The sequence below is a fragment of the Rattus norvegicus genome, chromosome 9, assembly GCF_036323735.1.
Source record: "Rattus norvegicus strain BN/NHsdMcwi chromosome 9, GRCr8, whole genome shotgun sequence".
In the NCBI taxonomy this organism is placed as follows: domain Eukaryota; kingdom Metazoa; phylum Chordata; class Mammalia; order Rodentia; family Muridae; genus Rattus; species Rattus norvegicus.
Window position 1 is genome coordinate 38,305,437 of NC_086027.1, and position 144,179 is coordinate 38,449,615.

General features: G+C 37.1%; 1 long non-coding RNA gene and 1 pseudogene across 2 annotated transcripts; both read left to right on the forward strand.

Moving 5' to 3' along the window:
• The first annotated feature begins 39,116 nt into the window (after window positions 1-39,116).
• Window positions 39,117-117,552, forward strand: LOC120094655 (uncharacterized). Of its 2 annotated transcripts, none has more exons than XR_005489074.2 (3): window positions 39,117-39,240; window positions 42,513-42,615; window positions 116,093-117,552. It is a non-coding gene; the product is annotated as an uncharacterized LOC120094655 (long non-coding RNA). The 2 variants fall into 2 exon arrangements; XR_005489075.1 differs by lacking the exon at window positions 116,093-117,552 and adding an exon at window positions 71,791-75,875.
• Window positions 49,432-49,555, forward strand: LOC120094934 (small nucleolar RNA SNORA17; annotated as a pseudogene).
• Window positions 117,553-144,179: the final 26,627 nt, after the last annotated feature.

Sequence of the window (144,179 nt, forward strand, 5' to 3'; positions counted from 1 at the left end):
CCCTTTGTGCTTTCTTTATTGTTTCTATTTCAATTTTTAAGTCCTGGATTCTTTTGTTCGATTCCTTCACCTGTTTTTCCTGTATTTATTTAAGGGATTTTTGTGTTTACTCTTTAAGGGCTTCTACTTGTTTACTTGTTTTTCCTGTATTTCTTTAAGGGAGTTATTTATGTCCTCTGAATGTCCTCTATCATCATCATGAGATGGGATTTTAAATTCAAATCTTGCTTTTCTTGTGTGTTTGGATATCTAGTATTTGCTTTGGTGGGAGAACTGGGCTCTGATGATGGTGAGTATTCTTGGTTTCTATTGCTTAGGTTGCTGTGCTTGCCTCTTGTCATCAGGTTGTCTGTGGTTTTACCTTCATTTACTGTCTCTGACAGTGACTTGATCCTCTTACAGGCCTGTGTGTGAGCACTCCTGTAGACCTATTTTCTTTCAGCTGGATCTGGGCACAGAGAGCTACTTCTGGCTTTGTGTGATCTGAAGCATCCAGGTGGGTTGCTTTTTGCAGAAGAGTTGATCTTACCCCTGCTCTCAGGTGTGAAGGTGCTCCTGGCAACTGGCTTTGAGCTCTTGGCACAGGCAGAAACCTGCCTGTGACTGCTCCTAGGTCCTGGTGTGCAGGGGGCACAGAGGGCACTAGGAGGGTTCTGCTTGTGTCAGGAATGTGAGCAGAAATGGAGCTCTCCCATGAGGTCCCAGGATTGTCCAAACTTCTGAGGGTTCAGCTATTCCTCCCATGGGATTTTGGTGCTAGGAGCTGTGGGACTGATTCAGTTCAGTTCCGGGCACAGGTAGAAACCAGCAGGTTCCTGCCACTGACTTCTCCTATATCCCTGTATCCAGAGTCCACTAGGCAGGTTTCTCTTGGGCCAGGAATGTGAACAGAAGTGGCAGTCCACCGTGAGATCTCAGGATTTTCTGCCCTTCTGAGGGTCCAGTTCTCCCCCATTGTCATATTTTAAAATAAGATTTTCTTTTATTTATTTATTTTATGTTTATACTTCGGATTTTTATTCCCCTCCCAGTCCATCCCCAAGGGTTCAACATCCCATACCTTCTCCATACCTGTCCTACCCCCCAGACCCTTTCCCTTTTCCCTGTCTCCACAAAGATGTCACCATCCCACCCACCCCACCAGTCTTTAAACTTCCAGGAGCCTCCAGTCTCTTTAGGTTTAGGTGCAACTTCTCTGACCTAACCCAGACCCTGGCTTCCTCTACTGTAGATTTGTTGGAAGCCTCATCTTAGCCTCATCTCAGGTGACTCCTGAGGTCACCTGTTTTTATTCTTTCTGTTGACCCTCGGAGCTTCAGTTTTTTTTTCCCCACTCAATACCAGATATGTTTCCCTCTCCCCACAACCCTATCCCCTTTCCCTCTCCTGTTCCTCCCTTCTTGCCCCTTGTAGTTGCTTTCTTCTCCCACCCAAGTGGGAACTGAGTCATGCTCACTTGTGCCCTTCTGCATGTTCTCATTCTTTTTTTTTATTAACTTGAGTATTTCTTATATATATTTCAAGTGTTATTCCCTTTCCCGGTTTCCGGGCAAACATCCCCCTCCCCACCCCCCTTCCTTATGGGTGTTCCCCGCCCAACCCTCCCCCCATTGCCGCCCTCCCCCCATAGTATAGTTCACTGGGGGTTCAGTCTTAGCAGGACCCAGGGCTTCCCCTTCCACTGGTGCTCTTACTAGGATATTCATTGCTACCTATGAGGTCAGAGTCCAGGGTCAGTCCATGTATAGTCTTTAGGTAGTGGCTTAGTCCCTGGAAGCTCTGGTTGCTTGACATTGTTGTACTTTTGGGGTCACGAGCCCCTTCAAGCTCTTCCAGTTCTTTCTCTGATTCCTTCAACGGGGGACCTATTCTCAGTTCAGTGGTTTACTGCTGGCATTCGCCTCTGTATTTGCTGTATTCTGGCTGTGTCTCTCAGGAGCGATCTACATCCGGCTCCTGTCGGTCTGCACTTCTTTGCTTCATCCATCTTGCCTAATTGGGTGGCTGTATATGTATGGGCCACATGTGGGGCAGGCTCTGAATGGGTGTTCCTTCAGTTTCTGTTTTAATCTTTGCCTCTCCCTTCCCTGCCAAGGGTATTCTTTTTCCTCATTTAAAGAAGGAGTGAAGCATTCACATTTTGATCATCCGTCTTGAGTTTCGTTTGCTCTAGGGATCTAGGGTAATTCAAGCATTTGGGCTAATAGCCACTTATCAATGAGTGCATACCATGTATGTCTTTCTGTGATTGGGTTAGCTCACTCAGGATGATATTTTCCAGTTCCAACCATTTGCCTACGAATTTCATAAACTTGTTGTTTTTGATAGCTGAGTAATATTCCATTGTGTAGATGTACCACATTTTCTGTATCCATTCCTCTGTTGAAGGGCATCTGGGCTCTTTCCAGTTCCTGGCTATTATAAATAAGGCTGCGATGAACATAGTGGAGCACGTGTCTCTTTTATATGTTGAGGCATCTTTTGGGTATATGCCCAAGAGAGGTATAGCTGGATCCTCAGGCAGTTCAATGTCCAATTTTCTGAGGAACCTCCAGACTGATTTCCAGAATGGTTTTACCAGTCTGCAATCCCACCAACAATGGACGAGTGTTCCTCTTTCTCCACATCCTCGCCAGCATCTGCTGTCACCTGAGTTTTTGATCTTAGCCATTCTCACTGGTGTGAGGTGAAATCTCAGGGTTGTTTTGATTTGCATTTCCCTTATGACTAAAGATGTTGAACATTTCTTTAGGTGTTTCTCAGCCATTCGGCATTCCTCAGCTGTGAATTCTTTGTTTAGCTCTGAACCCCATTTTTAATAGGGTTATTTGTTTCCCTGCGGTCTAACTTCTTGAGTTCTTTGTATATTTTGGATATAAGGCCTCTATCTGTTGTAGGATTGGTAAAGATCTTTTCCCAATCTGTTGGTTGCCCTTTTGTCCTAACCACAGTGTCCTTTGCCTTACAGAAGCTTTGCAGTTTTATGAGATCCCATTTGTCGATTCTTGATCTTAGAGCATAAGCCATTGGTGTTTTGTTCAGGAAATTTTTTCCAGTGCCCATGTGTTCCAGATGCTTCCCTAGTTTTTCTTCTATTAGTTTGAGTGTGTCTGGTTTGATGTGGAGGTCCTTGATCCACTTGGACTTAAGCTTTGTACAGGGTGATAAGCATGGATCGATCTGCATTCTTCTACATGTTGCCCTCCAGTTGAACCAGCACCATTTGCTGAAAATGCTATCTTTTTTCCATTGGATGGTTTTGGCTCCTTTGTCAAAAATCAAGTGACCATAGGTGTGTGGGTTCATTTCTGGGTCTTCAATTCTATTCCATTGGTCTATCTGTCTGTCTCTGTACCAATACCATGCAGTTTTTATCACTATTGCTCTGTAATACTGCTTGAGTTCAGGGATAGTGATTCCCCCTGATTTCCTTTTATTGTTGAGGATAGCTTTAGCTATCCTGGGTTTTTGTTATTCCAGATGAATTTGCAAATTGTTCTGTCTAACTCTTTGAAGAATTGGATTGGTATTTTGATGGGGATTGCATTGAATCTGTAGATTGCTTTTGGTAAAATGCCCATTTTTACTAAATTAATCCTGCCAATCCATGAGCATGGGAGATCTTTCCATCTTCTGAGGTCTTCTTCAATTTCTTTCCTCAGTGTCTTGAAGTTCTTATTGTACAGATCTTTTACTTGCTTGGTTAAAGTCACACCGAGGTACTTTATATTATTTGGGTCTATTATGAAGGGTGTCGTTTCCCTAATTTCTTTCTCGGCTTGTTTCTCTTTTGTATAGAGGAAGGCAACTGATTTATTTGAGTTAATTTATTCCCAGCCACTTTACTGAAGTTGTTTATCAGCTTTAGGAGTTCTCTGGTGGAACTTTTGGGATCACTTAAATATACTATCATGTCATCTGCAAATAGTGATATTTTGAACTCTTCTATTCCGATCTGTATCCCCTTGATCTCCTTTTGTTGTCTGACTGCTCTGGCTAGAACTTCAAGAACTATATTGAATAAGTAGGGAGAGAGTGGGCAGCCTTGTCTAGTCCCTGATTTTAGTGGGATTGCTTCAAGTTTCTCTCCATTTAGTTTAATGTTAGCAACTGGTTTGCTGTATATGGCTTTTACTATGTTTAGGTATGGGCCTTGAATTTCTATTCTTTCCAGGACTTTTATCATGAAGGGGTGTTGAATTTTGTCAAATGCTTTCTCAGCATCTAATGAAATGATCATGTGGTTCTGTTCTTTCAGTTTGTTTATATAATGGATCACATTGATGGTTTTCCGTATATTAAACCATCCCTGCATGCCTGGGATGAAGCCTACTTGATCATGGTGGATGATTGTTTTGATGTGCTCTTGGATTCACTTTGCCAGAATTTTATTGAGTATTTTTGTGTCGATATTCATAAGGGAAATTGGTCTGAAGTTCTCTTTCTTTGTTGTGTCTTTGTGTGGTTTAGGTGTAAGAGTAATTGTGGCTTCGTAGAAGGAATTCAGTAGGGCTCCATCTCTTTCAATTTTGTGGAATAGTTTGGATAATATTGGTATGAGGTCTTCTATGAAGGTTTGATAGAATTCTGCACTAAAGCCGTCTGGACCTGGGCTCTTTTTGGTTGGGAGACCTTTAATGACTGCTTCTATATCCTTAGGAGTTATGGGGTTGTTTAACTGGTTTATCTGTTCCTGATTTAACTTCGATACCTGGTATCTGTCTAGGAAATTGTCCATTTCCTGAAGATTTTCAAGTTTTGTTGAATATAGGTTTTTATAGTAAGATCTGATGATTTTTTGAATTTCCTCTAAATCCGTAGTTATGTCTCCCTTTTCATTTCTGATTTTGTTAATTTGGACGCACTCTCTGTGTCCTCTATTAGTCTGGCTAAGGGTTTATCTATCTTGTTGATTTTCTCAAAGAACCAACTTTTGGTTCTGTTGATTCTTTCTATGGTCCTTTTTGTTTCTACTTGGTTGATTTCAGCTCTGAGTTTGATTATTTCCTGCCTTCTACTCCTGCTGGGTGTATTTGCTTCTTTTTGTTCTAGAGCTTTTAGGTGTGCTGTCAAGCTGCTGTCATAAGCTCTTTCCTGCTTCTTTCTGCAGGCACTCAGTGCTATGAGTTTTCCTCTTAGCACAGCTTTCATTGTGTCCCATAAGTTTGAGTATGTTGTACCTTCATTTTCATTAAATTCTAAAAAGTTTTTAATTTCTTTCTTTATTTCTTCCTTGACCAGGTTATCATTGAGTAGAGCATTGTTCAATTTCCACGTATATGTTGGCATTCTTCCCTTATTGTTATTGAAGACCAGTTTTAGGCCGTGGTGGTCCGACAGCACGCATGGGATTATTTCTATCTTTCTGTAACTGTTGAGGCCCGTTTTTGACCAATTATATGGTCAATTTTGGAGAAAGTACCATGAGGAGCTGAGAAGAAGGTATATCCTTTTGCTTTAGGATAGAATGTTCTATAAATATCCGTTAAGTCCATTTGGCTCATGACTTCTCTTAGTCTGTCGACATCACTGTTTAATTTCTGTTTCCATGATCTGTCCATTGATGAGAGTGGGGTGTTGAAATCTCCCACTATTATTGTGTGAGGTGCAATGTGTGTTTTGAGCTTTAGTAAGGTTTCTTTTACGTATGTAGGTGCCCTTATATTTGGGGCATAGATATTTAGGATTGAGAGTTGATCTTGGTGGATTTTTCCTTTGATGAAGATGAAGTGTCCTTCCTTATCTTTTTTGATGACTTTTAGTTGGAAATTGATTTTATTTGATATTAGAATGGCTACTCCAGCTTGCTTCTTCTGACCATTTGCTTGGAAAATTGTTTTCCAGCCTTTCACTCTGAGGTAGTGTCTGTCTTTGTCTCTGAGGTGTGTTTCCTGTAGGCAGCAGAATGCAGGATCCTCGTTGCGTATCCAGTTTGTTAATCTATGTCTTTTTATTGGGGAGTTGAGGCCATTGATATTGAGAGATTTTAAGGAATAGTGATTATTGCTTCCCGTTATATTCATATTTGGATATGAGGTTATGTTTGTGTGCTTTCATTCTCTTTGTTTTGTTGCCAGGACGATTAGTTTCTTGCTTCTTCTAGGGTATAGATTGCCTCCTTATGTTGGGCTTTACCATTTATTATCCTTTGTAGTGCTGGATTTGTAGAAAGATATTGTGTAAATTTGGTTTTGTCATGAAATATCTTGGTTTCTCCATCAATGTTAATTGAGAGTTTTGCTGGATACAGTAACCTGGGCTGGCATTTGTGTTCTCTTAGGGTCTGTATGACATCAGTCCAGGATCTTCTGACCTTCATAGTTTCTGGCGAGAAGTCTGGTGTGATTCTGATAGGTCTGCCTTTATACGTTACTTGACATTTTCCCTTACTGCTTTTAATATTCTTTCTTTATTTTGTGTGTTTGGTGTTTTGACAATTATGTGACGGGAGGTGTTTCTTTTCTGGTCCAATCTATTTGGAGTTCTGTAGGCTTCTTGTATGTCTATGGGTATCTCTTTTTTTAGGTTAGGGAAGTTTTCTTCTATGATTTTGTTGAAGATATTTACTGGTCCTTTGATCTGGGAGTCTTCACTCTCTTCTATACCTATTATCCTTAAATTTGATCTTCTCATTTAGTCCTGGATTTCCTGTATGTTTTGGACCAGTAGCTTTTTCCGCTTTACATTATCTTTGACAGTTGAGTCAATGATTTCTATGGAATCTTCTGCTCCTGAGATTCTCTCTTCCATCTCTTGTATTCTGTTGGTGAAGCTTGTATCTACAGCTCCTTGTCTCTTCTTTTGGTTTTCTATATCCAGGGTTGTTTCCATGTGTTCTTTCTTGATTGCTTCTATTTCCATTTTTAATTCCTTCAACTGTTTGATTGTGTTTTCCTGGAATTCTTTCAGGGATTTTTGTGTCTCCTCTCTATGGGCTTCTACTTGTTTATTTATGTTTTCCTGGAATTCTTTCAGGGATTTTTGCGATTCTTTCAGGCATTTTTGCGATTCCTCTCTGTAGGCTTCTACTTGTTCTCTAAGGGAGTTCTTCACGTCTTTCTTGAAGTCCTCCAGCATCATGATCAAATATGATTTTGAAACTAGATCTTGCTTTTCTGGTGTGTTTGGACATTCCTTGTTTGTTTTGGTGGGAGAATTGGGCTCCGATGATGTCATGTAGTCTTGGTTTCTGTTGCTTGGGTTCCTGCGCTTGCCTCTCGCCATCAGATTATCTCTAGTGTTACTTTGTTCTGCTATTTCTGACAGTGGCTAGACTGTCCTATAGGCCTGTGTGTCAGGAGTGCTGTAGACCTGTTTTCCTCTCTTTCAGTCAGTTATGGGGACAGAGTGTTCTGCTTTCGGGCGTGTAGTTTTTCCTCTTTACAGGTCTTCAGCTGTTCCTGTGGGCCTGTGTCTTGAGTTCACCAGGCAGCTTTCTTGCAGCAGAAAAGTTGGTCTTACCTGTGGTCCCGAGGCTCAAGTTCGCTCGTGGGGTGCTGCCCACGGGCTCTCTGCAGCGGCAGCAACCAGGAAGACCTGTGCTGCCCCTTCTGGGAGATTCAGTGCACCCGGGTTCCAGATGGTCTTTGGCTTTTTCCTCTGGCGTCTGAGATGTGTGTGCAGAGAGCAGTCTCTTCTGGTTTCCCAGGCTTGTCTGCCTCTCTGATGGTTTAGCTCTCCCTCCCATGGGAATTGGTTGCAGAGAACTGTTTATCCGGTCTGTTTCCTTCAGGTTCTGGCGGTGTCTCAGGCAGGGGTCCTGCCACTCCTGGGCCCTCCCCCACGGGAGCCCAGAGGCCTTATACAGTTTCCTCTTGGGCCAGGGATGTGGGCAGGGGTGAGCAGTGTTGGTGGTCTCTTCCGCTCTGCAGCCTCAGGAGTGCCCACCTGACCAGGTGGTTGGGTCTCTCTCTCACGGGGTCTGGGAGCAGCGAGCTGCTGCGGGCCGGGATCTGCGGGTGTGGGACTTCGCATGTTCTCATTCTTAATAGCTGAGTAGTATTCCATTGTGTAAATGAACCACATTTTCTGCATCCATTCCTCTATTGTGGAACTTCTGGGTTTTTTCCAGTTTCTGGCTATCTCAAATAAGGCCACTATGAACCTAGTGGAACATGCTTATAACAAGTCAAATATATTATTAGATTTTATTTTGTGTTTGATTACATCGACAACACTTTAAGGAGTGAATCCCTGCATACTTGAGATGTTACAATAGGGAAAAGTTGAATAGAAACAAAAGTAGAGGGAAGGGAAAGAGGCAGGGTCCTCAGGTGGTGTGAAAATTATGGGGAGGTGTGGGAGGAAATTCGATGAGGATAGAAGGGGGTATACATTGTGAAGCTTGTAATAATAGTAAAAATTGTACCATATCTTCATGACAAATTGTACAAACTTAGAGCTGCGGTTTTCAATCTCTGGTTTACGCTGCCATTTGGCACAAAGTGACCTTTTTAAAGGGGTTACATCTCTGATATACTGAATATCTGAATATCAGACATTAAATTTGTAATTCACACCAGTAGCAAAACTACAATTATGGAGTAGCAACAAAATTAAATTTATGGTTGATGATCACCACAGCATGAGGAACTGTATTAATGCATCACAGTAGGACAAAGGTTGAGAACCAGTTGTTTAAAGGATGGAGCAAGAAACCATAGAATCCGGATGATCCCTTGGTGTTGAGTTTTAGCAAATGATCACTTTTGGTTTCTTAGTTCATGGAATTAGAATAAAGTTCTTTGTATTTTTTATTTTATTTGTAACCTGATATCCAAGTCTCCATGATATTAATTCCTATATCTTGTGAGAGAACATTACTCTGCATTTGCAAACATACAGTGTCTCCGATATACAAGCGTATCCTGCATTGTCATTTGTGTTTTTATGTATTACTTATGGCTTTGAATAATGAAGGAAATATCAATTATTATAGTTGTATTAGTCATTAGACTTCACTTTGAAATATTATTAGAATAAGCTTGACTTAAATTTCCTGTGCAGTGTGGTGTTTCTTCTCCTGATAAGAGGATAATTACTGAAGGCCTACTAGTATCTGTTCTTAAGAGTGAATCAAACACAAAACTCTCTTAGAGAATAGCCTGCCGATGGTATTATGCAAAGATACAAGTCATTTCTCTCAGTAATTCTTGTAAAATCTATTCAGAAGAGAATATTTCAAAGTAATTATATAGCCATGCCGCTATTACATTCATTTCAGCTAAGAATACACATAGTGATTATTGTACTTTTATGTCTCCCTTCATCTTTTATAATGTGTTTAAATGTCTTGAAAAGATGATGGTGGAAATTACCAAACACTTCCACACGGAAGTTTTATTCTTTTATTTTATACTCTAGAACTGAACCAAGGAAAGTATCTGTGTCCCCCCAAAAATTAAAACAAAAAATTACACTACATTCTTAAGGAAAGTGTTACTTTGCATTTGAGAAAGGCTTTTGAAATGTTGAAGGCAAAAATCTTCATTATATTTTTTAAGAAACTCATAAAATATGTAGTTTTAAATACAGTCCAAGATGGAGAATGTAATGTGTCTATAGAAATCATAAATCACTTGTATATGAAATTAAAAACATAAGAGGCCACACTACTTAAAAGTAGAATAAATTACTTCAAACAAAAATTATTTAGCTGCTAATGAATTTATGATATTTTAAATTTTTCCTTTGTACTTTTAGAGACAATCTTAACAGTTCATATTTAAAGTCTCTTAAACATACAGGTGCAGCCTGTATTACCATATTTTATATGGAATGCAAATTAACTGTTTAAATAACTGTATTCTCCTTTGATTGAAATTTTAATTATGGTAAGATGATTTCCTTATTCACAAGCATTTGAAAACTCTCAGTAAATAATATCACAGTTTTTTCTTTTGCAAAGGAACTTTTGTATAATGATATACAGCTTTATGCTACCCTAAAACAGATTTTTTTACACTCATTTATTTCGTCAACTCAGTCTTAAAGTTTCTACAAATTTAATGGGGAAAGCACAGTAAATCCTCCAATGTCATTTCACATATTTGTGCATTAGTTTGGGCTTGTGGATTTCCAGAAGGATGTATTTTTATTGTTACTCTTTGTAATGTGTTTTTCTTTTTCAGTATCAATATAGGATTTATCAACACTATGTGACTTTCACTACAGATTTTATTATGGCTCTTGATAAACACCTATTATAGTTGACCTGACTTGCTGGATACTAAGAAGAATAATAAAGGGACCAGTTAATTAATTCATGTTTCATGTTCAAATCAGTTAATCAAATGATAGCAAAGTGTACTCATTTGTTGTGGTGCAAATTCTCAAAATACCATATCCTAATCCTCTGAATCTTAGGATGCATGTTCACTATCCATAGCTCACAGTGCTCAGAATAGTACACAGAATCTGTTCTCCCTATGTTAGCTTCCCTTCAGTCAGCTTTTCTCCATTGATTCTCTCACTCTCTCTGGTCTCTGAATATCATTATTTACTTGTAACTTTGGTGAGTGGGTCCAAGCAGTACACATTTTTCTGTCTTTATTCCTTACTTTGATCTATGCTGCTTTAAATGTGTAGGATTTAATTATTATTATAAATATTTCTTTTCATTTAACAGTAAATTAAATACTGAAAATGTGGTGGTTGGATAAGTAATCCTTAATAGACAATAAATATTAAGTTAATCTGGGAAAGCACATATCCAATATACAACTCTCTACCACTTACTTGAGCCATATGTAAGCCGATGTTAATAATAATATTATATATTTTAATTTCATGAGCCCTAGACAATGCAAGTATGGTATAACAGTATGCCAGTAAGAAACTATTTTAAGGACTTACTAAAATTCATCGTTACCCATAAAAATTTTAGGTATAAAAATAATTACAATTTATGTAGAAACGATGACAATGACAGCTCTCACAAGGTACTGTTCTAAGAAAGCCAAGGCTATTACAGGTACCTGGGTACAGTCAATAGAGAACACAGTCTGAAAAGCAGAAATCCAATGCTCTGGAAGATGACAAATGCCCTTTTATAAATAAGTAGACTTCCACTGTATCCTCAAATGTAATTTTGGAATGTTTTTGTAAAATGTTTTCCAAAGCTTTCCTTAAAATGTTATCATGTATGTCACTTTTATCATGTGGTAAGGCACTCTTATACCTCTAATCTGTCTTATTTGAGCATGATAAATGTTGTGCACATGTCTGGCTCACACAATATGACTGTGAATATTTTGATGCTCTAATTGTATTCACAGCATTTAGTCCTTGCCCTACTCAGTGAATGGCCTGTGTCTCACCATAGAAAAATCCTCAGAAAGGGAAACTTGGAGGAAGAGTGCTAAAGTGGACTGCAGACAGTTTAAGTGCTACCAATTCTATCCTTTCTTCCTGCTTCGCTTAAAATTGATTTATGTCCTTGAAACATTTATGTATTAGTGTCCTTGGGGTTACATTTGAATGGAAAAATTTCTCCTGTAGAATGAATTGACAGATCTCTAATGAAGAGAAATGCTTCCCAATCAGAGTTCTGTATTTTACCGTATTATACAACTTTTGTAATCAAAATACAATGTTTATTTTTGATCTCTGCTTCAAGTTTTATACTAAAAGTTAACTTTTTTCCAGATCTAGTTTTAAGGACTTTGATTCTGTTATGTTTGATGCAGTTTTTTGACTCCGATGGTTACATGCAATTAATTGTCACATAATTCACAGGTACCTCTCATAAAATATACCCTAAGATAATGTTAGATCAAATCATGTTAATCAAAAATTGTAGATACTAATTAATTTCCTTCTTCTATATGATAGTGTTAGAACAAATTGGGGTAATAAAAACATCTACATTCTAATATAATATTCTATATGTTAGAGGTCTTCATCTTATCTAGAAATCTTAAAACACATCCTAATTTCTTTGTAACCCATTCTTTTCTAGAGTCCTGAGACACCTTCACTCTTTCTCATATCTACTCGTGTTTGGATCAGAATGCAGATTTTTCGCCATCTTGTCTTTTCTCCTATTCTTTAGTGTTCACCGAACATGGTTGAATCTGCTTCTTTGAAAAAGGATAATTTTAAGCCTCCTACAAAGGAATAGGTATGCTTCATATTTCTGATTCCTGGATCATCTCATTTAGTGAATTGCCTGGCAAGTTGTCTAGAGCACATTTGGCAGTGATTCCTTTCAGCTAGATGAATAACATCCCATGGTTCATTCACACTATGTATAATTATCTAGTGTTCTGGAGCTGTGTCTTGGTTATGTAAAACTTTAGGTATTTGAATAAAGATGCAATAAACACAAGACTGTAAATATCTTCCTGCCATACTAGTTCTCTTTTGATACTTGCGCAGTACTTTGTTGAATCATTTGCTAGTTCTATTCTTTGAATTGTGAGGAAACTGTCTACTGTTTTCCAAGTAGCTTCAAGCTTTGTTTCACTAATACCACACACATACTACTCTTTCTCTGTGTGGTCATTGCTCAAACTTTGTTGGGTTGATCGTAGCTATTCTAATTGGAGTGAGATGCTATTTTAGTGTATTATAATTTTAATTCTATTAATTGAAAATAATTTAACATTCATGATTTTGTTAGTCATTCAATATCTAGTTTATTGACTTCTCTATTAATATTGTTTCACCTTCTATAATTTGGTTATTTTTTATCTAATTTTAAAATTATATTCAACCTTTGAGATAAAGACATATATCAGAAAGATATAGACACCTGAGAGTATATATTCATCAAAGTTTCCTCAGACATATCAATAATAGTTGTTACAATAATAATACATTAATGTATTGCTTCCTCATAGTATTAATAAAGTCTTTGAATGGTTAATGTAAATATGCATAAATAAATATGAGTATTTTCTGTATTCATATATCTCTGTATTATGTCAGTCATAAATTCAGTTTTTTGAAATATTTCAGCTTTCTGTAATTTATAATAATATTTAAAATATTCATCTTTCATGGAACATTTCCCATTGAAGCACAACTAGTGATGAGTTCCAACTGTCTATTTCTGGTAACTTACTTCAGATGAAATCACAGACTATGTCTGCAATGATAAATCATCACGTCTGCTTGCAAAGCTTAGACAACATTCCAGGACCTTCTCTATTTGCCTTTAATGGATATTTCACCTTTGAGTCTTTCATTGATTTTTAAAAATTTAGTCATTTTTTCAAACATTCCCTGCACTCGTTTGAACTGACAGTAGTTTGATTAAATAGATGATGAAAATGAATTAAGAAGAGGTATAAGACTCTGCTTTCCAGGCCTTAGTAATTTGCAGTTATTATGTCTTTAATGTTTGTTTGATTCTTATTCTTTTATCTGACCTTTCATCATATGTGTCTGGGTCAAGCCAACAAATTCTATTCTGTTAAGATAACCACATAACTTCTCAGTATGAACATTATAATTTAATGACTCCTTAGATGTCATTTATGCAAATGAGTTCAGTATTGAAGGTTCAGGTCATCCCATGTTTGGATGCATCCACCTCAGAAGATTCTGAATAACTTACAACTGAACATCATGACTCAGAGCTGGCGTGGAGTTAGAATACCTGACAAGCTGTTTTCCAGTAACCTGTCTATTAAATTAAAAGGCGTTCTCCTTCTAAGGCCTTTCTATATCTGTATTTGCACATTTATTATGCAGACTACCTCCTCACAGCTGTTGATATTGTCAATAAGAAACTCTCAGAACTACTGGATAATGGCTTTGTGAAATATTAATCAATCCAATTCTGTCTATGTGTTCCTCTAGGGAGATTTGGGTGTGTACAAATGTAAGTCTTTATTGCATTATCCCTGAGCAATCAACTGTGCTGGCCGAGGCTCACTCTTTGAAGATTTGTTATCCCACATGAAAAATAATGACAATAATCATTACATTTGAAAAAATGTTGCTTTTATGTAAAATAATCAGCTAGTCTTTTCTGGATCAACTCTTGTACTCAAGTAGCCCTGTAACTACAGTTTCTTGTGTCAAAGTAATTGTAAGTCTCAGGATTTCCACTATCTTCCTGCTTCAAGATACTTATATTGCTAACTATCTTAAAAAATAAAGATAAATCATACTACAAAAGATTATAATGCAAACTAATTTATGGTGTTAGCATCTTTAGTCATATGGACTACACTTGGTGTGCATCTAATTTTTCTCTATACATGGCACCTCTAGTAAGTGCTTCATACCAAAGAAAGATCATTCAAACCAAACAATTGTTTATGTACCATGTGTATTCTAAATATGAGATTTAAAGTATATATTAATATTAATAATACAGCTTCATTTTTTGCAGTAACTTACTCTGCTTTGAGTAGCAAAAACAGAAAGTTATCATCATAAAATATAATAAATTGAAGCATACACCTATATCTATATCTATCTATCTATCTATCTATCCATCTATCTATATATCTATATATCTATCTATCCATATATATATAAACTGGTCTAAACATGATATAATACATGTTTATCATGAATCATTACAAAACAGTTTGAAAAATTTATAGATCAGTTAAAACTAAACATTATCTTTAGCATGAGGAAATTAAGAAAAATTAATACATAATTTGTTTCTAGGATAGCTCAGACTGGATTACAATCAAATATAGTTTTTGAATCTTACCATTAGTGTGCTTGGCTTCTACATATTTTTGGAAAAGATTATAAAATATGTAAGATATTCTTGAGAAAAATCATGAGTAAATATGTTTGCAAAAGAATAAATAGTACATTTTTTGTTCCAAGATTTTGGAGAAATTAATATAATTATAACTTTAATTTGGATGAATCTTAAGATTTTAATATAATACAATAAAAACTGGTATTTAGTATTTCCAATTTATTCTTTATTTCACCCCTTTTGGATTTAACTTATTATAAAAATAGTATTTTGCTGATCTTTTGTCTTACGTCTCCTAAAATTTAGGGTGGCTATTCTAATTTCTGTCTTTGCTGTTCCAACAAAGTGACTTTTCAGTATTACACAGTTGACAGGCAGCTGTCAGTCTGTAAAGCAGGTAACTACCTTTGTCTTTGCCGGGGTCTCACTAAGTAATGCAGAAGCACACCGTTCAACCTGCTACTTATCTTCCTGTTGAGGCATTCCTGTACCTGGTGCAAATTTACTACTGCATTTCACCTGCACTGATTTCATGCCACTCACCCAATGAGAAGCTTCCACAATAGACATGGAAGCATTTTAATTGAAATTTTCTAGGCCACATGTTAAAGAAAATGTAAATTCTCGCTCTAAGTTCAGTTTGATTGAAACAATTCTTTGGAAAACGATACTTGTCTTAATCGGATAGGACCACATACTAGTCTTAGTGCACTGTGTATAAAATGCACTTACTATATTTTCAAAGCATGCTTGCACCTTTTGGTGTTAATCGTGCTGTATTTAAAAAAGACAGGCAGAGATGTGGCTACCTGTTCCATTTAGTACAGTGGTTGTTGAGTAGTATGGACAAGGCTCGATTGAGTCTCAGCACTGCATATTCTGTACACCACAATATACGTCTATCATGCCATCGTTCAGCAGAATCAGGAGTCAAAGGTCATTCTCTCATCACAAAAGACTGATCAAATGGTTTTCTATCCATCAACTTTTTATTGAATACATTTACATGATGGCAATGTAAGTACAAACAAGAATACATTTATATTGACCTGTGTTTTGCTAAAGTTTTTAATAATCCTGACCTCTTGAAGATAACCCATGTGAAGTTGAAGTGTCTTGTGTATATCAGTATGTAAGTCCATACAATTCAGTGTGTTGGGAGGATGCTGAGGATGAAGGTCCGTGATATTGAAGGATAAGCCAGTATCCTCTGTCCAGGCCAATCTTTCCTTTACAATCTTCGTGTGGTTTCACTGAGAAACTCTTTAGTTGTTAGCTAAATGTTAACCAATAATTCTTGTGGTAAAATAAATGATTCAGTTTCCATAACACTATTAATAATCGAATAATAAAATGTCTTGATAAACATCCACAATTCATGTTGTCAACTAGAAAATTTTCATGGCAGAATATTTAATAGAATTTCATAAAGTTACTCAGGTATTCGCTAAGGTTTTAACTTTTCCCTTCTTTTTTTGTGGTGTGGTGTGGTGTGTGTGTGTGTGTGTGTGTGTGTGTGTGTGTGTGTGTGTCTGTGTGTCTGTGTATGTGTGCATGTGTGTGTGTTGGTAGTGTATGAACAGGTATATAATTGCAGAATTCACCTAAGACATACGATCATTGCAGCATTTTCCCCGCTCAGGTTTCGATTTTTTTTTTTTGAGTCAGCTCTCACTAACTTGCCTTGACTTGATTTGAACTTATTGTATAGCCCATACTGACATGTAATATTTGTTCTTCCTCCCTCAGCTTTTCAAGTACTCCTGGGATTACAGATCTGTGCCAACAGGATGGGACATTTTTATTTCCAGTTTTAAAGTTGTTCTTTAGTGAACCTTACTCGGAAGCGAAAGTAAAATAGACAGTGGAGGTGGATGAAAGGAGAAAACTGGGTAGGAGAGGAAACAGGGAGGGGAACAGATTGTCGTGGGGCTAGGAATGTGAACAGAAATCTGTGGCACGCAGGGTAGCCTCCCTAGTATTTGCCAGACCTGGCTGAGAGGAGGCCTGAAAGAATCTGTAGGGTGACCTTAGCTGAGACTCCTTGCAGTTTGAGATATGGAGCCAGAAGTGGCCACCTCCTATAGCCAGGCAGACCTTCCAGTGGAGAGATAAAGATAACCCACCCATAAAGGTATTGAATATTGTTAATCTCAAGTTATTCACGCATTTGAGACATTATACAAAAGTCAATTATCGGGACATGCTATAATTATCAATCGTTTTGTGTAATTCTGATCAGTTTCTATGGCTGAGGTCTCCTTTCTTCTAAACCAGAAGAAAAATTGTGAAACCTGTTTCAAATCAAGTCATTATTTGGAAAAGGAGGGTAGCACCTTGATTCATTTTAGTGTTGATTCAATTGATGAGAGCAAGGTAACAATTGAAGGATTTTCAAGTCTTTTTTAAGTATTCTTAGGTAGACGTTAATATGCTATGGATAGAGACCATTTGGAATAGGCAACCAGGTTGGGTCACAAGTCAATATTATCATTTATGAAAGGCCAAAAGGTCTATATGAAATTATAATATTTCTAGTAATTTCATCACTTTTAGTCTATTGTCTTACTAATTCTCAGTTCTTGTCTTTCTGTCTTTCTCTTTCTCTATCATACACACTCCTCTCTGTGTGGTATGTGCACAGATATAATTTGTCTATATTCCTGAAGTACATTAATGAGTATGTTATGGCATTCAGTTTCAGTTTGCATTTTAGGTCAGGCTACATTAATGAGTCAGTGAATATGTAGGTCTTCCCCATGTTCTTTTCACCTCATTTTGTGCGAGGTTTCAGAATAAACTTAAATGTTGCTTTTCAGGCTACACTAATTTGCCCCCTGAGTTTCTGGTTATCTACCTGCCTACCTATACCTCCCACCTACAGGGTTACAGGAACTCACTGCATATTCATGTGGGAGTTAGAAATTTGAAATTCTCATGCATTTACAAACAGTGCTCTTACCAAAATGTTCCAGCTCTCAGGATCGTTGAGTGACTTTTACTGTTTACTTGAAGGATTTCGAACTGACATTCTCATACTTTTATAACATGTATTTTTTATATTCATCCTTCATAACCTCTTTCTTATCCTACCATTTCTTTCGCTCATCCTTTTCCTCCTTCCAAACAGTTATCCATCTAATTTCTTTGAAAAGTGTACATACACATGAATATGCTTATGTACATAGCTATAAACATTTGTGCTTGTGTGTGTAATTTTAAATTCTGAATATGAAAATGAACATTATGATATTCATTTTCTTATAAATAATACAATTTTTGTTTTTAGGAGTGAATGATAGCCTACTCTGTATATATTGAGCACATTTTGTTGGTGTGTAGTTGTATTTGGAGATCTTCTATCCTAATTTTCATAGTGACTTGTAGACTTTTACTTTTCAAAACATACTTTAATAAGTTTCTTAGATGCTAAAACGTCCTGTGTAGCACACCAACTAAAGACAGGTGAGAAAGATGATTAATATACAAGGGTGCGTGAACCTGTTTAGAAGTAAATTTTTTTGGGCGATTGAAAACATGACTTACTGTCAATCCAGTCCAATCAGCAAACATGGCGTGTTTCTGTCTACAGTAACAACAAGCTAAGATCAGTGAAGGCTAGCAAAGTGTTGCAAGTCAAAACAATGCACGAAGCATCATTCTCTATCTTACACTCTTTCCTAACATCACCCATCCTCTCAGGTGTCAGGCTCAGAGAAACATCCTCTCATGTATCTTTTCAACAAAACCATCCCTCATAAGACAGCAGCCAGAAAAACATCCAAAGAACGCAGAAATTTCCACTTTATACTGCCCTTTCCATTTAAAAAAAGCTGTCTTTCCTGTAACATTAACAATCTACACAGAGTAGCAATAATTAGAAGAATCATCAAAGTAGAACATGACACCAGTTAAAATATATAGCTTATAGCTTATGTACAATATGGTATAAAAAAAGCCCTTACATTTATATCAACATACAATAATTCAGACAAAACAACCTTAAATTTCTATCAATATAAAGCAATTCAAAGAGAACAGCCCTAAATTTCTATCAGTATATATTAATCAGCTTTACTTTGTTTCTTTCTTGAATATAACAAATCACAATCCACCACACTAGCTAACAAACTTAACACACCAAATGACCAAACCATCTACCCCAACTTAAGGGACAAGGGTGATAGTCCTCTTATAATTGGGGCAAAAATACTTGTTTGAGTCACAGTGGAAAAATGGCTAGTCTGTAATAAATCAAGTTGTAGCATTTGTTGTCCCATCTCTGTTACTCTGTCTCTGTTTGGTCTCTGTGCTGTCTTCTAGTCTACGTGTTGTCCAGTCTCTGTGTTGTCCAGTCCTATGTGATTAATCAGTTGGGCTATCTCATTTGAAGTTGATTTGCATCCATATTTTGGAGAAATCAGTACTCAGTCTGTGAGAATGCATCACCTGAGCTATTTGCTTTGTAAGGATATACATGTCTCAGCTGATAAGAGGATTTCTCTGGTCAAATCTAATCTTTGTAAGTTTTCCTTGTAACTATATCTTTCATTCCCTGTAGAATATGCATAACCATGTTCCCATCTTATAACTATTGTAAGTTTCCATTCGAATATCAACACATCCTTATAGTATATTTGTTGGCCTAATTCCTCAGTTTTTTTCAATAACCCAGTGTCTCACAGCTGCTGTTCCATTTTCACTAACACTAAGGAAATTTAGTATTAAGTTATTTAGTCTGTCCTTGGGTGGATTTACTCTTCTTTCTTGTTTAATCAGAATCACTTTTAATGCATGATTGACTCTCTATATAACTGCTTATACTATGGGATTGTGTGGTACACCAGTAATGTGCTATAAATTGCAATATGCAAATTGCTTCACCTTATTGTTTACATATGTGGGAAGATTATACGTTTTAATTTATTCAGGCATTCCCATAATTGCAATTATTTCTAGTAAATATGTAATTGCACAATCAGCCTTTTCAGAACTTACAGCGGTTGTCCACTGAAAACCTGAGTATATTTCATTGGTATGGTGTATACACCTTTGTATTCTAAATTCTGCAAAATGAAAAGGATCCATCTGCTTGGTTTCATATCTTTTGGTTCTCCTAGGGTAACTACCAGCAAATAATGCAGTTTGTTGCAGAGAGAACAGGTAGGACATTTTGTTATTATTATTTGTTTTCCTTGTTGCCAAGTGAGAGAAAAAATTTTAAAACTCTTCCACGTGTTTATCATAAAATTTTGAACTTTCTAACACATTTTCTTTTAGCAGTTTGTTGGTTCCCTCGTTTATTGAGCTAATGGACTGGGAAAACTTTTATGAGCCAAATATGAGTAATATATAGTGATGGTTTCTACCTTGTAATGGCCTGCTGCAATTGCATAAGAAATAAATTAATTCTGAGTTATCTGATACAAATTCAGCAGACATATGCAAAATAGCATTTTCTGCATATAAAGAATCAATAATTATACTAAGAGATTCAGGGTAATTAATGATACTGTAAGGATTGCATACAATTCTGAGTTTTGAACAGAAGTATATAGACTTTTGATCACCTTGCTTATTTGTTCTGACTTGTAACCTTCTGTCCCCATCTTGTTTGCATCAGTATAGAATGTTGGTGTCTCTGAAATTAGTGTTTTCTTTACAATACAGGGAAGAATCCAATTGGTTCCTTTTATAAGCAATATACATTTGTTTTCTTGATATTCATTATTAATTTTGCCCAAGTAGTTACTACAAGCTCTATGCCACTCTTCATTGGTAAACAATAATGATTTAATCTCAGAATTTATAAGAGGTACTAAAATTTCAGTCATATAGGTTTCTGACAATTGACTTAGATTTATTCTACCTTTTATAATAAATTCAGAAATCTGTTCTATATATGCCTTAATTTTTTTACTTGTTTATGATCTAAGAAATTCCATTCCATTCTAGTATCTTCCCTTTCCATAATGATCCCAGTAGCAGAACTTGAAGGCAAAATGACCAAAATACAATCAATGTAGGGTGAATTTGGCCCACATATGTTTATTGCTGTCTTTGTTCTACAAGAGTTAATTCTTTTTCTGCTTCAACTGATAGATGAATTGGATTTGAACTATCCAAATCTGAATCTCCTTGCAATTTTTGAAATAAGTTACTTAATTTATATGTACCTAATAAATTATAGGGCTCAGTCAATTAATACCTCCTATTTATTTGTTCCTAAGGGTCTGTAACTTTTGTGATAAGATTTTAGTTAATAGATTTCATCACTAAAATCACCAAGCAAATCTCCTCATTGTGTTTTTGTTGGAGCAATCTGTAATACTATCCATGGCAGAATCCTTCGTGTTACCTTAAATGTTTTGCATAAAATGATTTTTGTCAGAATCAGCCAAAAAATATTATATGTAATAAAGTTGTAACACTGTAATAAATGTTGGAAATTTTCATTTTCTAAGCATATAATCAAATATTATTCAATAATGAAGATGCTTTCTTCACAGTGTTGTTCTTCTATGTATGTTCATCTATGTACTTAACTGTAGTCAGAAATATTATAAAAGCAATCCACACTACCACTGGCTAGGCACCTGTGGAGAGGCCAGCCTGAGAAGCCAGGCAGACTCTCGGACTCTGAGCTATGAAATCTCTCAGCTCACTATGTTCCCATGCCTCACCATGCTTCCAAATTCCCGTGGCTGACTCCGGTGCCCTGACAGTGTATCTTTCTCTGGTACCCAGCTGAGTTGCTGCAAAAGGAAAAACACCACACAATCTTAGTTTAGAACACAGGTAACACAATCTCTGGGCAAAGTAATTAGCGCCCTAGTTTCTGTGCTATTCTAAGTCCTCTGGTAGCAGATCCCAGCACATCTACCACATAAACCGGGGGCCTTGCCTATCTACATTGTGTCTTCTGAAATCTCCCATCAAAAAGACCTTATCTTTTCTCCTGCTTCCCCTCTTCCTCCCAACAACCCAGAAGTCCCGCCTACTTGCCCAGTGATTGGCTCCTTGAAATTTTTATTCATCAGATGAAGGTTCTGCCACACTTAGTAGTTTGTGGCTATATCGTTTCTTCTGTTCCTCTTTACTGTAATTTTTAATTATTTCTTTAACTTATTGAAATTATAATGTAATTTCATCATTTTCCCTGACTTTTCTCCCTTTTAACTCCAATAGATGAACATCCTTGCTTTTTCCCCCAATTTATAGATGCTTTTTACATTAATTGTTATTACATCCAAATGTGTATATATGCTAAATGCAAAATTACAGCCTGGGCAACCTGAATAATATTATATGTATGTATATTTTCACAGTTAATTCGGTGTTATTAGATAATCCATTGGTGTGATATAATTTTGAAATATTTGCTAATGGAGGAAAGGCCTTATGATTTCTCATGCTCCTTCATAGTTCTGAGTTTCAGAATGCATGAACTATAATATAAACTCAATAAAATGTCACTGGAAGAATGAATAAATAAATGAAGAAAGACATCAGTGAGAAGAACTTTCAAAATAATAGAGACATATTGATATAACTTTCAAATTTATATCAAGTACTATCTCCTGCCTGCCTTAGAGATAATTTACCTCCTGTCACTATACTACTGTAATTCTAATCAAGGCTTGGCTTAAATTGTCCTGCATTAGTTATGCCTAGAGTATTTCATACCTCAGGTCAATCATTTCAAATACCCTTCTCTTCAATGTGACAAAATTAATATTGGAACCAACTTAACAAGTAATGGTCATTTTCTCTTGTTTCTGTTTAAAGTAATTTTTAAAATATTAACTTTTAGTGAATAACTTTTGATAACATTCATCCAAATATTTTGTGTATGCACTATATCTGCACTTATCAAAAAATGGTGGGTGAAAACCACAAATTTTTATTACTTTCTATAGTCTACTTTAGCATTTTTTATAATATGCATTTGCTTGTGATGAAAAAAGCAAATTTTTTTTGTCATATTTTCTTGCAATGGGGGTTGAGAATTTTAATTTGTTGTTGAAATATAAGTATGCATTAGACAGCAGGGTAAGAGTACATACTGAGCCTGAGAGGGTTCAGATTCATTGTATATTACAGGAAAAATCCGAAAAATTATAGTGAATAAGTATGTGTGAATCCACTTGTGTTGGAGCTAGTGGTATTCTGGACCTTTTGAAATTAAAGCATATGGACATAGGATTAGTATTAAATGCATGTTAATATTACCTGTTTTTATGAAGCATGTATCATTATATTAAAATTTTAAAAGCATGTCCAGAAAATGTGTGCAATTTGGTAAATGAACTATCTTTGTTTTCATAAGAAGAATACTTTTTTTGTATCTGTGTAATATAGTTTTAGTTTCTGCAGAGGAGGGGATTAGAGAAGAACTATACCTAAGCTATACTGATACATGACTTCAGCTAACCCCAGAGTATTTCTTTCTCCATTCTAATTATTCCTAAGCTTAGGTCTAGAAGCTTCAAGGCCTAGGTCTAGATATAGTTAGCACAGTGAAAGACACGTGCTGGGCTCAGTCCAAGTCAGTATTTACCAGCTTGGGTATGGCTCTCAACTCATCCCTTCCTCTGAGGAAATAAAAGTGACTTTGACACAAATCTCGAATGACCACATAATTCTCATAGGATAGACAGCATTCCCACCCTCCCTACTTTAGGCATTTAAATTGTGTCTTGTCCCATTTCCTATATTTTCTCTAAAATTGCAGTGTATTGCATATGTCGTATGAGCCTATGACCAACTCAGCTACAAGATTTGACTGTGTTTAATAGTCAGATATGAATTTTCTTCTTTATTTAACAGGACCTCAATAAATGCAGACAGCCTTACACTATACCCATGAGAGTCATGCCACTCTTGCAATATTAGAAATATCTTGTTGTTTTAACACACAGGATCTATAGCTGAGCAGGACTATCAAGATAACTACTTGTCCCTGTCAACATGTATGCCACTCTTAAAATTATCCAACATCTAGGATACTTACAACTCTACAGCCTGCAACAAAGTCCGTGGTGTCCTCAGCAATCAGACATTACTATGTTATTCTTGTAGTAATCAACAATAAGGGATAAAGTACATAAAAGGATGCTTATAATATATGCACTCCTCAGGCATCTTACTGTCCATCAAATTCCAGGGTTATAAAGCATCCCTCGAACCTGCATTCTTATTGAATAACTTTATGACTTTTAAGAGAATCTTTTTTCTTTCCACCTATAGAGATTATCTTAATTTAAAATCTTTACACTTGTTTAGATTTTATAAAATATAGTCTATTATTTTTACCTTAACATTGATGTTCCCAATAAATTTTGCATGTGTATCTGCTATTTGTACCCTATGCAAACTGATTTGCTGTCCTCTCTCCTTTAGGTACCTCTACATCACTCAGGTGCTTTTCTAAATCTGTAAACATTAAAGAGATTATCGTCACAAGTAGAAAAAAATTGTTTTGCAATGGGTAGGCAGGGTCTCTGAAGTTCTTCTGTTACACATTCTAACAGAGTACCAGTTGCTTTTAGGAATCAGGAGATGAGTTAGAAAGTTACTGAAGAGAAACTTCAACTAAATCAAAGAAAAATTTTCATTACTTGTATTGTTTTCTCAAAAGATCGATATTGGATGTAGCGATGTGGGTATGAAGCACACTCCTTAGTCATTTTTCATGAGAAGTCCTATCTTCTCATCCTGGGATGTCCCTACAGTGCTGTGAAGCATCTCTCTAACTCTAGATTACTTGGGGCTGTCACTCAATTTTATGTTCATTCTAGGAACAAGAAAGAGAATAGAGATATGCTCACATATACAATGTGACACAGGCTCCCTAGTGCAATTCCTAGATGTAATTCATTGCTGCATCTTCATTGGCCAAACCTTGTGTGAGGCAAGTTCTCTTGGCTTAGTGATTGTATATCACACTCATCATGTTCTCCTGTGGGAGACAAATGCTGGTCCCTTACTCAGAGGAAATTACTGTTCTGCAATAATCCTTATATTTTTGTCTTGCACTGTTCTGTATATTTTCACTGAATTTTGGCTCAGGTTTCAAAGTCTTCCAGATATGCAAAAGCATATATTCCATTTTCTGTTTTTTTTTCCTTTATCCCTTAGAAAGTGGCTGGATAAGAATGGCACAACATTTGGTTTTGACTAACCCAGGTAGACTCTCTTGATTCCCCTTACTTTTTTCCACACTCACTTTTGATTGCTTAAGCGCATTCGTTTACATGTGAGTCTAAATCAGATCTGTCAGAGCCCTTTCTAGCTAATGAACATCATATCCTACTATAGGACTCAGCAAAAAACTTGAGGCTCCATACCAACCCCAAGGTCCCTGATGAATCAACCACTTTCTTAGCATTCATCCAAGCACATCCTGCTCTGGCTTCATGAGTTGAGCATCAAATACTGCCTTGGACATACCCAGTTAATTTTGTAAATGCCTACCCATTTTCTAGTTTTCTAATACTGGGTATTCATGAAGATTTCTGTTGATGACAATCAAGTTGTCCTAAGGGCTCTTAAGACCCAGTCTGCCATGGACTTATCTCCTTCCTGTTGGCTCAGATTAGGGAACCTCACATCGTCTTATAGAGGAATAAATAGATTAATTACTTATTTTCTGTGCCTCCACAGTAATGATGTTGATCATATCTGCTGCCCATCTCCCAAAGCCTATTGCATACCCTGTAAGAGACTCTCTTATTTCATCTTGAAAAACCTTTCACAATGTAAACTGTTCAAAAGTAAACTATTATCTGATAATCACAGACACTATATGCATGTTGAGTCACAGAATTTTTCTTTCTTCTCTATTAAAAGGAAAGGCCTAAGGGGTATCTGTGCTCTAGCTCTTCCTCTACACTGTCGAGTTATTCCCACACACTGCACATGTTTTAACCCCAGACATGGTTACTATCATAGGCCATTTTTCTACTTATTTTCATATGTCCTCTAACTCCTAGCTGTAAAAGAAAAAAGAAAAGCAGCACTTCCAAATAATTCTCTTACTTTTTCACTGGCTAGTTCAGAAGATCCCGTAAAGGATGTCAATAAGCTTTGGTAATTGTGAGTTCTCTCTTACAAGGTTATGCGCTTTCCTCATGAACAGCTCCACATCAGTCACAAGAGTCATGTGGCTGGTATGACAGCCCACTTATGATTCCATCTCCTAAGTATCACACAGGAATATATTGATTTCTAGTCTATCAGTCATGGGGGGGGGGTATGCCCACACTAACATTTCAAACTCCATACATCAAGGACTCTCCCTTTGTACCAAAAAGCATAAAGTATACATCCTGGTATTATATGTCTTCTGGCATTAGAGAGGACAACACAGCCTATACTGCACTTATATATAGACAATGAAAAAGTTACTGTACCAGCAGGAAGACACGCTCTTACATAATTTATAGTGAAGGAGGGCCATTTCAGGATTTCCCATGTACACCTTACTGTTCAGTTGCATCTCTCATCACCTGTTACAGCTTTCTTTCTGTGGTGCCAAGAGTTCTATAAACTTTTTTGAGAAGACCAAATAAGATTCTTCACATCAAATAAATTACCAGTGACAGACAAAAGAAACAATTCTACCCAAGCAGAGATTAACTAAGGTCACTTGTAAGACTCGTTGGTTATACATAAGAGCATGGTCCACATAGAGGCAACGAAAACACTAAAGAAAAAAAAATCTCTCATCTGAGTATATATGTGTGTGTGTGTGTGTGTGTGTGTGTGTGTGTGTGTGTGTGTGTGTGTGTCTGGTGTGTAGAAAAAAAGTTCTTTCAGTATCTTCTGCCCTGTACAGCTGCTCATTCATTGTCTAGAGATGTCTCAGAGAGTTGCCTTTAAAAGTCTTCTCTCCCAATAACTATCAACTCTCCATAAATCCAGAGCAAAAAAAGCACCCATGTGAGATCTTTCTCTAACTTCCATGATGAAAAGAGTATGGGCCCAAAGTCATGGAGTACCACTTAAGGCAATCACAGCTACTGATTGTTCAATAGGACTATAACCATGCCATGTCCAGTGGTTAGTATTCCACAACATCTTTTCACTCATTAATTCCTGGTTCTTAAGAGGGCATAAAGGAAGGGGATGGGAATTTATTGGCAAAATAAAGTGCACTAAACTTCATTGACCCCATGGGATGCAATGGTGTTTTTCCAATCTCCCACTTTCAGGATTCTAAGAAATCATGTCCAATTTAATTATGGGAAAGGCATAAAAAGCATTAAGGTTGGGAGTTGCATTGATGAGAGCGGTCATTAAAAAAAAATCTCGATTAATGGGAAAATAATTCACCAATTCAATTACCTGTGGAAATGAAGATGGGAGTTTCCCATGTTATTGATGACAGCAACGGAAAGGAGAAAGGGAACAAAGAGTTTAATTGAGTGTATAGAGGAAGACAAAGCTACTGCCTCAGTGAAAGCAAAGGTCAAATTGCAGGTCCTGACCAATGGTAGAGATTTGAAAGGACTTAATAAAAGAGAGATGCAACTTGGACGTGTAAAATAACACCTTTCAAGAAAAGGAAAAGATGATTAATCCAAGGTTATGCAACTCCATAAAATACGTTACAATAGTCCATAAAGTAGTACATTTTGTTTGTGATTTGTGAGTTAATAACCTGTAACAAGCTTCTCTTCACTACATTTGAATCTCATTCATCAAGTTTCAATTTTACCCAGGGGACTAACTGTTCTTTGTGGCAGCTACCACCATAGTAGTTCCACTTCTGATGCTAGAATTAACTTCTGTAACAAATGCAACCGAAAACAATTTAGAAAATAATCACATGGATTTTGTATGGGCACAGTTTTAAAAGAAAATAACCGAGATATTGAAATTAAGACTTACATATTTATTTCAAACATGTTTAAATATTCCATTGACAGAGCCTTTTTTAAAAATCACCTTTATAACCATGGACATATAGTCACTGAAAACGTTAGCATTTATTCTTTGTATCTCTCCACTGAATTTCACAGGTATATGATTAATGAAAAGTAGCACAGTACAATATTTATGTCATATATGTCATTTGCATATCTCTTAATTATTTTCTATGTTGTTATTAAACAATCAAGTTTAGTTGGTAAATATGTTATTAAATGATATTTCATCTAGATTTTTCTATGAAATCACATATGCACATTTGATAAAGTGACATGTAATGATTTGTGGTTTTGTGTCTAATTCAAGGTATTTCATAATCAGTAATTTATAGAACCAGGAATTCCAAATAAGAACATCTAAGCTATTTTATTATGAGAGAACTAAAAGTCTTCTAACAGTATAAATGACTTTTAATAATTAGTTGCCAGTATGAATCCAATTGAAATTTCAACAGATATCAGGATGTTCTTTATTTTAAAATGTTAAAAACTGTGTGCTTGTCCATTCCCAGGGAAGATTCAACAGAGCACAGAGGAAAGTCTAAAAGTGGAAGCTGATTTATCCAAATGAGTTAAGCATCTTCAATCACAATCACTCCTGCAACTTACATTCAGAAGAATGTAGCTTGATGAAGGCGACTCCCCGTGGATTCCATTTTGCTCTTGTTTAAAGCAAAGGGTATCCAAATATCACACTACTGAATATAAAGTTCAGTTACAGCCACAGAGGAGGAAGATTTGTCTTTTTTTTTAAATAATGGCATCAGAAAATCACAACTTTGCATTATTTATTGGTTTCATTGGAACAATTTTATAAAAATATTTTTAGGCATTTTTCAGAAACCTTAGCTTCAGATTGGTTTGCACATCTTCAAATATGTCTGTGCATTTTCAATGAATTTTATACCACTTGAATACAACTGATTTCTCTTACACACACACACACACACACACACACACACACACACACACTCGTCTGCTTCATCTGCTAAAGTAAGGTGCATTCAGATACAACTAAATCCTTTATCATAACAAAATTATTTTATAAAACTCTGCTGACTCTAATACCTCACCGAAATTAATTAAAGGGTCAGACACTGCTTGAGTGATATTATTTAAGAAAATGTGAAAAGCCTTAAACATCTTTTAATATATAGAACACTTGCTACCTGGTTGCTTTTACAGATAAAGATTTTAAAGATAAAGATTTTGTTGTGTCATCATCAATGAAAGAGTGCCTAATTCTCTTTTTAAAACATACTAAATAGCAGGGTGTGATCAAGTACAGAAAGGAGACCTTATTGTTCTTGATCTCTCTGGATAGTGAAAAGGAACAGAAACAGATACGTTGATAACACTAAGAACACACTGAGATACGCTTCTCATATAAAGCATTGCAGATCAAAGGGCATTCACACATGTGTTTAAACTTTCTATCTGTGTGAAACTCTCATGTTAGATAATTTAAGCATAAAACTAACACCTAGACGCAAGAGGCTTCACTGTTCTCTGTAACTTCTTATCATTTCCACCCAACCCAATGACTCTCTGTTACAACTGGGTTACTGGAAGTCAGAATGAGAGTCTAGCATAGCAGGGATTTGTAAGGCATGGTCTAGAAACAAATTGTCATTTGTAGTCTGAAATACGGAAAGATGCAGAAGTGGTTTGGGAAGTTAGTAAGTGAGAGAAATATATTTCCGATAAACTGACACTCTCAATAAAGTGAAATTACCAGGAATTCTGTACTGCTAATAACAACAGCTGTATATTGTACTTGCTATTAAGTTTGTAATCCAGTGGTATACTATAAGAGCACAAATGTGAAGCTAACCTGTATCCTGAACCCAACAGACTTGCTTTGAAAAATGATGTGAAATTGATGCAGCTACTTATCCCATGAAGTGTATTGGATATGAGGGATTTAGTGAACTCACCAATTTCATAATGTGAGTGTTACACAAATGATAACTGAGAAACGGCTAATACCTTGCCGTCACCCTCCCACACTAGACTAAAACTTTGTCATAAACTTTCAGGACATCATGAAGTAAATAAATTTTAGCCACTCTAATCAAATGAGTGCTATGTGTGTATATACACTTTCATGCTAATTATAAGAGGAGGTACCATGAGTATGGCTCTATTATTACGGAATAATTTTAGGACAGTATAACAATGTTGGGACCCAAGGAAATTCCTCGTGAATAATTTGCATTGAGATTGCTAAAGTAAAAACAATGATCAAACCATATTAGGCATAACTTGATAAAATTGTATTCATCTAAATCTGGGGAAAGGTCTGAATTTAGCTAAGGAATCAAACTAAATTCAATTGCAGAGATATTGTTTTAAGTACTATGCTATAGGTATGTTTTAAGTATTGTGCTATAGACAGTATCTTAATATGGGAAATGGTTTCATCATTTTTTTCTCATTTTATTTGTAAAGTGACGTTTTTAAATAAGGTATTCTGATCATCTTCCCTTTTATCCGAACTCCTCCGAGGTTCACACTTCATCGCTATCCACAAGTTTTATTGCTAGTTTTTAAAATCTAACCACTAATTTGTGTTGTATGTATTATATAAGATGTGTGCTCATCAGGTAGAGTCAATTAACCAAGGCCATGCCCTTCAACAACATTGAATCTCCATTTCTCTGCACGTAACGTTTGCCAGTAGCTCCTTATTTTGAAGTGGAGTAGGATTTCATACTCATCCTTCTAAGCTGTTATTTTGTCTGACTTGAGTTTACATGTCTATGTCATATGCTACCCCAGGAGCTTTACATCCTGCCTGGACTCAGGCATCATGCTTAGTCATGTTTTATTTATCCCACTACCATGGAAAGATCTATCACATGCTAATGAAGAACTCACTTAAGAGCTGTGTGCTTCAGTTACTTTTATAGCCTGCTTGCATATATCTCTGCTGTGGACATTAAATGCATCAGAACAGCACTAACTAGTTAACCTAAATTTTAATCCTAAGTGCCACTTAGCTTTGTGACTTTAGAGAAGATACTAAAACTATGCTTCTGAGTGTCTTCATCAACAATGGGTATGGTCGTCATATTACCTTGTCTAGTACTGAGTATTAAAGTGTAAAAGTTTGTGTGCACTGTTTAATGCAAAATAAGTGCTAATGAAGTCAAAGACTTAACTTGTTATTGCATGAGATAAGTGATTGTCCTTTTATCTAAAGGATTGAGAATGACATCTTAATATTAAAAAAGATAATAGGATAAAGCAAGTGATTAGATAAAGAAAGGAGTGGGCTGTTAGGGGTTAAAAATAAGAAAGATGTCTGAAAAAGCCATTAGGAAAAATACTATTAACTATTTACTTAAGGCTCTATAATACACATAATTCTATGCACAAATATTCATATATAACTTTAATAAAATTTTATCATCTGTACTGACAACAGTTTCTCCAAGAACCAAAAACTGCCTGGAAAAAATTCCATATAAGAGTAGACTATTCTTTCAGTCATTGACCAGGGTTTACCAAGAGACTCCCAGAACATACACCAAATGCCTGCTGTCCTTGATTGCTCTGAGAGGTGGAAGCTAAGTTGTTAAGGAGCCCATGCATGTAAGAAACATGATCTAGTGACCACTGAGCTAAAACAAACCTCAAGGATTCCTCTCTGAGGACTATTTTTTCACTATAGAAGAGGCACCATGTAAACTTTCAGAGAAGGGAGGCATCCAACAGTCCTACCCAGCTATGGGATATAGGAATCACGTAATGGTCAGCATGGCATGACATCGCTAAGGGAGCACTCCTATGAAAGAATAACAAAAGCTGTGCATCATACCATTCTGTCGCTACTTTACTTATTGGGAAAAGTAAGCTCAAAAACGTTAAAACACCTTCCCCAAACAAAAGAAGCAGATGAGCATTTTGATCCCTTCAAACGTTCACATTCAATTCAGTGTCCAGTGTATACAAATTTCCCTCAAGTTGAACAGTAATACTTTGTGCAGTAGAACATTCAAAACATTTTATAGGCCTTTGTAAATCCTTTTACTCCCTCTGAGATTGGAAAATCAAAACATTTTATAGATAGCACAATGAATCACGGTGATTTGTTCTGCATTTACAAAATGCTGACACATCGAAATACCCAATGTATTTCGGTTAACCCTCAGCATTTGCAAAATAGCATTTCAAGCACAGAGGGCTTCAGTATTGGATAAGTAACCTCCCAACCCAGTTCTTCAACTTGTGATTTGGCTTTCCTTTCTTTCTGTGTAAAATCCCTATTCAGTTTTCATAAAGGTAAATTATTATGCCTCTCTTTCAGGCTTTATAAAGTTGTAGGATTCTAGAATCGAATCAAGTACTGTACAAAGCCTGTGTACTTGAATGACAGCAAATGCCTGAGTGCTCTACAAATGTAAAAATGTCATGCTCAAATTTTGAACGCAAATTTGAGGTTACTTTGTGTAAGCATCAAAACAGGAAAGAATTCTGTCCTATAAAACCAGACCAGCATAAACCCTGTAACAAAGATGTGCTGCATACAGTAGTAGGTTTCAGAGGTACTTTATGTCAAAGGGCCAAACCATTAAATTATGGTTCTATCATGAATATATTTCAGCAATCTGTGGGGACTTATAGAGAAGGGAAATCCTATGGAGAAGGCAGGATTAATTGTCTGCGTGTGATGGAATATAAAAGGAAGCAAGACACCAAGACTGAATTAAACCAAATGGTAATACTGTGCACTATGTGCAGTGTTTATATGCTACTCGCCTTTTGTGATCGTTCCCATATACTTACATTAACCCTAAGTAAACAGCAGTCTTTGCATGGAAATGGCAGGAGTGTGCAGGAGTAATGAAACTATTTCGTCATACAGAACTTCGATAGATTAGAATTCTATAAACCTGTGAGAACACGAAGCACTTAGAAAATTTTTGTATACTTTTCTAAGTAGTGCTTGCAAACTTCAGAAATCATTTCTATGATATTATGGTTTAATATTATATTAGATGTAATTCTTGGTTAAAACCTCTTAATAATTGGTCAAAATGTTCCAGACACAATAAGTTAAAAGTTGTGTTTTTCAAGTTTACCTGCGGCATGTTTTGTCTGTTCGATTGACATCTATAAAATGTAGCGTATGAGGAAAATATACGATTGGATTTCCAAGTGGCTCTTTTGAAAAGCTGCTAGTGGGACTTAGCATACTGCTATAAAGGAAAAAGGAATAATGGAACAGATGGGGTTAAAAGTCAATGGGAAAGGGGAGGTCAGAGAAGGTTATTAATATGACTTGATAAGATATGCTTAAGATTAACCATGTTTGTTTAAGTACACACTTTCTTTTTAATGTTTCATATTTCTATTATGAATTACATCATTATAGAAATCTATATGAAGAAAACAATTATAAATAAACCATTAAGCTTCCTTGAATCTACTCAATAAATATTTAAGGATTTACCATACAAAATGGTAATACTTGGGGAAATAAATATCCTTATTCTTACTTATATATTGTATGAATTCAGGCAACATATGGTATCCCATGAATATTAAATTCCATATCTTGGTATATTCATGAAGAAAATTCATTTAGTTTAATTTTAGTGATCAAATTAGTTTGAATTTGAAATCTGTCTTGTGTCTACCAAAACTTTAACTGTGTGTTAAAATCATTATGAACTGAGAGGTCCCTGAGGCATCTAAAATTAAAACACCTACAGTTGTTCATCAGTCATTGAATCTCAGAACAATTTTCAATGAAATAAAATATGGGAATTTCATTAAATTTTCATTAAGGATGTTGGAAATAGCAAGATATTCCTTGAGGGATACAGCCTGTATTATTATTACAGTCTCAATCATCATGATAGTATATATACTTATTTTTATATGTGTTCTTTATAAAGCAGAGTAAATTAGAAATGATTCAAATACATAATCTTGTTCCTTCCTAATGGTTTACCAATTTCAGTTCTAAAATAAATCCATCTACCTGTCCATGGAAAACCAAGTCCTAGTACCTGGCCTCATTTTAATAGTTATGTTTAATTTTTTTAAAAATCTCATTTACTCTGAATTTAACTGTTTATCAGAAACAGTATGCCCAGCAATGTGAGTATCATTGGAGTAGATGTATTGTGGTGCTGAACTGAGTAGTAATTCTCAATTTTTGAATTTGCAAATTTTACTTATTTAAGACTAAGAACGGAATGGTTATTTTCATCTTTAAATTGTATTTTTTTTAAAACTTCTCCAATTTCCTGCAAATGTGAAGAAGGCAAAAATCCCAGAAGCAGGTGCTGTTACAGGATATCACATACAGCTTTCATTGATTTGCTTTCTCTAACAGATTTCTAATTACTTTCACAAGACACTGATTGAAAGCGTAATTTCTCTCCTGCACCATCAGAAGAACTCCAGCTGATTTTATTTTATTTTTTTAAGGGTAAACGATGATTGTTTTCTTCTACACTTCCCCTCAGCCATCGATCATGGACATTTAAAGAAGAAACTATTTTCATTTGTGTCAATTACCAGTGCCAGTCATTTTGAAATAAATTAAGCACATCCTGAATAGGAGAACGAACATGTGTCTCGCTATTTTGAGAAGCAGAGATGTGTGTGAACTTCTCTAAGAATCCCAACAAGTCGTTCTTTCCTGAGAAGGGTTTAATTTTAGCGAGGCAAAAACACTGATATTAATAAGGATAAGATGTGTTACTGGCAGGCTTTAATGACTTCAGAGGATAAATACTCTTCCTAGGTAAGAAATGGGATATGTAATGTTAACATTCTTCCCAAGATTCTAATGATATAATTAAAATTTTAAATATATGAAAATGATACCTTGTGCTTCTTGACTGGAACCCCATGTAAAGAAGTAAAATCTGTTTCTTTTAGAGTACACTGACATGTTATACTAATATAGTATTGCAAAATGCTAGTGTAATTTCACACCAGGAGCATTTTAAAAAGCACTTAATATTTCCATGTAACTGACAACAATATTAAATACATTGACAGCTATAATATCAAACGAACGCAATATGTAAATATTATCTGTTCATTTATAGAAGTTTATATTACTATTTTCTGACTGTAGTTTAGCGGGTGCACTTAGGACAAGATTCCATTTATGTAGCCCAGGCTGATGGAACTGGTGATACTCCAGCCTCAATCACCCGAATTACATGTTGAAGGTCCTTCTTACTAACCTGCCTTCAACAGTTACTTTTGATGTCTGTAAAATACCCCCATGCTTTATCTTCTATATCTTTAACTGGTTTTTGTCATCGTTGCTATTTTGTAAAATTTAATAGATTTCTAAGAAAACCAACTGACTTTTTAGGATTGTATGTGAAAAAGAGAAACCAGTCATTTATTATTAGAATTTTTTTTCCATTTCTAAGGTTAGGAAATATTCAGTAGATGCTAATTCAGATAGCATGATATCGATGTTTCTTTGGGGGGGGGCAAAACTAAGTAGTCACTTATTCAGCATCAGAATCAGTTTTTAGTCTCTACGTTGACTTCCCCAGTGATGAAAGAAATAACTCTGGCCAATGTTGAGAGTTATAGCAGTCTGATGAATTTTAGAAGAGAGTTTAACTCCATTTTTATTTTGTCAAACATATTGTGACTTCTCTAGCCATACTTGTTTTACCAGTTTAACAGTGCCAGGCATATATTCCCTCCCATGGAGGAAGTGCGAATCCAATCTGAAAGCAATATTCATGTCAGGTTTTGTCCTCTAAGCTTTGTGTTGAAGTATTCAAACTCTACTGTTTGAATTGTGCTGTATTGACATTGATAATTTTGATGACTAAAAAGAAAAGACCCCTTAACTATTCTCTTTCTACTATGTCAACCAATGAATTGTGGATATCCTGTTGAGTCTCTGTTTAATTGTTCTTAAATCCAATACCTTTATTACATTCTTACTGTTTACTTTTTCTTTTTTATTGATTCTTCTCTCGTACATTACACCAAATGCAGCATTCTCCCAATTCTCATGCCTCCCCTTTGTCCCAGATTTACTGCTTCTCCATTTCTATTCACAAAAGAGCAGTCCTCCCAGTATTATCACATGAACACAGCATAAAAAGATGCAGTAAAACTAGGTACATATTCTCAGATGTTATAAACCAAATGGCCCTAAGATTTATCTACAAAAAAATCACCCAAACACAAAAGTATATACCTTGCTATAAACTCCTTATAATAATCTGCTAAAGTTATAGATTGGTGCCAAACCCAATGGTCATCAAAAAGACTTCATCCAGCGGCTGATCGAAAGAGATGCATAGACCCAAACACATTGACTATAGACCAAACACAAAGAATATACCTTCCTCTTAACACTTCATGCGACTTTCTTCAGAAATGACCACATAGTCAGTCACAAAGAAAATCTTAGCAGATAAGAAAATTGAAGTAATCCTTGCATACTATCATACCACCATGGAATAAAACTGGATTTACAAACAGAAAGCCTACAAACTCATGGAAACTGAAAAACTGTACTTAAAGATTACTGGGTCAAGACACAAAATAAAAAATTCCTATAGAATTCATTGAAAATGAATACACAGCATACCTAAACTTATGGGACACAATTAAAGCAGTGCTAAGAGGAAAGCTCATAGCAGTAAGTGCCTACATAAAGAATCAGAGAGATGACATACTACCAACTTAACAGCACACCTCAAGTCTCTAGAACAAAAATAAACAAGTATACCCAAGGAAATCAGATGCTAGGAAACAATCTAACTGGGAATGTGGATCATCTCAGGGATGAGATAGAAACATAGTACAATGTAAACTCCCTGGAATCTATGAGACTGGCTAAGATTTCTAGGCATGGGAAATATAAATCCTGAACAAGCCATCCTATTTAACCAGGCAAGATTCCAGTGAAAAAGGATTGGGACACAAACCCAGCCAGAAAAACCCTTGATCTGCAGTTTGTCCTGTCTAATAGATGTGCTTGGATAAAGATAGTACAGAAATTTTGGGAGTAGCCAACCAATGACTATCCCAGCTTAATAATTATACTATGAGAAGGAACCTGCCTCTGATCCTGTCTGGAGGGTCAGGACCAGACATTGGATAACCCAGAAACTTAGGACAGAACAAAAGATAACCAACAAAACAAATGTCAATTAAATAATGTCTAATATTAATCTGTTATACTCATAGATTGGTGCCAAGCTCAACTGTCATCAAAGAGGCTTCATTCTATTTCCACTGGTGAAACAGATGCAGAGACCCACAGCCAAACATTAGGTGGAGTTCAGGGAATTCTGCAGAAGATGGAAGGAAAAATTGTAGGATCCAGAGGCGTAAAGGGTACCAAAATAATACCCAGAGAATCAACTAACCTGGGCTCCCATGAGCTCAAAGAGACTGAACCAACAACCAGGGAGCCTGAATGGAACTGACCTCGGCTCTCTGCATATGTGTTACAGTTGGGAAGTTTGGACTTCTCGTGGGATTACTAACACTGGGAACAGGGCTGTCTCCGACTTTTTAGCTTGCACTTGGGATCCTTTTCCTGCCAATGCATTGCCTTATCCAGCCCTAATGCAAGGGAAGGTGCCTAGTCATAATGCTTCTTGATCTACCATAATATCCATGGGAGGTCTGCCATTTTCTGAAGAAAAACAAGGCAAGAGTGGTTTGGGAGAGGAGGGGAAATTAGTAGGAAGAACCTGGAGAGTAATAGAGGAAACTCTTGTCAGGATGCAAATAATTAATAATAATAATAAAAATAATAATAATAATAATAATAATCAACAATTCCTTTATGATAAAATTGTGGAGAGATTAGGAATAAAAAGTACATACATAAATATAATACAGGCAATTTACAGCAACCATATAGTCAACATCAATTTATATGGAGAGAAACTTGAAGTAATCCCACTAAAATCAGGACAAGACAAAACTATTCATTTTCCCTATATCTATTCAATATGGCACTTACTGTTCTAGCTAGAGGTATAAGAAAACTGAAGGAGACCAAGGGCATACAAATTGTAAAGGAGAAGCCAAAGTATCATTATTTGCAGATGATCTGATAGTAGATGTAAGTAACTCGGAAAATTCTGGGCACTTCTAGAGCCAATAAACACTTTCTGTGAATTGACTAGATACAACATTAACTGACAAAAATCAGTAGCCTTCTTATATACAAATGGCAAAAGGTCTGAGAGAGAAATCAGAGAAGCAACACACTTCTCAATAGCAATAAACAATGAAAAATACCTTGGATAACTCTAAGCAATCGAAAGACTTGTATGACACAAATTTCAAGTCTTTAAAGAAAGACATTGAAGAAGATATTTGAAAAATGGAACAATCGCCCATGCCCATAGATTGGCAGAATTTACACAGCAAAAATTGGCCACCCTATTTTCGATTAATTATTTTATTTGTTTACATTTCAAATTTTGTCACCATTCTCAATCTCCGCTCCACAAAATTCCTACTCCTTTCCCCTCCACCATGTCTCTAAGAGGGTGCTCCCCAACCCACCTTACCCCTGCAGTGTCCCCCTTTCTGTGGGGTACCAAAACTTCACAGAACCAAGTGCCTCCCTCCTATAGAGACAAGATAAAGCAGTCCTCTGCTACATATGTACCAGGAGCCATGGACCAGCCCAGTTAAGCACTTTAGTCGGTGGTTTAGTCCCTGGGAGCTCTGAGAGGTCCAGTTATTGGTACTGTGTTTCTTCCTCTAGGATGGCAATACTCTTCAGCTCCTTCAGTCTTCCACCTAAGTCTTTCACTGGGGTCCCCAGGCTCAATCCAATGGTTGACTGTATCTGTATCTGTCTTATTCGAGTGCTGGCAGAGCCTCTCTGAGGAGAACATACCAGGCTCCTGTCTGCAAGAACACCTTTGCACCAGCAATAGTATCACGGTTGGGTGCCTGTGGATGGGATAAATCCCACAGTGGGGCAGTCTCTGGATGGTCTTTTCCTTTAGTGTTTGCTCCATCTTTGACCCTGCCTTTCTTTTAGACAGGAACCATTCTGGGTTAAAAGTTTGAGATCGGTGGTGTTCCCATTTCTTGACTGGGGGCCATGTCTATCCATTGGAGGTGATCTCTTCAGTTTCTATTTCTCTGCTGTTGGGCATTTTGGCTAATGCCATTGCCATTTCGTTCTGGGATCCTCTCTGACCCCTGGCATCTGGGACTTTCTAGTGGCTCCCTCCATTACTCACCCCTCCACACCCCTCCTCACTCCTACATATTTCTCTTCATTCTCCTGTCCCTCTGACCTTCTCTCTTGTGTCTTCCCATAGCAAATCCCTGCCACCCTTTTTCAGTACCCCCTCTCCTCTGCTGTGAGCTCTTTAGTTTTCTTTTCAAATTGGAGTCACTTGGGAAGATGAGAAACTGTCTCCAGAATGTTAGCCTGTGGGGTGTTTCTTACTTGCTAGTTGATTGGGATGACACAGCATTCTAAGCCGTTGAAAAAGTGGGTCTGTGATATAAGAGAAATATGGTTGAGCAAGGCAGAGAAGCAAGCCACGGAGCAGCTTTGCGCCAAGGTCTCAACTTCTGCCTCTGTTTGCATGACCCGGCTTTACTTTCTCCTTGGCTTTCACCCACGATGGAGTATAAAGTGTAAGATTAAAAGAAAATAATAAATAAATGAATACATACATACATACATACATACATACATACATACATACATACATAAAATGACCTTTCTTTTTCTGAAGTTGCTTTTGGAAACTGCTTTATAATATCCAAAAAAATCATACTGGAGAAACTGACATAAGGGATTGTGCAGAAAGATGCTTCTCCTCTTGTTATTTTAATCTATTTCTGCATTATCTTTTGATCCCTGCTTCCTGCTGCCTTATCTTGTGCCACTCATGTTTCATTAGTCTCTTTTTCTTCCCTTGACTTAGATCTTTCTAAGTGCTGCATTCTCCACAGGAGGAAAAAAAAAGCAGGCAGAGAACATTTTGCCATTTTATAATTATTCATTTTATTTATTGAGACTGCAATTAGATAATTTTTCTTTTCCCTTTCTTCCCTCAGAAGGCCTTTCTCGTTTTCACATCTATGTTTTTTTTTTAATTACATTCCTAAATACGTAAATACAAACCCTCAGTAGGTATAGGACAGCATCCATTCATGTTTCCAGGGTTAACCATTTGAAAATTGTAGAGAAACGGAGTTTTTCTCTTAGACATATCAGAATTTCAGAATTGATACCCGGAAAGTTTCACCAGCTTGACTGGCTAAACATGCACCTACAAGGAAAACAGCAGTAGGTGTAATGTTGTGGACAGGGGAGGAGGAAACTCAAGAAACCTTAAGTACAAACAAATAACTACCGGAAACTAAGAAATTCTAAGGTCATCTTACCAAGGGGACAATATACCAATTGGCTCACCATTTTTTTAAACTGTAGTTTTAAAGGTGACTTCACTGTTGTCAGTCTATAGACAATGTAACCTATTAAGCTGAAGTGTGCTGCTTCTTGATAAGTTTCTGCATTCTTTATCAATAAACACAGCACCTCCATATATTTGGTTTTTATGTAGAACTCCATTCTTGCTGGAAAACTGCCCTTCATCTTGCATGACAGTGAGTGAAAGATTATGTAACTCCTGTTTGCTCTCAGAAGCAGCCTGGCTAGCTGACACAGCTGTTATGTTAATGGTAATTGGGTGCTGAATGAGAAAAGAACTATCCAGGGAGGAAATTTCCATAACCTTTGCATCTAATATCAGACTTAAGAAGTAATTTTCTTCTATGCTGAATCCTAAATTTTCCATGAGTTCAGATGGGGAAATATGGCAATATATTTTTATCTATCCAGCATTAGCTTGTATAATTCCTTTCTTCATCTACTAACTTTTCCTGGGATAGTTTAGTAACAGGATATAGAAAAACACTCACAGAAATGCAAAACTAAATCTTCCCAATAAATGCAAAGTTAATTATTTAAACACATATTTACACACAAACACATGCAGGCACAACACACACAGGCTTGTACACATACACAAATAGTCCTACAAGTATACAAGTTTATTTATGGATAAAATAAACTTCTCACAGACATGAAATATTTATAAAAAAACATTCTAAGACACTAAGGACTATATAGTCTCTTTACCAGATTTGTTTGTAATACTGTAAAAGTGCTGTAGATATCATTACTTCTCTAATTGTTATTTCTAAAAGAGACATTTAGAAGTGTATAAATTGAGCAGAAAATTGACTATTGTCAAGAGTACCAGGAAGCTCTTGGCATCTGGAACTATGTGAAAACATTCTGCTTTTCACTTCTAAAACTTGTAGCATAAATTCAGCTAATATGAAATGTAAGAAACATATCAGGAAGTATCTAAGAATGACTTCAGGAATTATGGTTATATGTTAATAAATATCTTTACGCAGCCATTAAATGTATTGAGATACACAATGGGAATTTATTTAGCTAATTCTGATTTTTTTAATCATTGTTCCCAGTATTTAAAAGTATACCAAGAGTTACTTGTTTTCTAGGGTAGGGCTTTGTATTGGTGATCAACATCTAGATTTAGACTACTTTTTTTCACAAATAACATGTATAATAGTTTTAAAAAAACATAAAATAACTTTGAAAACACCAGATATGTTTCAAAGATAGTACTGTGGAAACAAAAGACTTAGTAATGGAGAAAACTCATTGATGCAAATTAACATTTCTGAAGCTCTTCTTCTGAGGTTTCACCTTATTATGCACAAGTATTGCAGAAATATCGAATGGGGGAAAAGATGTGCACAATATTTTTACACGTTTCATGATATTTATCAAAGAAAAAAAGAAATTTTATGATTTAAAGGCAGCATAGCTTACAGAAAAAAATGATTATCAAGAAGAGGAAAAGGTAAGTTAGAAGTGAACCCTATATTTCATACGAAATTCTTCTTAAGGTAATTGCAAATGATACTCAGAGTAATAATGGATGAGCCCTGAGAGAACAAACAGGATGCACCTGACACCTAGAAATAGCATCTTGTGGAGAACTCCTCTTGCTTATAGCACTGAAAATGAGGTAGGCATAAAAAAACCATGGAGTCATGGGAGGACAGAGGACCACCTCACTTCTGAGCCTATTGACCCATCTGTCACCTGAAAATTAACAACTCCAACGTAATGACATTTGCTGTAATGTTTGTAAATAGAGGCAACAAAAATTCCGTGTATTATAGAGACGTTTCTTGTAATGGTGGTGAAAATAACAACGAATCAAAATTATGTTTAAAGGTATATGGCCTTTCTTCTCTATAGAGGTAAACTTGAAGTTTTCTGTAAATCTTAATAAGAAGTTTACTTACGGTGAAAGACATGATTAACTCCCTCTGGAGCCAACCCATACTTTTATGTATTTAGAATAAAGTCATGGGAATAGAGTCAGAAGAGTGTGGTTAACTATTAGAATAAACCACCAACAAAAAGGAAAAAAGGAGGGACCTATGGCTCCTGCTACATATATAGCAGAGGATGGCCTTATCTGGAATCAAAGGGAGGGAAGAGGCTTGGTCCTGTAGAAGCTTGGTACCTTAGCCTTAGGGGATGTTAAAGCAGTGAGGCAGGGATGGGTAGGTGGGCAGAGTAGTACTCTTACAGACACAAAGTGGAGAGGGACAGGATGGAGGGTTTGCAGTGGGAAAACTGGGGAGAAGAACATTTGAAATAAAAATAAATAAAATACTGAATTAAAAATAAAATAAAATTCTAGAAGTTTTAAAAACCTATATGTAGTTTTTACTGGGATATGTAAAAATGACTCTCCCAAATTGAATATTTACCCAGTTTTCCATGTGTCCTCATTCTTCTCCTCTGCACACCTCCTTTACAACATTTGATAAATATCTCTGTTTCACAGTGGTTCATTTTGAATTTCTTTCTGCTGTGTGGTCCACTTTTCCTGAGTGGAGGTCCTTGAAGGATTGGGAAGGCCTCGGAGTCAGAAAAGCATGAAGATCAAGGTGAGATTGTATCTGCTAAAAAAAAATCAGAAAGCTTACAGCCATGGCATCTCATTAACATGATGGCCAGAACAAGGCCTGAACAATGACGATGACATTTGCCTCATAACTTGGAAGGGAAAGATCTTGAGTGGCCTCAAGACTAGATGAATACTACAAGCAATTAGGAAGTGTCGAGTGGGATAAATGATCTATCTCAAGGAAGAGCTCCCCAACCCTGTAGGTTATCTATCACCAATGATCAGTCTTGAGATGATTATATACATAGTGATAACGTTGATTCTCAGAATGAACTGAGAAAATAGCATTACTGGGTTGATACATATCACACACACACACACACACACACACACACACACACACACACACACATATACACATACACATAACAACAATTTAATGAAAAGAGATCCTTTTCATTTGAAAAAGAACAAGGGGAGAAAGACATGGGAAGGTTTGGAGAGAGAAAAGGAAAACAATGGGAATGATGTAATCACAGTTTCAATTAACTAGAGATATTTTTTAAAATGTTTCAGTTGGTATGTGTGAGCTAATTGAATAAAGAGTCAAAAATCATAGTAAACATAACTATCCTTTTTGCAGCTTCTTAAAGTATAAATAAATAACAGATAAATAGTTTATCTATAAGTATGGCATTACACACTTAAAACTTTATACATATAGCATCTCACACAAAATGAAAATAGAATTAAAGTTTTTCAGAACATAAAAGTGACCAAATATACAGAATAACAAAATCAGTACAGATACAGACAACATAGACTATATATAATCAATGTGATTCACCTCAAGTTGTTAAGAAACATGGAAACTAATTTGAGAATGTGTTTGTTATAAAATCTAGAATTTATAACATTATAATAAAAAGTATAAAATTATTGGAAATTAGCGACAGACTGAGAACAAGTGTGAGTTTTATAAGTCAGAAGGTATAAGTAGAAGTCATGTGGAAATGAACATATGACATTAATAAATTTCTAATATTTGGAAAAAATTTAGAAGTTTAGTGGTATGACTGAAGTTTGAATCTAAAAATAGTGAAGGGCAAGGTGTTAATATTTGAAGTTATGTTTATAAAAACTTTTAAATTTAACTCTAAAGTAACACAGGAAACAAAATTCAAAGGAAAATATTTGTCCTTGTAAATATTTGAGAAATAAATATGTAAAAATAAAATGTTATAAAATTGTTTATATCATATTGTCAATAAATTTCACATATTATATTTAAAGATCTATCTTTCTCCTGCTTGAGAAGAGAAAATATTGACTCCCTATTTTAAATGTGTCTATAATAGATAATAAATAAATGTATAAAACTTATATTTTATACAATATTGTTATATAAAAACATTAATTAAGCATAACACAAGACAAAATGGATGAAATTTCAATACAGTTTATAAAAATTAAAAATGTATATTATGTTATATACAACCTTATGTGCCATGGTGTATGGAAATCAGAAGAAACTACTTAGAAGTCAGTTCTCTTATCAGTAGGGTTTCTCTTTCTCAAACTAGCATAGTCAGCTTCCATAGCAAGTCAGTCTATCTTGTAAGATATTATGCTAATGATTTAAAATCATTTTAGAAAGAAAGGGATAGTTTTTCCTATGTATAATTATTAGAAATTTGTTAAAAAATAAATTTTTCAAAGAAAATACAACAAAAGCATTCAATAGACAGCATGAAAAGATAGAAATAAAGACTCATGTGTGACCTATCGCTGAATACAGCTTTATCTGGAAGTCGGGACAAAAGAACAAAGTGAAATTTCCCATTTATTTGAAGTACCTGATAGTAATTAAATAGAAAGTGACATTCCCGGTATGTGACTGAAAAATCATTCTTGTTTTCTCTAGAAGATCGTTCAAATGATACAATAAGATACTACATTTTTTTCTACATAAGACATACATAAAATTTTCAGAATAATAATTAAAGTTTAATAATATTCAGATAACTAATGAACAAATAGAAAAAATGTTATCTTTAAAAATGAAGAAAGGAAAAAAATTGTAATTTGAAAAACAAGACAGTCAAGTAGTCAAAATAAGCTAACATTATAATTAAACCCAGACAGGTTATATAATCAATCTATGTAAATGACAATGTAGCTAAAATTAAAGAGTATAAAAAATGTGCCCTCCCAAAAAAACTGTGTGGTGTGACTCAAAAAAAAAATACTTTAGATCCCTGACCAACTGAAGAAAAATAATGAGGATGACATTATATTTAAATTGCAAATAAATGAAATTAGCAATCTTAGGAAAAGTCCGTTTCAGAAGAGACACAAACCGATATAAAGGATAACATATAATTATAAAATACTCGGTTCAAATTGAAAATATAATTGTAATCATCACAAAACACATTGAAATATGTATCTGTAACAATAATATACAACATAGGATATATACATGTATATAAATGTATATCTATGTAACTTTATATATGTTATATGTACATACATACATATATATGTGTGTGTGTGTATGTGTGATACATACATGAATTAAAGTACAGGCTGTATTTGTGAATGGGGAAGTAAAATAACAAGCCCTTGGAAATGATCATGTTCAATATATTTAATTCTAAGCTAACCTTATATACATATGTGTTGTAGTCACTTGTGGATATGAGCAGGGAATGGTCTGCACATTCAAAATATTAATTTATCAACTAAGCCAATACCTTTCTATGTTTTTGCATTCTTTCCTTTGATGATGATGAATTCCCTGTGAATACTCTGGTTATGAGGATGGAAAATATCAAATGATAATCTATGGCATTGGTGATGTCAAACTAAGTAAAACAAAACCTCTGTCTTTCTCAGAAATGATTTCTAAGGAGCTATAGTACCGTATAAGATTCTATCAACTAGCCTTCCATAAAAACAATAAGTAAATAGAACAGCAATTAGGGAACAGGAATCTATGCCCAACGGCAATCAGTGAAACATGGAAATTCAAAGTAATTCATGAATTTTGTTCTAATAGCACAGCTGGTGATAACTTGATTTTACACCAGTGATTTGCAGACTATAAATACAGCACAAATAACACATGATGAATTTCTCCAAAGTCAATCTCTTTTATTTGTCACTCCAAATGCCTACATATCCAAAAATATTTTTTAATTTTATCATCTCTTGTGGATAATATCCGTTAAACAGATTCACAAATTATTTAAAGAGGAAACAATTGACGCTTCAGTTTTTAAAATACTCAAACATAGACACTTATTTCATATGCTCTAGATCATTGATTCTCAAACTTCATAAAACTGAAATTATTTAATGCAGTTCATGTTGGAGCTACACACAACTATAAAATTATACTGCTGCTACTTCAAAACTCTAACTTGCTACTGTTCTGAATCACAGTGTAAATATCTAGTATGCAAGATAACTAATATGCAACCCCCAAAGGGTTAAGACTCACAAGTTGAGATCCACTCCTCTAGATGTTAAATACTCTTAGTTTAAAATGGCACAGAAAGAACACTGGTATATTCCATCCACAGACACCAATGCTCAACACTATTGCTGATTCCAAAATGTGCTTGAATACAGGAACCTGGTATAGCTGTCCTCTGAGAGGCTCTGGGAGCACCTGATTAAGACAGATGCAGATATAACCAACCATTAGACTGAGGCTAGGGACCTCAATGGAAGAATTAGGAGAAAAACTGAAGGAGCTGAAGGGGATTGCAATCCCATTGGTAGAACAAGAATATCAAAAAGCTGGAACCCTCAGAGCTCCCAGGAACTAAACCACCAACCAAAGAGTATACATGGAGGAATCCATGGCTCCCACTAAATATGCAGCAGAGGATTCCCCTTAGTGGGAAAAAAGGAGCTTTGTTCTGTGGAAGCTTGATGCCCAGAGAAGGGGGATGCTAGAAGGGCGAGGTGGTAGTGAGTGGGTGAGTGGGGGAACACCGTCTTAGAAGCATAGGGGGTGATGATTGGGTGGGCAGTTTGTGGAGGGAGACCTGGGAAGGGGATAACATTTGAAATGTAAACAAATAAAATGATTAATAAATAAAAATAAAACATAACACTGGTATAACAGAGAAAGACATGTCATCATTTTGAAGTTTTTCTCTTCATATCTACGAGGGAAAAGGATTTTCAACCATATAGAACTACTCCATAAAATCTTAAAGCTAAGTGGATTGAGAGTAAAATTGTTTATAAAAAACTAAAAATTTTAAGCATAAGTTTTCTTGATATGTGCTTTTAGTTTTCAAGTAAAGCAAACATTTAAATAATTTTAACTTCTTATTCATTGAAGATGCTCTGGAGTTACATAAATTTTAGATCATTTAACATTTCAGGTAGGGAGCCAAGGATTGTTTAAATATCAATAGGTGTGCACATTATGTATTGCAGAATCATTTTGCATATTTTAATAATACAATGATACAAAATGTGAAGTTTTTAGAAGATTGCAGATACAAAATCATACAAAATTTACACAATGAATATCAACTTTGTGAATACATATGCATATTATATATTCCCTTTTAACGGATCTCTGTAGATACTAAGTGTGCATAGTCAATTAACCAAAAAATGTTTTTACGTTAATTTTGTTTTCCTGCTCCTTTTCTGATTGTGTGTATCAGCTGCATAAGTTTTTTGGTGGTGTCTTTAGGGTCTTTTCAGAGAGAATAATATCATCTACAAATATGAGTATTTGACTTCTTCATTTTCTATTTGTATCCACATTATTTCCTTCACTTGTCTTATAGCTCTAGGAAAGATTCCATGCACCATATTTAACAGGAGTAGGGAGAATGGACATCCTTATCTTGTTCCTTAATCTAGTAGAAATGCTCTGAGTCGTTTCCATTTAGGACAAGTGTTTTCTGTGGACTTGTTTATGATTTTTATTATCTTGAGAAGTATCTCTTGTATCCCAAGGCTGTCCCAGACAATTATTTTGACAGGATGCCTGGTTTTGTCAAAGGTCTTTTGCTCATCACGAGGGGTTTGTATAGCTTATCAACCTTTAGTGTATTATGAGGTTGAATATGTTTATTGATTATTATAGGTTAAAAATTCTCTGCATCTCTGAAGAAGAAGCCAACTTGATCATGGAAGATAATCTTTTAAATGTACTCTTGTTTTAATGAGATTTTTTTTTTTTTATTAACTTGAGTATTTCTTATATACATTTCGAGTGTTATTCCCTTTCCCGGTTTCCGGGCAAACATCCCCCTCCCCCCTCCCCTTCCTTATGGGTGTTCCCCTCCCAACCCTCCCCCCTCCCCTTCCTTATGGGTGTTCCCCTCCCAACCCTCCCCCCATTGCCGCCCTCCCCCCATAGACTAGTTCACTGTGGGTTCAGTCTTAGCAGGACCCAGGGCTTCCCCTTCCACTGGTGCTCTTACTAGGATATTCATTGCTACCTATGGGGTCAGAGTCCAGGGTCAGTCCATGTATAGTCTTTAGGTAGTGGCTTAGTCCCTGGAAGCTCTGGTTGCTTGGCATTGTTGTACTTTTGGGGTCTCGAGCCCCTTCAAGCTCTTCCAGTTCTTTCTCTGATTCCTTCAATAGGGGACCTATTCTCAGTTCAGTGGTTTGCTGCTGGCATTCGCCTCTATATTTGCTGTATTCTGGCTGTGTCTCTCAGGAGCGATCTACATCCGGCTCCTGTCGGTCTGCACTTCTTTGCTTCATCCATCTTGTCTAATTGGGTGGCTGTATATGTATGGGCCACATGTGGGGCAGGCTCTGAATGGGTGTTCCTTCAGTCTCTGTTTTAATCTTTGCCTCTCCCTTCCCTGCCAAGGGTATTCTTTTTCCTCATTTAAAGAAGGAGTGAAGCATTCACATTTTGATCATCCGTCTTGAGTTTCGTTTGTTCTAGGGATCTAGGGTAATTCAAGCATTTGGGCTAATAGCCACTTATCAATGAGTGCATACCATGTATGTCTTTCTGTGATTGGGTTAGCTCACTCAGGATGATATTTTCCAGTTCCAACCATTTGCCTACGAATTTCATAAACTCATTGTTTTTGATAGCTGAGTAATATTCCATTGTGTAGATGTACCACATTTTCTGTATCCATTCCTCTGTTGAAGGGCATCTGGGTTCTTTCCAGCTTCTGGCTATTATAAATAAGGCTGCGATGAACATAGTGGAGCACGTGTCTCTTTTATATGTTGAGGCATCTTTTGGGTATATGCCCAAGAGAGGTATAGCTGGATCATCAGGCAGTTCAATGTCCAATTTTCTGAGGAACCTCCAGACTGATTTCCAGAATGGTTTTACCAGTCTGCAATCCCACCAACAATGGAGGAGTGTTCCTCTTTTTTAATGAGATTTTTAATGTCTATGTTCATAAATGATATTGACCTATCTTTTTTCTTTGTTAATTTATGGTATTAGAGCAATAGAGGTGGCTTAGTAATAAGAATCTGGAAATGCCTTTCTTCTCTATTTTGCCACATATTTGTGCAATATCAATATTAGTTTTTTCTGTGAAAATCTAGTATATTTTTGTGCTGAACTCATCTAGCCTTAGTTATTTATTTTAGTGGCACAGCTTTAAATTACTTCTTTTATCTCATTGGATATTATTGGGGTATTTAAATTATTTACTTGGTCCTGAAGTATCTTAATACCAATATCTATTAAAACATTCTAATGAGTTTTATAGTAGATATAAAACAGTCCCATGGTAAAACTGTGTGTTTGTGTGTGTGTGTATATGTGTGCTGGTATGAGACAGTTTTTTATAGTATCTCAATTAAAATATATACTTAAGAGTTCCCGAAAGATTCTGCCCCTAGAAGGATATGGATGATTTGTCACATGTGCATTGGCAAATGGCAAAGAGGAGAGAGGTCATGTCTAACTCAGTGTTCTGACTAATGAACATCCGAATGGTTCATAGCCTAATGTTCCCTGAAAAACAGGAGCCTCAGTCAAACAGTAGTCCAGCTTCTCACAGGCCCCAACAACACCCAGTACTGGGAATAATCTAGAAACAAGAAGAAACCCACTTGGAACTGGAGGCAAAATAAAAGGAGCAGTTGATACAGAGAGCCCTCACGTATGACACTCAGATCAGACAGTCCAGATGAGGATCAAGCCCAAGATGATCTCTAAACTGGCACCATTGTGCCTAGGCAGGGAGCTAGCCTGAAATACCAGCAGTTGTACACCTTGGAAGCCTGGGCAAAACCCTTGCCTGGTGCCATGATACATACATACATACATACATACATACATACATACATACATACACATATACACACATACATCATATATATGTATGTATGTTATACACACACATTTATAATTTCACCTAATCACCACTATATGTAGTTACATAAATTAGTTGAATAATTTCTTTTTTGGTCCCATCACAAATTTTTATGATGCATATAAAAAAGCTGCATAACTGCTAGCATTTTCATAACAAATTCAACCGTAATGACTATCCACCAAAATGCTTATAGACAACAATGAGAAACATCACTTCAGATATGTGAGTGTGGGATAAAAAATACTACTTCTATCAAAGATATTTAACTTCAAGTTTTACTGTAACTTGTATAGATATGAAGATTCAGGCCATTATGAATATGTCAAATTTAATACTCTCAAAGTCACTCATTTTAGGTAATGTTTGTTTTTTGCTCTTTTACCAAATAAGTTGCTACTCTATGACTGCTAAAATACATAGAGTGTTACAAATAAGAGATATATTTTCTAATACATCCAGAACTTTATAACTGCAAAGACAGTGGGACTATAAAGGAACATCTCTCAAAAGCAGAGTAAATTTGAGGAGTTCTAGAACAACCCTGGTAAGAAGAGTCATATGAAGAGTAGATTGTTTATCCTGAGAAGTTTTAATAAGGCCATGAATAAAACCTAATCACATAGGTTGGACAAAAGGTAGACGACTACTAAGGAAGAATCAAAATAATCTCGCTAAAGTATTTATATTAATAAAGTAATCACAATAGCATTTCAATTTGTCATAGAACTTATTCTATTTTTACTCACTGTTCACTGCCTTATGCACACAGTATGGTTTGTGGAATAAAAGTTCCTTCATGTTGTAAGAATTCTGCACACGCACCCCACCCCCTTTTTGGCATCATTACTACTACTAGAGTTTGGCATGCCCAGTATATCCAGTATGTGTTTGCTGGATAAATAGACACTATGACAATCCTCCTATGCAAACCATAGTGTCTATGAAGAATCTGATGAATGGACAGCTTCAGTGAGAGAGAGTTTTGTGCTCAGCATCGTGAAAGCCTAGCTCTGTCTTCATTAGCCATGAATAGTTTTCTAATTCATTTGATAAATGCCTGCTTTCATTCATTATCTAATTTGGATTAAACTTTGAATACTTGGACAGAAGGGCCCTTCTTCCTTCTCTCCATTGCTCTGAACCACTCTCCTTTGCAATAGTTCTAAGAATAAAATAAGCAAATTATGATTTGTTCTAGTCAACAAATGAGAGAAAAAGAAATAAAAAGAAAAGAAGAGGAAAGAAATGAAAAAAGAAGGAGAAAGGGCAGATGATACACATGGTGAGAAGTCTATTTTCACAGCAATGGAACAGGCCATTTCTGGTCAGTTTTTTTTTTGTCCAGTGAAGTTTAAAATTCCAAGCTGGATGCCATTAAGGTAAAACCACTATCAATAACTGTAAAGAAAGAGGCTGAGTGATTTGAAAAGGACCATCACTCACTACATGGACTTTGAAGGTCATAGTCTAAGTCTTAGCTCTGTCATTTATCATGTATATGAATAATTTACATATGCAGGGTATTTAGCCCTGATAACCTTTATGGTTCTTACCAAAAGAACAAGTAAAATCTCCACAAGTCAACCAAACTGTAGGGTATGGGAACTGATGCAACATTTTATTTCAATCACTATTGGAATTATATATTATATATAAAATATATTTGATGAAATTAAGGACTCCCATTAAGTTATCTTTCACTCTTACCATACTTGTGAATTTTGAAAGCAATGGGGAAATTATGCTCTACAAGATCAGCAATAAAAACTCTAAACTCAAGTGCAGATGAAACAAGATGCTGTTGATCTCTGTATATCATCTCTCAGGTACACTTTTAATATATTTTAACTTTGTGTACATGTTAATTTAATTCAATTTGAATATTTTATAGACTTTCCTCATGTTTCATATGCATTTTGTGAAGGCAAAATTGTTGTAGATCATTCAAATCGTTCTGCATTTTTATTTGTTCACCTCCTTGTTCTGCTGTGGTCAAGTGAGAAGTTTGTTTTTCTATAAGTAAAGTAAGATGGGACTGGTTTCATTGACCTAATTTTGTAGCTTGTAATTTTAAATATAAATCATTATTAGAGTACTTATATAATTTTTATAAAGATGCTAATATTGTTTTAATTCTCAAGACCAATGACAAGGCAAGTATATGTGTATGTGTATGTATAAGTATAAATGTATACATATGCATGTATGTATACATGTATGTATACGATGTATGTATATATGTACGTGTTTGTATATGTTTATGTATAAAACGACTAATTTCCACTGTCCCAAATCCTACCTACATCAGTACAATAGTAGAATCCTTAATTTGAAGACAAAGAAATACAATAAATAATTGTGTAGAATAGGCATATATATATATTCATGTATATTTAAAACATTTGCAAACATCATGGTCTAGCCTCTTTTTAAATATGTCATTGTGTCACCAAAATGATTACAACAGTTCTAAATAGAGATTATAAGAGCCAGAATTCACATGAGTAGAAAACAAATGAACTAAGTTAAAAATGTGAATCATTATTTATTTCATAAATTTGTTTTATTGTTATTCTTTTTAATCTCAAGTCTGAATGTAGGTAAAAAACAGAAGCTTCAATTTGCACTCACCCCATTAGAAGCTAATTGTGTAACTTTCACATTTCAGTTTGGTTTCTTTATTTGAACCATCAGCCTCTAGAAAATGGTGATCATATTAATGTAATTCTCAAATGTTTTACCAAGGATCATAATTGTACTAATTAGAAGAAGTTTGCGTGGTGTATCACTATGATAATATCCTTTAACACATTAAAAATAATAACTGATGCTGTCAAATAGAGAATCTTCTTTTTTTCATTGAGTTCCTGACTGTAATGACCAACCCCTTCCTCTTTTCTCAGTTTCTGCCTACTCACCCTATCCTCCAGATCCACTTTCATTATGTGTCACATTATCTAAGAACAAAGTGGATCATAGGTTCTTGTGATATGGTGGGGTATATGCTTTTGGGTATATGCTCAGGAGTGGTATAACTAGGTCTTCAGGTAGAACAATTTTCAGAGTAACTGACAGATTGATTTACAGAGTGGTTGTACCAGTTTTGCAACACCACCAGCAATAGAGAGAAAGTACATCCTTGCCAACATCTTCCGTCACTTGAGTTTTTGATCTTAGCCATTCTGATTGATACAAGGTGGAATATCAGGATCCTTTTGATTTGCATTTCCCTGCCTAAGGAATTTCCACATTTCTTTAAGTGCTTCTCTGCCATTCCAGATTCTTCCGCTGTGAATTCTGTTTTGCTCTACCACATGTTTTGATTGGGTTGTTCGGTTTGTTAGATGTTAGCTTCTTGAGTTCTTTACATATTTTAGATTTTAGCCCTCTATCAGAAATAAGGTTAGTGAAGATTTTTTTCCCAATCTGCAGGTTGCTGATTTGTCCTAGTGACAATGTCTTTTTTTGCCTTACAGAAGCTTTTCTAATTCATGAAGTCCCATTTTTAAAGTCTTAATCTTAAGAGTCAGAGTCATTGGTCTTCTGTTCTGGAAATTTCCCCCTGTGCCAATGAGTTTGAGGCTCTTTCTCACTTTCTTTTTTATTTTCCCCAATTTTGTTAATTAATTAATTAATTAATTAATTTTCCATTTTTCTTTCTCACTTTCTATTCTATTAGTGTATCTGGATTTATGTTGAGGTCCTTGACCCACTTGGACTTAAGCTTTTTGCAAGGTGACAAATATGCATCTATTTATCCATTTATTGACCAGCACCATGTATTGAAGATGCTTCCTTTTTGTCACTGTATGTTTTTTGGTTTGATTGTCAAAAATCAAATGTCATAGGTATGTGGCTTATCTCTGGCTTTTGATTCCCTTTCAGTGATTGACCTGTCTGTCTCTGTACCAGTACTGTGGGATCTATATCAGTATTGCTTTGTAGTACAGCTTGAAGTCAGGGGTGTTGATTCCCCCAGTAGATCTTTTATTGTTGGGAATTATTTTGGCTATCCTGGACTTTGTTTTTCTATATGAAGTTGAAAATGGCTTTCTATATCTATGAAGAATTGAGTTGTAATTTGATAGAGATTGCATTGAATTGATAGATTGCTTTTGGTAAGATGGCCATTGTTACTGTGTTAATTCTATGGTTCCATGAGCATGGGAGTCTTTCCATCTTCTGAGGTCTTTCATTTCTTTCTTCAGGGATTTGAAGTTCTTGTACAGATCTTTCACTTGCTTGGTAAGAGTTACACTAAGCTGCAGGGTTCTGATGATTTAGTCAAGAATATGTTTGTACAGACTTTGAAAATCTTTGTACCCAATTGGTTTTGGATCTATCAATAAAGATGCCAGTGGCCAACAGCCAGGAAAAGGGAGACTGGATGTGACCCTTAGAGAAGGTGCAGGTGAAAACACAGGGAAAGAGAGAAACCACCACACTTGGGGAAAAGAGATAGGAAAGACTCAGAGCTACAGGAGAGATCATCCAAAATATAGGTGGAAGGGAAATCAGCACATGGAAGGGCTGCATTGCAGGCAACAAAGACCAATGGGCATCACAGAAGGTAACTAGGGAGGGAAGTTACAGGTAGATTTTGAAAGTGTGTAGTTAGGAGGGCACACTAGCTGCGGGAGGCTTAGAAGTTCCCAGCCACTGAGTCAGTGAGGCACTTTAAAGATGAGCTAATGTATGTGAGTCTTTCATCCATAGATCCAAAGTGAGCCAAGAAGGTGGTTGGAAGCATGGCTTGCCAGGAGCTCAAAGCAGTGCAGCCTAAAACTCCTGCATCACCAAGATATTTTATACTATGAGTGGCTATTGTGAAGGGTGTTGTTCCCCTAATTCTTTTCAGCCTGCTTATCATTTGTATAAAGGAAGGGTACTGATTTGTTTGAGTTAATTTTATATCCTGCCACTTTGCTGAAGTTGATTAACAGCTGCAGGCATTCTCTGGTGGAATTTTGTGTGTCACTTATGCATACTATCAGGTCCCCTGCAAATAGTGACACTCTGACTTCTTACTTTGCAAATTGTATTCCCTTGATCTTCTTTTGTTGTCTAATTGCTCTACGTTAAACTTCAAGTACAATATTGAGTAGATAGGAAGAAAAGTGGGCAGACTTGTCTTGTTCTTGATTTTAGTGGGATTGCTTCTTATTTCCCTCCATTTAATTTGAGGTTGGCTGTTGGTTTGCTATATATTGCTTTTATTATGTTTAGCTATGTGCCAGAATTTTCTGATCTCTCTAAGACTTATTACATAAAAGGGTATTGCATTTTTTCCAAAGGCTTTTTCGTACATCTAATGAGATGATCATGTGCTCTGCTATGTTCAAAGCAGTCTTATTTGTAGTAGCCAGAAGCTTGGAAACAACCCAACTGTGCCTCAACTAAAGATCAGATACAGAAACTGTGGCTCATTTACACAATGGAATTTTACTCATCTACTAAAATGAAGACATGTGAATTTTGTAGGCAAATGGATGGAAGTGAAAATATCATCCTGTGTGAGGCAACACAGATCAAAAGGAAGATGCATGAAATGCATGGTATGCATTCACTGATGAGTGGATATTAACCAAAAAATACATAATGCATAAACCATAACAAGTTTAACAAGCAGCTAGGCCCAAGTGAGGATGCTTCAGTTTCACTTAGAAGGGTGAATAAAACAATCAAAGGAGGCAGAGGGAGGGAGGTACCCTGATGGGAGAGGGGAGGGCAAGGGGAAAAGGGGAAAATAATTAGGTTTGGTAGAGTATGGGACAGGAGAGAAGAATGTGTGGAAATATGCAGCCTCAGGGAGTGGGAGGTGAGGGATCCTCTAGAAAGTATCAGAGACCCAGTTGGTGAGAGACTCAAGATTCAATGGAGGTGACCTTAGCCAAAATGCCCAACAGTGGGGATAGTGAACTCAGAGTCTACCTGCACTAGACAGACTGGGCATCCAGTGATGGGACGGTCTTACATAATATAATATAGTCAACATTTCTTAACTAAAATTCTTCCAGTCTAAAAGAATTACAGGGACAAAAGTAGAGATGAGACTGAAAAAAGGCAGTCCAGTGGCAGGCCCATCTTTTGGATCTATCTCATGTTCATTGTGGGTGGGGCACCAAGGCCTTGACATTATTACTGATGCTATAGTGTGCCTACAGACAGGAGCCTAGCATGGCTGTCCTCTGAGAGGCTCTACCAGTGACTGACTGAGACAAACATTGATACTTATACCAACCAATTGGACTGAAAGCAGAGACCCCTAAGGTTGAATTAGGGGAAGGATTGAAGCAGCTGAAGGGGAGGGCAACCCCTATGAAGACCCCATCTGTCAACTAACTTGGACCATGGGAGATCCCAGAGGCTTAGCTATCAACTAAGCTATCACTGGCCTCAGTGGGAGATGTGTCATATCCTTGAGAGATACCTTGGGAATGGGGATGCCTGGTGCAGGGGCAACACCCTCTGGATGGCAAGTGGGAGGAAGAATGGGATGAGGAAAGGTGAGAGGGAATTGGGAGGGGGAACAAAGGCTGGATTGTAAATAAATAAAATAATTAAAAAAAGAGAACATGCTTCTAAGAGTTACCAATCAAATACAGAAAAACAAACTATAATGAGATGGAGCAAAAACTATCATATAGACATTAGACCAGGCAGCCAACAGGAGGGAAAGCAACCCAAGAACAGGCACAAGGGTCAGAATACCATTCATCCTCACGGTAAGAAGTCTCATCAAAATACTAAGCTATGCAGAGGACACATGGAACTGTGTGTGTATTCCCTGTGCTTGCTGCTTCCGTCTCTGTGACTCACTCCTAGCTTCCATAGTTGACTTAGAGGGCCTTGTCTTCCTCATATTCTCCTTTTCCTCTGATTTTTGCAATCTTTCTATCTCCTATTCCACAGGAGGACCTGGGCTCTGAACAGAGCAGTTTGATTGATATATTATATTTAGACTTTCTCTATCCACATACTGTTTGTTGGCTGAAGGTCTGTGAATCTGTTCTTATCTCCTGCCAGCATAAATGATGGCTGGATGAGGCACTAATCTATGAGTATAACAGAATATCATTAGGAATAATTTTATTGATTTTTGTGGGGGGTTGTTATTTTGTTTTTGTTTGTTTGTTTGTTTGTTTTAGAACAGTCCTAGCTTGTTTTACCAAGGTCTCTGAACTATTTATTCTATGACTTTTGGTTACCCAAGAAGTGTGGAGTATGAGTTCCTTCTTGTGGAATGGGCCTTCAGTCAAATCAGACATAGATTGGTTTCTTCTACAAGTTCTGTGCCACCGTTGTGTCAACATATTGTGCAGGCGGGACAGATTGTAGGTCAAAGGTTTTATGGCTGAATTCCTATCCAAGTTTCTCTTTTGGTATACTGTAGAGTATGTTCCAGTACCAAAGAGGTATAGGGGTATAGTATAGGGGTAAAGGCTCCATGTGTGCAACAGCTCCATTTCTCCATGTGGTAGTGTTTGTTGGTTGTTTGGTTGTTTTTAATCGATTTGGAATCTGAGAGAAAGCAACAAATTCAGGAGAATTAAAAGAGGGAAGAATTGTGGACTCCACAGGAGATGGGAGCAGGGAACAAGGAAAACTGCTAGGAGTATCCTGCTGTAATACTGGCGATGAGATCAAATGGTTGGTTCTGGGGACAAAGGAGAGAGAAGGTCTGTGACAGTTGATCTGGTTTTTTGGCAGACCTGACTTGTGGTTGAGCAAAGGATGACTGCAGGAGGCTGGCATACAGCAACAGGATTGGGAAGGGAGTCACAGGAGATGTGGGCAGCAACGGGATGCTATTGTAAGTTTAGGGATAAGACTGAGGGACTGGGTCTTGGGGAACATAGAGAAGAGAAGGTATGTGTCCAGCCTATCCTGTTTTCTGGAGGATATCAGGTATCTTAATTTTAAAATAATCATAGTAAAAGTTCCCACCTTTAGTTTTGCATATATGAGCGTATTTAGAATTTCAAAGCATAAAACGAGCTAAAATTGAACTCCCTAGTCTGAATGTGCTTAAGGAGAAGGATTTAAACTGTAATCCCTTCATTTCAACTCCCTCAAAGATGACTGACACCTTATATACCAAGCCAGGAATTAGATGGGCTTATGCTGAAATTTTAATACCCAAACATTCTCTAAGACATTTTCTGTTACAAGTTTGTTCATGTGACAAGCTCTATACAACCTGGGTGGGCTTAAGTCTCCTTGATCCCTGCTTAACCAATATCCGTAACTGTGACATAGATGCTTTCAGGTGTCATTGGAACATACCTGCCGGCCACCAAAAGGGAGAATTATGGGACAGGAGCATGGAGGTTGTATGGGTTATTAGACCTTACTTTTGAAGTGAAATCTCACTACTTTTATTATCTTATATTCACTGTAGACAGGCTACTCATCAGACACTGCTGTCAAAAGAGAAATAACCCTTCACATGTGAACATGAAAGCCAGAAAGCATTAACAAATACCACTTTAAATCCATTGAGAACTCAAAGGTCGGTTTTAATGAGAGGTGGTTATATCCAAACCCTACTGGTTGGCGTAAATAACTATTAGAGCCAAAATGATTAAACTGTTTTTATGTTATTGAATATGAATTGAGTATAGTTCGTTTTTTAACACTTCATGATGGGGAATCAGTTTAAGCAACAAGAATACATGGCTCCCATAGAACTTGAAACACTGAGATATTGAGACCACGTGTTTGAGTTGTTACAGATTAATCTTAGGTCAAATGCCTGCTGACTTTGTCATGTGTCATGGCCTAGTGTCACCAACATCCATACTGAATTCTTTCAAGACTTCTCTTTTAGAACACATTCCAGTCATAGCTAGCCATAACAGTTGGTAACACATTTTTCCTATTGTTTAGTAAGCAAAATGTCTTATCTAATCAGTAGTATTTTTCAAGGTGGAAAAAGAAAACCAGAGTTTTAGTTTCTCACTTCCTCAGAGCAAATATTGGAAACTATTTTCATAAAAATTGAAAATGGGAGCTATATACTGGAATCTATAACCCCAACTACTATTGAGACTGAACCAAAATAACCAAACATTTCAGAGCTGATTGAACATGGCAGCAGTTTCCTCAGAATACACAGCTGCAGATTTTTAATCCACCCTTTTATGAATTTTAATCTGGAAAAGGGAATAATATTTTTTGAAATATTTATAGTATTTGTGCTTTTATTAAGAACTAGCAGATCATGAAACTTTTCTGAAACCCAAGTGTGTGTGTGTGTGTGTGTGTGTGTGTGTGTGTGTGCGCACACGCATGAACTTGCCAGACATTCACATTTTGAGATATTAAAAGGGAATAATGACCTGGCCTTTTGATACAATGATAAAGCCTCACAGAATTTAGTAAAATTGGACTGGCACTTGGTGTGTCAGTTAGAGTCTCCTTTCTTGCATAATTTTCTTCTCAACATATTCTATTTTGTACTCTTTTCTCATCTCATTTGAAACTGTGTAATAATAATTGAGAATTCACTAGGCTGCCCATTTTGTCAGGGTGAAGAATGTGTTCATTTTGCTGCTTCCATTGAAAAGACTAGTACAACATTCATCCATTCACTCATTATGACATTCGTCCATTCATTCATTATGACATTCATCCATTTTCAACAGCGTCCACCTTCGATGATACAGAGCAAAATGGAACTAATCATCCAAGCAAGTGTAGCATAAAATTACCAGGCGAGACACTGATGGCAGGGGTGTTAAAACCGTGACAGTTTAGTGTTTGAACACAAGCCACAGTGGCAGATCCTTGCATTCTCATCTATAAGGGTGCAGAATTGGAGGCTCTGTGGTAGGGTTTCAGATTTACTTAAACCTGAATAAGAATAGACATTTCTGAGGTGTCAATGCTCCCTATCATCACTAGTTATTTTGAATCACATTTCAGTGACCATAAAATAAGTAAAATGTTTGTACACGTATAAATCTTAGAAACTCTCTCTCTCTCTCTCTCTCTCTCTCTCTCTCTCTCTATATATATATATATATATATATATATATGTGTGTGTGTGTGTGTGTGTGTGTGTGTGTGTGTATAGAGTAAAGAAGAAAGGCAATTAGAATGGTAAGCTTAGGTAATATAATGTGTGTCCAGCTGTAAGTGATCAATCGTATATTCTAAGAATCCAATTTCTACTACATTTGTTACATTAAGTTTCAGAAACTGACATGTATGTAGTCTTTGTCCTAAGCTGTTTGTGATTTCAGAAAACAATGAATACCCAAATATTAAGTAATTTATTATTTTTATCATTTTTAAGTTGCGTGTGAATGTGGGGTGCATGTGTGTATGTGCTTGTGAGTGTGTGTGTGTGTGTGTGTGTGTGAGAGAGAGAGAGAGAGAGAGAGAGAGAGAGAGAGAGAGGGTTTTAGAACATTTTAAACCTTTAGGAAATGAACATTAGTTTTTGCAAAATAATGATTTGCTTCATTAAAACAATATATGAGAACACAGTTTTATGTTCTAAGACACTGTCTGATGTAAACGTCATCATAGTATTTAAACTGTAATCATCACTGCATTCCCTTTCATTTTTGGCAAGTGTCTAAACTTTTCCTTCATAACCCTACTTAGTTCCTCACTGAGAGATGCTTAAAAGTCAAATGGTGTATGGATGTCTAACATCCGAGTTGTCAATTCCTCCAAAATTCCTATGTAATGTATAGAGCAATCTGTGTTGAAATCTGATATTAGACTTTTTCAGATTCCATTAACCACAACAGGCAGTAAGTGTTATGTAATTTATAGTTTATTACTAGCTTTTCTAATACTTTTATTAAAGGAAAAATGCTATTATTGGAATTACTTGTATGTAATTAAACTGTTCACTAGTTTTATTGATTTAATTTTCATAAAGAACTATGAATACTTTATTTAAATTTCTTGCTTTTCATTCTATTACATAGGGATAAGTAACAAAAAAAGATAACTAGAAAAAGTAATATCAGAGTGTTTTCAAATAATAAAATTATTTTCAAAGTTAACAATAAGAAGTGAATAATGTTATAAAATTCATTCCTTATTTTTTATACAAAGCTAACAGCATATGTCATATACCTTTAAGGTAGAAAATGTCTCTAGAATTAATGTATAACTTGGAGAAACTTGATTTATATGTCTTTAATCATCTATAAAATGTATTAAATATAGTTAAATGTAAAATTTTACATAATGTGATTAAAATATGCATGTAACAAAGTAACCAATTTGTAAAATGCAGTTAGGTTCTTTGTTTTAAAAAAAATCAAGCCACACCCGCGGATCCCGGCCCGCAGCAGCTCTCTGCTCCCAGACCCGGTGAGAGAGAGACCCAACCGCCTGGTCAGGTGGGCACTCCTGAGGCTGCAGAGCGGAAGAGACCACCAACACTGCTCACCCCTGCCCACATCCCTGGCCCAAGAGGAAACTGTATAAGGCCTCTGGGCTCCCGTGGGGGAGGGCCCAGGAGCGGCAGGACTTCTGCGCCTGAGACACCGCCGGAACCTGAAAGAAACAGACCGGATAAACAGTTCTCTGCACCCAAATCCCGTGGGAGGGAGAGCTAAACCTTCAGAGAGGCAGACAAGCCTGGGAAACCAGAAGAGACTGCTCCCTGCACACACATCTCGGACACCAGAGGAAAAAGCCAAAGACCATCTGGAACCCTGGTGCACTGAAGCTCCCGGAAGGGGCGGCACAGGTCTTCCTGGTTGCTGCCGCTGCAGAGAGCCCCTGGGCAGCACCCCACGAGCGAACCTGAGCCTCGGGACCACAGGTAAGACCAAATTTTCTGCTGCAAGAAAGCTGCCTGGTGAACTCAAGACACAGGCCCACAAGAACAGCTGAAGACCTGTAGAGAGGAAAAACTACACGCCGGAAAGCAGAACACACTGTCCCCATAACTGACTGAAAGAGAGGAAAACAGGTCTACAGCACTCCTGACACACAGGCTTATAGGTCAGTCTAGCCACTGTCAGAAATAGCAGAACAAAGTAACACTAGAGATAATCTGATGGCGAGAGGCAAGCGCAGGAACCCAAGCAACAGAAACCAAGACTGCATGCCATCATCGGAGCCCAATTCTCCCGCCAAAACAAACATGGAATATCCAAACACACCAGAAAAGCAAGATCTAGTTTCAAAATCATATTTGATCATGATGCTGGAGGACTTCAAGAAAGACATGAACACACTTAGGGAAACACAGGAAATCATTAATAAACAAGTAGAGGCCTACAGAGAGGAATGGCAAAAATCCCTGAAAGAATTCCAGGAAAACACAATCAAACAGATGAAGGAATTAAAAATGGAAATAGAAGCAATCAAGAAAGAACACATGGAAACAACCCTGGATATAGAAAACCAAAAGAAGAGACAAGGAGCTGTAGATACAAGCTTCACCAACAGAATACAAGAGATGGAAGAGAGAATCTCAGGAGCGGAAGATTCCATAGAAATCATTGACTCAACTGTCAAAGATAATGTAAAGCGGAAAAAGCTACTGGTCCAAAACATACAGGAAATCCAGGACTCAATGAGAAGATCAAACCTAAGGATAATAGGTATAGAAGAGAGTGAAGACTCCCAGCTCAAAGGACCAGTAAATATCTTCAACAAAATCATAGAAGAAAACTTCCCTAACCTAAAAAAAGAGATACCCATAGGCATACAAGAAGCCTACAGAACTCCAAATAGATTGGACCAGAAAAGAAACACCTCCCGTCACATAATTGTCAAAACACCAAACGCACAAAATAAAGAAAGAATATTAAAAGCAGTAAGGGAAAAAGGTCAAGTAACATATAAAGGGAGACCTATCAGAATCACACCAGACTTCTCGCCAGAAACTATGAAGGCCAGAAGATCCTGGACTGATGTCATACAGACCCTAAGAGAACACAAATGCCAGCCCAGGTTACTGTATCCAGCAAAACTCTCAATTAACATTGATGGAGAAACCAAATATTCCATGACAAAACCAAATTTACACAATATCTTTCTACAAATCCAGCACTACAAAGGATAATAAATGGTAAAGCCCAACATAAGGAGGCAAGCTATACCCTAGAAGAAGCAAGAAACTAATCGTCTTGGCAACAAAACAAAGAGAATGAAAGCACACAAACATAACCTCACATCCAAATATGAATATAAAGGGAAACAATAATCACTATTCCTTAATATCTCTCAATATCAATGGCCTCAACTCCCCAATAAAAAGACATAGATTAACAAACTGGATACGCAACGAGGACCCTGCATTCTGCTGCCTACAGGAAACACACCTCAGAGACAAAGACAGACACTACCTCAGAGTGAAAGGCTGGAAAACAACTTTCCAAGCAAATGGTCAGAAGAAGCAAGCTGGAGTAGCCATTCTAATATCAAATAAAATCAATTTCCAACTAAAAGTCATCAAAAAAGATAAGGAAGGACACTTCATATTCATCAAAGGAAAAATCCACCAAGATGAACTCTCAATCCTAAATATCTATGCCCCAAATACAAGGGCACCTACATACGTAAAAGAAACCTTACTAAAGCTCAAAACACACATTGCACCTCACACAATAATAGTGGGAGATTTCAACACCCCACTCTCATCAATGGACAGATCATGGAAACAGAAATTAAACAGTGATGTCGACAGACTAAGAGAAGTCATGAACCAAATGGACTTAACGGATATTTATAGAACATTCTATCCTAAAGCAAAAGGATATACCTTCTTCTCAGCTCCTCATGGTACTTTCTCCAAAATTGACCATATAATTGGTCAAAAAACGGGCCTCAACAGGTACAGAAAGATAGAAATAATCCCATGCGTGCTATCGGACCACCACGGCCTAAAACTGGTCTTCAATAACAATAAGGGAAGAATGCCCACATATACGTGGAAATTGAACAATGCTCTACTCAATGATAACCTGGTCAAGGAAGAAATAAAGAAAGAAATTAAAAACTTCTTAGAATTTAATGAAAATGAAGATACAACATACTCAAACTTATGGGACACAATGAAAGCTGTGCTAAGAGGAAAACTCATAGCGCTGAGTGCCTGCAGAAAGAAACAGGAAAGAGCATATGTCAGCAGCTTGACAGCACACCTAAAAGCTCTAGAACAAAAAGAAGCAAATACACCCAGGAGGAGTAGAAGGCAGGAAATAATCAAACTCAGAGCTGAAATCAACCAAGTAGAAACAAAAAGGACCATAGAAAGAATCAACAGGACCAAAAGTTGGTTCTTTGAGAAAATCAACAAGATAGATAAACCCTTAGCCAGACTAACGAGAGGACACAGAGAGTGCGTCCAAATTAACAAAATCAGAAATGAAAAGGGAGACATAACTACAGATTCAGAGGAAATTCAAAAAATCATCAGATATTACTATAAAAACCTATATTCAACAAAATTTGAAAATCTTCAGGAAATGGACTATTTCCTAGACAGATACCAGGTATCAAAGTTAAATCAGGAACAGATAAACCAGTTAAACAACCCCATAACTCCTAAGGAAATAGAAGCAGTCATTAAAGGTCTCCCAACCAAAAAGAGCCCAGGTCCAGATGGGTTTAGTACAGAATTCTATCAAACCTTCATAGAAGACCTCATACCAATATTATCCAAACTATTCCACAAAATTGAAATAGATGGAGCCCTACCGAATTCCTTCTACGAATCTACAATTACTCTTATACCTAAACCACACAAAGACACAACAAAGAAAGAGAACTTCAGACCAATTTCCCTTATGAATATCGACGCAAAAATACTCAATAAAATTCTGGCAAACCGAATTCAAGAGCACATCAAAACAATCATCCACCATGATCAAGTAGGCTTCATCCCAGGCATGCAGGGATGGTTTAATATACGGAAAACCATCAACGTGATCCATCATATAAACAAACTGAAAGAACAGAACCACATGATCATTTCATTAGATGCTGAGAAAGCATTTGACAAAATTCAACACCCCTTCATGATAAAAGTCCTGGAAAGAATAGGAATTCAAGGCCCATACCTAAACATAGTAAAAGCCATATACAGCAAACCAGTTGCTAACATTAAACTAAATGGAGAGAAACTTGAAGCAATCCCACTAAAATCAGGGACTAGACAAGGCTGCCCACTCTCTCCCTACTTATTCAATATAGTTCTTGAAGTTCTAGCCAGAGCAATCAGACAACAAAAGGAGATCAAAGGGATACAGATCGGAAAAGAAGAGGTCAAAATATCACTATTTGCAGATGATATGATAGTATATTTAAGTGATCCCAAAAGTTCCACCAGAGAACTACTAAAGCTGATAAACAACTTCAGCAAAGTGGCTGGGTATAAAATTAACTCAAATAAATCAGTTGCCTTCCTCTATACAAAAGAGAAACAAGCCGAGAAAGAAATTAGGGAAACGACACCCTTCATAATAGACCCAAATAATATAAAGTACCTCGGTGTGACTTTAACCAAGCAAGTAAAAGATCTGTACAATAAGAACTTCAAGTCACTGAAGAAAGAAATTGAAGAAGACCTCAGAAGATGGAAAGATCTCCCATGCTCATGGATTGGCAGGATTAATATAGTAAAAATGGCCATTTTACCAAAAGCAATCTACAGATTCAATGCAATCCCCATCAAAATACCAATCCAATTCTTCAAAGAGTTAGACAGAACAATTTGCAAATTCATCTGGAATAACAAAAAACCCAGGATAGCTAAAGCTATCCTCAACAATAAAAGGACTTCAGGGGGAATCACTATCCCTGAACTCAAGCAGTATTACAGAGCAATAGTGATAAAAACTGCATGGTATTGGTACAGAGACAGACAGATAGACCAATGGAATAGAATTGAAGACCCAGAAATGAACCCACACACCTATGGTCACTTGATTTTTGACAAAGGAGCCAAAACCATCCAATGGAAAAAAGATAGCATTTTCAGCAAATGGTGCTGGTTCAACTGGAGGGCAACATGTAGAAGAATGCAGATCGATCCATGCTTATCACCCTGTACAAAGCTTAAGTCGAAGTGGATCAAGGACCTCCACATCAAACCAGACACACTCAAACTAATAGAAGAAAAACTAGGGAAGCATCTGGAACACATGGGCACTGGAAAAAATTTCCTGAACAAAACACCAATGGCTTATGCTCTAAGATCAAGAATTGACAAATGGGATCTCATAAAACTGCAAAGCTTCTGTAAGGCAAAGGACACTGTGGTTAGGACAAAACGGCAACCAACAGATTGGGAAAAGATCTTTACCAACCCTACAACAGATAGAGGCCTTATATCCAAAATATACAAAGAACTCAAGAAGTTAGACCGCAGGGAAACAAATAACCCTATTAAAAAATGGGGTTCAGAGCTAAACAAAGAATTCACAGCTGAGGAATGCCGAATGGCTGAGAAACACCTAAAGAAATGTTCAACATCTTTAGTCATAAGGGAAATGCAAATCAAAACAACCCTGAGATTTCACCTCACACCAGTGCGATTGGCTAAGATCAAAAACTCAGGTGACAGCAGATGCTGGCGAGGTTGTGGAGAAAGAGGAACACTCCTCCATTGTTGGTGGGATTGCAGACTGGTAAAACCATTCTGGAAATCAGTCTGGAGGTTCCTCAGAAAATTGGACATTGAACTGCCTGAGGATCCAGCTATACCTCTCTTGGGCATATACCCAAAAGATGCCTCAACATATAAAAGAGACACGTGCTCCACTATGTTCATCGCAGCCTTATTTATAATAGCCAGGAAATGGAAAGAACCCAGATGCCCTTCAACAGAGGAATGGATACAGAAAATGTGGTACATCTACACAATGGAATACTATTCAGCTATCAAAAACAACGAGTTTATGAAATTCGTAGGCAAATGGTTGGAACTGGAAAATATCATCCTGAGTGAACTAACCCAATCACAGAAAGACATACATGGTATGCACTCATTGATAAGTGGCTATTAGCCCAAATGCTTGAATTACCCTAGATCCCTAGAACAAACGAAACTCAAGACGGATGATCAAAATGTGAATGCTTCACTCCTTCTTTAAATGAGGAAAAAGAATACCCTTGGCAGGGAAGGGAGAGGCAAAGATTAAAACAGAGACTGAAGGAACACCCATTCAGAGCCTGTCCCACATTTGGCCCATACATATACAGCCACCCAATTGGACTAGATGGATGAAGCAAAGAAGTGCAGACCGACAGGAGCCGGATGTAGATCGCTCCTGAGAGACACAGCCAGAATACAGCAAATACAGAGGCGAATGCCAGCAGCAAACCACTGAACTGAGAATAGGTCCCCTATTGAAGGAATCAGAGAAAGAACTGGAAGAGCTTGAAGGGGCTCGAGACCCCAAAAGTACAACAATGCCAAGCAACCAGAGCTTCCAGGGACTAAGCCACTACCTAAAGACTATACATGGACTGACCCTGGACTCTGACCCCATAGGTAGCAATGAATATCCTAGTAAGAGCACCAGTGGAAGGGGAAGCCCTGGGTCCTGCTAAGACTGAACCCCCAGTGAACTAGTCTATGGGGGGAGGGCGGCAATGGTGGGAGGGTTGGGAGGGGAACACCCATAAGGAAGGGGAGGGGGAAGGGGGATGTTTGCCCGGAAACCGGGAAAGGGAATAACACTCGAAATGTATATAAGAAATACTCAAGTTAATAAAAAAAAAAAAAAAAAAAAAAAAAAAAAAAAAAAAAAAAAAAACTTGTTCTCAATATTAGAAAAAGTTTAAAAGGAAAAAAAAAATCAAATGGCTGTTCATAAATTTGCAATAAAAATGACATTTCCCATCAATTACAGTAATATTAGCATATTGATGTTTTGGGGTAAAGTAATACAGAAATATTATATAAAGAAATACATATACATAAAATATGTCACTTGACTGAGGTATGCCTTAATCATAAATTAAAAGTTGCTTTACTGGAAATTCAATCATGTGTCCTCACAGTCCATTGAGGAAATGTGTCTTGCCACAGTTATTTAATGTGTGTCCAGCTGTAAATGATCAATCATATATTCCAAGCATTCAATTTTTACTATATTTGTTATGTTAAGTTTCAGAATCAGGCATATATATATATATATATATATATATATATGTGTGTGTGTGTGTGTGTGTGTGTGTGTGTGTGTGTGTGTGTGTGTGTACTTATAATATGTATTATGTATTATATTATATATTATCTTGGTATGTGTATACACATAGGCTTAATGTACTATTATTTTCCTGTAGTTTTTATCACACCTGGAAGGCAGGCTTACCTCAGCTAGTTCTACTGGAAAATTATTTACAAGAAGCTCCTCGGGCTTTAGCAGGCTTCTCTTTGATCATTTTGCCAATCTGAAATGTTTACATTTTTCCTGATATTTTAGAAAATCTTAGCTTCATATCCATCCCCCTTTTTGTATTTTTCTTTAAGCAGAACTTTAGAGTGTTTTTTTTTACTTTATTTACTGTGGTATGTGTGTGTCTGTGCATGTGCATGTGTGTGTGGTGTATTTGCATGAGTACGTGCACATGATGGAGTATATGAGGAAGTGAGAGTACAATTTCCTAGAATCCTTTCTCTCCACTCGCAATTCGGGTACTGAATTTCAAACATGTATCTTCAGGCTTGGAAGCAAGTGTCTTCATCCATTGAGCCATTTTGATATCTGTTATGCAATATTCCTAATGCTATCTCTGTGTTCTCATGTAACTATTTTCTGAGAACTATTTTCATGGATAACAATTCGCTCAGCTAGGAACTCAAACTGAAACAGAGATGGCCTGAGAGGGGATATTTAACGCATCCACACCACTGCTTAGCAGTGAGATTTCAAATGCTTAGCAAACATACTACATTATTGAAATCTTGGAAATGGGAAATAAAATAGGTTGTGTGGGTGGACTAGGAGCAGTCAGGGAGGGGAGCAGGAGGGTTGGGGAGGAGCTGGGGGGCAGATGTAGAGATTACTTCATGAAATGCCTAGAATTGGGAGGCATTTGAGGGGACAATGTCGGAACCTAGCGCAGTGGAAATTGCCTGACTCTATGAGATTCACTTTAGAAAAGTCTTCTAGTAACAGGAAGTATGAATTCCAAACTAGCTATAACCAGACAAGTTTCCTAGAAGTGGGATTGGGTCATCAGCCCAGTCAGTCACAAAAACCTACAATCTGTCCTGCCTGTAGGATGTGCGGGAGCATTGATGGCACAGAAATAGTACGAATGGACAGTCCCTGAGTGGTCCGACATGTGATTCACACCAAGAGAGGGAGCCCATGCCTACCAGGGCATGGATGACCAAGAACAAGAGGCATGACAGCCCAGTAACCCAGGACAGAAAGGAAAAGTCAAGGGGAAAAGTCAAGGAAGTGATTTCCAATAATACTCTGCTCTACTCATCAATTGGTAAAGGTGTTTCTTCTAGCAATGGATGAGAAAAGATGCAGAAACCCACAGCCAAAAACAAGGCAGTGCTAGGCAAATCCCACAGAAGAGCGGAGCCAGAAGAGCGAGGAAATCTTAAGAGCATGGTCCACAAAAATCATTGAAGCGGGGCTTATAGGGGCTCATAGAAACTGCGGGTACCTACAAGGGTCCTGTAAGGGTCTGTCCTATGTCCTCTGAATATACTTTATGATTATATAGCTTGATATTCTGTGGAACTCTCAACAAGACTAAGAGTGTCTCTTACTCTTTTTTTTTTTTCAGAGCTGGGGACCGAACCCAGGGCCTTGCTCTTGCTAGGCAAGCACTCTACCACTGAGCTAAATCCCCAACCTGTCCCTGACTCTTTTGCCTGATCTTCAGACCATACTTCTCCTTTTCTTCCTACTGGATTGCTGTGTCTCACTGTGATATGATGGTTCTTGCCCAGTCTTATTGGATCTTGTTAGGGCATATTAGGTAGATACCCCTCAAATGTCTGGGTTTTTTTCCTTATTTTTTTAAGAAATTAAGAAGAAAATTTGATCTGTGCAACACAGAGGTGGTGGTGCCATACTGTAATGTGTGGAGGGAGGGGAAACTGCAGTCAGGATGCAATATATGAGAGAATAAAAATTAAAAAATAACTCTCTTAACTGATAAAATAAAACTGCATAATTAACACTTTTCAGACACAACACATAGGCACAAGCACATGAGCACGCACACGCACACACACACATGTGCACACACACACACACACACAGGGGTGCTCACCACTAATATCTCCTTTTTATTTCTGTTTTTTTTTTAACATTCTCCTTCTCTCTATATAAGGATGCACAGCCAGAATTAGGCAGGCCCAGCTATGGGATGAGCACAGCACATGATTTTCTTATTTGTCAGTGCTCAGAAACTGATTGAGTTCAACAGCATAACTCTGTTCATTACAAAACTTACACGTGTATTTCTATCTGAGCACACATGAAAAAGAGGCTGACCATTCATGGATAATCATTCAATAAGATTAAGCCAAGCCCGCTGTGTTTTCCTGTATACTCGGGAAGTGTGTTCAATCATACTGAAAGAGAAATTTTCTGGATGGCAGTGCACACCATAGGGCAAACCACTGTTATCTTTCTGTGTAAAGGGGACAGGGTTAGAGGCTGTTGCAAACTGAGACATCGTATAGCATTCGTAGCCTGTTAGCCTTAGAGGCAATCTTTATTTCTAATCTCTTAGAACTATTGCAGGTTTCACTTCTAAGATAAGAGCAAATATTCCGAAGCTCATGCTGCTTCTTGAGTCTCAATGTTCTGTGTCAATTTCCCATTAGGCAACTTTCTCAGCTGCCAGCCCATTTTGTTGGTTAGAGTTTTCCGTGACAATTTGTATGTCTGAAAGAACAATTGAATTATGTTGTGTATGGAATAAAGGGTTAATGACTACTGTGATCATTTTTGGTGTATCTCTACCTAATTAACAAAACAAAGCAAATAGGTCTTATTTTAAATTTTCTTACTATGAAATCTAAACATTGTCGTTACATTAACTCAATAAGTAATGAATATAATGACAACTGGGTTGTTTTCTAGACAATTCTAAGTATTTAGAAACGAGAAAGACCAACATAGCCATGCTACAGTTGCCTTTACAGACTTTTCATAAATCTTGGGGTTCCTGTGAAATATAAAAAAAAAAGTCTATTTAGCATGGGCACAAGATCAGGAACCAGGAAAATACCCATGATAAAATAATTATTTTTTTTGTTAATATAGTCTTCCGGATAAAGAATTGAAAGCATCAGAAGTGTAGGCATAGCTGGGTGATAGAGTCAGTATGAAGCCAGATATGTCTGCACAACAATGAACCCTCCCCCACAAAAAAAAACCCTAGTTCTTCAAAAATTATGTAGGATACAGTTGACCCTTACAATAAGTAAGAAATACAGTCTTGAGCACACTCACACGGACATAGGATACAACATTAACAGACTTTACAAAACAAAGTCAAAATCAGAATGCTGACATACTACCATGTTTCATGGCCACAGTGAATAATGCATATTTTATTTCTTGAAAATGTCTGTTTTAATGCTTCGATATAAACATAAACAGATTAGGTCAAGCTTCACTAATTACCTTGATTGACGTATTCTATGACATATTGTGATCTATAAGTGTATGCAATTTTTACCACTTAAAATGTGTGCTTCACACCTTTGCATGATTTACAACATGACAGTGAATGTTTAATTCTAATTTTAGATTGTGAACTTTAATACCATCAGATGATTATCCCTGCTTTGTTTAGCGTTCAGTAAATTATGTGAGAAACATATTGGCTAGACTTTCTTGTATGGCTTAAGTCACTTAATTCTGAGATATATTTTCCCATATTTTGTTGAGTTTCAGAATCTGCCATGTGATGGATGTCTACTGATAGGACCAGGTTAAATTGACACCATTTCAACGCGCTCCAGTTCATCTTACCTTTGCAGTAGAGTTCAAACCAATTGGTCTTTGAGAATTATGGGAGACATTTACTAAGGGAAATTTATATTGGTCAAATGTATCAATTCGGTTATAAAACGTGAACTTCCTGACCCTCGTATAACAAAGTGAGTAATAACCCATCTCAGTCCAATTTTCATTATCCCGACTGATGCACTGAATGATTACCAATGTGTTTATATCTTTATCAACTGAAATCTATATTAATATTAACATTCCAAGCTCACCCAAGATAACGCAAGCATGAGGAAGCTGTGAAGGTTCTGTATTCTTTACAATTTAATTCATAGCTTTCTTGCTTTTGGTATGAGCCTTTTAAGTGATAAAAGTTGATTGTGGAGGAAGGCTTCTTTTGGGGAGTAAACACAGAAGGATAGGTACAGCGTGCTAAAATGAGGATGATAATTACTTCTGATTCATGCTAATTTAATATAAATTTATCAAATGCTTTCTCAGACAATGGTTGATATTATCTTTCATGACAGTTCAGCAGAAAATAATTGCATGGAGAAGGAAGATGTTCCACAGAGTAAGGTTTGCTAGAGAAGCCTAAGACCAGAGTTTAATTTTCGGAACTCTGGTAAAAATGTAGAGGAGAATCAACCTCACAGAGTTGTTTACTGACACCCACACACAGTTTGTATGCAAACTATCACCCAGCTATGCCTACACATCTTCCATCATATGTACATGTACATATACATTAGTGCTATCAATGACATTTTGAAAAATAATTAAAATTAAATGATGGTTACAATTTACTATATCCATTCAATAAGAGGTGGTGGTGGTGGTGTGGGACAAAAAGAATGTAATGGAATGCAAAGCAACTTCCTCAGGAAAACTGTAGCCTCGCACGCATGAGGAGTAGACTGCAAAGAGGGGTTAATAATTCTAAGTTTATTGCGTTTCATTTTATTTTACCAAGTTACTTCCTTTCAGTATCTCCAGAGTTCCTGTATTAGTCTCTTCCATTTTGAAAGCTCATGGCAAACAGTTTATAAAGAGTTATGTTTCACTTTCATTTTATCATAAAGAAAGAACAAGAAGAGATCCGAGGCTGTACTTTTATCAGAGTAGGACATAAAGTATAATGTTTGGTGAAATACAAATCCTTACAGATTCAACTTTTCAATGTAGTTGGTTTTAAAATATAGCTGAGTTAAAAAATGAATTATATAAAATTAATTGCTATCTTATGCCTTATCTGGAAATATAAACCCTCTTTATCTTGTAATAACATTTAAAACCATGTATTGAACAGTATAAAACATATGATCCTACCATTTTAATAAACAGTTACATTCACTGAGCTAGAAATGAATAGATTCAATAGGAATTCTACTTCTTATCACAAATTCAGGACACAACAAAGTGTTCACGGGTGCCAGATTTCCTTTAATTGTGTAGTTACTAGAACCTATCATTTCAGGAGGATTTAAAGGAAATCTGGTTTTCTTTCCATTATAAAACACAAAACATCTGCTTTTTTCATTGAAGTACAAACTAATATTTTGTTATGTAGCACTGAGGGTATTGTCTGTAATACATTTCAAACTAGTTTAATAAAACTATGGCAGAGAATATTTGAAAATTCATCCTGGATGCCGCACATAGCCGTAGAATTTGGGATATACTTTTTTTCAAGTTTTTACAGTTGCTAATTTAAGAATTTGAGCACTGACTCAGAGGTAAATTTCAAGACACTCTTACTGCTCATTAAAAGAAAACTTTTAGGGCAGGCTTAAGTGTGATGTGAGGAAGGGAAAAATGGAGTCAGTTAAAAGAAAAAGCCAAGCTATTTGTGTTAAGATATCTTCAGAGCCAGCTACATGGCAGCAGGCAAGCAGAAACATGAGAGGGAGGAGGGGGTCAGACAAACCCCAAAGAATCATAGGAAACATAACTTTCCTGGGCAGCATCGAATGCAGTGGTTCTCAACCTTCCTAATGCTATGATCCTTTTACACAGCTCCTCATGTTTTGGTGACCCCCAACCATAAAATTACTCCCATTGCTACATTGTACCTATAATTTAGCTTCTGTTGTGAATCATGCTGTAGATATCTATGTTTTCAGATGGTCTTTAGTGACTCCTGTAGAAGGATCTTTTTGACCAACAAAGGACTTGTGAACCACAGGTTGAGAACAGCTGATCTAAAATATACAGAAAAGAAACACTATGTATCTACTTGAGAAGTCAAAACGGACAGAATTGCTGCATACTCAAGGGAAAAACCCTAGGTTTCTGCACAGGGGTATTTATTCTGAGGAGGAAGGATAATATTTCTCCTATTTTTCTTAAATCTTTAAGGCAAACACAATTGACTTGGATTAAGCTTAAGAGGGAAAGTATAATATGGCTCCACCCCATATAGATTTCATTTTTTGACTAGGACATCATAGCTTCAGTTAATGGTTCAGGAAGCTAATGTAGCACTGTGGACAATTTCTTACACTTTCCAACTCATCTTTCAGGAATTAAAGAGACTATCAGAGAAATATACACTTGGAAAATTATCCTTTCTTTCTACTATAAGTGATAGTGTTCTTAAATAGTGTTTGGTATGTTGGCACTAATAGAGGAAGGTGCATTGTCATTCTGTCTTTCCTTCCATCCTTCCGACAGTCCTTCTTGGATGCAGAATATAGAACTAAAACAGTATGTGTATTATATTAGGTTGAATCATTTTTACAGGAGAGAGAACAGTTTTATCTCGAGGAAATGGTTATTTGATATATATTTCACAGCATATTCTTAATTTATAGAAAAGAACAGAACTTAGGAAGTAGTCTAGTCTACCTAAAGCTTAAATGTACAGAAACTATGTTCTCAACAAGATAACCAATCACTGGAAGATGCTTTCTCTATGACTAAGACTAAATATGCAACCATCAAGAAGCAGGGTGTGTGTGTGTGTGTGTGTGTGTGTGTGTGTGTGTGTGTGTGTGTGTGTGTAGGTATTTCTGTTCAACAGACATTTACAATTAACTGGAACAAACCACACCCTTATAAAACTGTAAAAATTCCTTTACAAACAATTATTCAGAGATTTCACTGTTACTAGAGCTTAACATGTCAAATACATTGGTACGAAAGTAAATAGCTATAAATAAAAATAAGAGAGGCAGAAGAATCAAAAGTCTTAAAGAAAAATAGAAAAAGTTTCAATGTCTTTATTGTAATATCAGTTTGAAACCTATTTGAGACAAGAGAGGTACCATATTGAATAATATAAATGAGGGTTTACAAAGCACCTCCCCTCCCAAAATAACACAACTCTATGTTTTGAGTTGTAAATAAAAACTTATATTGCATTAAAACTCACTTGGCTCTTAAGATTTATGTGAAAAACATTAGAGACTTTTATATGTCATTATTTAACAAAGAAAAAGTGTCTCAGAAAATCCAAGTGAGGCACTGACAATTTTCTGCCCAGGAGGCAGACGATGAGGGAAGAAAGATGGTAGACCATTAATGGATCTTTCACTTTAGCCAAAGACTGAGTTCCTCTCCTGCTGTAATGGCTTCCCTATCCTTGTCTGCCATCTGGAGGTGACTATTTGAGGCAACTTTCAAATCTTCCACCTGAGGACATCTATGATAGGCACCAACCTACTTCCCTGCATCTGCTACATTAACCAATCTGTGCAATCTCCCCAAACAGACAATTCTGAGATAGAATTAGAGTTTATCTTTTTTCCAACAATGTAAAGTCTCAACTGTTCAGCCAGATTAGGGCCATCTTCCTTTCCAACACTGAGAAGTCTTCTTGTTCAGATACCTTTTTATCTGAGGCTCCTCCTTTCAATAAAGTTGCCTGAGATCTCAGACCTAACTTTCCATGTCTGTTATGTTTAAATCAAAGAATACACAGAATCTATTTCTCAAACCTTAGAGGATATCTCCCTGTTGTATCAAATTATTTCAAGAAATATCATTGCTAAACTATGTTGGTATTTTTTATACAAAATTTAAACTTAAGAAATGGGCTTAATCACATTTTAAACATTGTAAACAAATCTGCTCACTACATTCAACTTGTATTCAAAGCTTAATCATATAAATCTTATAAATTTATCTCATCAAGTAATAAATGGTACTAATGTTATAAAATTGATACAATCATTTGGCTCAAATTGCATTGGCCTTCTGTTTATGAAAGATTTTAATGCATATTTTGAATACCATAATAATATTTAACTACAAGGCTGAAAAGAAATTTTCTGTTTAACTTGCTGTGTCCTTCAGAAAAATTATAACATATATTTCCTAATCATTTGAGCTAAGTTGAGGATGTAATTTTTTCCAATTCTTTTCAAAATGGATAAAAATATGGTTCCCTTTTAATTTGATAGTGTGCGGCAAGATTTAAAATGTGTTGTCTTTTCAAGTCTTGAGCATATCGTTCTAAAGATTTCCTTAAAATCTTGAGTGTTTGAAGAAACACTAAAGTTTATTTAGAAATAGAACTTTTACGTCTAGCAATGTCATAAAACGTTGATAGCCCCTTCTGTTCTGATTTTACAACTAATAAACTCATTTGTGTAAAAAAAACGCCATTTATCATGTAAACCAGTTAATAACATGGTTTCTACGTATTTTAACCATAAAAAGCAATGGCTTTGACTTCATAATATATGGTATAAAAACAAATAAAACATCAGATGTTTTACATGTTTATTTGAAGAAATGACTTTAATTAGTTTCTGACTGAGGAACTTTATAAATATATAATCACATACAAAACCAAGAAGATTTAATACTACAGATTCAGATTTTATTATAGCTATGTATTGTTAGACAAATAGAATCTGACTTCCACAAAAATAAAACAAAATTTTGCCAATGCGATTGCATTTCGCTTCGATTTGAGCAGAAGAGAACATAACTGCATCTGTATCCAGCCTTTTCACTGACAGCCTGGAATCTAAACTTTTCATCTCTGCCTTTATCTACCCTTCATTAGATAGTGAGTCTACATATGTAAGAAGACATCAATGTCCCTGATTGCTTCTACTCTTCAAATGCAGCTTATTTTCCCTTCCTGTGGACAGATTAATTTATTCGAGGAGAAATTCGTATATTCTCTTTAGTAATTAATATTCAAGAGTCCAGTAGGAAGAGGTACATCAGATGAAGTAAAGTGAAGGAAATTACTGATACTGACCATGCCTTCCACCCCACCATGATCCATATAATAGGTGAGACAGGTTTATTTCTGAATATAGCTTGTAGTATCTTTTCTTAGAGCATTTCCTTTGGATACCTAGCCATTATGTTATTTTCATGGACGTTGGACTTGTAAATCTTCACTTTCAGAGAAGTTTGACCAGATATTCCATAGGAGGATGATCCCCTTGGGAGGTTATACAATTTCTGTTCCTAGAGAACCCAGTTGGACTTTTAACCTCTGAGGTCGCTGGATTGGTGATATTACTCTGTTCTAATGGCTTACAATGTTTCTTCCTTCTTTCTCTCCATGGGAGGTACTGGGGGAGTGGGGAGGCAAGGTCTCCATTCCCCTGCATTCTCACAGAATGTATTGGCAATACATGCCAGCCTGCAACTGTTACCTCCTCTTAGAGATTCTTAGAATCTTTGTTTCTTCCACTTTCCCACCTTCAACCCACCCCTTGCACATTCTGCCTCAGGTCTGTATTTGTTTGTTTCCCTGAGGGATTCTCGTAATCTCTGCTACTTTTGTTTTTAAACTCTAGCCACTTTTGAAGATCTGCTCCTGATCAATAGCCAAAGTGGATCATCATTTTAGGATAGTACAATTATTGGTCCATCCAATTGAATAAACTTGATGGTACTTCTAGATGATCATGTTGCACACAAGATTCCTATATTGAATCAATGCTCTCTCTTTCTCTCTCTCTCTTTCTCTCTTTCTTTCTCTCTCTCTCTCTCTCTCTCTCTCTCTCTCTCTCTCTCTCTCCTCTCTCTCAGTAAGAAAGTATGTTAGCCTTTTATAAATTATTCAGAAGACTATTTTAAATTGTGTAGTGATAATTTGATGTAGGTTTCCTAGTCTTTTAGCTTTCAATCTGGGAAGAGTTTTAACTATTAATAAACTGTATGTATTTAACTATGCATAATTGCTCAGTCTGTATGTTGTTACTTATATGTATATTTTCAGAAAATTCTTTAATGATTTTTTTTTAAATCATGGCGATGATCCTTTACAGTGGACAGGATAGGGAATGGAGCTATTCTACAGAAAGTTGTAGACGCTTTCCCATGCTAGTACTTCACAGAGGCGCGCCCGGCCATTACGCCAAAATACCCTGCAGAGCACATATACCTAGGGAACAAAGAGATGTGATTGACAGAGGGATGGATTGAGCTTGGGATTTTTGTCCACCTTATATCACAGACCTGAACCAGCAACAACTCTGTCTTCTGATGGCTTTGGAAACTCCTTTGTGAACACACTCTAAAGCTGGACATACCTAACTAACCCCAGTTGACCTTTAGAAAACTCTCTATTCTGACACAGGGTTTCTCTGAACTAGTGGAAAGCATAGAGTGTGAAGGGGAGATTGGTCTGCTAAGTGTGTGAGAGTTGAGTCTCCCTAGGTAGCTCAGTAGTAGTGGATAAATGTTCTTTCTCTCCCATTTCAACACACAATACAGGAAAACTGCTGTGAGTCCGGGTCATGATAGGAAGGTAATTTAAGTTTTAACAGGAACACCAACAGAGCAAGCCCTGGTTGCTCTTTGCTCATCTCCCTCTTCTGGATCATCTGCCCTGCCATCCGCTGCGTCCTTGCAAACATACTGACTGCACCCAACTAGCATCAGACAATTTTGCTAAATTAAATTAAGACATTGAACCCCAAATAGTTTGCATTAATATACGATGGTTGATTTTATTTTAATATGCAACTATGCTTCATAGAGCTTCCCGGGAAAGACTTTATTCATAAAATAAACAAACAAAAAACTTGTCATGAATGAGTAAGAATTGGTTGAAATGACTTTCACGAGAGCATGATTGGTCTGAATTTTAAATGACTACTTTGGCTGCTGTCTAAGGAAAGCATGAATGGGCAAAAGATGATTAAATAACACGACAGATATATGTGTCAAGCCAGTTTTATGTATGCTTAGTGAATGAAACAGAGGAGCTAAATAGGATTCTCAAGTTTTAGAGTAGACTTCTTATGACTTAGTGTCAGAGTGAATGATACAAGCAAAATATACTCCTTTTGAAGTAAATCTAATCACCAATACTACAGCAGTGCACTTTAAATTTAGAATGCTTAAATTTAGAATGATACAGAACGGTATAAAAACTGAGCAATGATCAAGCTCTATTTATGTATCTTAGAATATATAAATATGTGGGGGGCATGTGTGTAAAAACAGTGAAAGAAAACAGAGCAAGGAAATCACATTGAAGGGTTGGAAGTAGAAACCTAAAGGGGAGAAAGCTATAATTATATTTTAATTAAAAATTACAATGTATAAATATAAAATTTAAGTAATAGAGTATTAGATAAAGTACTGTTAATGACAGAAAAAGGAAATTTATTTAAAATACTATCAATATTAATAAAAATACATAGTACATTGCCACAGTGTACAGTAAGTGGAATTTGTTTGAAACAAGATGTTTTCAGAAGAACACATCAAAGAAACATATGACAGTTGAAGCAGTAACCTTTGGTGGGAGTAAGTCACAGGAAGGAAGCCACTCAAGTCAGAAGATAGAGCTGCTGGCAGTTTTTCTTTCAGAAGTGTATGGGTAAGAATGTGTGTGAGAGACAAAAGAGTATACAAGGCTGTTGGTCTAAGAGTATTGCATGATGTTCACCTGCTAACTGTGAATGAAAGTGGGCCCTTCAATGCTTTCTGTGTTTTACATTTATTTATTAAATCATTTACTTTGAATTAATGTTGAAGCAAATGATCTCATTTTAATTCTGATAATGTTTGCAACAAGAATAGATCAATTATAGGATATATGTAGAAGCAGAAATATGGAATCTAAACATTGGCAAAGGAAGTGCCACAGTTTCAAAGTCATTCAGAGCAAAATACTAAGTTCCAGTCCAGTCATGCATATGTGGTCACAGAGACTGCTAGGGAAAAAGAAAGAGAAATGAAAGAAGGAAGAAAGGAAAGAAGGAAGGAATCAAGGAAGGAACAAGTGAAAGAAAGAAAGAAAAGGAAAGAAAGAGAGAAAGAAAGAAAGAAAGAAAGAAAGAAAGAAAGAAGGAAGGAAGGAAGGAAGGAAAGAAAAGAAGGAAGGAAAAAAAGAAAGAAAAACAGAAATTATGAAATAAAAACATATTAGTTCTTTGGGTAAAAATAAAGGTAGAGAAAACTGTAAACATGATCTGTATTTCTTTTGTGGACAAAAGTAAATATTGTGTAAAGAAAATGTCTCATTGTGTGGAAATTTGTGTTTCTAAATACTAAGAAAATTTATGCATTAAAACCATTGTCACACTGCATAATGACTACCTATAGGGATAAAAAATTGAGACATTTATTCTAATCACCACTTCAAATATGTCAAGTCTTGGGATAACCCAACTATATCAGTCAATAAGAAATTTCTGAAATAATTCATTTTTTCATTCATTTTAAAATGATAAAAATTAGTTTCAAAAGAATCAATACAGTTACTTTTAATTGATATTTTCATGTCTTTGTACATTAATTACACAGTAATTATGCAACAGTTTCACAGAATTCTGACACAGGTATTAGAAATTGGGTGTTTGATGACTATTTTTTGTTCATTCACTTCTAAAAGGTAATTTCGATTCTTCTTAATTATACCCTGCTCTTTCCATGCTATCAAATAAGGTAGAGAGAAGTTAACGATAAAAATCAGAATGGGAAAATCTGTAACAGAACTATGAAATCAAGCACCGATGAAGCCCAAACTTTAAACAAAACCAAAACAAACTTTTTTTTCATCTTTATTAACTTGGGTATTTCTTATTTACATTTCGATTGTTATACCGTTTTCCTGGTTCCCAGGCCAACATCCCCCTAACCCCTCCCCCTCCCCTAATCTATGGGTGTTCCCCTCCCCATTCTCCCCTCATTATGGTCCTCTGGCCAACAAAAATTTTCACTGAGAGTTCAGTACTGACAGGAACAAGGGCTTTCCCTTCTACTGGTGCTCTTACTAGGCTATTCATTGCTACCTATGAGGTTGGAGTCCAGGGTCAGTCCATGTATAGTCTTTGGGTAGTGGCTTAGTCCTGGAAGCTATGGTTGGTTGACATTGTTATTCATATGGAGTCTCAAGCCCCTTCAAGCTTTCAGTTCTTTCTCTGATTCCTTCAACGGGGGTCTCGTTCTCACTTCAGTGGTTTAATTATGTCATTCACCTATGTATTTGCTATATTCTGGCTGTCTCTCTCAGGAGAGAACTACATCCAATCCTGTTGGTCTGCACTTCTTTGCTTCATGCTAGTTTGGTGGCTGTATATATATGGGCCACCTGTGGGGCAGGCTCTGAATGGGTGTTCCTTCTGCCTCTGTTCTAAACTTTGCCATCTTATTTCCTCCCAAGGGTATTCTTGTTCCCATTTTAAAGGAGTGAGTCATTTGCATTTTAGTCATCTTTCTTGAATTTCATGTGTCCTGTAGATGTAGAGTAATTCAAGCATTTGGGCTAATAGCCACTTATCAGTGAGTGCATACCATGTATGTCTTTCTGTGTTTGGGTTAGCTCACTCAGGATGATAATTTCTAGTTCCATCCATTTGCCTATGAATTTCATAAAGTCATTGTTTTTGATAGCTGAGTAATATTCCATTGTGTAGATGTACCACATTTTCTGTATCCATTCCTCTGTTTAAGGGCATCTGGGTTCTTTCCAGCTTCTGGCTATGACAAATAAGGCTGCTATGAACATAGTGTAGGACGTGTCTGTATTATGTGTTGGGGCATCTTTTTGGTATATGCTCAAGAGAGGTATAGCTGGGTCCTCAGGCAGTTCAATGTCCAATTTTCTGAGAATCCTCCAGACTGATTTCCAGAATGGTTGTACCAGTCTGCAATCCCACCAACAATGTAGGAGTGTTCCTCTTTCTCCACATCATCGCCAGCATCTTCTGTCACCTGAGTTTTGAACTTTACCATTCTCACTACTGTGAGGTGAAATCTCAGGGTTGTTTTGATTTGCATTTCCCTTATGACTAAAGATGTTGAATATTTCTTTAGGTGTTTCTCAGACATTCCGCATTTCTCAGCTGTGAATTCTTTGTTTAGCTCTGTACCCCATTATTTAATAAGGTTAATTGTCTCCCTGCAGTCTAACTTTTTGAGTTCTTTGTATATTTTGGATATAAGCCCTCTATCAGTTGTAGGATTGGTAAAGATCTTTTCCCAATCTGTTGGTTGCAATTTTATCCTATCCACAGTGTCCTTTGCCTTCCAGAAGCTTTGCAGTTTTATGAGATCCCATTTGTCGATTCTTGATATTAGAGCATAAGCCATTGGTGTTTTGTTCAGGAAATTTTCTCCAGTGCCCATTTGTTCGAGATGCTTCCCCACTTTTTCTTCTATTAGTTTGAGTGTATCTGGGTTGATGTGGAGGTCCTATATCCACTTGGACTTAAGCTTTGTACAGGGTGATAAGCACGGATCGATCTGCATTCTTCTACATGCTGACCTCCAGTTGAACCAGCACCATTTGCTGAAAATTCTTTTTTCCATTTGATGGTTTTGGCTCCTTTGTAAAAAAAAATCAAGTGACCATAGGTGTGTGGGTTCATTTCTGGGTCTTCAATTCTGTTCCATTGGTCTATCTGTCTGTCTCTGTACCAATACCATAGAGTTCTTATCACTATTGCGATCTAATACTGCTTGAGTTCAAGGAGAGTGATTCCGCTGGAAGTCCTTTAATAGTTGAGAATAGTTTTAGCTATCCTGGGTTTTTTGTTATTCCAGATGAATTTGCAAATTGTTCTGTCTAACTCTTTGAAGAATTGGATTGGTATTTTGATGGGGATTGCATTGAATCTGTAGATCGTTTTTGGTAAAATGGCCATTTTTACTATATTAATCTTGCCAAACCACGAGCATGGGAGATCTTTCCATCTTCTGAGGTCTTCTTCAATTTCTTTCTTCAGAGGCTTGAAGTTCTTATTGTACAGATCTTTCACTTGCTTGGTTAAAGTCACACCGAGGTACTTTATATTATTTGGGACTATAATGAACGGTTTCATTTCCCTAATTTCTTTCTCGGCTTGTTTCTCTTTTGTGTAGAGGAAGGCTACTGATTTATTAGAGTTAATTTTATACCCAGCCACTTTGCTGAAGTTGTTTATCAGCTTTAGTAGTTCTCTGGTGGAACCTTTGGGATCACTTAAATAAACTATCATATCATCGGCAAATAGTGATATTTTGACTTCTTTTCCAATCTGTTTCCATTTGAACTTTTGTTGTCTGATGCTCTGGCTAAAACTTCAAGAACTATATTGACTAAGTAGGGAGAGAGTGGGAAGCCTTGTCTAGTCCCTGATTTTAGTGAGATTGCTTCAAGTTTCTCACCATTTAGTTTAATGTTAGCAACTGGTTTGCTATATATGGCTTTTACTATGTTTAGGTATGGGCCTTGAATTCCAGTTCTTTCCAGGACTTTTATCATGAAGGGGTGTTGAATTTTGTCAAATGCTTTCTCAGCGTCTAATGAAATGATCATGTGGTTTTGTTCTTTCACTTTGTTTATATAATGAATCACGTTGATGGTTTTCCGTATATTAAACCATCCCTGCATGCCTGGGATGAAGCCTACTTGATCATGGTGGATGATTGTTTTGATGTGCTCTTGGATTCGGTTTGCCAGACTTTTATTGAGTATTTTTGCATTGATATTCATAAGGGAAATTGGTCTGAAGTTCTCTTTCTTTGTTGGGTCTTTGTGTGGTTTAGGTATAAGAGTAATTGTGGCTTCATAGAAGGAATTCGGTAGTGCTCCTTCTGTTTCAATTTTGTGGAATAATTTGGATAGTATTGGTATGAGGTCTTCTATGAAGGTCTGATAGAATTCAGCACTAAACCCGTCTGGACCTGAGCTCTTTTTGGTTGGGAGACCTTTATGACTTCTTCTATTTCGGTAGGAGTAATGGGGTTGTTTAAATGGCTTATCTGTTCCTGATTTAACTTCAGTTCCTTGTATCTTTGTAGGAAATTGTCCATTTCCTGCAGATTTTCAAGTTTTGTTGAATATAGGCTTTTGTAGGAGAATCTAATGATTTTTTGAATTTCCTCTGATTCTGTAGTTATGTCTCCCTTTTCATTTCAGATTTTGATAATTCGGACACACTCTCTGTATTCTCTCATTAGTCTGGCTAAGGGTATATCTATCTTGTTGATTTTCTCAAAGAACCAACTTTTGGTTCTGTTGATTGTTTCTATGGTACTTTTTGTTTCTACTTGGTTGATTTCAGGTCTGAGTTTGATTATTTCCTACCCTCTACTCCTCCTGGGTGTATTTGTTTCTTTTTGTTCCAGAGCTTTTAGGTGTGCTGTCAAGCTGGTGACATACACTCTCTCCTGTTTCTTTCTGCAGGCACTCAGAGCTATGAGTTTTCCTCTTAGCACAGCTTTCATTGTGTCCCATAAGTTTGGGTATGTTGTACCTTCATTTTCATTAAATTCTAAGAAGTCTTTAATTTCTTTCTTTATTTCTTCCTTGACAAGGTAATCATTGGGTAGAGCATTATTCAACTTCCATGTATATGTGGGCATTCTTCCCTTATTGTTATTGAAGACCACCTTTAGCCCATGGTGGTCTAATAGGACACATGGTATTATTACTATCTTTCTGTATCTGTTGAGGCCTGTTTTATGACCTATTATATTCTCAATTTTGGAGAAAGTACCATGAGGAGCTGAGAAGAATGCATATCCTTTTGCTTTAGGATAGAATGTTCTATAAATATCTGTTAAGTCCATTTGGTTGATGACTTCTCTTAGTCTGTCTACGTCTCTGTTTAATTTCTGTATCCATGACCTGCCCATTGATGAGAGTGGGGTTTTGAAAGCTCCTACTACTATTGTGTGAGGTGCAATGTGTGTTTGAGCTTTAGTAAGGTTTCTTTTATGTATGTAGGTGCCCTTGTATTTGGAGCATAGATATTTAGGATTGAGAGTTCATCTTGGTGGATTTTTCTTTGATGAATATGGAGTGTCTTTCCTTATCTCTTTTGATGACTTTTAGTTGGGAATCGATTTTATTCGATATTAGAATGGCTACTCCAGCTTGCTTCTTCAGACCATTTGCTTGGAAAATTGTTTTCCAGACTTTAAATCTGAGGTAGTGTCTGTCTTTGTCTCTGAGGTGTGTTTCCTGTAGGCAGCAGAATGCAGGGTCCTCATTGCCTATCCAGTTTGTTGATCTATGTCTTTTTATTGGGGAGTTGAGACAATTGATGTTGAGAGATATTAAGGAATAGTGATTCTGTTTCCTATTATATTCATATTTGGATGTGAGATTATGTTTGTGTGCTTTTCTTCTCTTTGTTTTGTTGCCAAGGTGATTAGTTTCTTGCTTTTTCTAGGGTATAGCTTGCCTCCTTATGTTGGGCTTTACCATTTATTATCCTTTGTAGTGCTGGATTTGTAGAAAGATATTGTGTAAATTTGGTTTTGTCATGGAATATCTTGGTTTCTCCATTTATGTTAATTGAGAGTTTTGCAGGATACAGTAATCTGGGCTGGCATTTGTGTTCTCTTAGGTTCTGTCTGACATCTGTCCAGGATCTTCTGGCTTTCATACTCTCTGGCGAGAAGTCTGGTGTGATTCTGATAGGTCTGCCTTTATATGTTACTTGACATTTTCCCCTTACTGCTTTTAATATTCTTTATTTTGTGCATTTGGTGTTTTGACTATTATGTGACGGGAGGAGTCTCTTTTCTGGTCCAATCTATTTGGAGTGCTGTAGGCTTCTTGTATGCTTATGGGCATCTCTTTGTTTAGGTTAGGGAAGTTTTCTTTTATGATTTTGTTGAAGATATTTACTGGTCCTTTTAGCTGGGAGTCTTCACTCTCTTCTATACCTATTATCCTTAGGTTTGATCTTCTCATTGAGTCCTGGATTTCCTGTATGTTTTGGACCAGTAGCTTTTTCAGCTTTACATTATCTTTGACAGTTGAATCGATGATTTCTATGGAATCTTCTCTTCCTGAGATTCTCTCTTCTATCTCTTGTATTCTGTTGATGAAGCTTGTATCTATGGCTCCTTGTCTCTTCCTTTGGTTTTTTGTATCCAGGGTTGTTTCCCTGTGTTCTTTCTTCATTGCTTCTATTTCCATTTTTAATTCGTTCAACTGTTTGATTGTGTTTTCCTGGAATTCTTTCAGGGATTTTTGTGATTCCTCTCTATAGGCTTCTACTTGGGTTTTTTTTTTTTTTAATATTTTCCTGCATTTCTCCAAGGGAGTTCTTCATGTCTTTCTTGAAGTCCTCCAGCATCATGATCAAATATGATTTTAAATCTAGATCTTGCTTTTCTGGTGTGTTTGGATATTCAATGTTTGCTTTGGTGGGAGAATTGGGCTCCGATGATGCCATGTAGTTTTGGTTTCTGTCTCTTGGGTCCCTGCACTTGTCTCTCGCCATCAAATTATCTCTGGTGTTACTTTGTTCTGCTATTTCTGACAGTGGCTAGACTGTCCTATAGGCCTGTGTGTCAAGAGTGCTGTAGACCTGTTTTCCTGTTTTCTTTCAGCCAGTTATGGGAACAGAGTGTTCTGCTTTCGGGCATGTAGTTTTTTATGTCTACAGGACTTCAGCTGTTCCTTTGGGCCTGTGTCCTGAGTTCACCAGGCAGGTCACTTGGAGCAGAAAATTTGGTCTTACCTGTGGTCCCAAGGCTCAAGTTTGCTCATGGGGAGTTGCTTATGAGCTCTCCATGAGGGCAGCAACTAGGAGGGCCTGCGCTGCCTTTTCCGGGAGGCCCCGTGCACTGGGGTCCCAGATGGTGTTAGGTATTTTCCTCAGGAGTCAGAAATGTGGGCATAGTGTAGTCTCTTCTGGCTCCCCTAGGTGTGTCTGCCTCTGTGAAGGTTTAAGCTCTCCCTTCCATGGGATTTGGGTGCAGAGAACTGTTGATCTGGTCCCTTCAGTTTCCAGTGGTGTCTGGAGTGAAGTGGACCTGCCACTCCAGTGCCCACTCTTTGGTTTTTAATGCCTAGCCATTCCTTTTTTTCAACAATGTTTTGGCATATTTACACAGAACTTCATTGAAGTCATTTACAGCATACTATTTATTTTTTCTGATGTCTCGGTCTGACACCCACCAATTATCAAAGATGGTCCTCACAGTGGTCACTGTCCCCTTTCAAGGCTTGTACACTGCATCCCTAGCTGAGCCTATTGACATGAGCCCTTTAATTATCTCAGTTCTTTCCTGCTTGCCAGAAGGATTTAGAAATGATAGACCTAAAACTTTGTACCCTATAATTAATAACATTATATATTAACGTGTGTCAACTCAAAATTTTAAAGAAAGTAAACAACTCAATTTAAATAAATAATATTCCACTAATCTTTATTTTAAATGATATTTTTTGTTTTTCCCCTCAGTCTAGTAACACTTACCTGACTACAGATGGGAGAGTGAATGACTTTTTGCTGCTTTTAGAAGGATGAAGGCAATAAATGTGAGAGTCATGTGTCACCATACATGACATGCTGGATAACTTTTGTGGTGGTTTGAGTATTCTTTGCACTAGGAGTGACAGTTTTTGGTGTGGCTTTGAAGAATGTGTGGTCTTGTTAGAGTAGATGTGCCATTGTGGGCATGAGCTTTAAAACCCCCATCCTAGCTGCCTAAAAGCCAGTCTTTTCTGATTCACCTTCAGATAAAGATGTAGATCTATCAATTCTTCCATCTCATGTCCCCCTGGTCACTGCCATGCTCCTACCTTGATAATTATGGACTGAATCTCTGAACTTGTCAACCAACCACAATTAAATATTGTCCTTATAAGAGTTGCCTTCACTGTGGTCTACTAAGATACCTTTGTCAACTTCACACAGGAAGAGATATCTGAGAGAAAGGAACCCCACTTGAGAAAATGTCTCCATAAAATACATAAGGCACTTTTTGTCAATGGGAATGGCCCAGGCAATTGTTGCTGAGGTCATCATTGAGCTGGTGGTGCTGGGGTTTTTGAGAAAGAAAGCTGAGAGAGTCATAAAGAGCAAGCCAAAAAGCAGCACCATGGCCTCTGCAGTAGCCCTTCCCTCAGTGATAAACTATTACATCCAAGTCTAAGGTGAACTAAACCTTTCCTTCCCAAGTTGCTTTGACCATGATGTTTCTTCCTAGCAATAGGAACCCTAAGTGGGACAGATGATAAATAATAAAGCAGACAATTAAATGACTAGGTAAGGGACTTCACCCTGTTCCAGTGATTAGGACATTGTAGAATTGAACTTGAAGTTTTATATAATATTACAATGCCTCTCACCCATTTATCACGTTAGAAATATTGAAAATGTACTTATATGCTGTGGCTTATTAACTATGCTAATGGGGATTCTAACTTTCCTCTGTCCTGTGTGTATGTACGATATAGGTGGGTGAGAGATAGGTATGCCTACTTGGGCTTTGTGATGCAGCACTTCTTTAAATGCCTTAGAGAAGAGCAATGGTGAAAATCAGTGACAAAGCTAAGGATGTAGGGCAAATCATCACATTTCCTAAAGAGGCCATCAAGTGCACAGTGTGAATTTATTTAAATGGCTGTGGTTGGCCTTTGTCTTTGACCCTTCATTGGACTGTAGCAGCCTTGCACTGGTAAACATCTTATACATTTACTAGACGTAGGATATAAGTCCAGATGGTAGCAAGGACTGTTAAATTTACCTTATTTTGCCCTCTGCTTTTCTTAAAGCACAGAAGAGAAAAGCATTATCCTGATTTTCTTCATGTTTTGTACCTCTTAGTTAACAGTCAGAGCCCTGCCTTCCCCGAAGGCACAATTAACAAGTCCAAGTACCACTCTCCAGATCCTGCTTTGGTAATCATCTTTAAAAATCCATAGAGTTTTGTTTGTTTGTTTATTTGTTTTGTTTTGCTTAGCTGTGGGTGTTGTTGGTACTTTTAATCACTACCCATAGCAATCATGGCAGCTACTAGAAATACTTTTCAATCTCTGAATGACCAGTTAGCAAAGTTCCCAGCTGCACACATTCAACACCACACAGGCAGAGCAAAAAGACACAGTTATAGTCAACTTCTGCTCTCAATTGAAAATCTGGAAATTACTCTAAAAGAGTAAGCAGCAGACTCTTCTTGTATCCCCAGGAAAACAGTTTAGCTCGAGAAAATTCATCAAAGTAGAACACTTTCATTACCTCATTGCTTTTTTTCTTCCTTCTCATTTATGCTGCCAAACAGAATAGAGAATCAAGGTTTCAGACTGAATGATTCAAGGTAACATTTTATTGTAGGTGAAAGTTAAATATTTAACGATCAGGTTACTTATATTGGGTAGGCGTTAAGTCACATTAGTATTTTAATTTACTTGGGCTTTTGAACAAAATAGCAAAAGCAATATATCAATTTATCTAGGATGCAATAATTGTTCATTTAAATTAGATTGCCATTTTAAAATTGTTTGTAAAATTTTGCATTATTTTTTTAAAAATATCTATTAGAAATGTTGTTTCTTATGTTAACTTAATATTTAGAAATTTTATTTGAAGTTATTTTCATAGCAGTTAACGGGAATAACTTTTAAGTACTTTTAAGCCAGCTGCAGTCCTGACATCAAAAGAAAAGACAAAAAGAATATGTGTTGGAAATAAAAACCTATTTTCCTATAGGAACAATCTTCCAGTACTCGAAAAATGCTCCAGAGAAAACAACAGATACATCTACACTGCTTATATCTCTGTCATTTGTGAAAACACAAGTCCTCTCAAGTATCAGGTACTGATATGACCCAGTAAACAAAATTAAGTCCCAAAAAGAGTTGAACTACTGCATATTTCTTCTCCAAATCCAGGCAGGCATTTTCTTTTTTTTTTTTTTTTTTTTTTTTTTTTATGTGTGTGTGTCACAATACTCTCATTTCTTTGACAGTCTTTAGATTTTCAATTCTGAATTTCATTCCTAGTATAATTCTGAGGTTGTTTTATTAGTAGTATAAGAAGTGTTCTCAGATGGGTATGCAATCATTATTTTTGTTTTTTTTTTTTATTTATTTTTTTTTATTAACTTGAGTATTTCTTATATACATTTCAAGTGTTATTCCCTTTCCCGGTTTCCGGGCAAACATCCCCCTCTCCCCTCCCCTCTTATGGGTGTTCCCCTTCCAACCCTCCCCCCATTGCCGCCCTCCCCCCATAGTCTAGTTCACTGGGGGTTCAGTCTTAGCAGGACCCAGGGCTTCCCCTTCCACTGGTGCTCTTACTAGGATATTCATTGCTACCTATGGGGTCAGAATCCAGGGTCAGTCCATGTATAGTCTTTAGGTAGTGGCTTAGTCCCTGGAAGCTCTGGTTGCTTGACATTGTTGTACATATGGGGTCTCGAGCCCCTTCAAGCTCTTCCAGTTCTTTCTCTGATTCCTTCAAAGGGGACCTATTCTCAGTTCAGTGGTTTGCTGCTGGCATTCGCCTCTGTATTTGCTGTATTCTGGCTGTGTCTCTCAGGAGAGATCTACATCCGGCTCCTGTCGGTCTGCACTTCTTGGCTTCATCCATCTTGTCTAATTGGGTGGCTGTATATGTATGGGCCACATGTGGGGCAGGCTCTGAATGGGTGTTCCTTCAGTCTCTGTTTTAATCTTTGCCTCTCCCTTCCCTGCCAAGGGTATTCTTTTTCCTCATTTAAAGAAGGAGTGAAGCATTCACATATTGATCATCCGTCTTGATTTTCGTTTGTTCTAGGGATCTAGGGTAATTCAAGCATTTGGGCTAATAGCCACTTATCAATGAGTGCATACCATGTATGTCTTTCTGTGATTGGGTTTGCTCACTCAGGATGATATTTTCCAGTTCCAAACATTTGCCTACGAATTTCATAAACTCGTTGTTTTTGATAGCTGAGTAATATTCCATTGTGTAGATGTACCACATTTTCTGTATCCATTCCTCTGTTGAAGGGCATCTGGGTTCTTTCCATTTTCTGGCTATTATAAAAAAGGCTGCGATGAACATAGTGGAGCACGTGTCACTTTTATATGTTGAGGCATCTTTTGGGTATATGCCCAGAGAGGTAGAGCTGGATCCTCAGGCAGTTCAATGTCCAATTTTCTGAGGAACCTCCAGACTGATTTCCAGAATGGTTTTACCAGTCTGCAATCCCACCAACAATGGACGAGTGTTCCTCTTTCTCCACATCCTCGCCAGCATCTGCTGTCACCTGAGTTTTTGATCTTAGCCATTCTCACTGGTGTGAGGTGAAATCTCAGGGTTGTTTTGATTTGCATTTCCCTTATGACTAAAGATGTTGAACATTTCTTTAGGTGTTTCTCAGCCATTCGGCATTCCTCAGCTGTGAATTCTTTGTTTAGCTCTGAACCCCATTTTTTAATAGGGTTATTTGTTTCCCTGCGGTCTAACTTCTTGAGTTCTTTGTATATTTTGGATATAAGGCCTCTATCTGTTGTAGGATTGGTAAAGATCTTTTCCCAATCTGTTGGTTGCCGTTTTATCCTAACCACAGTGTCCTTTGCCTTACAGAAGCTTTGCACTTTGATGAGATCCCATTTGTCAATCCTTGATCTTAGAGCATAAGCCATTGGTGTTTTGTTCAGGAAATTTTTCCAGTGCCCATGTGATCCAGATGCTTCCCTAGTTTTTCTTCTATTAGATTGAGTGTGTCTGGTTTGATGTGGAGGTCCTTGATCCACTTGGACTTAAGCTTTGTACAGGGTGATAAGCATGGATCGATCTGCATTCTTCTACATGTTGCCCTCCAGTTGAACCAGCACCATTTGCTGAAAATGCTATCTTTTTTCCATTGGATGGTTTTGGCTCCTTTGTCAAAAATCAAGTGACCATAGGTGTGTGGGTTCATTTCCGGGTCTTCAATTCTATTCCATTGGTCTATCTGTCTGTCTCTGTACCAATACAATGCAGTTTTTATCACTATTGTTCTGTAATACTGCTTGAGTTCAGAGATAGTGATTCCCCCTGAAGTCCTTTTATTGTTGAGGATAGCTTTAGCTATCCTGGGTTTTTTGTTATTCCAGATGAATTTGCAAATTGTTCTGTCTAACTCTTTGAAGAATTAGATTGGTATTTTGATGGGGATTGCATTGAATCTGTAGATTGCTTTTGGTAAAATGCCCATTTTTACTAAATTAATCCTGCCAATCCATGAGCATGGGAGATTTTTCCATCTTCTGAGGTCTTCTTCAATTTCCTTCCTCAGTGTCTTGAAGTTCTTATTGTACAGATCTTTTACTTACTTGGTTAAAGTCACACCGAGGTACTTCATATTATTTGGGTCTATTATGAAGGGTGTCGTTTCCCTAATTTCTTTCTCGGCTTGTATCTCTTTTGTATAGAAGAAGGCAACTGATTTATTTGAGTTAATTTTATACCCAGCCACTTTGCTGAAGTTGTTTATCAGCTTTAGTAGTTCTCTGGTGGAACTTTTGGGATCACTTAAATATACTATCATGTCATCTGCAAATAGTGATATTTTGACCTCTTCTTTTCCGATCTGTATCCCCTTGATCTCCTTTTGTTGTCTGATTGCTCTGGCTAGAACTTCAAGAACTATATTGAATAAGTAGGGAGAGAGTGGGCAGCCTTGTCTAGTCCCTGATTTTAGTGGGATTGCTTCAAGTTTCTCTCCATTTAGTTTAATGTTAGCAACTGGTTTGCTGTATATGCCTTTACTATGTTTGGGTATGGGCCTTGAATTCCTATTCTTTCCAGGACTTTAATCATGAAGGGGTGTTGAATTTTGTCAAATGCTTTCTCAGCATCTAATGAAATGATCATGTGGTTCTGTTCTTTCAGTTTGTTTATATAATGGATCACGTTGATGGTTTTCCGTATATTAAACCATCCCTGCATGCCTGGGATGAAGCCTACTTGATCATGGTGGATGATTGTTCTGATGTGCTCTTGGATTCGGTTTGCCAGAATTTTATTGAGTATTTTTCTGTCGATATTCATAAGGGAAATTGGTCTGAAGTTCTGTTTCTTTGTTGTGTCTTTGTGTGGTTTAGGTATAAGAGTAATTGTGGCTTCGTAGAAGGAATTCGGTAGTGCTCCATCTGTTTCAATTTTTTGGAATAGTTTGGATAATATTGGTATGAGGTCTTCTATGAAGGTTTGATAGAATTCTGCACTAAACCCATCTGGACCTGGGCTCTTTTTGGTTGGGAGACCTTTAATGACTGCTTCTATTTCCTTAGGAGTTATGGGGTTGTTTAACTGGCTTATCTGTTCCTGATTTAACTTCGATACCTGGTATCTGTCTAGGAAATTGTCCATTTCCTGAAGATTTTCAAGTTTTGTTGAATATAGGTTTTTATATTAAGATCTGATGATTTTTTGAATTTCCTCTGAATCTGTAGTTATGTCTCCCTTTTCATTTCTGATTTTGTTAATTTGAACACACTCTCTGTGTCCTCACGTTAGTCTGGCTAAGGATTTATCTATCTTGTTGATTTTCTCAAAGAACCAACTTTTGGTTCTGTTGATTCTTTCTAAGGTCCTTTTTGTTTCTACTTGGTTGAATTCCGCTCTGAGTTTGATTATTTCCTGCCTTCTACTCCTCCTGGGTGTATTTGCTTCTTTTTGTTCTAGAGCGTTTAGGTGTGCTGTCAAGCTGCTGACATATGCTCTTTCCTGTTTCTTTCTGCAGGCACTCAGCGCTATGAGTTTTCCTCTTAGCACAGCTTTCATTGTGTCCCATAAGTTTGGGTATGTTGTATCTTCATTTTCATTAAATTCTAAAAAGTTTTTAATTTCTTTCTTTATTTCTTCCTTGACCAGGTTATCATTGAGTAGAGCACTGTTCAATTTCCACGTATATGTGGGCATTCTTCCCTTATTGTTATTGAAGACCAGTATTAGGCCGTGGTGGTCCGATAGCACGCATGGGATTATTTCTATCTTTCTGTACCTGTTGAGGCCCGTTTTTTGACCAATTATATGGTCAATTTTGGAGAAAGTACCATGAGGAGCTGAGAAGAAGGTATATCCTTTTGCTTTAGGATAGAATGTTCTATAAATATCCATTAAGTCCATTTGGCTCATGACTTCTCTTAGTCTGTCGACATCACTGTTTAATTTCTGTTTCCATGATCTGTCCATTGATGAGAGTGGGGTGTTGAAATCTCCCACTATTATTGTGTGAGGTGCAATGTGTGTTTTGAGCTTTAGTAAGGTTTCTTTTACGTATGTAGGTGCCCTTGTATTTGGGGCATACATATTTAGGATTGAGAGTTCATCTTGGTGGATTTTTCCTTTGATGAATATGAAGTGTCCTTCCTTATCTTTTTTGATGACTTTTAGTTGGAAATTGGTTTTATTTGATATTAGAATGGCTACTCCAGCTTGCTTCTTCAGACCATTTGCTTGGAAAGTTTTTTCCAGCCTTTCACTCTGAGGTAGTGTCTGTCTTTGTCTCTGAGGTGTGTTTCCTGTAGGCAGCAGAATGCAGGATCCTCGTTGCATATCCAGTTTGTTAATCTATGTTATTTTATTGGGGAGTTGAGGCCATTGATATTGAGAGATATTAAGGAATAGTGATTATTGCTTCCCGTTATATTCATATTTGGATGTGAGGTTATGTTTGTATGCTTTCATTCTCTTTGTTTTGTTGCCAAGACGATTAGTTTCTTCCTTCTTCTAGGGTATAGCTTGCCTCCTTATGTTGGGCATTACCATTTATTATCCTTTGTAGTGCTGGATTTGTAGAAAGATATTGTGTAAATTTGGTTTTGTCATGGAATACCTTGGTTTCTCCATCAGTGTTAATTTAGAGTTTTGCTGGATACAGTAACCTGGGCTGGCATTTGTGTTCTCTTAGGGTCTGTATGACATCAGTCCAGGACCTTCTGTCCTTCATAGTTTCTGGCGAGAAGTCTGGTGTGATTCTGATAGGTCTCCCTTTATATGTTACTTGACCTTTTTCCTTTACTGCTTTTAATATTCTTTCTTTATTTGTGCATTTGGTGTTTTGACAATTATGTGACGGGATGTGTTTCTTTTCTGGTCCAATCTATTTGGAGTTCTGTAGGCTTCTTGTATGCCTATGGGTATCTCTTTTTTTAGGTTTGGGAAGTTTTCTTCTATGATTTTGTTGAAGATATTTACTGGTCCTTTGAGCTGGGAGTCTTCACTCTCTTCTATACCTATTATCCTTAGGTTTGATATTCTCATTGAGTCCTGGATTTCCTGTATGTTTTGGACCAGTAGCTTTTTCCGCTTTACATTATCTTTGACAGTTGAGTCAATGATTTCTATGGAATCTTCTGCTCCTGAGATTCTCTCTTCCATCTCTTGTATTCTATTGGTGAAGCTTGTATCTACAGCTCCTTGTCTCTTTTTTGGTTTTCTATATCCAGGGTTGTTTCCATGTGTTCTTTCTTGATTGCTTCTATTTCCATTTTTAATTCCTTCAACTGTTTGATTGTGTTTTCCTGGAATTCTTTCAGGGATTTTTGCGATTCCTCTCTGTAGGCTTCTACTTGTTCTCTAAGGGAGTTCTTCACGTCTTTCTTGAAGTCCTCCAGCATCATGATCAAATATGATTTTGAAACTAGATCTTGCTTTTCTGGTGTGTTTGGATATTCCATGTTTGTTTTGGTGGGAGAATTGGGCTCCGATGATGCCATGTAGTCTTGGTTTCTGTTGCTTGGGTTCCTGCGCTTGCCTCTTGCCATCAGCTTATCTCTAGTGTTACTTTGTTCTGCTATTTCTGACAGTGGCTAGACTGTCCTATAAGCCTGTGTGTCAGGAGTGCTATAGACCTGTTTTCCTCTCTTTCAGTCAGTTATGGGGACAGAGTGTTCTGCTTTCGGGCGTGTAGGTTTTCCTCTCTACAGGTCTTCAGCTGTTCCTGTGGGCCTGTGTCTTGAGTTCACCAGGCAGCTTTCTTGGAGCAGAAAATTTGGTCTTACCTGTGGTTCCGAGGCTCAAGTTCGCTCGTGGGGTGCTGCCCACTGGCTCTCTGCAGCGGCAGCAACCAGGAAGACTTGTGCCGCCGTTTCCGGGAGCTTCAGTGCACCAGGGTTCCAGATGGTCTTTGGCTTTTTCCTCTGGCGTCTTAGATGTGTGTGCAGAGAGCAGTCTCTTCTGGTTTCCCAGGCTTGTCTGCCTCTCTGAAGGTTCAGCTCACCCTCCCACGGGATTTGGGTGCAGAGAACTGTTTATCCGGTCTGTTTCCTTCAGGTTCTGGTGGTATCTCTGGCACAGGGGTCCTGCCGCTCCTGGGCCCTCCCCCACGGGAGCCCAGAGGCCTTATACAGTTTCCTCTTGGGCCAGGGATATGGGCAGGGGTGAGCAGTGTTGGTGGTCTCTTCCGCTCTGCAGCCTCAGGAGTGCACACCTGACCAGGCGGTTGGGTCTCTCTCTCACAGGGTCTGGGGGCAGAGAGCTGCTGTGGGCCGGGATCCGCGGGTCCAGGCAGGCATTTTCTATGCAAGTATTTTTCTGGCTATTTTTATTTTAATATTGGTCAGTTTTATTTGTTATACTGTGTGTGTTTGTATGTGTGTGTATGTGTGTGTGTGTGTGTGTGTGTGTGTGTGTGTGTGTATGTATGAGTGTGTGTGTGTGTGTGTGTATGCTGCAACAGGCAGGCATAGATTTGAATACAAAATCCAAGAGTTTATTTCCTTCTTACGCTGTATGTGCTGTTTCTCTATGCTATGCTACTAGGCTAATCAAATAAAGATAGGCTGCAAGAAGTCTCTATTAAGACTAACCCAGGAGGGAAAACAGACTGGATAAACAGTTCTCTGCACCCAAATCCCATGGGAGGGAGAGCTGAACCTTCAGAGAGGCAGACAAGCCTGGGAAAGCAGAAGAGACTGCTCTCTGTACATACATCTCGGACTCCAGAGGAAAACACCAAAGGCCATCCAGAACCCTGGTGCACTGAAGCTCCCGGAAGGGGCAGCACAGGTCTTCCTGGTTGCTGCCACCACAGAGAGCCCGTGGGCAGCGCCCCGCGAGCAAACTTGGGCCTCGGGACCACAGGTAAGACCAACTTGTCTGCTGCAAGAGAGCTGCCTGGTGAGATCGGGACACACAGAGGCAGAGTTCATCTAGGACCGGGTACCTCCTGTGTTTGCCAGAGGTCCCACGCCCGCAGATCCCGGCCCGCAGCAGCTCTCTGCTCCCAGACCCTGTGAGAGAGAGACCCAACCGCCTGGTCAGGTGGGCACTCCTGTGGCTGCAGAGCGGAAGAGACCACCAACACTGCCCACCCCTGCCCACATCCCTGGCCCAAGAGGAAACTGTATAAGGCCTCTGGGCTCCCGTGGGGGGGGGGCCCAGGAGCGGCAGGACCCCTGCCTGAGACACCACTGGAACCTGAGGGAAACAGACCGGATAAACAGTTCTCTGCACCCAAATCTCGTGGGAGGGTGAGCTGAACCTTCAGAGAGGCAGACAAGCCTGGGAAACCAGAAGAGACTGCTCTCTGTACATACATCTCGGACGCCAGAGGAAAACACCAAAGGCCATCTGGAACCCTGGTGCACTGAAGCTCCCGGAAGGGGCAGCACAGGTCTTCCTGGTTGCTGCCACCACAGAGAGCCCATGGGCAGCACCCCGTGAGCAAACTTGAGCCTCCGGACCACAGGTAAGACCAACTTGTCTGCTGCAAGAAAGCTGCCTGGTGAACTCAAGACACAGGCCCACAGGAACAGCTGAAGACCTGTAGAGAGGAAAACCTACAAGCCCGAAAGCAGAACACTCTGTCCCCATAACTGACTGAAAGAGAGGAAAACAGGTCTATAGCACTCCTGACACACAGGCTTATAGGACAGTCTAGCCACTGTCAGAAATAGCAGAACAAAGTAACACTAGAGATAAGCTGATGGCAAGAGGCAAGCGCAGGAACCCAAGCAACAGAAACCAAGACTACATGGCATCATCGGAGCCCAATTCTCCCACCAAAACAAACATGGAATATCCAAACACACCAGAAAAGCAAGATCTAGTTTCAAAATCATATTTGATCATGATGCTGGAGGACTTCAAGAAAGACGTGAAGAACTCCCTTAGAGAACAAGTAGAAGCCTACAGAGAGGAATCGCAAAAATCCCTGAAAGAATTCCAGGAAAACACAATCAAACAGTTGAAGGAATTAAAAATGGAAATAGAAGCAATCAAGAATGAACACATGGAAACAACCCTGGATATAGAAAACCAAAAGAAGAGACAAGGGGCTGTAGATACAAGCTTTACCAACAGAATACAAGAGATGGAAGAGAGAATCTCAGGAGCAGAAGATTCCATAGAAATCATTGACTCAACTGTCAAAGATAATGTAAAGCGGAAAAAGCTACTGGTCCAAAACATACAGGAAATCCAGGACTCAATGAGAATATCAAACCTAAGGATAATAGGTATAGAAGAGAGTGAAGACTCCCAGCTCAAAGGACCAGTAAATATCTTCAACAAAATCATAGAAGAAAACTTCCCTAACCTAAAAAAAGAGATACCCATAGGCATACAAGAAGCCTACAGAACTCCAAATAGATTGGACCAGAAAAGAAACACATCCCGTCACATAATAGTCAAAACACCAAACGCACAAAATAAAGAAAGAATATTAAAAGCAGTAAGGGAAAAAGGTCAAGTAACATATATAGGCAGACCTATCAGAATCACACCATACTTCTTGCCAGAAAATATGAAGGCCAGAAGATCCTGGACTGATGTCATACAGACCCTAAGAGAACACAAATGCCAGCCCAGGTTACTGTATCCAGCAAAACTCTAAATTAACACTGATGGAGAAACCAAGGTATTCCATGACAAAACCAAATTTACACAATATCTTTCTACAAATCCAGCACTACAAAGGATAATAAATGGTAATGCCCAACATAAGGAGGCAAGCTATACCCTAGAAGAAGGAAGAAACTAATCGTCTTGGCAACAAAACAAAGAGAATGAAAGCATACAAACATAACCTCACATCCAAATATGAATATAACGGGAAGCAATAATCACTATTCCTTAATATCTCTCAATATCAATGGCCTCAACTCCCCAATAAAATAACATAGATTAACAAACTGGATATGCAACGAGGATCCTGCATTCTGCTGCCTACAGGAAACACACCTCAGAGACAAAGACAGACATTACCTCAGAGTGAAAGGCTGGAAAACAACTTTCCAAGCAAATGGTCAGAAGAAGCAAGCTGGAGTAGCCATTCTAATATCAAATAAAATCAATTTGCAACTAAAAGTCATCAAAAAAGATAAGGAAGGACACTTCATATTCAACAAAAGAAAATCCATCAAGATGAACTCTCAATCCTAAATATCTATGCCCCAAATACAAGGGCACCTACATATGTAAAAGAAACCTTACTAAAGCTCAAAACACACATTGCACCTCACACAATAATAGTGGGAGATTTCAACACCCCACTCTCATCAATGGACAGATCATGGAAACAGAAATTAAACAGAGATGTAGACAGACTAAGAGAAGTCATGAGCCAAATGGACTTAATGGATATTTATAGAACATTCTATCCTAAAGCAAAAGGATATACCTTCTTCTCAGCTCCTCATGGTACTTTCTCCAAAATTGACCATATAATTGGTCAAAAAACGGGCCTCAACAGGTACAGAAAGATAGAAATAATCCCATGCATGCTATCGGACCACCACGGCCTAAAACTGGTCTTCAATAACAATCAAGGAAGAATACCCACATATACTTGGAAATTGAACAATGCTCTACTCAATGATAACCTGGTCAAGGAAGAAATAAAGAAAGAAATTAAAAACTTTTTAGAATTTAATGAAAATGAAGATACAACATACCCAAACTTATGGGACACAATGAAAGCTGTGCTAAGAGGAAAACTCATAGCGCTGAGTGCCTGCAGAAAGAAACAGGAAAGAGCATATGTCAGCAGCTTGACAGCACACCTAAAAGCTCTAGAACAAAAAGAAGCAAATACACCCAGGAGGAGTAGAAGGCAGGAAATAATCAAACTCAGAGCGGAAATCAACCAAGTAGAAACAAAAAGGACCATAGAAAGAATCAACAGAACCAAAAGTTGGTTCTTTGAGAAAATCAACAAGATAGATAAACCCTTAGCCAGACTAACGAGAGGACACAGAGAGTGCGTCCAAATTAACAAAATCAGTAATGAAAAGGGAGACATAACAGATTCAGAGGAAATTCAAAAAATCATCAGATCTTACTATAAAAACCTATATTCAACAAAACTTGAAAATCTGCAGGAAATGGACAATTTCCTAGACAGATACCAGGTATCGAAGTTAAATCAGGAACAGATAAACCAGTTAAACAACCCCATAACTCCTAAGGAAATAGAAGCAGTCATTAAAGGTCTCCCAACCAAAAAGAGCCCAGGTCCAGATGGGTTTAGTGCAGAATTCTATCAAACCTTCATAGAAGACCTCATACCAATATTATCCAAACTATTTCACAAAATTGAAACAGATGGATCACTACTGAATACCTTCTACGAAGCCAAAATTACTCTTATACCTAAACCACACAAAGACACAACAAAGAAAGAGAACTTCAGACCAATTTCCCTTATGAATATCGACGCAAAAATACTCAATAAAATTCTGGCAAACCGAATCCAAGAGCACATCAAAACAATCATCCACCATGATCAAGTAGGCTTCATCCCAGGCATGCAGGGATGGTTTAATATACGGAAAACCATCAACGTGATTCATTATATAAACAAAGTGAAAGAACAAAACCACATGATCATTTCATTAGACGCTGAGAAAGCATTTGACAAAATTCAACACCCCTTCATGATAAAAGTCCTGGAAAGAATAGGAATTCAAGGCCCATACCTGAACATAGTAAAAACCATATACAGCAAACCAGTTGCTAACATTAAACTAAATGGAGAGAAACTTGAAGCAATCCCACTAAAATCAGGGACTAGACAAGGCTGCCCACTCTCTCCCTACTTATTCAATATAGTTCTTGAAGTTCTAGCCAGAGCAATCAGACAACAATAGGAGATCAAGGGGATACAGATCAGAAAAGAAGAAGTCAAAATATCACTATTTGCAGATGATACGATAGTATATTTAAGTGATCCCAAAAGTTCCACCAGAGAACTACTAAACCTGATAGACAACTTCAGCAAAGTGGCTGGGTATAAAATTAACTCAAATAAATCAGTTGCCTTCCTCTATACAAAAGAGAAACAAGCCGAGAAAGAAATTAGGGAAACGACACCCTTCATAATAGACCCAAATAATATAAAGTACCTCGCTGTGACTTTAAGAAAGCAAGTAAAATATTGTACAATAAGAACTTCAAGACACTGAAGAAGGAAATTGAAGAAGACCTCAGAAGATGGAAAGATCTCCCAGGCTCATGGATTGGCAGGATTAATATAGTAAAAATGGCCATTTTACCAAAAGCAATCTACAGATTCAATGCAATCCCCATCAAAATACCAATCCAATTTTTCAAAGAGTTAGACAGAACAATTTGCAAATTCATCTGGAATAACAAAAAACCCAGGATAGCTACAGCTATCCTCAACAATAAAAGGACTTCAGGGGGAATCACTATCCCTGAACTCAAGCAGTATTACAGAGCAATAGTGATAAAAACTGCATGGTATTGGTACAGAGACAGACAGATAGACCAATGGAATACAATTGAAGACCCAGAAATGAACCCACACACCTATGGTCACTTGATTTTTGACAAAGGAGCCAAAACCATCCAATGGAAAAAAGATAGCATTTTCAGCAAATGGTGCTGGTTCAACTGGAGGGCAACATGTAGAAGAATGCAGATCGATCCATGCTTATCACCCTGTACAAAGCTTAAGTCCAAGTGGATCAAGGACCTCCACATCAAACCAGACACACTCAAACTAATAGAAGAAAAACTAGGGAAGCATCTGGAACACATGGGCACTGGAAAAAATTTCCTAAACAAAACACCAATGGCTTACGCTCTATGATCAAGAATAGACAAATGGGATCTTATCAAACTGCAAAGCTTCTGTAAGGCAAAGGACACTGTGGTTAGGACAAAACGGCAACCAACAGATTGGGAAAAGATCTTTACCAATCCTACAACAGATAGAGGCCTTATATCCAAAATATACAAAGAACTCAAGAAGTTAGACCGCAGGGAAACAAATAATCCTATTAAAAAATGGGGTTCAGAGCTAAACAAAGAATTCACAGCTGAGGAATGCTAAATGGCTGAGAAACACCTAAAGAAATGTTCAACATCTTTAGTCATAAGGGAAATGCAAATCAAAACAACCCTGAGATTTCACCTCACACCAGTGAGAATGGCTATGATCAAAAACTCAGGGGACAACAGATGTTGGCGAGGATGTGGAGAAAGAGGAACACTCCTCCATTGTTGGTGGGATTGCAGACTGGTACAACCATTCTGGAAATCAGTCTGGAGGATCCTTAGAAAATTGGACATTGAACTGCCTGAGGATCCAGCTATACCTCTCTTGGGCATATACCCAAAAGATGCCCCAACATATAAAAAAGACACGTGCCCCACTATGTTCATTGCAGCCTTATTTATAATAGTCAGAAGCTGGAAAGAACCCAGATGCCCTTCAACAGAGGAATGGATACAGAAAATGTGGTACATCTACACAATGGAATATTACTCAGCTATCAAAAACAACGACTTTATGAAATTCGTAGGCAAAAGGTTAGAACTGGAAAACATCATCCTGAGTGAGCTAACCCAATCACAGAAAGACATACATGGTATGCACTCATTGATAAGTGGCTATTAGCCCAAATGCTTGAATTACCCTAGATGCCTAGAACAAATGAAACTCAAGATGGATGATCAAAATGTGAATGCTTCACTTTTTCTTTAAATGAGGAAAAAGAATACCCTTGGCAGGGAAGGGAGAGGCAAAGATTAAAACAGAGACTGAAGGAACACCCATTCAGAGCCTGCCCCACATGTGGCCCATACATATACAGCCACCCAATTAGACAAGATGGATGAAGCAAAGAAGTGCAGACCGACAGGAGCCAGATGTAGATCGCTCCTGAGAGACACAGCCAGAATACAGCAAATACAGAGGCGAATGCCAGCAGCAAACCACTGAACTGAGAATAGGTCCCCCGTTGAAGGAATCAGAGAAAGAACTGGAAGAGCTTGAAGGGGCTCGAGACCCCATATGTACAACAATGTCAAGCAACCAGAGCTTCCAGGGACTAAGCCACTACCTAAAGACTATACATGGACTGACCCTGGACTCTGACCCCATATGTAGCAATGAATATCCTAGTAAGAGCACCAGTGGAAGGGGAAGCCCTGGGTCCTGCTAAGACTGAACCCCCAGTGAACTAGACTGGTGGTGGGAGGGCGGCAATGGGGGGAGGGTCGGGAGGGGAACACCCATAAGGAAGGGGAGGGGAGAGGGGGATGTTTGCCCGGAACCCGGGAAAGGGAATAACACTAGAAATGTATATAAGAAATCCTCAAGTTAATAAATAAAAAAAAAAAAAAAGACTAACCCAGGCCCATTCTCGTCTATATTTTCCCCCTTTCGTTTCCATTTTTATCTGACTCCCAGCCCAAATATCCCAAGTGATACATGCACAATCTATCAGAGGAACAGTGTGATAGTAATCTGGGTTCTTGTTTTAGTCCCTGGAGATAACACAACAATCTGGAAGCCCACATTGGACAATGACATAAGCAAAGGATCAACTTTATTGGAGTAATCAACCAATATTGCAGAAACCTATCATGGTGTTGTTCTCTTTAATTCTGATTGTATTAAAACTGTGCTAGATATGAGAAAGCACACATTTGTTGACGTTATTTTATACTCAGTGATTTTTTTAATCAAAATAGATACTCGTAATTCTAAACTGGATTTAATGTCTGTAAGAAATGAACCTTTATTTTCCTGAAAAGAAGAGAAATTATTTACTTAAGTTTCTCTTTTTTTTTCCTTTTTAATAACATTTTACAAAGTCAATAACGAGTCTCTCTTTCCTGAAAGTTATTGTCAAGCAATCATTTCAGTTCATGCATAAGGCTGTTTAAATTGGTTTTAAAATTAAAATAGTTAGCTCTATAATGTTTAATATTTATATTCACTTTTGCATATTCATTTTAATTCATTGACAGTACATTAAGGGCTACACTCAGCCTATATTACATTCTTAAAATGCAAGTGCATTCCTTTTCTTGCTGTGAAATGTCAACTTTTACTTTTAGCCACCATTTTTCCCTGCTACCTTCTTTGCCTCACCCACTGCCTTAGGTTTGTTAACAGTATCCTTGATGTATTATATCTTACCTGTTTATCCTACTTTTTTAATTGCGTTGCAGTAGAGTATTACAATACTTTACTGTAGAAATAATCTGCTTTTCACTACAAATAGTTAATACATAATCTATATTAAGGTTATATTTCGGCTCAGTTTACCATATTAATTTTATTGGTTTTACAAAAAGGTACCTTACATATAAACCAGATTTAACATAAAACCTTTGATTTTACAGTGTGATGCATGAATACAGAAGCGTATGTAAGCAGTTTACACCCTTATTTTTAAGGAAGTATCCTAGAGCTTGAGATCATGCCAGGACACATGGTGGGTCCTTGTCTTGGAACAAATAATACAACAAATAAAATTGCAGAATTTTGAATCTAAGATGGATACATCTTCAAAACACTTCCTCATTTAAGTCGAAGAGAACATTTTGGCAGTGGGAGTAGAAAGACTGTAAGAGTTATAAGATCAGGAAATTTGTTGTGATCTTGTGACTCTTACTCATGTTGGAAGGCACATTCATAAATCTTGTCAACACTTGGAAGAGTTGTTCATCTCAGTTTCCATGTATTTACCTTGCATATAAACCAACTTAACAACTAAGGGATGGTCAGAAAGGGAGAAGTAATCAGACCCAGGGAAAAGCATACCAATTGGTTACCTAATAGCACCCCTGAAAATACACATATAACTATTAATATACAGACTGAGCCTGTCATAATTGAATTGATGAAAAACAATGCCATAGATTTAAAAGAAGTCAGGGAAGAGAAACATTTGAAATTATTTTATAATCTCAAAAATAAATATTAAAAAGGACTTCCTTTGTTTAGCTGGTCATTATGGTAGATTATTATAGAACCTGCCTCTGATCTGTTGGATTCAGAATTACAGAAGGGGTTCGATATGCCATGCATTAGGTTGTATATGACAGAAGTGACTGTCTATTCAGAAATCATTGTTTTGGCATGCCCAGTATTACATTAGCAAAGGTTACCTCACATCTATTTATGCTGTATTACTTCGAAGCAACCAGACAGATAGATGTTTAGCCACATACAATATGACATTGAGACTTTCTTTTTTTTTTTTTTCCCTTCGGAGCTGGGGACCGAACCCAGGGCCTTGCGCTTCCTAGGTAAGCACTCTACCACTGAGCTAAATCCCCAGCCCCAAAGGAGATTTAAGTTCTTTTTTTTTTTTTTCCAGAGCTGGGGACCGAACCCAGGGCCTTGCGCTTGCTAGGCAAGTGCTCTACCACTGAGCTAAATCCCCAACCCATTGAGACTTTCTTACAAGCAAAATTGAATACTGTCTATATCTGACCTGTAATGAATTATCATTTAAGGACCTTCAAGAAAGACAAATAAAAGTTACAGGATGGTGCTAGACTCGCATAACATTACTTATTCTCCATCTAGTAAATTTAGAGACACTACAGCTCCAGTACAAATAAATAATAGTTTGTTTAACAACAACAAAAAAAGCCAAAACAGCTTTTTGTTTATATTCAAAACTGTCTCTAAAGTATTGCTATTGGTCAGAATTTATTCACTAATCACAAGCATGATATAAAAGGATTCCAGGAAATGTGATTGTAGTATCCAAGCTGTTGGGGGATTAAACATTATGAATACAAGGATGCAGAAATATGTGAGTGCAAAGATTACAAGCACTCAGAATGGGTTGCCTGGTCCAGCCTTAATAGGAAAGTATGGATCTTACTGCAACTTGATATCCACTGGAGGCTGGCCATTTTTTAAAAAGAAACTGAGAAACTGAAGAGGGGTGCATGGGGTCAGGGAGACGGGATGGAGAGAGGGAGTGGGAGGAGAGGTAGAAGGGGAAATACTGGGATATAAAAGAGAGAAGAAAAGAAGGAAGGAAAGAAAGAAAGAGCGAGAGCGAGAGAGAAGGAAGGAAGGAAGGAAGATAAGAAAGGAAGGAAGGAAGATAGAAGAGAGGAAAGAAAGAAGGAAAGAAAGAAAGTCAAAGGGTTGTTTATAAGATACTGCTTCCTCTCAGAGAGTTTATGGTCATAGACTTACCTAGACTTGCTGGCCAAGACCGTTAGGGACTGACCAATCTTTGACTCCAAAGAGCTGTGATAACCAATGTGTGCAGTCGTACCTGGCTTCTTATGAGCACTAGGGAGACAAACTCAGGTTTTTTGTTTTTGTTTTGTTTTGTTTTGTTTTATTATTCTGGCCTTTTATCTACTTACTTATGTGTTTAGCTTGATTTTTTTTTGGGAGGGAGGGTGGTTATCAATGAACTTTTCAAAATTAACTAATAAGGCTAAATAATCTGAATCTCTCCTTATGGACTGAAATAATAACCAGCTTTTTTTCTGTATTTATTATTTCTAGTGTTTTAAAATGGCAGACTGGGAACTTGCTATGTATCTACTTGGCTAGTAATGATTATTTCATTTAGCGACTATTTAAATCCTCAAAACCTATTGAAAATGTAGGATGAGTGGGATTTAGAATAACTGAGGTAAGATTAGATACATTGATAGCCAAGAAGAAATATTTTAATACGTCTATTCACATCTTTTTACACCACAGAGTGATTAACTATGGGGAAAGTGAAAACTAAGTTGTGTAAGGTATAATGGACAGAGATCATTAATGTTCACTCCACAAATTGGCAACTGGACAGGAGGCTGAGGGAGAGATGAATGGACTGAATGGAGTAATTAGAAAGTTGAAGTGGAGGAGTAACTGGCAGCAAGAACGTATCGGGACAGAGGGTGCAATCGATGTGGTATAAATAATGACGACTGTAACACTGCGGTAACATGAGAAGGATGCTGAGCGCAGAAGAGCTCTGCTGTCTGATTCAAGTACAGATTGTGGGTTCTTACCAGGCTTCCTAGTGAAGACACAAATTAACTAAATGAAGATAAGATGGTCCAGGCAAACGAAATGCAGTTAGTGTGTGACAAATGACTTGTGGTGGTTCACATATGAGTTCCTCATTTTGCCAATAACTTTGCTATTCTAAAAAAAAATTATACGTAAGCATCAACAATAGCATGGTCATGCTATGTTCCCTACCATAAGGTATGGAGTTTGAAAGCAAGTAGTTTTAGAATACTTGTAGTAAAACTAAGCAATCAAATGTGTTGTCCTTATGAGGCTACATCAATTTTTAGCATAATCAGGCTTTATTTCTTAACTTTATATATATATATATATAATTGTAATTAAATTATACTGACATATTTAAAGAATAATTTGATTTATATAAATGGGACTTTATATAACTTAAAAAAACAATGCATGTCAAATAAATATTGCTTTGAAAAACAAAGAAAGGTGACAAGATAAAGTAAATGCAAAAGAATATTAACATATATTTGGTCAAAATGTGTGTTTAAATAATTAATGGTATTGGTAGTTCCAAATACCAAGAAGTAGCAATGTCTTACATATAAAGGCAAATATGCATTTGAACTGCAATTTCAATGATGGTTTATATTTTTTACAGAATTTTTTTATAAGTAAAGAAAATGTATATGCAGTAATAAAGACAGGAGTAAAAAGCTGAGTTTAAAATTCATCATTATTTAAGAGGATCACAATTAATACATCATTCTATGAAGGATGCCAGTTGATACACGCAGATTGCTGCATTTCAGAGGTCTTAAACAATTTGTTTATAAACAGATTCCATGAAATAAATGAACGCATGGACTACTTAGAAGGTTGCTGAGCTATAAAATGAGCAGCAGGCTTCTATTTCCTCCTGTCAGCCGATGAAAAATGAGTCTCTTTATAGATAATGTTGCAAGCATTAGCTTATACTTTTAAAGGGAAAACTGATTTGGTATCCTCAAAATATGCAATATTTTATTTATTTTGTGATATTCATTTAAAAACTACAATGTATTAATATAAGCTGATTCATTCTCAATTTGAAATTTATTTTCTGAGTCTACAATTCCTAGGGGTGTTCTAACTTCAATAAAATTGTAGTAGCTTTAACCTTATGCCTATATACGCATTCAGAAAAAGAACCTCAGGCCTGCATGATGCCTCTGTCGGTGAGAGTTGATCTCAATTTTCATGCATTCAACATTTAAATTTTATTTTAGAAGAACCATCCTTTTAGATTTTTACCAAATAGCAAATAGTATTGAATTTTTGAAAAGTAAAGACTCTTTCTTCTCGAGTTTCACATGGCCTATGAGTTGTATCGTGAGTATTCTGAGTTTATTTTTTTTACTAATGTCCACTTATCTGTGAGCACATACCATGTGTGTTATTTGTGACAGGATGATATTTTCAAGTTCCATCTTTTTGCCTGCGAATTTCATGAAGTTATTGCTTTTAATAGCTGAGTAGTACTCCACTGTGTTAATGTACCACATTTTCTGTATACATTCCTCTGTTAGGGGACATCTGGGTTCTTTCTAGCTTCTGGCCATTATAAATAAGGCTGCTATGAATGTAGTACGGCAGGTATATGTTGTTATATGTTGGAGCATCTTTTTTAGTATGTGCCCAGGTGTGGTATAGCTGAGTCCTGAGGTAGAACTGTTTCTCCTTTTCTGAGGAATTGCCAGACTGATTTCCAGAGTAGTTGTACTAGGTTACAATCCCAACAGCAATGGAGTACTGTTCCCATTTTTCCACATCCTCACCAGCATCTGCTGTCACCTATGCTTTTGATCATAGCCATGCTGACTGGTGTGATGCTACAGTACTATTCACTAGGGCGAAGAGAATAATCTCTGGGAAGTATAGGGAGAGAGGGATCCGAGAGGGAGAGAGGAAGGGGAGGGAAAGGGGGGGACCAGTTCAGATATGGGAAGAAGTGGGAGAGAAAAACAGAGGACTAGGAATTTGGAATTAGGTGTGTAGCAGTAGGTGAGGGGGAATTGGGAGTAGTTACTAGAAAGTTCCAGATGCCAGGGTCCCAAGGGATCCAATAGAGAGGACTTTAGCTCCCAACAAAGGGGAGATAGGATCAGTAGAGTCCATATCCAGTGGATAGGCGCGGCCCCCAGTGGAGAGGTGGGGCCACCCACTCACCTCAAAAATATTAACCCAGGCTTCCTCCTGTCAAAAGGAAATGCAGGGACAAATAGTGGAGCAGAAAATGAAGGAAAGGCCATCCAGAGACTGCCCTATTTGGGGATCCATCCCATAGGCAGACACCAAACCCAGTTACTATTGCAGATGCCAAGATGTGCTTACTGAGAGAAACCTGGTATAGCTGGCTCCTGAGAGGCTCTGTTAGAGCTGAACCAATACAGATGTGAATGTACACAGCTGAACATTAGACTGAGATCAGGGACCCCAGTGAGGAAGTTAGGGCAAGGACTATAGGAGCAGAAGGAGTTTGCACCCTCATAGGAAGAACAAAATCTTCAACCAACCAGACACCTCAGAGCTCCAGCTGGATATGTAACAGAGGACTGCCATATCTGGCGTGACTGGGAGGGGAGCTCCTTGGTCCTGTGGAAGTTTAATGACTCAGGATAGGGGAATGCTAGGCTGCTGAGGCAGGAGTGGATGGGCAGGTAGCGGAGCACCCTCATAGAGGCAGGAGGAGGGAGAACGGGATAGGGGGCTTGTGGAGGGGAGACTGGGATGATGGATAACATTTGAAATGTAAATAAATGAAATAACCAAAAAAAGAGTAAATTCTATTGAGACAAATTCAGTCTGTTAGCTGATTTTAAATCACTATTAAAGGGAACATCAAATAAGGCTTGATCCTCAAATTTAGGGTGAAATAAGCCTAAAATTCTGAGTTTTAACCAGTGATGTGATAATTTTTTATAGCAGGCTATTGAGGGGAAGGATGGAAAAAAGAACTGTGTTTTATGCTTGTTGACTTCTGCAGTGTAAAACAATTTAAATGTCAATTTCCAGTTATCTCTTTGCTGTATGTGAGCATAGCTGGGAAGAAATCTTCAGAATTCTCTCTTTTATAATTCCAAACAAGCAGTCCAAATCTCCTGCATTGAATAATTATAGTTATTTACAAAGGAAAAAATTAAACATATAAAACAGTTATAAGTTATTGAACATGATCAAAATTCATCTCAGCCTCTCCACTCTTTGTCCATTCCCATGTGTAATGGTCAGCTCCCAATAGAAAGAAACAAATTTTACATGGAATCTTCTGTAACAACACCTATCAAAAGCCTAGAAGAATTTTCTGCTAGGAAACATACATCCTTCTCACTGCCTTAAAAACTACAGAGAAGAGGGCAACAAAAACCAAGGAAGAAAATAACCAGCCAAGGAGACGACACCAGATATCAGGACTTAAAATTAGAATCTTTGCAAACACATGCCCACATAAATATACCTGCACAGCAGAATACAAACATAATCCACCACAGTCAGGAAAATGGGACCTGACTAAAGCAAACAAACCTATCAAAGTAGGCCTTGAAGATTACAAAATGGAAGGAACACAAGACAAGTACCCAAAAAATAGCCTATATGAATATAATAAAGATCCATAAAGAGGAACTGAATGGATTCTTTAATGAAGTCATATGCAAACACTGGAAAGAAATTAATAAATCCATTCAAGATAAAGAAGTGGAAATGGAATCTATAAAGAAAACCGAAGCTGAGGGAAATTTCTGGAAAGAAATTGAACAGGCAAAACTCACCAAAACACTGAAATGGAAGAAAGAATCTCAGGCATTAAATTTACAATAGAAAAAATGGGTAGTACTGTTAAGAAAAATGTTAAATATGAAATAACCCTGGCACATAACATTCAGGAAATGTGGGGTCCTATGAGAAAAAAAATCAATGAATAGTAGGAATAGAGGAAAAAGAAGAAATTCAGGTGAAAGGCACAGAAAACATTTAGAACAAATTTAGAGAAGAAATTTGTCTAAATGGACAAGTCATACAGACAAAAACAATACAGAGAAATGCTGGGGCCTCCTGCCACTGTGAATAATATATCTGTAACATTACACTTACAGAACATTTGTCCTGAACACAACTGAACATAGTTTCATTTCAGCATGCCACTGAACTTTCTCCAAAACTGATCACATATTTGGGTAAAATGTGTCTTGACAGATACAAGAAACTTAAAGTAACACCCTGTATCTCATCTGACAAACTGAGCAAACTGAGTACCAACAACACCGTCAAAAATAAAAAGTTTACAAACCCATGGGAACGGAACAACCCACTTTTGAACTAAAAAAAAAAAAATAGGTCAAGGGAGTTATGGAAAATTTCTAAAACTGAATGAAAATGAAAACACAACTTACCATAACTTCGAAGATGAAGGTGGTTCTAAGAAACAAAGTTCATAGCTCTAAATGCCTCAATGATAATTAATAAATAAATAATAAATAAATCTCATACTAGTACCTTAGATGCAAATCTAAATTATTGAAAAAGAAGAAATCACAACCTCAAGAAATAAGCAAACTCATGACTGAAATCAATAGAATGGAAACAAATAATTAATGAAACAAAAAGTTAGGGCTTTTAATGGGGGGAGGATGGGGAGGGGAACACCCATAAGGAAGGGGAGGGGGGAGGGGGATGTTTGCCCGGAAACCGGGAAAGGGAATAACACTTGAAATGTATATAAGAAATAATCAAGTTAATAAAAAAAAAAAAAGAAAAAAAAAGAAAGCAAAAAAAAAAAAGAGAGAAAATCAATAAGATAGAAAAACCCTATCCAAATTAACCAAATGAGATAAGACTAAAAATTTCAAAAAATTGAAAATGAAGAGGGGAACACAACAATAAACAATGAGGAAATCAGAAAATTATAAACGGATAAAGGGGCTTCCTGAGGAAGCAGATGGGACCAGATGCAGAGTCGAAAGTCCACATACTATGTGAAGAGAGCCTAAATCAACGTTCTCAGTGGAATTCTTCCCCTTAGATCTCAGGGTAACCCAGCCAAAAGGGAGCAGAAGGACTCTAGCAGTCAAAGCAGACAGAGGATACCAGGAGAACACAGCCCACTGTGCCAGCTAAGCAGGGCTCGTAAGGGCTCATAGAAACTCAAGCAGCAAACACGGGGTCTGTCCCACGACCTCAAAGTTTTATGATGTGGCTGTTAACTGGTTATTTTGTGAGACGTCTAATCACAGGAGCAGGTGTGTCTTACATATCATTGAGCCTCTTGTGTCCACTGTTTGGAATCCTTTTCCTCTTGTAGGTTGCCTTGCCTAGCTTCGTTGTGATGGATTTTGACTAGCATTACTATGTTTTGTTTCATTTGGTCATATTCACCATTTTACCCTTTGGAAGAATGTTCTTTTCTGATGGGAGATGAAGAAAAAGTGGATGGAACGGAGGTAGGGAGATGTTGGGAGACAATGGAGGGAGGACAAACTGTATTTGGTATGTATTGTTTGACATAATTTGAAATCTAACAACTTAAAAATCTCAAAGAACTGGATAATTTTCCCAATGCATACTATTATAAAAATTAAATTAAGAACTGATAAGCAAGCTAAACATAACTACAAACACTTGTGAGATCGAGGTAGTAATTAAAAGTCTCCCAATCAAAAATTTTCCTGAACAGATGGTATTAGTGCAGAAAATTACCAGGCTTTCATACAAAGTTAATTTTAGTAATCCTCAAATCCGAGTATTCCACAAAATCAAAACAGTAGGAACATTGTCCATTTTGTTTTATGAAGACAAAGTTTCTGTAATGCTCATGTAATGACACAATGGAGATAACAAAATCTAATTTCTCTTATGAACATATATGCCAAAAATATTTTGCAATTTAATTCAAGATAACAACCAAAATACCATCTACCATGATTTAGTGAGCCTCATCCAAGATGATGCGGGGTTAGTTCAACATAGGTAAGATGATAAGTGTAAACTACCACATTAATACATGGAAAGGCCAACAAAATAACGCATATGGTCACCTCATTAGATACAGAAAAGATCTGTGACAAAATCCAACATCTCTTTTTGATAAAAATCCTCAAGACATTAGGAATACAATGGAATAACTCAACATAATAAAAAAAACTTTACAGCAAGACCATAGCCAGCGTCAACCTAAATCAAGAGAAACTCAAAGCCATTTCACTAAAATAAGGAACAGGGCAAGGTTGTCCACACTCCTTATACAAATTCAAAAGAAACCTTAGCTAGATCAATATGACACCTGAAAGAGAACAAAAGGATACATATTGGAAAAGAAGAAGTCAAAAATTCTTATTTACAGAATATATACATAATATATGTATACATATATATATCATTTACATCTGAGTATACATATAAATATACATAAACCCAGACATTTAAAGTAAAATTTTCAGTTTCATATGGAAACCCAACTGAACTAACCTAGCTAAAACATTCTGAATAAAAGAATTTCCGGTGGTACTACCATCCAGTATTTCAATTTGTCCTAGAGTGAAACAGTATAAAATCCAGTGTGTTATACACAGAGACACATTGCCACACAAAACTGACACATTGATGAACGTAATTAAATTCAAAACCTAGACATGTGTCCACACATCTGTGGATGCCATATATTTTAATAAAGATGCCAGAAATGTAAACTGTAAAAAATACAGTATCTTCAATGAATTGTTCTGATCAAAGGGTGCATGTAGAAGATTGCAAATAGATTTATATTTAGCAACCTCCAAATACCAGATCCAAATGTATCAAAGTGCTCAACATGAAACAAGACATAACGAATCTCTTAGAAGTGAAAATATGGATACACTCATTGGTACTGAAAAAATTTTGTGAACAGAATACCATTGTTCTAGGCACTAAGCATATAATTAATAAATCAGACTTCATTAAACTGAAAAGATTCTGTGTGATAAGAGACTGTGCTATTTAAATGAAGTGACAAAATTGATTGGCATTTTCAGTTCTTTAGCCTAATATATATGCAAGAGAATATAAATATAGAAAATAGGATACATATCTAAACAGAATCCTTAGAAGGCATAGAAAAATGCACAGAAGTGTTCAACATTCATATTCACCAGTATTTATCAAGTGAATAAAAATCAAAATTATTTTTGAAATATATCATATACTAATCACAATGCCCAAGAATCAGAAAAAATGTGACAGCTCATTGTGATGAGTATTTGGAGTTAGGATTAGCACACTTATGTGTCTGATCATTTATACAGCCATAATGGAAATTAATGTGTTCATCTCTTAGTAAGATGGGAATCAAAATAACTCAAAATCCACATATACCACTTGAGTATATACCCATAGGATGATTCATCTTACCACATTGAGACTGACTCAACCTTGTTCATTGCTGCTTTATTAATAAAAGCATGAAATTTGTAAAAATCTATATGTCCCTTGTCAGATGGATGAACAAATAAAATATGAAAAAATACAGAGTGAGAAATTCCTCATCCATTAAACTATGAAATAATTTTCTGGTGAATGTATGAACCTAGAAAAAGAAATCATTCTGAGTAAGGTAACCCAGGCACAGGAAGACAAATGTAATATATATTTGATAATATGTGTATATTTTCTGTTAGTAATAATCAAGCTATGGGCCATAGAACCACAGAGGTTAGTTAGTAAGGGACTAGGCATGATGTGGGAAAGGAAGGTCTCCTAAGAAAGACATAGAACAGATAAGTATGGATAAATAAAGAAAACTGGAACCAGGGGATCATGTGGAAAGAGGCAGGGAAGTGGAGATGAAGACGGGAAGATGGGAAGAGATAGGTACAATTAAGCACACTTTGATATACGAAAACATAATGCATTCAACGCTTCTTAAAATATACACATATATGAGAGAAATCTAAATGAAATCACAAAGAATGTGGAGACAGATCCCAAATGTCTATAATTTGTCATCAAATGAAACTTTCAGTCTCAGGATTTGCTTAAATCTCTTTGAGTTTTTGGCTAATGAGGACCTATAGTGCCTAGCATATTGCATGACTATAGGTTACTCTCCATACATTAAAAGCAAGACCTTATGAATGCTTCACTCCTTCTTTAAAAGGGGAACAAGAATACCCTTGGCAGGGAAGACAGAGGCAAAGATTAAAACAGACACAGAAGGAATACCCATTCAGAGCCTGCCCCACATGTGGCCCATACATATACAGCCACCCAATTAGACAAGATGGATGAAGCAAAGAAGTGCAGACCAACAGGAGCCGGATGTAGATCGCTCCTGAGAGACACAGCCAGAATACAGCAAACACAGAGGCGAATGCCAGCAGCAAACCACTGAACTGAGAATAGGACCCCCGTTGAAGGAATCAGAGAAAGAACTGGAAGATCTTGAAGGGGCTCGAGACCCCATATGTACAACAATGCTAAGCAACCAGAGCTTCCAGGGACTAAGCCACTACCTAAAGACTATACATGGACTGACCCTGGACTCTGACCTTATAGGTAGCAATGAATATCCTAGTAAGAGCACCAGTGGAAGGAGAAGCCCTGGGTCCTGCTAAGATTGAACCCCCAGTGAACTAGACTGGTGGGGGGAGGGCGGCAATGGGGGGAAGGTTGGGAGGGGATCACCCATAAGGAAGGGGAGGGGGGAGGAGGATGTTTGCCCGGATACCGGGAAAGGGAATAACACTCGAAATGTATATAAGAAATACTCAAGTTAATAAAAAAAAAAAAAAAAAAGCAAGACCACATTGTCGAAGACAATGAACCTAAGTATTTGAAAATGAAAAAATTGAGCAGGTACCTAAATGCCTTTACTGACTCTTCTAACTTTCCTTCATACCAGGATAAACATGGAAAGCTGCCAAAGAAGAAATATAGGCAACAACCAAGCCAGCAAGCCTTTGATCTATAATAATGTCTTGCCAGGAAGAAGATATCAAGGGCTGCTAGTGTAACTGTGACATAATGCTTTTTGGAGTAACCAACCAATATCTAATATGACCTGAAGCCACTTATAAAGTCTATAAATAACATTGCTTGTGTGACCAAGAACCCGAAAGGAGATAGCCTAGGAAACTGGACATAAAACCAATATTTACTTGCCAGAATGAGGAGGAAGAAAAGGAGGAAGAGGAGAAGGAAGAGGAGCAGCAGCAGGAAAAAGAGGAGGGCGAAGATGAGAAACAGAAGTAAGAAAATGACTTCGAATGGCATTCTGCTATAACATGAAATTATTACCTTGCTATCAGAGTAGCTTTCTCTAGCAGAAGTTGGGAACAAGAACATAGACCCACATGTAGATGGAGAGAGTGAGAGACCTTCAAATACTCAGGTCAAAATAGGATGTCTTCATCACATTCCTTTATTAGGCTTTAGGAAATTCTGCAGTCAAGCAAGTGAAGAGAGTGATAGCCAGATGGTTGGAGGAACCCAACAAAACAAGGTGCTCTATGTCAACAAGTTCTATGTACACAGGGAATCAGAAGATGATGTACAATGCACAGGCTTGCACCAGATGGAATCCTAGAGCTGAAACAACAAGTAGACATACGCACCCCTCCCTCACACAGAAACTATCTCTAATTGATAACCACTGGCAAATAAAAACTAGTTTTCTCCAAAGGAGTCTCTCTAGGAAAGTCAATTACTCTTAAGAGTAGGACTCATCCCCAGCAGTGGATGGAAAATAGAAAACAAACTGAAAGGCATACTGGGAAGTTCCTTATATCATAATTACTTTCCTGTCAGAGTTTTTCTTTGTAATTATGCAGGGCCTTTGTATGTCTATTATAATTTCTAGTTTGGTGACCTATGGGATTCCTAAGTGTACAAATGAGTGTTCTTTTACTTCGTGTGTGTGTGTGTGTGTGTGTTTCTTGTACTACTCCAATGTGTCAGTTTTTAATTTTTTTAATTACATCACCCCTTCCTAAAAGGGGGAAAATATCCATAGAGGGCGATATGGAAGCAAAGGTTAGAGGAGCAAATGAAGGAATGGCCATTCAGAGCCTGCCCCACACATATACATACAGCCACCAAAACTAGATAAGATTGATGAAGCTAAAAAGTGCATGCTGAAAGGGACAGGATATAGATCTCTCCTGAGAGACACATCCAGAGCATGTCCAATACAGAGGTCAGTGATAGCAGCAAACCACTGAACTGAGAAGAGGACCCCGTTTGGGGGAATTAGAGGAAGGATTGAAAGAGCTGAAGGGGCTTGTAAACCCTTAAGAACAACAATGGCAACCAACCAAAGCTTCCAGGGATTAAACCACTACCAAAAGACTAGACAAGGACTGATCCAGGGCTCCAATTGCATATGTAGCAGAGAATAGCCTTGTTGGGGCACCAGTGAAAGTAGAAACCCTTGGTCCTGCCAAGGTTGGACCCCCAGTGCAGGGGAATGTCGGAGGGGGACAGTAAGGAAGGTGGATGGGGGAAATACCCCTATGGGGGAGGGGGTGGGGATACAGGTTTATGGACAGGAAACCAGGAAAGGGAATACCATTTGAAATGTAGGAAAAGAAATATATCTAATAAAAATTTTTTAAAATATAGAAAAAAGTAGAACACAAATTATAGATCACTTAAGTGAATACTTGATTAGTGCATACTGGTATATAGTAGAGAATACAAGCTCCCAGACTCCATATTAACCCCATTATAATTATTTACTTGTATAGGATCCAAAAACTCAAGTGACTGTTGTTCCTTTATTTCTTTACTAGACTGCCATGACAAGTCTATACCTTAAGACTTCACATGAAAAGGCTGAAATTATTTGTTCTTCCTAGCAAAGTCACTCATGTCTCACCATGTTCTCTTAGAATATTCAATGTTGAATTGTAAATTCTATAGTCATCATTTTTGATAACCAGGAACTCTTCTAGATGAGCGTTTTAAGGTTGCTTCAGTAAAGATAATCGACAGAACCATTCTGACAGTTATTGCAAACATCTGGGTGAGTAGGAGGGCTGTCTCCAGGACCAAATCTGCTATAGTTTGAGCATAGCTAGCTAGCATTTGACCTTAAATGAATGACAGAAACCAAAATGTCCAGCCAAATCAACATCATCCCACACAGAAAATAAAGTTCTTTAACTTTTAAACTTTATTGTAATTTAACAGGCATCAAGAGATAATGACTTTAACGTACATTTAGGGTTTTTTCCTGATTTGATTATTATTTGATTCCATTTTAATTATTCCTTTTAAAGTGGGTATGATTTAGATGGACTGAATGTGTATCTTTAGATGATCATTTGCTTTCTAATGCTGAATTTTTTTCTAGTACACACATGTGTTGGGGATTGTTTCTAATGCTTTGTCTTAATTCTGCTCCCAAGATCACATGGGAATCTGCATGTCCAGATGCTGAGGGTCCCTCTCCCTAATTGGACTTTGATTAATCAATAAAGAGCCAATGGCCAATGGCTGGCAGAATGAAAGAGGTGGGACTTTTAGGATTTCTGGGCAAGAAATGCAGAGGAGAGAAGGAAGAGAGTTGACATGAAGCAAAAGCAAGAATTCAGATTTAAGGCAACCAATAGATTGGGAAAAGATCTTTGCCAATCCTACATCTGATAGAGGGCTAATATTCAATATATACAAAGAACGCAAGAAGTTAGACTCCAGAGAGCCAAATAACCCTATTAAAATGGTGTACAAGGGGCTGGGGATTTAGCTCAGTGGTAGAGCGCTTGCCTAGGAAGCGCAAGGCCCTGGGTTCGGTCCCCAGCTCCGAAAAAAAAGAACCAAAAAAAAAAAATGGTGTACAGAGCTAAACAAAAAAATTTTCAACAGAGGAATATAGAATGGCTGCGAAGCACCTAAACAAATGTTTAAGCTCCTTACACTACTTCACACCAGTCAGAATGACCAAGATAAAAAATAACTCAGGCAACAACAAATGCTGGTGAGGATGTGGAGAAAGAGGAACACTCCTCCATTGTTGGTGGGTTTACAAACGGGTATGACTCTGGAAATTAGTCTTGCAGTTCCTCAAAAAATTGGACATTCCACTAACTGAAGACCCAGCTAAACCACTCCTGGGCATATAGTCAAAAGATGCTCCAACATATAATAAGGACACATGATCCACTATGTTCATAGCAGCCTTATTTATAGTAGTCAAAAGCTGGAAAGAACTCAGATGTCCTTCTGAAGAAGAATGGATATAGAAAATGTGGTACATTTACACAACGGAGTACTACTCAGCTATTAGAAACAATGACTTCATGAAGTTCTTAGACAAATTGATTGCACTAGAAATTATCATTCTGAATGAGGCAACCCAGTCATAAAAGAACACACATGGTATGCACTCACTGATAAGTGGATATTTACCCAAATGCTCGAATTACCCAAGATACAATTTACAGACCACATGAAGCCTTAGAAGAAGGAAGACCAAAAGTGTGAGCACTTCAGTCCTTCTTAAAAGGGGGAATAAAATACTCTCAGGAGGATATATGAGACAAAGTATGGACCAGAGACTGAAGGAAAGGCTATCCAGAGCCTGCCCCATCTGGGGGATCTCTCCTGTATACAGACACCAAGCCCAGAAACTATTGTGGATGCCAAAATGTTCTGACAGAACCCACAGAGCTCCCAGGGACTAAACCACCAAAGAGCTAGTACACATGGAGTGATCCTTGGTTTCAGCTGAATATAAACAGAGGATGGTCTTGTCAGGCATCACTGGGAGGAGAGGCCCTTGGTCCTGTGAAGGCTGGATGCTCCAGTGTAGGAATGCTGGAGGAGGTGGGGAGGCAAGAGTGAGTGGGTGAGTGGATGAGGGTGCAACCTCATAGAAGCAGGGAGAGGGGGATGGTATAGGGGGTTTCTGGAGGGGAAACTGGGAAAGGGGATAAGGTTTGAAATGTAAATAAAAAATAAAAGAAAAAGCATATTAAAACAATGATGTGAGTTTTTATCATATAATGTGGAAAATATTAGGAAAATAAACAAAAATCTATAAATAAAAATGCTTGTAACTAAAATAATAAATTAAAAAAATAAAGAGCTGCAGGAGAGAATTCACCCAGTAATGTAGATGCAGAGAGAAAGCAGCCACATTGGAGGACTTCACAGAAGAAAACAGAACAGCAATGAAAAATATAGATAATAGTGTTAATTCAGGAATCCCTAAGGGGAGTGTGTGCTAGCTGGGGTGGGGGGGCACAGGGTTTGGAAGTGCGAGGCCATTGACCTAGTCAAGGCATTCCAGAATATGAAGGGCATGGTGTGTAGGTTTTCAATAGCAAACCCAGAGAACTCTAGTGAGTGGCAAAAAGTGCAATCATGTGCCAGGTGCTCAAAGCAGATTAACTATTCCCTGCTACATACATATGCACATATTTCTTAAACAACATAGATTAATAGTTTCAAATAATGAATTTTACTAGATTGATTTATGACTTAGGATAATATGAGGAGATATTCAAGTCCTTGTGAATTCTTTTAACAAGATTATAGAGCTGAAAAGATACTATCCATAATGTAGCCATAAGTATTTAAAAAAATACATATAGTCATCTCCTAGACTTAGGATTTTATCTCATATTGTATATGCAAAATGTAATTCATTTTCCAAAAAGACGGAGATGAAAGGTTTTACTCTGTAAACTGTCAAATCGTGAATTTTCTTTATTTCCCAAAAGCACTTCTAATAAATTGATACCCTTAATTCAATTCTCTCCTCACATTTATATTGCTCACATGCATCGAAGAAATGCAAATTGACACTTTTGACAGAATAAACAAAAGAGAGCTTACCAACATCCCAAGGCCATTAACCAAGGCTTTCTGCCTGCACTTAGTTATTGTGTCTTCCCTGTTCTGTCTTCAAAGAACGAGGGAGGCACCACTATCTTGTAGTCTTCCTTTGTGAGTATACATAAGTTTTATTAATCCTTAGAGAATACTAAATAAAACTTTATAATATTCACACCCTGCTACTCCCCTAAGTTCCCATAACTACTACTTATTTATATCCTCTTCTCTTTGCTTAGAAGAGACTATTTACAATTATATGCCCTGGACCTGGTCCTCCACTTCTTACAGTCTTTAGATTTTCCTCTTCTGAGATGTTTCTGGAGCTTTAAGTGTGAAAGTTCTCCTGGGAATGTATTATCTGAGGGCAGGCTCCTCATGGTCAGCTGAGCTCTGCATGTTGACAAGTCTGTGCTTTCTGTAATCATCTCTGTCTACTGTACAGAGCTTCTTTAAAGAGTGTTGTAAACTACATTTGTTTATGAACATAAGGAGAGTTACTTATAATGCAGTTGGAGAACAGACTTTTGTAGAAGAATCGTGGTAGAGAACTCTCCTCTTGGGTTCATGACCAAGGGTAGTTGGGTAGGCTTAAAGTAGCAGGTATGAAATTGACTCCTACTAATCCAGGCCTTAAATTCAATTTGAGGGCTGATGGTCACACTCAGGATATAAGTGCCACTACTGCACCGTTCAGAGTATCTCCCCATTCCCATAATCCACTTACCTGTGGTTCCCATCAATTCAGTTGGTAATCAATGGTTTTTGTGATTTATATCTTTATTTGTTCTTTAAGAACATCTCATCTGAGCTTTTCTTCATTAGAAGAAGAAATTTGGAAGAACCAGAATATATACTGCTTGGCCAGGAAACTCACATTTGGACCTAGAAAAAGATAATTATTAATGAAGTGAGAACTTTGTTTTAAAAGTTCAAAAGTCAAATACTTTTAAAACATCATTATTGGGTAGGATTATATTGGAATCAGGATTTTAAAGCTCTGCAAAGGTCTGGAGTTTGATAGCCAGTAAGTATGGAACAGAAAATTAATATCTGTAACTCCAATTCCAAGGTTCTGATGCTCTCTTCTAGTCTCTATTGGTACCAGACGCATTCAGCATGCACTAGCATACTTTCACAAAAAAGTACCATATACATAAACTGAAAAAAGCAAAGCAAACCAAACAATAAAATCCACCATCATTAATTGTACATTTTACAAATCCTGAAAAAAAATATCATGTTGCTTCTAATAAAACTACAAAAGAACTACTTTTAAATTATTTAAGCTATTGACATTGTGTAAAAGTCTAAAGAAACAATAACCATATGTCTTAGTTAGGGTTTTACTGCTGATAACATGAGCAGGTCAACTCTTATAAGGACGCCAACAATTGGGTAATAGGCCATTAGCATCAAGGCTGGAGAATGGCACAGTCCAGGCAAGCACGGTACAGGCAAAGCTGAGAATTCTACATCTTGTTACAAAGGCAAACAGGAGAAGACTGACTTCTTAATACCCACACCTAGGATGACACAATTCCTACAACAAGGCCATGTCTACTCCAACAAGGCCACACCTACTCTAACCAAGCCATGACTCCTAATAGTGCCACTCCTTGGGCCAACCATATTCAAATCATCTCATGATGTCACAGAAAGGGTTTGAATGATATCGTTACATAGGCTAGCAGACTTCATTAAATGAAAATATAAGAAAGGCCTTTTATTTTTATTAAAATCAAACAAACAAAAACAAACACACAAAACCAGTGTGTTTCCAGAAAAGAAAGATGGAATTTAAATTAATTATTTATATTTCAAAACAAAGTTTAATATTTTGCTATGCTAACTGCTTTAGGAACAATTACAGACTCTGTCTGGAAATATCCATGTTTCTTCCTGTGATTCCCTGAGAGACAAGAGCTAATTCCATCCACTTGAACTACTGTAATGAATCTCTATTTCTCAAGATGATTAAAGCAACTATTGTATGTCTTACTTAAGAAAAATCGTAACAGTTCTCTATGGGATTAGAAATAATTGAAATGATGAAATTATTTCAAAATTGCATTATGATGAGTTCTTAGTATCTAGAGGTTTAGGAATTAGGAATTTATATGAAAACCTGGATTAGTTTTCATCAAAAATGAGAACAAAGATATATATATATATATATATATATATATATATATATATATATCCTAAAAACCAATACCCACACCATATATTGGTTTTACTGTTGAAATAGTGCATGGTATATAAATCACATAATGTATTGTCATACAATGGAATGGAGATTTGAGATTGAAAATGAAATTACTTTATATAATAGCAAATGCTTGTGTATATTTTTCCCTATATGAAATAAGTGTATGAAGGACTTATTATATTCATGTACAAACATGAGTAATATGTTAGAAAATAGTATCATTTTCATTTTGAACCAAATTAAATAGAAACTGTACTGAGAACATTATTAAAGACAATAAGCTAATAAGTATTTTTTACATGTGTAGAACAGGATTTCAGATGTTTATATACATAAGCTACTCACAGTGAGTGCTTTAGTCAATTTTTACTTTACAGAACAATTCCTTTTTACTCACATATACACACAATCATCCTAAGTTGTGACATGGAGCAAAACTAATGCAAAACAAGGTAAAAAGACAAAGATACTTCTAATTAAGAGCATATAGAATTATCAGGGAAATATAGTTTAATTATTAAATGTGTACTTATAATTGACATGAAAACAAATATCATTTCAATATTTTCATCTTAAAATTAAGCTGAGGCAATGGCACTATACATTTTCAAGTATCATTATCTTACATTTTGAGATGCTAAATTTCTTTTTAATAAACAAAATAATGAAATTCACACTGACATGATACATATTATAACTATAGGCCACATCTAGCATTTCTCCAGTTTTACACTCATATTTCCTTTCCATGATCTTATCCAGGATCCTTCTTCCAGGTATACTATCTTCTTACTTTGCTAATCTATTAAGAGTAACTCAGCTTTGCCATAAACTTTAATGATAAGGACTGCTATTATCTATTTAATAGCAAATATTTAAACTAAACTTTTTCAAATAAATTATAAAAATTCACCATACATCAAACATATAATAAAGAATATTTATAAGATATTTATAACCAATAAATGTTATGTGTAATTCCTTCAAATATTAGGATATATTCTCATTTAAGACTTTCTTCTGTTTTATTAAAAATATATTCTTCTCTCATACAAAATATACTGTTCAGTTTCTTCTTCTGGTCCTCCAAGGTCTACTAAAAACTCACCTCTTTCTCAAATCTACTATCTCTAAGTTCTACTTCAAAAGAGAACAGGCCTCTAAAAGACAATAACCATGCAGAACAATACAATAAGACAAGGTAAAAAGCCTACTAATATCACGTAGGAAAGGCAACACAATAGGAGGAAAAGAGTCCCAAAATCAGGAAAAAGAGTCAGAGCTACACCACTCCCCCTGTTTAGAGCCCCACAAAACACCAACTTAAATGCTATAACAATTATGTGAGGACCTTGTTAGACCCATGCATACCCCATGCTCAATCTTTTTTTTTTTTTATTAACTTGAGTATTTCTTATTTACATTTCGAATGTTATTCCCTTTCCCGGTTTCCGGGCAAACATCCCCCTAATCCCTCCCCCTCCCCTTCTTTATGGGTGTTCCCCTCCCCACCCTCCCCCATTTCCGCCCTCCCCCCAACAATCTAGTTCACTGGGGGTTCAGTCTTAGCAGGACCCAGGGCTTCCCCTGCCACTGGTGCTCTTACTAGGATATTCATTGCTACCTATGGGGACAGAGTCCAGGGTCAGTCCATGTATAGTCTTCAGGTAGTGGCTTAGTCCCTGGTAGCTCTAGTTGCTTGGCATTGTTGTTCATAAGGGGTCTCAAGCCCCTTCAAGCTCTTCCAGTTCTTTCTCTGATTCCTTCAACGGGGGTCCTATTCTCAGTTCATGCTCAATCTTTTGTGAGACCATATAAACCCTGCTTAGCTGATTCTGTGGCTATGTTCTCCTTTTCCTCTGACTCTACAATCTTTTTTCCCCTCTTTTGTGGAATTTTCCAAGCTCCAAGGGGAGAGAAATGATGGGAATCTCCATTTTTTATGGAAGAAATCAAAATATCACTGTTTGTAGGTGATATGAGAGTATATTTAAGTGACCTCAAAAGTTCCATCAGACAACTACTAAACCTGATAAACAACTTCCGCAAAGTGTCTGTATATAAAATTAACTGAAAAAATCAGTGGCCTTTGTCTACTCAAAGGATAAACAGGTTGAGAAAGAAATTAGGGAAATGACATCCTTCAGAATAGTCACAAATAACATAAAATACCTTGGTGTGACTTTAACCAAGCAAGTGAAAGATCTGTAGGACAAGAACTTCAAGTCTCTGAAGAAAGAAATTGAAGATCTCAGAAGATGGAAAGATCTCCCATGCTCATCAATTGGCAGTATTAATATAGTAAAGATGGCCATTTTACCAAAAGCGATCTACAGATGCAATGCAATCCCCATCAAAATTTCAACTCAATTCTTCATAGAGCTAGAAAGAGCAATTTGCAAATTTATTTGGAATAACAAAATCCCAGGATAGTAAAACTATCCTCAACAATAAAAGAACTTCGGGGGAGAATCAACATCCCTGACCTCAAGCAGTATTACAGAGCAATAGTGATAAAAACTATATGGTATTGGTACAGAGACAGGCAGATAGATAAGTGGAATAGAATTGAAGACCCAGAAATGAACCCACACACCTATGGTCACTTACTTGATCTTTGACAAAGAAGCCAAAACCATCCAATGGAAAAAAGATAGCATTTTCAACAAATGGTGCTGGTTCAACTTGAGGTCAGCATGTAGGATGCAAATCAATCCATTCTTATCACCCTGTACAAAGCTTAAGTCCAAATGGATCAAAGACCTCCACATCAAAACAGATACACTCAAACTAATAGAAGAAAAAGTAAGGAGGATTCTCGAACACAATGGCACTGGGGAAAATTTCCTGAATAAAACACCAATGGCTTCTGCTCTGAGATCAAGAGTCGACAAATAGGACCTCATAAAACTGCACAGCTTCAGTAAGACAAAGGACACTGTCATTAGGACAAAATGGCAACCAACAGATTGGGAAAAGATCTTTACAAATCCTACATCCAATACAGGGCTAATATCCAAAATATACAAAGAACTCAAGAAAATAGACTCCAGAAAGACAAATAATCCTATTAAAAAATGGAGTAGAAAACTAAACAAAGAATTCTCAGCTGAGGAATATCGAATGGCTGAGAAGTGCCTAAAGAAATGTTCAACATCCTTTGTCATCAGGGAAATGCAAATCAAAATAACTCTGAGATTCCACCTCAAACCAGTCAGAATGGCTAAGATCAAAAACTCAGGTGACAGCAGATGCTGGGGCAGATGTGGAGAAAGAGGAACACTCCTCCATTGTTGGTGAGATTGCAGACTGGTACAACCATTCTGGAAATCAGTCTGGAGGTTCCTCAGAAAAGTGGACATTGAACTACCTGAGGACCCAACTATACCACTCCTGGGCATATACCCAAAAGATGCTCCAACAAATAACAAAGACACATGCTCCACTATGTTCATAGAAGCCTTATTTATAATAGCCAGAGCTGGAAAGTACCCAGATGCCCTTCAACAAAGAATGGATACAGAAAATGTGCACATCTACACAATGCAGTACTACTCAGCTATCAAAAACAATGACTTCATGAAATTCATAGGGAATCTCCAATGTAAACTAGCTACAGAGGCGCGGATGGGAGCTAAAAGTCCAGCTAAACTGTATATAGCAAGTACAATCTTATGACACAATAACCTTGAAGTGTAGGTGATTAATGACCCTAAGTGTTGGATAAATACTTCTCTCTACAATGGAGTATAGTTTTATCAGCTCTGTTGTATTTTGTAAACAAATGATTTATCTAATGTGATTAGTTAGTACATTTCTCAGTTATCAAATATTGTTAAGTAAATGATATGGAGTTGACATTTGCTAATCACAGGAGGATAGGAGCGCATGTCCAAAACCATAGGATAGAGTACAACACACGCTCCTAAGTGAAGCTAGGGAATCCTATTAGTTTACTAGCTATAAATAATCTCTTGTACTCTTATTGATCTGAGGTACCCTCTCCCATTCTATACTCTTTCTTGGCATGGGCCTCAAATTAAAGTGAACATTTGGTGGGCACTCCCACAAATCCATAGCTTATAAAGAATACTCTGGGTATTCTTTAGAGCTGATCTCTAAGTTTGCAATTGCAATTGCAGATACAAGGTGAATAAATAAAATGCTATCTTTTCTTTCCTTTCTAGAGCACATTTCTAAGTATCATACTAAGAATTGCACAGGTAAGATTTAGAATTAGCAATGAAAAGAGGAGTATTTTACCATTCCAGAAGAAAACATCAAATATTTATTTTATCTATAAATGTGAAAATGTCTACATTCATTAACTAAAGGAAAGTTGAAAAGAAAGAGTCACACAGAGGTTTTACTCATTCCCTAACCAGGCATAGTAAAATATGTAAATAAATATGCATACAATTTATATACTTTTGCCTATAATTTTAGAATTTGTAATTTAGAATAGCATTTAAAAATTGCAGACATTGACCATGTTGCTCTTCAAGGCTCCTGAGAAAAGACTGAAATATACTTTAGGTTAGTTTTTACTCACTCACAATTATGATGCTTTTTCACTGTTTGATAAAAAAAATACTAGGTCTCATGCTGTTCACAGGAGCTTTCTTTTTTTTCTTTTTTTTCACCTTTATTAACTTGAGTATTTCTTAATACATTTCAATTATTATTACCCTTCCTGGTTTCCAGGGCCAACATCCCCCTCCCCTTCTGTATGGGTGTGCCCCTCCTCATCCTCCCCCCATTACCACCCTCCCCCCAGCAATCACGTTCACTGAGGGTTCAGTCTTGGCAGGACCAAGGGCGTCCACTTCCACTGGTGCTCTTACTAGGCTATTCATTGCTACCTATGAGGTTGGAGCCCATGGTCAGTCCATGTATAGTCTTTGGGTAGTGGCTTAGTCCTGGAAGCTCTGGTTGGTTGGCATTGTTGTTCATATGGTGTCTCAAGCCCCTTCAAGCTCTCCAAGGAGCTTTCTACCAGTAAGCTACACCCCGCCCTATATATTCCAAACAAGGTTTTATACCTGGGTTTTCACTCACGTGGCTATCACTGTACATGAAGGATAATAACATCTTTTGTTTCTAGTGCTATAAGACAAGCCTCTTATTTTCAAAAATAATCTAAGTAGAATTACAAATACCTATAGTTGCATGCATTTTAATTTGCACTGACCTATTTTCATACAGAGAAGCATATGTAGATAAGCTTTTTTCTCTTGAGAATACTTTTCTACAGATAATGCATATGATATTTGCATAATGGTTTATCAATATTTTCTTTTTTTTTTTCTTTTCTGAACTGTGAAGCTTTATTTTTTTATTAACTTGAGTATTTCTTATATACATTTCGAGTGTTATTCCCTTTCCCGGTTTCCGGGCAAACATCCCCCTCCCCCTCCCCTTCCTTATGGGTGTTCCCCTCCTAACCCTCCCCCCATTGCCGCCCTCCCCCCCATAGTCTAGTTCACTAGGGGTTCATTCTTAGCAGGACCTAGGGCTTCCCCTTCCACTGGTGCTCTTACTAGGATATTCATTGCTACCTATGGGGTCAGAGTCCAGGGTCAGTACATGTATAGTCTTTTAGGTAGTGGCTTAGTCCCTGGAAGCTCTGGTTGCTTGACATTGTTGTACATATGGGGTCTCGAGCCCCTTCAAGCTCTTCCAGTTCTTTCTCCGATTCCTTCAACGGGGGACCTATTCTCAGTTCAGTGGTTTGCTGCTGGCATTCGCCTCTGTATTTGCTGTATTCTGGCTGTGTCTCTCAGGAGCGATCTACATCTGGCTCCTGTCAGTCTGCACTTCTTTGCTTCATCCATCTTGTCTAATTGGGTGGCTGTATATGTATGGGCCACATGTGGGGCAGGCTCTGAATGGGTGTTCCTTCAGTCTCTGTTTTAATCTTTGCCTCTCCCTTCCCTGCCAAGGGTATTAATAGTCAAATAATATTTCCATCACATAAATGTGTAGTTATAAAGTTAAATTTAGAACTAAAACATGAACACTCAAAGAGGTAGTACTCAAATCAATGCCTTATATTTGACTTAATGTAAAGATAATCTCTGGTAATGCTCCAGATATATTTTAATGATGTATTGAAAAATAATCTATGCTTTATATCTGGTAACTGATACTACAGTTAAACAAGATGGGCTGATTCTCAAGTAAGTTATCCATGTTTTGATGCTCCTTGTTGAACTGTGAAGAGTTTAGATTTACTCTGAAAAGTTTCATTACATTGCTTCTGCCCTGCTTCATAAATTCTCTGTGTTGACCTTATCCTGGGCTCCAGCATTGTTTAGGGTTTGCCTTTATCCTGCTCTTTCACTTATCTGCATTAGGCAGGGTTCTTGAAACAAACAGAAACAATGTAAGATAAAGAATTTTCTCACACAATTATGAATGTTAGAGATAGCTGATCTACAATAGAAAAGGTGGTCAATGAGATATCCTCAATTTTAAATACAAAGAGTGGAGAAGACTCGTGACCAGCTAGATGAAAGATGAAAAGTAGGGACAGAAGGAAAGAGGAAGGAGAATGGGATTGAGAAAACCAGCGAGAAAGAGAGAAGAGAAGGAGTTAAGGCAAAGGTAAAGAGGAAAAGTTGGGGGCTGAATACTCTCTTATTCTCCAGATTTGTGCTTTCGTCTGGCCTTAGCAGAGCCAATGAGGGTGACTAGTAATGAAACTGACCATTTTACTCAGTATGATTTAAGATTCGATGTCATCCAGAACATCCTACCAGAGTCACTAGAAACAATAACCCCTGATATTTGGCCAAATAAGATAATATACAAAATTAATCATCACAATGCCTTCCTTCCTGCCTAATTTTGACAGATAGAAACAGAAATGAAGTAGAAATTTTGTTGAAATAGTGAGAATAAAATGTGGAAACATCGTTGTTCCATTTGTTGTAACAGTATGCTAATGAAGTAACTCTCCCAGACCAAAAAAAAAAGTAGAATCGATTTAATTTATAATTATCAGTTTTTGTCTGACTTTTTTAATTTAAGTTTCAACAGTGTCAGAGAATGCAGATCTCTGACAAATCTCAAGTTTGGAAATAAAGGCTTTAGGAGAAAGCATACACTACATATTGAAGGAATGGTTCCATTTGGCTAATTGTAGAAACATCAGCTTCATTAAGAATCTTGAGAGCATTTGACTGCTATACCCCTTATGAACAACAATGCCAATCAACCAGAGCTTCAAGGGACTAAGCCACTACCTAAAGACTATACATGGACTGACCCTGGACTCTGACCTCATAGGTAGCAATGAATATTCTAGTAAGATCACCAGTGGAAGGGGAAGCCCTTGGTCCTGCTAAGACTGAACCCCCAGTGAACGTGATTGTTGGGGGGAGGGCAGTAATGGGGGGAGGGTGGGGAGGGGAACACCCATAAAGAAGGGGAGGGGGAGGGATTAGGGGGATTTTTGCCTGGAAACTGGGAAAGGGAATAACACTCGAAATGTAAATAAGAAACACTCAAGTTAATAAAAAAAAAAAGGAAAAAAAAAAAGAAAACACTGGTGGGTATTCTCTAGAAATATAGGCACATAACGAAACATCCACATAGCTACAGCATCAACTGTGTCCTCTTGGTGATCAGGTGAGTTTCCTTACCTCCCCAGTGTTCCTTTCATAATCCACTTTTATTAGAAAGAGGATCCTTTTCAGATGGTCTTTCATAGGAATCAAGAAAAAACCTAATATAACTACATTGAAAGAGAAGGGCATTGTAATTTTAAATTGTTTTAAAGTCATTCCTCTGCCATAAACTTCTACTCCTATAGCATTTTGTTTCATATGGGGGGCCACAAACTGAAATCTTAAAGGTTACTCTACTTAATACTTGACTGGAGTAAAATTAATAAATATATTCTAAACATATCTATAATCATCTCTATCAATGGCTGATAACTCAATGTCACAAGCAAAATATGTCTTGATATAGTATTGCTACCAAGAAAACAGAATGTGCGCAAGAATTATTTTCACTTTTTAAGCAGTGACAACATCTGACCTTTGTTCTGCTGACCCTGCTTACTCATCATTTCCTCAGACACCTTAACTTGTAACCTCTCCGAGAAAACTCTTGATAATTAAAGTGAGTACATAATTACACTGCACTTAGCAATTTGCCTGATCTATTCAAAATTATCTTATACCCAATAGATGCCAAACTCTATTGCTTTATAGATAAACAACAGATAAACATCACACTTTACAGATTAAAAAAATGCATTGCTTTTTTATGGATATTTTTTATTTACATTTCAAATGTTATTCCCTTTCCTGGTTTCCGGGATATAAGCCCCCTATCCCATCTTCCTCCCCTTTTTCTAAAAGGGTGTTTCCCTCCCTAACCATTCCCTCCCTTCCCTTCGACCTACCCCACCCCAACATTCTCCTTTAAAAACACTCCGAATCCCGCCTATGACTGTCATTTTCTATCCTGCTCATTTAGAAGTTTTAAGTTGTTTTCCTAGGGGATAAAACACAGGACTTGAGCAGGTAAACACGCATCAAGTATTACTTTATACTTAGTCTACAAATGGGTATCACTTAATAATTGTTGGATGAACAATGAGAATGCCACCTCATCTTTGGGTTTTAAATAGTAGTCTAACAATCCATGGCTCAGGTAAATTTCATTAGCTCTGTTCCAGTCACTGTTTCTGATAGGCTTATTACCTGTGCACACCTCTTGCTGTAGGCACATTTTAGTCACCCTTTGTTACCTTAAAGGCCTGCAAAATCAATAGTGCTTGCACAGTTTGCATTTCTCCAAGTAGTTAGTGCCTCTCTCTAGAGCCAAAGCTAGGTTTGTTTACTTACCAGGAAGGTATTTAATCAGTGTGGTTTGTAACCATTTTAAAGGATTAGAGTAGCTTTAGCTCAGGTTTTCTCACTGTGCTGAAGACGCTAAGCATCCATCTGTTTTATTCTCAACAACCCCATGAGGTTTGTGCAATAGAAACAAGGCAAATATTAAGCTCAGGCTGCTTATGAGGGTTAGCAATGTCCTTTTGCTCTGACTTAAAAGTTTCTTACTTTTCTGACTTTTAAGGTCCAGATGGTCTGTAGTTGTTTTCTAAGATATAAACCCTGACCAACATGTGACTACATGACTAAAAGTAGCAAACCTGAGATAACTTCTATGTAGAAATGACTTCCAGGGCAAACAGGATCAGAAGAACAAGGAATTGCTGAAGAAAAAATTCAGACTCAGAAAACAAGACAAACGAGTCATAAGAACTGTTGGTTCGACATTTGCTTTTAGTGATTTCTTTAGTTAGCTGTGAAAAATATTGTTCCTTCCTGAAGTGAACCTAGGGTCTTATGTGTCTGTCTATCAATGCTCTTCTTTCTGGGTCACTGTGTTGCCCACTGCTCGCAAAGGAGCCTGGGACAGCCTTAATCATTTGTTCATAATCAGAGTAAATTTTTGTTTCTTATAAGTTCTAAACATCAGTAAAATCTTCTAATAAATAAGAATAAGATGGGCTTTCAAAGGTACTTATTTTGATACAAAGTAGTTCTATAACATGAACATTAAATTTTCAAACTTAATAACATCTGGAATTTCAGATGAAGATTAGAATGGTGTTCAAATTTTACTCATTCAATTCAGCCATTAAAATTTAATGCTAAAATGTTTCAAGAATTTTAATAAAAATTTATTAGTTTAGACTATGAATAGTAAACTGGGTTTAAAAAATTTAAGACAAAATTCAAGAAACAAACTAAGTCAGTATTTAAACTTCTATACACAGGAACCACTATTAACTCTTTGAACTCATTAAATAATCCTATAGTTATTTCCATAGGATATATCAGGAATATTTCATTACTGACCCCAGACCTAAAAAAAATTAGATATCTTATAATAATCGTTATCTACTTTGATTGTTTTTAAAATATAAGTGTTGTAAATATTTGTACCCAGAAAAGGATAAACCATAAATGTTGGTGTACATATATAACCTGTTTAGGGTAGAACTAAAATAAATAAACCTGTGGTCTACAAAATTACAATTGTCACAACAAAGAAGAAATACTAAAAATCATTGAAATAAATTATAATGTAGAAAATTAAATTTATAATGCTTGTGCTTACTTCTTACTACAGGATTCAATATGCAAATGGATGTCTTATTAGAAGAGATAACTAAGGTGAAATCAAAGGTTATTGGACATTAATGGGAAAAAAACATAATCTGTTGACCTTCATACCTCATTTCTAACACATTTGACTGTCTTAATATTTCAGGAAATGTTCAATCACACCTGCCCCCGAGGTCCCTGATTTCTATTTTTTAGTAGTTAAGGGAACATCCATATCAGTCTGAAAAATACCCACATTAAAAAGCTTTCATTCCTTTTCCCTCATTGGGGCCAGGCCAGGCAGTCCTCTCCATATATATAAATATATTCAGCTAGAGCATGCTGCCTGGTTGGTGATTCAGTGTTTGAGAGATCTCAGGAGTTGAGGTTGGGACCTCAGGGAATATAGAGACCTGGCACTGTGTGAGGATATCCTCTTGGACACTGGAAAGGAGAAATAGTATGAGGAACTGAGGGAGGATGAACTGGAGGGGAATGAAGACTGGACTGTAGAAAAAAAATAACACAGATGATGATGATGATGATGATGATGATGATGATGATGATGATGTTTCCTTTTGATTTTGTTTGTGTTATTTGATCCAAGGTCTTGTACCATAGCTGTGGTTATACTCCTCTGAGTTAAGGTCTATCATGTCCAGCTTTTGGTTTGATTTTTTTTTTTTTTTTTGGTTCTTTTTTTCGGAGCTGGGGACCGAACCCAGGGCCTTGCGCTTGCTAGGCAAGCGCTCTACCACTGAGCTAAATCCCCAACCCGATTTTTTTAAATTAATATTGAATATGGTCTATTTGTATACAGGTGCCTGGCTCACACACTTTAGATTAACTCTATTTAAAAATAAACATTGTCCAGTAGAAGAGGAAACCCTTGGTCCTGCCAAGGTTGGACCCCCAGTGCAGGAGAATGTGGAGTGGGCAGTAAGGGGGATATATAGGGGGAATACCTGTATGGGGGAGGGGGAGGGGAGGGAATGGGGGCTTATGGACATTAAACCAGGAAGGGGAATAACATTTGAATTGTAAGTAAAGAAATATATCTAATAAAAAAATAAAAAATAAATAAATATTGTAAAAAATGTAGGCAGCAAATAGTTTGTTTTACATTTTGGAGCATGAGGTTATTTTGTGACATGAAATTCACATATTAAAAGTGACTTAACCTATAATTTGTAAGACATAAATAAATAAACATTGAATGAATAATTTCTCAAAGAATGAGCCCATTGAGTACAAAATGATTTAGCTATGCTTGAAAATCGCTAAACTTCTGAATATTTTCAAATTGGTTGAGATACACACTTTTTCTTAGTTTTATTTTTATTTTGTTTTACATATATACCATACATACAGACGTTATAAGAAAGCATCAGACTCCTTGAAACTGGAGTTAGAGACGATTTTGAGCCTACATGTGGCGGCTGAGAACTGAAGCTTGGTTCTTAGACAGAGTAACAATACCACTAACCACTGAGACATCTCTCCAGTTGCTTGTTTGTCCTCTGTTTCTGTCTCTCTGACTGTCTCTCTGTCTCTCTGTCTCTCTGTCTCTCTGTCTCTGTGTCTCTCTGTCTCTCTGTCTCTCTCTCTCTCTCTCTCTGTCTCACACACACACTCTCTCTCTCTCTCTCTCTCTCTCTCTCACACACACACACACACACACACACACACACACACGGAGAGAGAGAGGGGGACGAAATATCATTCATATACATATAGCCAAGAATAAAAAAGTCTGTTTTACTGAATTTATATTAATATCCTTTTGTATCAGTCTTTTTTTTCTTCCATTTTTATTAAATTGGGCATTTCTTATTTACGTTACAAATGTTATTTCCTTTCCTGGTTTCCTGTCCATCAGCCCCCTAACTACTCCCTCTCCCCTTCTATATGGGTGTTCCCCTCCCTGTCCATCCCCTCATTACCGCCTCCCCCAACAGTCCCCTACACTGGGGATCCAACCTTGGCAGGACCAAGGGCTTCCCCTTCCACTGGTGCCCCAACAAGGCTATATATGCGGTTGGAGCCCTGGGTCAGTACATGTATATAGTCTTTGGGTAGGGGTCCCTGGAAGCGCTGGTTGTTGGCATTGTTCTTCTTATGGTGTCGCAAGCTCCTTCAGCTCTTTCAGTCCTAACTCTAATTCCTCCAATGGGGGTCCTGTTTCACTTCAGTGGTTTGTCGCTAGCCTTCGCCTCTGTATTTGACATACTCTGGATGTGTCTCTCAAGGGATCTATATCCAGTTCCTGTCGGCCTGCACTTCTTAGCTTCATCCATCTTATCTAGTTTTGGTGGCTGTATATATATATGGGCCACATGTGGGACAGTCTCTCAATGGCCATTCCTTCAGTCTCTGCTCTAAACTTTGCCTCCCTATCTCCTCCTATGGATATTTTTGTTCCCCTTTTAAAGAAGGATCTGTCTTAAGTTTACAATTAATGCTAAATCTATGTTGATTTTCGCTGCCATGAAGACACAGCTGCATTGCATTTGTAGTTCTCATTTTTTAGTCATACTTCAAAACAATCTTACTGAAAATAAGAATCGTTTTAGTTAACATTGCTGCATGACTTTTGGGTATTTCCCGAAGAAGAAGAATATCAAAGTCCTGTGCTTCTGTTGGGACACTCACATTTCTTGAAGACAGGAGGCAAGACTGTGGTCTGGTTGCACATTTCTGGAGCTTGCTCCTACTGATCAGTTCCCTTTATACAGCTTTCAAGTAATTTCCAACTTTTCCAGAGATACCATCAAATTATGAATTTATCAGTTCACCTACCCATGAGATCAGAACCCTCTGGTTATCCAAAAGACCCACCTTTGAGTAGTACTTTTTGTGATCTTTTGAGGGCCACTTCATATCTACATAATCAATGAATAAATAATTCTAACTCCAATCTGAAATACAATAATAAAAAAAAACATAAAAGCTCTAAGTACTGACACACTGTTTCTATCACAGGTGGAACATCCTTAAATGACCACACGGGATCACAACTTTACTCAAAATAGTGTTCAGAATCACTTCAAAGGTCTGGTTATTTAGGATATGGGACACAAATCAGTTTTATATTAAAGTTTGTGTCTCATCCTTAACCTTCCCTTATGTATAAGCAAACATTCTAATATTTAGAGCCTGAACACAGGCTCTGATTAAGACTACTCAACTGAAGATAGAAAGTGACTATTTTCTCAGAACTTCCAATTTTATCCGTGAGCTAGTCTTTGTTTGGCAAAACAACAGAAACAACAACAGCAGCAACAACAACAACAACAATAATTTTGCACCACTCTGCTTAGGTATGAATGACACTGTAACTTTTCCATCTTTTGTTTTTCTTAGTAATATTTAAGAAGAGCTGAGGGGTCTTTCAATGTACTACAATTGCAAAACCAAGGGGGAAATTATTGGCACTTAAAATTGTTCACAAAAGGAAAAAATCAAAACAAAATGAGAGGAAACATAAAAAAAAAATCCTGAAGCTAGAAAGAACCTATTTAACAACGCTAAATCATTGCCAGCATTTTGCATGTGTTCTCTAAGTATGAAAGTCATTTGAAGTGAAAAAGCTATTTTCCTTTAGATAATGCAAGACAGAACATTTTTTGGTCAGTTTAAAAGATGGAAAAACTACATCTTTATTTTCATATGAAAAGGTTACTCTTAGAGGTAATTTTAAAATAGTCATTTGAGCCAATCTATCATAGTTTCAGTGGTGTCAACCAGAGCAAAGTGACATGCCATGTCAATCTAGACTCCTAAAGGCTGAAACCAAGAAGTGTTCCCAAAGGATGACAAGATTGTTTAGTAAATGAAAATTTTTAGTGAAATTGACCAAACTGGATAATTGATGTAGGGAATTTGGGACACTTTGTGAGTCATTTTTGTATAGAGGTGTCAATATTCCTTTCGCTGCTCTCTTTAGCAGACTTCATTACCCTGTCACATGAGAGTCAGTCAGTTCACTGCCTCTTCCTGGCCCAAAGCTCATTTTCATATCAGAGAAATCAGAATGAAGACAGTGGTCTGGATATACAGAAATAGCATAAAGGATTACTGCACTTCTCAAAGAGAAAGAATGCTCAAAAATATTCACAGGAGATTCTCATTGCCTTTGAGTATCTCTCTAGTGGACCTCTGAATGACAGTAGCAAAAGTTTGAAGTATCACATAATTTTGATTTTCTTCTGCTCCAAGTTCTGTGTCTCCTCCGAGTTCTCCATTTCACATGCTCACACCTCTGCTTAGGTTCTCATGTCACATGAGAGGAATTCTTAGTTGTGGACCTATGACTCCATTACCAACTGGTCACCAGCTGTAAGTGATTGTGCTTCCTGATAAATTTCAAACCTAGTTTTATTCATCTCTCTGTACCCTAGGAAATAAGTTTTTGGGGTTATTGCCTTAATATATCTTAAGAAATTCTGACTACACAGTGGGATAATTTTACTTCCAATCTTGTTTGATGGGTATTAAATATTCTATCCTTCTTTTACCTACTTAAGCCTTATAATAAGAATATAAGTTCCTGTGAGAGCCTCTGAAATCTCGTCTGTTACTGAATTTCTCATAGAATCCCAGTGGATACTAATGGCCATTAATTTAGATTTAAGTTTTTGTTCATCAATTTACATATTTTCTTCCAGCTTATCAAGTATACATGGAGGTAAAATTATATATCCTACATCTCAAATACATTCTTGATACATGTAATATATCTGTTTAATACCTGAGCAACAATTATTTCTATTTCATTTGATCTTTTTAATATTATGTAATTGCATCAAAATAAAGATAGCTTTAAATGTAATTATGAATATTGGCTTAAATATTATGCTTAAGCTAATATCTCTTTCAATTAGCTAAAAAATAAATTCAATGCCCAAATACTCTATTAAAGTCACCTTCTCAGACTATTAATTTAATTAATTTTAAAGTTTCTAATAAGTATTAATGTATATGACTTCAAAGCTTTTTTATTCACATGATACAATTTCTTGTACCTATATATAGATAATCAGTTTATTATCTGATCACCACATACCGTAATGATGCCTAGTAGGTTTATTAAAGATGTTCTATGTAGGAAATTGAAAATAGGTATTTTTCTCCATTAAATATAGGCATACCTTCTTCTCAAACTTGGCATTTAATAGTACATGCTGAAAATCTAAATAAAGCAAGATAGTTGTATCTCCATATTGTAAAGTTGAACGTGTGAGAGAACATTTCTTACATTCAAATCTCATGTTCTTTAAAATGTGACTTTCTAGTGTATTACCAATAAACGTGCAATAAAAAGTATTACTGTGACCATCTGGAAAGGTATTTAGAAAAGAAATGAAGAAATGAGTGAGTATATTTATAAGGATTCAGGACAAGTGAAACAAATAGCAAATGTCACTTTGTGGAAAATGTCACTGAATCCACACAGGGAAAAATGGACAAAGCGGATGTTAAGAGTAGCTGTGAAACAAACAGGACAAAAATATCAGGGACTTAAAAAGATGAGCTGAATCAGAGGCTTCTCTGTGTGTGCTCACGTGGCACCTCTGTCTGTGCATATGTGTGACAGCAGCACAGAATACAGCATACCCAAAGGTAGTATACTAATCATCTCTCAACAAATGAAAGTTATTATGTTACATTGAAATGTACATTAAGATTTGATTAAAGAAGAAAGGCCAAATACACTTGCCTTCTTAAATGCCTTTGCTCTTAATATATTGTGCCAATATATTATCTGTCAAGTTTGCGGAGAAAATGTGGAGCTTCTGAGGCTGATAACCTTAGAATGAGAATAGTTAAGTAAAACTGGCATGCTTCTCGAGGTGTGACTGAGCTAGTTCAGTGATTTAACTTGATTGAACAAATTTGTCCCTTATAGACGAAAGGAGGGAAAGAGCTTGAAGTCATTGGGGCTGACAGGACTGAGAGAGAAAAGATCCTGGGATTTCTATTGTGGAAAATGTGCTGTACACAGAAGTAGATTTCAAAGTACTTCAGTGAAAAGGAGCTTCTCAGTCAAATTCAGGCAGTCTATTCTTCTGAAAGCAACCAGACAAAATTAAGGTCATGATCTACAGCATCAGTCTATGTCTGGTCTGATTGGAACCAGCTAGAACTGCCATTGAGAATGGCCCTCACTTGCTGATTTTGAAGACGAGAATAAAAGATGGCAGTTCAAGGATCTTTATTTCTATTGGTGACATTCTATCCTAGTAAAGGTGTCTTTCAGAAAAATCCACACTTCCCTGTGACCTAACATTGAATGCAATCATGCTTAGAGGAGAAAAAGAGTTTCCTTTTTTAATTCCACCCACCTCCAAACTGGAAGAATATTCCTCATCCTCATCATCAATACCTACATGGGCAATTTTTTTCCTCCAAATAACTTCTTAGTAGTTCCTTCAATCTATTTTCCATTTCCTTTGTCTTAACGTTGAAAATTTTTATTATATTTCATAAGTTTAATATGCCCCATTTTCATTAATTTTTATTAAATGTATTAATCCTAATTACACCGCACTATCAGCCCCTGTTCTCCTCCTAGTACTACCTCACATAAGTCCTATCCCCATTCCTTTTTGCCCTTCTCTTTTGAGAAGGGAAAGCTCCCTTAGTGTCAAATCCCCTCCTGCACAGAAAGTGGTTGAGGGACTAGGCACATCCTTTCCCACTGAGGCCATTTAGGGGCCTTGCATTTACAGCCAGGCTCTCAGGCAACAGGCAACAGGCAACAGGCTCAGAAACCGCCCTTGCTCCAGTTGTTTGTGGGACCTGCGTGTTTAACTTTGATAACTGAATTTTAAACTTCCCAGCCATGGTCTGTCTCTAATGTAGCAATATTACCATGCTCCTTGTATTACCTGCTCCTTGTATCCCCATGAGACATACATATGTGTTGATGTAGGATTTGTTTCCTCAGCCATAAAACAAAGATCTGAAACCAAAAGTTGCAAACATTAGAAATAAACTGTGTTGACAGGCAGAGGTCAAAGTATCCTGGTTATTGATATCTAATGACATAAGCCAAAGGACTTAGTTCAATTTCTAATGCACTGTCTATTCCTGCACACCAAGAAGATGCGTGTCAACATTTATACGCATTGTAGTGGTGAGTTTGTTGCTGCTCCAATTTGAGCTTCCATTGGATCGCACCTGCAAACTCAGCCAGAAGCTATCTTTGCATCCATGAATGAAAGACACACACACATTAGCTTATTTTTTAAATTCCTTATCCGCCTCAAAGACTGGGCACCTCTAAACCTTCTCCTCCTACCCCAGACCCAGTCACAGAAGTAGCCATTGTCCACTTAACTGAAATATCTCACAGATATTGCTGTACAGAAGCAGCTGTGTCTCCTTTGCTTCTGTGTCCCATTCTTCTTCCTGACTCATGGTGACTCTGCCTCTCCTCCACTCTGCTTTCTAGACCTCGTAACTCTAACAGTCCTGCTCCTGTCTTCCTTTGTCCATCCATTGGCCACTGGCATCTGTATTGATACACTAAAAAATTAACTGGGGACAAGGACCTTTAGAATTTGGACATCGAGATTCCCAATTGAATCAGAGCATAGAACCAATCCAATGTGTGTAAGAAAACATCACATTATACTAATGATAAAACCATAATTTGGGTAACATTTCAATTTCATAGAATTTAACTTATGTCTTGGTCACTAATATTACTCTGCAATTCAATACCATTTAGGACATAGGCAGAAAAGTCTGCTGAGCACCATGAAAATTGTTTTGATGGCATTCAATTTTGAGGTTATGTTTTTCTATTAACTGACCTTCTCTTGTGTTATTCAACATTCCGCCAGCATTGAGGTTTCTTTGAAATTTCTTTATCTACTAGGTAAACAATCAACTCCTAAGAACCATAGGTGGATTCTACAGTAAGCAAACTACGGTACTCATCCATCTGCTCTGCCACTTTACTCTGAATGTTGAATAACTCCTCATTTAGCTGTGTGCATAAGTGTGTGTGTGTGTGTTTGTGTGTGTGTATAAGTGTGTGTTTGTGTGTGTGTGTGTATATAAGTGTGTGTTTGTGTGTGTATTGTGTGTGTTTATGAGTCTGAAACATTATCTTTGGAGAGATATTAACAAAAACCTTCTCACCCAAGTTAGGAAACCAGTAACAATCCAAATTAAGGAAAATGCCCATGAGCCACTTGGTGAACCAATGATCTCTATTATGTTTACTTACATAAGTATGGGTGATTGATTATTTACCGGAGAAAGGATGGTTCCATGACAGCTACATCACTGAAAGCCCACCCTTTCATCAGTGAAAATTCAAAAGAAGCTGGAAATGTGGGTCATACTACAGGATTTGCAGGTTGAGAGTGTTTTTATTCTAGCAACTCAGTTGGTCTGAGCCCCCCTTGATGGAGCCCAGCTGGTCTCTGCCTCTTCCAGTTAGTTCAGCATCTCTGTGAGTTTTCCAAGCAGCTTAGCCAGTATGAGACTGACTTTTAGTAGTGTTAACTGCTTATATACAATTGAAGAACCAGGAGGCCATGAATCTTGGCCATTTCAGACATTACTGGAAGCCTCTGAGTTGTTTGCAGCCTGAGCCTGTGTGACTTCCTTGCAGAATGAAATGTTTCATTTCCCTTTAGAGCATTCTCTATCTTTAATTAGGTTTCCTCAAAGAGGAAATGGCTTGTCTCAGAGGAAATTGCTATACAACAGTATGGGCAGGTACTCTTAAGAGACCAGACATTAACAGAGATAACCTGGAGCTTGAGCTCCCATGCTTTGTATGAGTAGTATCCAATCTTAACTGCTGAATATCTGTCCATCCTTGACAAATACACAGTCCTAACTCTTGCTGACTATAAATTTCTTACATATTTAGAACCTGCCTGATTATCTAACATACTTCCAATTTCAAGGTGTACAGTGAGAAGAATAAACACATTATCCATGAAGAAAAGGATCTTCAATGGTGAGGTAAGCCAGATTGGGTATCTAGCAGCTGGCAAACATGAAATTTCAAAGAAATCTTAACACTTGAGAAGTGTTGAATAATATAAGAGAAGGTCAGCTTAAGAGAACTGCATAATTTCAAAATTGAGGGACAATAAAACAAATTACATAGTGTTTAGCAGACATTTCTGCCCAAGTCATACATGAAATTGGGTTCCAGACAAATATTAATAACTAAGACATGAATAAATTATTCACTGAGTATTATTTATTTAATGATTATGCTATAAAGTACAGTGTAGTAGTATGAAGATATTAATTGTGATCTTGAATACTATCACTTTTTTTTTAGAACAGAACAATTTACCAATAAAATATCTTGAAATGTTTTCAAGTTCTTTTATGCTGGTTGGTAATATCTATTCAATTAACAATTTGAATGTCTGTAAATTACTTTATCTAGGCATTGCTTATTCAGTGATTATCTAGCTAAAATAACTCTAGAAGAATTATTTTCTTGGAGTTAAGTTACAGCAAGTAATAAGGAACAAGTGTTAGAATAGTAGCAATGCCATTCCAGCATCATTCCAATATTTCATTCATTCAACATCTAAATGTGGAGGACTCACTCTTTGCCCAGCAGGTCTGAGAAATGCTAGACAAAAGAAAATACTCCTATCTCCAAAGAACTTTCGTGTCACAAAGGAAAACACAAAGAAATGTACTATGACTTATCATATGACATATAGGATGAACAAATGCAATTCCCTTCCTTTGGGGGTTTGTTAGTGACGGACGATGATAGGAATCATAGCATGAACTGAAATGAGAATAAAGGGGTTAATTTGAGGATATTATAAACACATATAGAATGCGTTGATAAAAGACCCCCCTCAATCATCCCATTCTTCTCTTATCAACCCACACAATTTTCCTTCAACTACATGTGCTACTATTTAAAATACAATATGTTCATCCAGTACCCATATTTTATTTTGTATAGAACAATTCACTAGAGCAAGCATGGCCATCTTTCAAGAAGCAGTACAATAATAAACATGTTATGCATAGAAAAAGATGTTCAATGATATGCTGGTAGTGTGTGTGTGTGTGTGTGTGTGTGTGTGTGTGTGTGTGTGTTCAGTACAAGAGCAATGGGATATGGGAAAGTTCAAATCTGAAATTTAATGGACCTGGTGGCTACATCCTTCCCGAAAGTTTAACTATTTTAAATTCCCCTTACTTGACTTTGACATTGGGTGGGCTTGAGCAGAGTCAAGGAAAACTATCATGTGAGTGTGTGCGTGTGTGTGTGTGAGTATGTGCTTGCTTGTGTGCATGTGTGTGCATGTGTGTGCATGTGTGTGCATTTTACAAGTCTCATGAGGAAGGCTTATTAAAGGGCAGGGTACAGAGGCAGCCTCTGGGAGAGAGGGGAAAGAAGAGAGTAGGGGCAAACAGAACAGGACTTTTATTGGGGCAGTGACACATGCGTAAAGGGACATGCAACAGGAGTGAAAGTGCTGTCTCTTGAGCAGCTAAGATGAGATGTCTTATGGCTAGGTCCCTCGGAAGCTGGTTATAAAGATGCCTGATTGTCCGGGCATCAATTTCAGGTGTCCATGGATGTGTGCCTTCATGCCAGTGTTGATAGTTCTGTCAAAGAAAAAGCAAGGCTGGGAAAGCTGTAGTAAAGTCAGGAAACCTTGTTCTGCTGAGATTGTGCAAAGGTTTAACTCACAGCAGGGTGGTGGATGGCAATGCAGGTCTGGCTTCGGGACCAGGTAAAATCGATAGAAAGTATTAGTTCATTGGTTAATGCGAGTTCGGAACAAATTTCTGCATCA